At 39.9% G+C, this 144179-nt stretch overlaps 2 long non-coding RNA genes across 4 annotated transcripts; one reads left to right on the top strand and one right to left on the bottom strand.

The window, feature by feature from the left end:
• Nucleotides 1-37474: 37474 nt before the first annotated feature.
• Nucleotides 37475-42092, bottom strand: LOC144992572 (uncharacterized). 3 transcript variants are annotated; one of them, XR_013656634.1, is made up of 6 exons: nucleotides 41964-42092; nucleotides 40883-40964; nucleotides 40502-40595; nucleotides 40046-40156; nucleotides 38341-38604; nucleotides 37475-37911 (listed from the first exon to the last, which is right to left on the bottom strand). It is a non-coding gene; the product is annotated as an uncharacterized LOC144992572 (long non-coding RNA). The 3 variants fall into 3 exon arrangements; XR_013656635.1 differs by lacking the exon at nucleotides 41964-42092 and adding an exon at nucleotides 41165-41247; XR_013656636.1 differs by lacking the exon at nucleotides 40046-40156.
• Nucleotides 42093-72055: 29963 nt separating this feature from the next.
• LOC144992481 (uncharacterized) lies at nucleotides 72056-142815 on the top strand. The gene is made up of 3 exons (XR_013656458.1): nucleotides 72056-72175; nucleotides 138815-138960; nucleotides 141303-142815. It is a non-coding gene; the product is annotated as an uncharacterized LOC144992481 (long non-coding RNA).
• Nucleotides 142816-144179: the final 1364 nt, after the last annotated feature.

The following is a 144179-nucleotide window of genomic DNA, read 5'->3' as shown; positions in this document are numbered from 1 at the left end:
GCCATAATCGGATTTCATATCCTGACTTTGACCTCATTAGTATTGACCTGTCCCTCGGGGATGATGTCACAGGCGGCTGTCCTGATATTGTGTTGTTTTTTTTTCCTGCGTACACACTTGGCAGCTTCAAAGACTCTTTTAGTCTCTATCATGTTTTTTGCTCTGTGTTTTATGACTTTTTTCAATTTTACTAGAATCCCGCCTCGAGAAAAGCAAGAGGAATGCTAAAACGTCAGCACTTTTGGGATTCAGAACCTGAAATGAAGACAGTTTGACCAAGTTTTCATTGAAGTGTTTGAAATATTCACAGTATCTTTGCTGGTACAGTTCGTGTAAGAAATGTAGATTTCCACAAACTTCAAATCAGTCTCAAATTTCATAAATAATCCAGTTTTTTGGGGTCGCATCCACATGTCTGCATGCGACCGATGGGCAGTCCGGTGCCTTCCTGTGTGCTTGTAGCTTCTCTGTGCTGAGGCAGTGATGAATGTATGCAATATGTGTGCATGCCAGAGGGCCTTCGTCAGTTGTGCATGAATGCACGGGTCAAAATGATGCATCGGAGAGAAGCGGTGGGTTGAGAGCCGAAATCATGAGAATTCAGTGGACGAGGGGAAGACAGGAAGACTGACGAAAGAACGTTTGCAGATATGAAGACAAGAGACTCTGCTGGTTGAAGAAGAGCTCAGATGGGATGCAAAGAGGGAAATGGTTATGAAATTTGTTTTTGTTTTTTTGTTCCTCAATCTTCCCATCAACACAGTCAATATGAAATGATCTGGTTTGCTTTTGTTTTCTTAAACATCAACACATTTTCAGCACACGGCAGCAGAGGAGCTGAGCTGACGAAGAGGCAGCGGATGTTTGATCACCAGGTTTTAGTGTTGGGCTGAAATTTTTCTGGGTGATGATGTGTTTTATCATTTCCAATCATCTCTCTCCCACTGTTACTGCAGTCATTTGGCTGGAGCTCCTGAGGTTAACCTTGAGCCGACTCTCTTGTCCAGATCTTCATCAGCCAGTGTCTTTGCACACACTTGCATGCTTCCAACACCTAGGTTGTTAAACGTTGACTCTGAACCTTTTTAGTCTTTTTTTTTTTTTTTTTACAAAAACGGCATAGATCTCAGATGCCCTTTAATTTTTTAAAGCTCTGAACTGAACTTGAACTTCTTAATGCCTGCATTTATTTCCAGACAAGAAAATAGAAAGTTATTTGGTTTTATTTGCTCGGGAGCCTAAAGATTGGACTTAGGAAGATCAAACGGTCTGAGTCGAGACAGACTGGTCCAAAGAAAATCAAAGTGAGAAAAAGGCAGATGGCCTCTCTCTCCAATCATACATACTCTCCTTCCTGTTGGCCTTTCTGGGGGGGACTGTGACTTGGAGTTGCTGGAGTTGGGCTACTCGAGTTTCAGAAATGTTGTGACTCCAAAAGTTGAGGCCAGCAGACTTCCTAGGTATGATCTGAACCTGCTGTTCTATATTGATGGCATGTGAATGTCACGCTAAAAGCCCAACTCAAATAAAAATCTAGTTTTTGCTGTTTTTAACTTGTTCTTGTAAGCTAGTGGAAAAGAGAGTGTAAACAGATGGGCGACGGGAAGAGGGGGCAGGCTAACTCTGCACTAGCAGTTCCAGTCACAACTCAGATGAATTTCTAATAAGCTATGGTTGCTCTTGTTACGGCTGTGGCCGTATTTGGTTTTGGTTTGTTCTGTTTGTTCTGTGTTTTGTGTATTATTTCTTTATCAGAGCGGGACTTCTGTGTTTTGTGGATCTTTGTTTGTATGTCTGATTATTTGCAGGTGTGGTGCATGAAGGTGTGGCCTCAATTTGGACAAGCTGGTGGAGGCAGCTTTAAAAGCACCATTTGGACATCCAGTCGGTGGGAAGGGAGCCTTGCTGCAACAGTCTCCACTGCAGCTTGGCACGCTTCTCCATTTTGGTTTTGGTTTTGGTTTTGGTTTTGGTTTTGGTTTTGGTTTTGGTTTTGGTTTTGGTTTTGGTTTTGGTTTTGGTTTTGGTTTTGGTTTTGGTTTTGGTTTTGGTTTCACCTCTTGTTTAGTTGTGTGTTGCACTTTTGTATTTTGTATTTGTAGTCCTTCGTAGTTTTGTCTGTGCCCACTCTGATTAATCTTTTGGTTCATAGTTATGTTAAGTGAAGCTGTAGGGGTGAACCGCCATTTTCTTTAGTACATGTTTTCTCCTGTTTTTTGTTAGGTTAAGGAGGTTAGTGTTTGTCTTTATTTTTCCTTTTCCTTTGTACAGGTATGATTACATGTTTTGGTTAGTTGGGGTTTTGTTTGTTATTTTGGCCTGGGTTCACCCTGAAGCCTTTTAGCTTCACTTTTAGTTCTTGTAGGATGATTATTTGTAAATAAATTTGGTTATTTTATGGAGACATTTGTTTGGTGTTTTGTGTTGCAGTTAATTTAATAGCCAAAACTTTACTTTTTTTATGTTATGCCCCAACTAGCACCCCTAGACATAAAAGGGGGCGTAACACTCTACAGAAACTATGTCTATTAAAAACTATTTATGGGCTCCTGCCTGTTATAAAAAGTTATGAATAAAAAAACAACATGCCCTATGAAATGACTCAGGTTTTTTTATTTTGGTTAAAAACTGTATATTCACTCAAACTCACAAACTCAAAGACTACTGGGAACCCTTTTAAAATAGATCAAAAGATGATCAGTGGGACTTTAAGACCTCCTTTTTTCTCTCCAAATTGTGAGCCAAGAAAGTTACCCAATATTGCAGTACCTCAAATGACCACATGAGGCTGGTGTCGGGGGAAAAGATTTCCCATTGACTGTCATATTACCAAGTCAAGCTATACACTGAAAATAAACCTGGTGTCAAACTGTTTGGATGTCTATTTCTTTATTTTTTCTAGTCATGATGACGTTGAAAGAATCAGTCATTTTGATTTCAGTAAAGCTCAGTAATAATGATTATTAGGGAGGGGTTTTCTAATGGCACACAGAGGAACCTTTGGGTTGGAATCTCACTTTACTTTGTTCCACCCAATCAGACATTTTCAGGATTTTGTTTGGCCAGGAGGAGCAAGCTCTGGTCGATGGGCCTGTCCCACTTCAGGCTTCGTTTTGGTTTGCAGAATCCTGTGGGGGGCACCAGATTTCATCAGTAATATCACAAAAATATTTATGAAATATTTCTAAAAAATGTATAGTCACTGTGGGTTAATGTTGTTTTCATTTTATTTTTGTTCTAGTGCTGTTTTTTTTTTTTTGTTTTTTTTTTTTTTACACACATGCAAAAAGTACGGAGCCCCTAAAGGGCCATTGATGGGGGAAAAAAATTGAAGTGAAAAAAAAATGTAAAAACCAATTGGTGCGCACCAGTTAGTATCGGGTGCGCACACGTTAGTGTCAGGTGCGCACCCCACACTAACTGGTGCGCATCCATTCGTTTTTAATTTTTTTTAGTTTTATTCTAATTTTTATTTTTTATTTTTTTCCTTTTTTTTCACAATGGCCCTTTAGGGGCTCCGTAGAAAGCCAAAACAGATGTGACATTTCTTTGATCCTCAGATCCATAGCTGTGCGTCTTCAGCTTCAGGTTTTCCTATCATTCATTCCACTTCGTCTCCAGAAACCCGGCCCTCTTCCTTTGTAGTAAATTGACATCCTGATGGCTAGCACAGGTCTGTCCCCCACATGCCGGATAAATGTCACTGTTGCCATGGTGAACTCACACTTAGCTCAAGACAAACAGCTAGGAGCTTAAAGGATGCACAGAGAGAGGAGCTCCAAGACCAGCCACCTGGTATCTGCTGTCCAAATCAGAGCAGTAGATGGGTCGGATGGACAAAACTCCCAGTTTATTCAACAAAGCATCCGGGCAGAGTTTCTAAACAAGTATGTGGGCTTATTTTATAAGCAAGTTTACAACTTCACAGATGTGTAAAAAAGAAACATTAATTTTACCTAGAGGATGTGAGAATCTATACTGTGTTCTGTAAACCACAAGCTTTCAGCTGAGTTAACAGAGAGCTACTTTCTGAGCTGCAGTGGATAATTAATTTAGACAAACCATTCATCCCAACTTGGATTAAAACAACTGGAGCAACAACAGCAAAACATCTTACAGTGCATTTTTGATATAGAACATACTTTTATTGTAAATATTACCAGGAAGATAAATGCTGCACTCTATTTTTTAACTTTAGGTTGCTTTCACCTTGAGCTACATAGTCATGATTGAACTTCAGGTTAAATGAATACCATCAGAGCCCAATAGGCCCCATTGAAGGGGCCACAATATACTGTTTTAAGACCAATCTTCTTGGTAATAAAGCATATTTATTGTAAATTGCCTTTTTTGGTCGTTTTGTCGTTGTCCATCTGTGTCAAGATGTTGCTGCTTATGCCAAATGACTTTACTGTTCTCAAGCTGTCATTGGCTTGTAATTGAGAAGTGTGACCACCCTTATTGTGTACAAATACAGACAAACATAGGAGGTTTGAGAACAACCAAAATACTTTTGACATGATCTTTGTCACCTGCTCTTATCCTGTGAGTCACATAACACGCACATTTCCAAAACACTAAATAAATCTCAGATACACATGCAGGAAAAGTTTCCCTTTTTCTTTTTTTTTTTGCAAAATCTGTGCTTGATGTACTAAAGATTTGCTTTTGTTAAAACACCAGATACCGATCCCTTTCTTCATTGTAATTGTTGTTGAGAAATAAAAAGATGGGCGTTCTACTCATCTATTTATCTAATTTTATCATCCGTTCCATCCAGTAAATTACTTTGATGGATAGATAACACTAATGTTGTTCCTGCCTTTTTTTGCTTGAAGTAAACTTGTATCAGCAGTTCTTAGAAAGAGCAGATGGTTGAATCATACAGTGAATAAATGGAAGGAAAAATACAGAAAAAGTCACAAAGTAAAAGTCTAATCATGAAGAGGACAACAATATTTTGTCTAATACTTTAAATGTTATAAACATTTTCTTTAATAAAATCTCTGAGAAAGTAAAATCTGAAGTCACAGTCTATACAAAATGTAGTTAATTAGTAATTGTTCATTGAGAATAATACAAAATAAATGTTTTAATGTATTAGGCTGTCATCAGCGTAGCAGATTCTTATGTCCAAAGCACTTAAAGAGTTCCTTTATTTTGGTGCAAAGTGGGTTTGTGTTGCTTAAGGGCAGGGCCTGTGGGAATTTAACTTCATATTAATCAATTAATCGTCCTATAAAGAATACTTCTTTTTTTATGAATAAGAATAGACTCAGGTAAAATGACAAATGCTTGTATAATCTGTTCAAAACCCTTTTCTTTTACCTTATAAACTTTTTTTTGCTGTTTTTGTGAGACATTGGGGGGAAAAAACGCATAATATTGGAGGAGCAGATTAATAATGGGAAAATTGATAATCCATTTATCTGTTAAAGGATTTTAGTACTTTAGGAAAATAATGGAACAGAATCAAACATTTGGACTGGACTCTGGAAGGTAGATTTTAGAAACCAAGTATAAATCTGCAGTTTGCTGCAGAAAGTCATAGAAAGGCAAAAAAACCAAAGGGAATGAGACGGAGAGACAAAGGCATTATCTCCTATTTTCCAGCACAGATGACAACGGTAAAATAATTATTATCACACAAACAATAATCCGTCTTTCCTTTGCCGTCTCCCTCAAGTCGCATCCGTAGCTTCAGGCAGATAATATACTGGACTGCCTGAGATGCATTTGAATATTTCTTTGGCAGGAAATCACATTACTGGCTATTAAAAAGTAATTATTTGTACATAAATTCCCTCCAAGTTTGAGCCTAGTCTTGGCAGACGCCTGCATGTGTGTGTGTTTGTGTGCACGCTCCTGCGTGTATGCGTGTTTGTGAAGTTCGATGCTAAGGCAGTTAGCGTGTGGGGCGTCGCAGTGTTGTGTTTATTAAAATCGCAGACAGCCTCTCCATCATCAGCTCCACGCACACACTCTTTCACACAAACTCCGAGGCAGCCAAACTATATTTCATGAGGCGCATGATAATGTAATTACCAATACTTAGCTTAGATGCAGAGGAAGAGAGGAAAAGTAGTGAATACAAACAGGAAGAGTTTAACACCAGATCACCAGGACCGGATTAAAAAAGTGAGCGTTAATGTTGATCGATAAACACAAGAGGAGTCCGAAACATTGAAGACTTTAGGAAAAGTTAAAAAATGGTTCAAAAGCAGATGAACACTAAAGCCTGGATCTCTGCATTTGTACCAAAGATGGCTAAAACCTGTCGGTTGCTGATCTACTGTGAGTGTCATATTAGCTGAATGGAACAAAAAGAGACCCAGAAGCTAGCAACCCAGAAAGACCACGGACACCAGAATGGAGGACAGTCAGCTTAACCCTTGTGCTATCTTAGATGACCCCACCCTTCCATTGACCTGTTCTCCCTACCATGACAAAGGTGGATAAAGATGGAAAGATTTCATGTAATCCATGGACACCAGTGAAGATGACAAATCATTGAAGAAAAAAGGTTCAGAGCCCTTTCTAGATGACCCAACTCCCAATGTTAGAGTACCTAGGATAGCACAAGGGTTGCTGTGGCTGTTGGATTATATAAGACTGGAAAGAGGAATCTGCGAATGCGTTTTTGGGGTGATGGGAGAGAGAGCGCCAAGTAAAGAATGAACTGGACACGGGATGCAGTCCAAGAAGGTGAGTAGCATTTTTCCTTTCTTTCCCTTGGTGGTGTTTTGTCCAAGGATGGAGTGAACTGGAGCTGCTTGTACTGTGGGTGTGGTTATGGCCACATGGCGTGGCATGATGTTGTGTCCTTAGGTGGAACCACATTGTGCCTGTGATTCAATTCAATTCAATTCAATTCAATTCAATTTTATTTGTATAGCCCAAAATCACAACAACAGTCGTCTCGATGGGCTTCGAAGTAAAACATGAACTTAAAAGGATCACGAATACAAAGAGTTCAATAGGAAAATACTAAAATGAACTAACAGTCTGACTATGCTATACTGACATCCCTGCCCTTAGACCCCCCTTCGCGGTAAGGAAAAACTCCCAAAAAAATGGATTCCGGAAAAAACGAAGAAACCTCAGGGGTGCCCACATGAAGGAGGGATCCTCCCCCAGGACGGACAGGCGAGTTACCAGAACTCTTAGAGAAGAATTAACTTATCTAAATCTACAACTACATATATAAAAGTCCAGCAGACGAGCTTCATCCAGCCGTGGTTGTGGGGACAGTCAAAGGCGCGAGTCGAGCCGGAGACAGGAACCACAGCCAGGTGTAGGAGCAGGAGCAGAGGCGAGGTACTCGGTCAGGTACAGAGCAGAGACGAGCCAGAGATGAGCCAGAGGCAGGATCCACAGCCAGGTGTAGGAGCAGGAGCAAAGGCGAGGTAAACGGTCAGGAACTGGAGCACGGATGAGCCAACTGGAGTCTGGAAGCACTCCCACTCCCCAGGAGGGGAGAGGGAAAGAGGGACAATACCTGAATCGCACTGCACCAAACAGAGGCATGGAGAACTAAATGATGAATTATGATCAAGAATAAAGGAGAGGAAGCGTAGAAGTAGAAAAGAAAAGAGGACAGAACCCCAGTGCACCATAGTTACCCCAGCTTCAACTTTTAGCCTTTTAAAAGAATTAGTTATTAAGTTTAATTTAAACAAATTAACATTAAGTTAAATAATCTCTAAATACTAACTAGTCTGACAATAAGCCTGTCCAAAGAGGAATGTTTTCAGTCTAGCTTTGAATGTAGAAACTGAGTCGGCCTCTCTTACATGAGCTGGGAGTTTATTCCATTAGACAGGGGCTTGGTGGCTAAACGCTCTACCTCCAACCGTACTTTTACTAATTCTAGGAACCACAAGCAGTCCTGCATTTTGCGAGCGAAGTGTTCTCATTGGATGGTAAGGGACTATGAGGTCCTTAATATAGGACGGGGCCAGTCCATGTAAGGCCTTATAGGTTAACAGGAGGATCTTGAACTTGATTCTGGATCAACTGGGAGCCAATGGAGCGAAACTAACACAGGAGTGATGTGATCTCTTCTGCTGGTTCCAGCTAACAATCTAGCTGCTGCGTTCTGAACAAGCTGGAGACTTCTTAAGGAACTCTTAGGACACGCTGCTAACAAGGAGTTACAGTAATCCAGCCTCGACGTAACAAATGCATGGATGAGTTTTTCAGCATCACTCTTAGAAAGTATATTTCTGATCTTAGCAATATTCCGCAGGTGAAAAAAGGCAGTTCTACACGCCTGCGATATGTGAGCCTTAAATGATAAATCCTGGTCAAGTAAAACCCCAAGGTTTCTAACTGTGGATTTGGGGGCTATACTTATGCCATCCAGGGAGACTATCTGAGCAGACAGAGCATCTCTGAGGTTTTTAGGACCAAGTATAATGACCTCAGTTTTTTCTGGGTTCAAGAGGAGGTAATTAATTGTCATCCAGGTCTTGATGTCACTGATGCAGGCGTTCAGTTTATCTATCTGGTCATTCTGGTCAGGCTTCATGGATAAATACAACTGCGTATCGTCGGCATAACAATGAAAATTAATGCTGTGTTTCCTGATTATGTTTCCTAGGGGTAACATATAAAGCGTAAACAGGATCGGTCCCAAGACTGAGCCCTGTGGGACTCCATAGTTGACTCGAGTGCACTGAGAGGAATGGCCATTTACATTAATGAACTGATACCTATCGGACAGATAGGATTTAAACCACTGGAGAGCAGATCCTCTGATCCCTATGTCCTGCTCTAATCTATGGAGTAAAATACCGTGGTCGATAGTGTCAAAGGCAGCACTGAGGTCCAACAGGACCAGAATAGAAAGTAGTCCCTTTTCTGAGGCCAATAACAAGTCATTAGAGACTCTAACTAGTGCAGTTTCCGTACTGTGGTGAGGTCTAAACCCCGACTGAAAGTCTTCAAAGTGGCTGTTGTCCTGTAGGTGGCAGTAAAGCTGCTTAACCTCAACTTTTTTTAGGATTGTAGAAATAAAGGGGAGGTTTGATATTGGTCTATAATTGGCCAAGATGCTAGGATCCAAACTGGGCTTTTTCAGAAGAGGTTTAAGATGCATATTTAAAAGACTGTGGCACGTAACCCGTTTCCATAGAGGCATTTATCATTGTTAATATGGGATCATTAATTAGGGGAAAAGTTTCTTTAAAAAGTCTAGTTGGAATTGGGTCTAACAGACACGTTGAGGATTTGGAGGACGTAATAATTGATGTTATTTCTGCTTGATCCACAGCAGTGAAGCAGTCTAATGATGTGTTGGACCCAGTTCGGCACATATGGTAGTTGATCCTGAGGACAAAGATATAGTCGTGAGTACACCAAAAAAAGACCAGAGGTAAAACTTTTAGAGGAAACATAAAGCAGCTTTATTCAGGCAAGGAAGAAATCTGACAGGAACCAACATTTTTATGAATGACAATCTCACTAAAAGGAATGCCAACATCGCCAGAAGAGTAGAATATTTATAAATTGTGAAAATTTGAAAATAAAACATTATTTGAAAAACAAACTAACTAAATTAACACGGCACAGTTCAAAAAGTTTACTTCAATAATCTACTGAATGAAAATAAAAACAATGTGAAGGTAGTTAGGTAGATATTAAAAAACATCATTAAAAAAGGGACACAAACAGCAAACACATCCAGATTACTTTACACATGAAAAGGGTCAAAAGTATAACATAAATGAAGCAGCAGAAGAACTTTACAACTACTTTGTAAACATGGGTCCAGAGTTGGCAGCGGAAATTCCAAAGTGCAAAACCCGCAAAGCTGTTTAAAATCTCCCAAAGCAAAGCTTACAAACATTTATGTTTTTGCTTCCAGAGCATCTCTGTGGACATTTTTTTCTCAGGGGTCGCCATGGCGAATCAGTTTCCTCCATCCAACCCTGTGTTTTGCATCCTCTACTCCAACACCAGCTACCTTCATGTCTTTGTTCACCACATCCATAAACCTCCTTCTTTGTCTTCCTCTAGACCTTTTGCCTGGAAGCTCTAGCCTCTCTGACTTTATCTCCAAAATCTCTAACATGTGCTGTCCCTCCACTTATCCCATCCATCCTGGTCACTTTCCTCCTTTGCATCGTGTCAACTCTCTATCATTTGCAGTCGTAGTTCCAACATTCAAAGTCTCTGCTCTCAGTCCAACACTCACAACTTTCCTCTTCTCTCTCTTCTTATTAACTCACCATCTCCGACCAGCAGTAGTCCAACTTCCCACAGCACATTGTCATTGTACAGCCTGGTCGTTGTCAACCCAAGGATTGACTGACACAGTATGGATATTTTAGGTCTTATTCACATATTTGGTTTGGCAAAGATTTTACGTTGCATACCCTTCCTGGCACAACCCTCTGTATTTATCCGGGCTTGGGACCGGCACAATGAGAACCAGCCCTCGGTGCTACAATCTACAGGGGAAAATATCTAAAGCACCAAATTAACAATCTAGCAATGACAAATTTTCTGATGTTAAAGGGGGTTTTACTGATATTAAATATCTTTCTGAGCTCTTCACTCCTGTTTGTCTCTTAAGATTTCAAATCTATGTTGAACATTTCCTCTTGCTCCCCTTGCCTCACACCTCTCTTGTGGATAATTGCAGCTGGTGTGGCTGCAGGCCCTCCCAACCAGCACAGAGAGCAGGAAGAGCTTTATGTGTCTGCTTCCCTCCGCTCCCGCACCAGAACCGTTGAGTCATGCATATTCCAACCCGGGTGTGCCGTTAAAATCAGTTTGTTGCTCTCTGATGGGAGGTTACTGCAGACAGGTTGTGCACAGCTTGTTTTTTTTCCGGCAGTTCTTGACATTAGGTGTTTCTCCATCTGGACCTCTCATATTAATAGGCTTCATTAATGTTTAATGGCTTGAGCACTCAGGCACTCTGGCTGAGTTTGGGCTGAGCTTCAGCTCAAAACGACATTAGATTGCTCTCTGTTTGTGTGTGTGGTAAACACTGACACACTTGAAAGTCTTTAATGAAACTCTCAAAAATATGAAAGCTCTGATAAGTATGGCATAAGTGTTTCAGATCATGACATTCATTTGGGTTTGTTTATAGCCAGAGCTGTTTAAGGAGGAATGGACAGACACAACACATCATTATCATTATTTTTTAAAACTATTTTATCCCAAACAAAAGCAAAGAAACCCTTCAATATTTTCAGAACACCAGCAGAGTTTCTACACACGTTGGTTCTGGTGAAAATTTCAGTTCAATAAACTTCAAACATTTCCATTTTTGCCACCATGACAACCACCTAAAATTGGAGTCCAAAAGTCTATTTTAGATTGAGCCTTTTTGTGAATTGCAGAAAAAAAGTCTTAAAAGGCGCTATCTTTAGTCAGAAAGTAATATAGCTCAGGTAAACACAGTCTCGTCCCTTAAAGGCTTGTACAAACATTACTTTTTGGGCCATGGCACACGCAGAGACATTTCCCTAAGAACAATTTACCCTTCAAAACCATTCATTGTGAGTTTCTCTTTAAAATATTAAAACGGACTTAACATGGACATTTGATTAAACAGTTTTTTATGGCTGTCTCGTATTTATTTTAGGGGTGTTAAACAAATTAAAACAGACAATTTTGAACTTTATTTTTTTTTATAGAAATCAATAACTATTATCTATTGCACAGTGGATAAAGCCCGACAGCACTGATTCACTGTCACTATAATGATAATATGGGTGTGATGGGTGTGAACTTTGGTTTCTTATGTAGTTAAGGAAGGTTTCTTAGAGGTGAAGACATGAAAGTTGGTTTTACAGTTAGTGGGCCCAAACATGCATAATCCAATATGATCTGCAGTGGATCTGTCATAAGAAAAAAAGTCCATTTTTGACTGTATCTAAATCTCTGTTCAGTTTAATGTGATGATCACAACCCATAATGTGATTGAACTGCAGCAAAGAGGAGGGCACTCTAAAGTCTCGTTTCCACTGACCGCTATGTTCCGGTCCGTTTCCAGTTTAAAATGGTTCAGGCAAATCGGGCGAGCATTTCCACTCAAAGTTAGACCATTACACCACATGCACCCCGCATGTGGTGTAATGGTCTAACTTTGAGTGGACCCCACCCTTACATTGACGTGTTATTCCTACCATGACAAAGGTGGATAAAGGTGGAAAGATTTCATGTAATCCATGGACTCCAGTGAATATCACAAATCATTGAAAAAAAAAGGTCCAGCGCACTGTCTTGTGGGTCTAGATGACCCGACTCCCAATATCAAAGTGCCTAGGACAGTACAAGGGATACAATGACACGTTACCCTTGTGTGAATGCTTGAGTGTGATTCTGAAATGGGGCTTCTGGGTTTTTACTTTGCCCGTCTTCCACTTTAATGAGGAGTTTCAGGTTGGCAAGTGGATTTTTCTGGGCTTTAAATGTTTCAAGGTGTGTTATTTATATTCATTGTGTGTTCCTGCCACGTCTGAACTGACTTGTTTGACCTGCTTTGATAAAACAGCCTGGACTTTACAGTCAGCAGACATCATCAGCTTGCTTGTCTTATGTCTATATGTGATTATTTTTCCAGAAACTTGCCCAGCAGCGATTTGGCAGAAAACTTTCGCTTAATTTCCACAGGCAGAGTTATTTGACAGCAGAACTGATGCAGCGCCAACTCAGCCTTATGTCTCCAAACTGAATGATATCCAACAGGACCCCTGATGATAAACACTGCCAGCCTCAGCTCTGCCTGTCTCCATCCTTCTGCTTTCACTTGCTGTTTTTGTCCCATTTTCTTTCATCTGCTGTCTGTCTGGCTGTGATCATTCACTTTGTTTAACTTTTCTGCGTATGTTTGTTGTCAAGCGTGCAGTAACTGAAAAAAGGAATTTCAAATTAAAGCCATAGGCCATCATTGAATCCAATAATTCATTATTGCTCATGTATTTTCACAAATGTATTTTTTTTATTTGTCAGTTTTGGGAAAACTGTTATGTAAATTAGAAGTGTGCATCTGCAAATCTAGCGATATGTTACCTATCACAATACATATGTCACCATACAATATCCCAATGCTGTAACAGAGTTAGACTCCTAATGCACCTTTGATAGGAACAACATTGTATAAAATTCAAGTTATTTATTTATGAGAACATTAAGCACTGCAACTCAAATACTAGTTGTTTTTACTGTTTTTCTTTTGATTAAAAAAAACTATGAAATGACCTTATTTTTTCAACACTCAAAATTTTCTAGTTTTGACAGCAGAATAACATAAAATGAAACTTGAATATACCCTAACCAATAAGGTTCTTTAAGTATACTGCTGAACTAAATGTTTGTTTATAAATGAATGCATTTGAAACTAATATCAGTATTGCCAAAAAATGCATTTCACAGAATCCATTTCTCCTTATACCCCTGGTGTAAGACTTACTTTCAGTTAAAAAAACAAAACAAAAACTGTCTTTCATAAAGGAGATGCTCTACAGAAGCCCGAAAATTCTTTTTGGATCCAGCTGGGATTGATGTGTGTAACAAATTTTGAGCTTTTATTGTCTTCTTTCTTTAGTAACCAGTAAACATGCTTGCCACACTCTCATTCAAATATTATTATGTCATGTGATGGGTTTCACTCTGTGTGGTTTTTTGGTAGTTGGACAACGTCTAGTGCTACCAGCGCCTTGTTTTTAACTATGGACCCACACTAGGTCACTTTTTGAGTCATGGTTTTACCCTCTACAATGGATGGATTTTGTTTCCATTTCTCATGGCAAGTATATGTAATCGTTATTCCCGCAGTGGACAAGAGCAAAGTTGTTCTGCTGCCATGGAGATGGCTTTTGGGGGAATCTGGCCTGACCTGTATTTTTCCACACATTAAAGCAGAGAAATGTAAAACAAAAATAATGGTACAGTTCTGAATGGTGATGTTTTAGTGGTAAAAAACACAAAACAGTAAACACATCAGTCAGTACATCATTTAATTTAACCTAACAGAACATTTAACTTAACAGAATTTAAGCGTTTTGATAAAAAATAAAAGTCGAACAAACCGTCGTACAACTCAGACTGAAAAAAGAGAAGAACATGGTAAAACAGTTGAAGGTGAAAGCAGAGCAAAATGTCATGTTGGATCAAATGCTTGACTTTTGAAAATGTTACAAATGGATAGAGAAGACTCTAATCTGATGTTTAGAGGCAAAGCCTTGATAGACGATGCCCTTCTCCTGTGAGCATCTTCACATCTTTCTTAAAGCCTTCAGAAATGAGTGAAAATGACTGTTCACTTATCAGTTATTGTTCTTCTGCTTATGATTTCTGTAACATGGTTAAGAAGGGTCACCAATAAAGCCTGACACACAGAAAGTTGTGGTTTTTTGGGGGGTCAGCTTAGAAGTACACAGTATTTTGAAATAACCTGCTTCCAAATGATTGGTCGGCATCCAGCGCCTGGTCCTCTGACCATGTGACTGGGTCAGGAGAGCTGATTGGATGCTGGACATGTGGGGTTACAGAGGTACATGTGCAGAGACAGATGGACAGGTAGATAAATGGACGTGGACAGATGTATAGAGACCTCAGAGGAGAATCTGTCTGTGTGGCTTCGTTCTGAAGACTGGCCAGGTCTTCAGTTCACATGGTGGGGGCTCGAAATGTGGTTTACACCATTATTTAGGGAGCAGCTGCTGCACAGAAAAAAAAAAGCTTTTAACTGCACCAAAACCTCAACCAGTGAACACCGAAGGCCTGTACTTTCTGTCTCAAAGAAGGCCTTTTATTGAGAGGTTGTCTATTTAAAAGGAAAAAAAAAAATGAACCATCAGTTTTCTTGTTAATTGTTACATTTCCTGCATGTTTTTGTTTCCCTTTTCAACTTTTATTGGCAGATGTTTATTTTGCAAAAACATCTCAGTTTGAACAGAGTCACAAATGAGGAACATGACCTTCAGGAAAGTAAAAAGTTGGTCATCATCTAAACAAAAACAATAACAAAAACCTTGAAGCCTACCCTCAGGTGGTTTTTGACATGTGGAAAAGACTTAATGCTCAAGAAAGATATGGAAACCCATCTGTCAGATATTTCTGATGTTTCTTTGCCTCTAGCATCAAAATAAGTTTAATCTTTCTTGACCCACATAAAAGTTGACACTAATACAAATGGTTTTTATCAACATCCTTTTGGCTCACACCTTTTACACTTTTTTGAAGTTATATTTTTTAAAGTTTAAAGATTCCTATTATACTATTTCCTATGAAGAATTATGAAATATTAGCATTCAGCACATTAAACGAACAAGAAAAAAATAATGTTTCTGCCTCCCCAAGATCCTAACTGAAGCATGGGCAGATCATTATTTTTACTTTGTAAAGATTGGCCATGGTCTTAACTTACTGAGTCAATACATTACACACTAAAATTCATAAACCAAAAACATTGAAAGAACTTGCAGGTTAGTAAGCCAGAGGCTAAATCCTAAAAATGTGAAGCTGCACAACAGATGGACAGTCAGGCACAGCCTCACCTGCAAAATATAGCTTAACAAATACATACATTAAAGAAAATGAAGATAGTTTTTGAAAAATTTAACACAACAATCAGGTATTTATTAGACGTGTCTAGTATATGAAAACTCTGTTTAAGTTTTCAATCCGTCTTTGGTAAAAAAATAAATAAATAAATAAATATTCTGATTTTCCTGTTCAAATACACGAGAAAGATGTAGGAGGGGCACCGGCAATCCGCCCAGCCTGAACTGCACACACTGACTGGAGCTGCAGCTGACGCATGCTCTTTACTGTTTTGGCCTTTCTATCATCTTAAAAGAAGCATTCTTTTACATTAATTCATTTGCTTATTTCTCACCTACAGTCTGACTACATTGGTGCCAGTGTGATACTCATTCATCTATTTTATCCACTGAAAATACGCATTAGAAATACACTAGCTGAGGCCCGCAGCATGTTTGCCTCAAGGCGGAGGGCGGTCGGTCTTGGAGAATGTGGTGACACATTCTCTTGGATCTTGGTGATCCAAGAGAATGTGTCAATACGTCTAAAGAATAATAGAAATTCGTGGTAGCACGTCAAGTGCAGCTGTCCAGTTATTCTTTAATGTTGCTTGGGACCATTTTGTAAATTGAGGATTATGTGTGTAAATGTGTGGAGACACGTCACTGGCAGTGATTTTTATTGAGACAGAGAGACTTTCAAAACTGAAGAAAGAAAACACTTCTAGAAACAAGTTACCCATGTTTTTTCTTCAGGAGTGGCACATTGACTTCATTCATAAGTAAAAGTAAGTCAATGATGACAATTTTGGTGATTTGTTTTTCTATGTTACAGTTTGTGAACGGAAGAAAATGCTGACATGAAATTTGAAACGACACACTGACTTTTGCCAATCAAATGGTGAATAAGCTACTGTGTAGAGTTCATATGTTTGTAAATCTGACTGATGACGTCAATGCCTCAATAATGACTTCATGTCATCTGTTTGCAGTTGATTCATTTTGAATTTTAACAAGAAATGATTGTTTTTACTCACAGGTACTAACCATCAGAAATGGACTTTATTCCATATAATATTCTAATGAAGGAACAAGGAAGATGTTCTCCGTTGGCCAAGATGTTCCGAAGAATCATTGTAAGAACGAAGAAAGTTCTCCAAAATAACAAGGGAGTAGAGACGTAAAGGTGTTTAGACAAGATGGAGGCCAATATCAAAAGACAGAATTTTACAGATAACTGCTTTGTGCAGCCCCGTGACCCCGAAAGGGAAAAAACTGATTGGAAGATGAACGAATGAATGAATGCTTATATGAATGATCTTGAACTCTATTTTTTCTTTTATCTGTTTAAGGCATCAACGACTCAAGCCACGACTCGGACATTCATGTGTTTTCTGAGTCAGTCATTTTTTTGAATATGCCGACACAGCATGAATGCAGCATTTCTCTCCAAGTGGAGCAATTGGTACTAAAATGAGCCCAGAAAGGCACAATTTTAAAACTAAAAACTCAAAAATGTTCTGTTTTTAAATATATACTGTATTTATGTATTTATTTTCAATCCAAATTAAAGCATTTTTCCAGATTCCGTGCTTCTTTTAATTTTTTTCTCTTGTGATGGATTACCAAAACACTCCGTGCATCTGCTTCTGGTTCGGCCCTTCTGACTAATTTTAGGACTCTTTGTGGCCCACAAGTCAAAACTTATCCCACCCCTGGTCTAGGCTCCGGGTTTATTCATCTATGGTCTGAACTCATCCCATCTGCAAGCAGAACGCCCAGAGCCTAACCATAGATTATGGACTTATTTCATGCACATCTTTTGTTTCACAATTAAATATTTATTTGCATTCTGATTAAATAACAGATCTGTGCAGCGACATGGTGTTACTTTAACTCTGCTTGATGGTACTGATTCACACAAAGGTGAAGAAGGATTGATTTGATTCATGCAAAATCACCTTTTTCCTGCTAATCTGTTGGACTGACTTCATACTCCAGCACACATCGTTGGCAGCGAACACTGGCAGGAAAACTCTGTGTGGCATGAACACATCAGAAATGGCCTCAACCTGATGGCGAGCAGAAAAGATAGCTCTTTCTTAGCCAACACTTTCAAGATCTCTGGCCGCTGTAGAAATAGTTTACTTTGAAGAATGTTGGAAAGATCCTGAACACGAGAAGAGGAGTCCAGATCGAGGATTCAGTTTTTTTTGCTTCGTTCATTTTCCGGGTTTGATCCAAACGAGTGGCATCTGTGGAAATGGGAGAACATGTCCTCCTGGCAGAGCATCACAGGGTTTGTCAGGAGTGGAGCCACGCAGCAGTTTCATCTCAAACCCCAGGTGACCACTTCTTTGAAATGAGCAATATTTATGCAGATGCTTTGTCACCAGACTCTGATGGCGCTTTCTGCTCTGATCAGCAGTGCGGGCGTTGTGTCATATTACTGCAGAGACGAGGAGTTTGCACCGTCACTCATCCTCCTGCCTGGATGAGGAAGGATTTTGAAATGAGGGGAAAAAAAACACTTTCACGTTTCCATTTTGAGCAATAAAGAATGTAATTTTTTAAACTCCTTGTCGTCTTATCTGCACCGTGTTCCTACCTGACACGTCTTGCTATCTGTTCGTGTCAAATTACAGCTTAATCCTGGTTGACTTTATCCGTTTATTAAAGCACCCTCAGCAGAAGGATGTTCTCGCTGTTCTGTGATTCTTGTTTAGAGAAGGTCACTGCAGTGTTTTTTCTTTCCTATATTGATTGCGTTTTTTTTTTAAAGCTGAACATGACAAAAATAGGTGTTTTTATTGCCTTTATCTGACCTGAAATCTTGTTTTTTTTTTTGGTGCTTTTTAATTTAGTTAATTTGTGTGCGGCATCACCACGAGGAACCATAAAAATGTTAATAAACACATGTTAAAGCAACTAATTGTAGAAAAAGTATTAACAAAGACACAAACAATAAAGAGGAGCACCAATATAGTTTTGACAGGAAAAACAGGAAATTAAGATGTTTCAGTTGTGTAAAATACAAACTTCTGTCACTGAAACCCAGGTTACATTAGAAAGTATTAAGGGGAACTTTTATACTTGTTTTTCTGCACCAATATTCAAATAAATCTGCGTAAATGCATACATATTTAAACACATTGCTGAAATTGTTGCATTACAATTAAACTTCTTTTTGCTTTTTTTTTTCCAAAATAATGTTTAAAAACGACTAACACAATGTGATTTCCTTTATTCATTTTTTTTTTACATTCTGTCAATGCTTGAAGCTCATCTATTATGAACAGTAAAAATTAGTCTTTGTGGGACAACTTATGCCTCGTTTCCACTGACTGGTATGGTTCGGTCCAGTCCGGTTCTGTATTTTAAGTGTTTCCAGCATAAAACATTATACCAGACTGAACCGTACCGTTTTTGGTCCCCCTCTGGTTGTGGGTCCATAGAACAACATAGAGATGATATGTATGTTCCTGTCTGCCAGGAGAAGGATCTCATCGCCAGAGAAATAGAACCATAGGAAGGTCAGTGGACTTGTCTTTCACTACTGTCCAGCAGGGTAATACTGGGAGGAGGAGGAGGAGACAATGAGGAGGTCAGCTTAGGCCACCTGAATAGTAAATTGTAACTTCATATTTTCCAATTATTTGAAAAGACAGGACCTTATCTGTGACAGGTCAAAGGATAACCTGGGTTTCTAGCTTTGTTTAATGGAGTTTTGTGATGTTAAATTCACGAAGGAAAATCTGGCTGCTTCTGAAGATATATAGCTTAGCTATCAAAACTAATGCTTTAGTAGGAAAATATCAGTTGTCTTTATTTTTAATATTTTTCTCTTGTCTGTAACCTTTTAATATAAAAGTTTATGGCTTAATCCTTACTTCCGTTAAGATTTTATGTATCTTTTGGTCTTGATTGAATTTGCTTCCCAGCATCCATAGAGGCCTTTGGCTGAAACTGATCTACTTTCCTTTAGTCATCTTCTTTATGAGTTGCGTTCACGTGAGCCTTAATTCTGCGCCGATGCTCCAGCAGGCCTTAGAGGAGGTTTACCTGCGATTAAAGGTGCGTGTATTCTTCCATTACAGCTGAGTGTTCGACATAGAAAAAATAAGACAGAGAAAAGGCGGAGGGCGGGGGAAACTTTAGGGCTTACCTGAACTCTGGGTCCAAAATGAAAACATGGCATCAGTAAGGATTTTACTGTGGACTCACTAAATCCAACTTAATTGACTACAAATCTTGCCTCGACAGCCCTCAGCCTCACATTATTTCCCTACTTAATGAACTACATATTCGTTCTTTTTCCCTTTCTGTCTTTTGTGGAAAAATGACTTTTATTTTGCTCCTATTACATCTCTAGAGCTGCAGTTTATTTTCAATATTTAACGTGTTTTGTGTTTTTTTGTTTTTAAACAAGATTTGTCTTGTGGGTCTAGATGACCCAACTCCCAATGTTAAAGTGCCTATGATAGCACAACGGTTACTGAGATAAGAGTTATTTTCACAGTGCATTTTGCTAGCTGGAAGTAGGATGACTCGATCCCAGAGGCTCCGCCTTTTGCTCCTTGTGGGTGCCGCCCATTTCATGACGTCAACCCAGAGCCGGTCTCTGCAGCATGTCTGTGTTTCGCCCACGAAAAGGGTTAAAGTGCTATCCTAGGCACTTTAACATTGGGAGCAGACAGTGCGCTTTATTTTGCTTCAATGATTTGTGATCTTCACTGGTGTCTACCTTTGTCATGGTAGGAAGAACGCATCAAAGTGGGTGGGGTTATGGGATAGCAAAAGGGTTAAACAAAAACATTATGTGTGCCAAAGGTGATATATTATCATATACCTGGATGTTGTTTCCTATAAAAGGCTTAAGAATAGCATGATAATGGCCCTTTAAAATTGAATTCACCACCTAGTGATCAACAAAAGAACTTACATTTTCTGTTTTTAGCTGCATTGATCTTCACCTTCATTTTAAACTAGATCTAAGTTTTTGAAACTGAAATGCCGCTTGACTGACACAAAATACCCCTTTACAGCATCTTAAAAAATAGATTTAAAATATGACAACTCTAACTGTAGATACAGAACAGTGCAGTTATGCAGCCTAAAGGCTTTTGCATTATCGTCTATGTTCAAGCTAACTTAGCAGCATTTATCTCTGCAGTTTGGGAAAACAGAAGACTTGAATAGACTGAACTCAACTAATGAGTATTCTAAGCATTTTCTTCATCTTTGTGACGTGTTGTGACTCAAATCTCAGCTTGATGATGGCATCCACTGGCAGAGTGTAGGAAAATATTGGGCTTGAGAATAAAAAAAAAAAGTCTTACATCCAAAGAATCACCCTCAAACATTTTCAAAAAAGCTCCAGGGTGCCTTCTTGAAGTTTTTTTTATTGTTGTTTTTGTCATAGAGGAATCTGTTACAGCGAAACATGGAATGAAACAAAACCCATGCTCCAAATGTGTCCGCATCCCACAGACAGGAAGTAAGTGACCACCTGATCTGCAACGCGGCGCTGTTGTGTGCTGCATCGCTTTGATGTGTGCGAGCTTCTCCATCACTGGTCTTTGACGACGGGGTGTTGGAAATCTCTGACAGCTGCCTCACACTGTCTGCATGACTAATGAAATAAAGTCACGTTTCCATCCTTTCATAAGAGAAGGCGTTGTGTTGATTCATTTTAGAGACTCAACCCTCCTTCACATCTGCTTTGTCCAAGGCTCAGACTTTGATTATGCAGACAAATGGAACCAAAACAGGAGTAACCAAAACACAGATGTGCTTTTCTCTCTGCTCTGCCTCCTGAGCTGATCTGATCTGTGCGTTGGACAGCTGTGCACCGCTCATCCTTGTCCTTCCCTGTGGACAGATCACACTGTGCAAGTCTGCACTGACTCTCCTCTAAATGCCCTACACTTGCATGCACAGCCCATGGAGGAGAGGATGGCAGCTGAGAGGAAGAGAAATCAAGTTAAAACAGTGTGAAAGTAAAAAAGGAGAAGGTGAAAGCACAAAGTTGAGAGCGTCAGTTTCATTATAGAGGCATGGATTCTGTGGCAGCAGCGTCAATCCATCCATCCTGTGATGACGATTTATTTCTGTCCACTGTGAATCACCAAAAAAGTTTTATCACTTTTTCCACCTCGTTCATGGTTCTATTTCCTTTCATTGAGAAACTGTTTTCATTTTTTTTAATCAATTCTGTGAAATTTCATTCCTAAATATTTTTAAAGCAGAGCGTTTCATCCAAGGCCAGAACATGTCCTTTCTCCTCAGTTTTGTAATTTCAGAAATCTGAACAGATTCCTCTTCTGAACACGACCAAAGAGAAGAGGTGGGAGCTGTGGAGGAGGGTCACGTCACGGCACAAGGTCTTCTGACTCAGAAAATGCTGCATTTTGTCCCAAAGTTATCTAAGATGAACCGCTAAAAGATCTTTAACGGAACGCTGACGTTGAAAGGCATCAGGCTAAACTTTCTAAACCAAAGTAAAGAATGCAAACGAGACGACATCCTCTCACATACAGAACTTTAAAGCACAAACTTCTTTCTACATTATCTTGTAGCAAACAAAAGGGATGCAGACTTTAGAGTCCCACTCCAATGAAAATCAGGTTCTTGTAGCGTTTTTCTCTTGATGGATGACATATATTATAAACAAAAAAAGCCTAAAATTACATTTCTAAATGTTTATTTATTTACATTTTGTAAATCAGTAGCAGATAAAACAATTATGTTAGTAAAAATCATATTTGTTATCTAGTGGAAGCACCATTCTAATGCATCCACATACGTCTTTGTGCATGTCCAAGCTGGACTCTGGTTCAAAACTGTACGGCTTGAATGTGGGCCTGGGGAGGCTGTAACCTAGCGGGGGAACATGTAAACCGAGGGCTCTCAACTGTGGATGAAGGGTAGGCCGGCTACTGCTTCCCTGCAGAAACATTGTCCAGTTTTTTGGGGGGCTAAAAATACCATAATCATAATTAAAAGACAATTTGGAATAATTTTACAGTAGATAAAAAGATGATCAGAATAGGACTTTACAGGTTTGACTGTGTTTTCTTCTCAACCAATCTTACTTTTGGTTCCTCAAAGTTTTACTGTTTTAAAGTGTCTTTATTTAGCTTCTGGAATCATTTTATATGAACTAATTTTCAGCTTAGAGCCATACTGAGCCATTAGTTCAGTTTCATTTTGCTGCTGAACATCAGGAGTTTTTTCCTCGTACCTCGGGTTCTGGATGGCCCAGAGGAGCCTCCACTCCCTGGGGACGCTCTTTGAGGATTGCTGGAGGAATCTTTCTGAGCTGTTTGTTTTGCATCCCCACCGGCCTCGCAGTGAGTGTGCAAAAGTCTTTTTATACAGCCTGAGCTCTTCTTTTAGCTCCTTTTGACCAGCATCTTCCTTCTTCAACGCGGTTCTGCACTGTTGGTCCGGCTCAACTCAGTTCAAGGTTGGAAAAGGGAAAATGAATGCCAGCTCATTATACAGGTGTTGCATCCTCCTGCATTATTTTACACATATCTTCAGCTGTCCGTCTACACACACAAACACACCGTCATATAAGCAGGGAAGCACACATTTGAACCTCCCATAGACCACGCCTCACTGTCAGATCAAACTTTTAATGATGCTGAAAAAACAAGGGCAAGTGCAGAGATGAGGACAAAGGGAAAGAAATGCAGGTCCAGGTACAGAATCAGCATAACGCCTGGCAGATGATTGGCAGGATGTGGATGGAAGGTAAGCATGAGGACGCCAGCCAGGCTTAGACTGTTAAAGCTTCTGCATTTAGTCAGACATGGCCTTTGTGCGACACAGGAAAGCAAGAAAACTCAATGTTTACGGCTGCAAACTGAAAACAAATGCAAAAACTAAGATGCTCTCATCAGACATATGAGTTCCTCTGCATCTTTAAAGTCGCTAAAATTTGAAGTCTGTTCCAAACAAATAATTTTATTGCAGCTAAATGGAGACTCGTCTTCATCCGTTCAGCCTATGATGTAAACGTTCACACTTTCTGGGGAATAATGTGCAAAACCGATATTTTTTATAATTTATTTTACTTCAAAATCTTTCTGAAAATACAAGATGTTTAAGTGAAACTGATGAAAGGCCAAATCTCAGACTAGGCCAGGGGTCTGAAACCTCAGGCTCCTGAGGCACATGTGGCTCTATTACTTCTCCAAAGAGCCTCTCTAGTTGAAGATTTTTTTTTTATTATTTTAAAAAGCATTTTTTGGACTATGCATATCAAGCAAACGACACCAATGAATAAGTTACATTTTATTTGTACGTGTCCCCTGGGAGACTCTTGACTACAGTATCTATAATGCTCCAAAAATTTATCAAGGGGGGTTTTGTAGTTTATTGCTAAAACCTTTTGAATTTATAGATAAATGCCTAATTTGAATGCATATCTTCTGATTTCACTCAAAATAATTTGAGTAAGTGAGGTTTAAGAATTAATGACTGAGGTGCACCAACAAAAATACCACTATTGTGTTGCTGCATTGACATAATATCGGCACAGGGTGTTATATTTTGAAAACAAGTCATGTGAACCATTCTTTATTTTTGAAAGACCAAAAAAAAACAAAAGTTTGTTCATATTTATCCTTTTATCATAACATTTTTTTAAAGAGTGAATCAAGACTTTGTGGCTTCTGGTCAATGACAAACGAAGATGAATTGGACCTAAAGCCTCATTTCCACTGGCTGGTATGGGCCGAACCGGTTTGGTTTAGAATGGTTTAGGCAATTCAGGTGAGTTTTTCCACTCAAAGTGGGACCGTCACGATGCACGCGGGGGTGAAACTAACAACAACAATGGAGGTCATCCAGCAGCTCTTTTTTTTTTTTGCTTGGCTTTTTGTACTTTGTAAAAACAAAGTATTTAATGTTGTTTGAGAGAAGATTGTAGGCAGCAAAGAGGAATACAGCCGCTCTCTTGGTACTTTTTATTTGTTGTAATGACCATCAGCCAATTAACAAGTTCCAACAGGAGCTCCACCATAAATGGTCCGTTCCATTTTCCTTTGGACCCACAACCAACCAGGGGTTTGACCCGACTTAATGGGTCAATTTTATTATGTAAACCCTTAAAATGCGGGTTTGAACAAGACAGGACTGTACCATACTGTACCGTTCAGTGGAAATAAGGCATCACTGTTTAAAGTTGCAGACAGGGTACCACAGGCTCTGACTCCTTTCTCTGTGGCCTAAGCTGACCTCCTCATTGTCTCCTCCTCCTCCCAGTATTACCCTGCTGGACAGTAGTGAAAGACAAGTCCACTGACCTTCCTCTGCTTCTTCTTCTTTGGCGATAAGATCCTTCCCCTGGCAGACAGAAACATACATATCATCTCTGTTATTTGATGCAAGAGTGTTGCATGTGTTCTGATTTCAGCAGCTGTGATTTAGTTTGACAAAGGTTTTTATAGAAGATGTAACTGATCAATAAATCATCTTGTGCCTCCATGTTTGGAAGAAGATGTAACTTTCATCTAGCGATTACTTTCTGCAGTAAAATGGGAACAGTCTTCATTTATAAAGGTGCCTCACTTAATTTTTTTTTTTAATCGTGGACACTTAAACTGAAGAGACACTATATGAAATCATGAAATCGTTATATAAGAAGGGGGAAACGTAGGCTCAGCTCGAGGGGGTGCCTGGCTGCATGGACGCAGGTGCAGAGCACGCTCATCTCTCATTACACAGAAACCTGTTTGCTGGCTTGAGTGGCAGAGTGCCGGCTCATGTGGACGTGTGGAAATGTTTGGGTCCTGAGTATCACCTGACAGCTGCAGAACACACAAGTATATTTAGAATACTGATTGAATGCTCTGCCTGCAGCATCCAGCTGAGCCTGGTGATGAAGCAGATCCTCATTGAAACTTCAATTCCTGTTTCATTTCATAAAAAACAGAAAGATTTCATTCTAGGCGAGGATTGAGCAAAACCGGACAGAAGCCAGTTACTTCAGATTCCGCAGCGTCAGGGTTTTTTCCCACCAAAGCAACAAGAAACTGAAAAGTTTGATCTCCTAAATGTACACTTACCAGGACTCAAGCATGTTCGTGTTTTTGTGAAATGAAGGACTGCCTCTTGGCTATAAATCCTCCCAAAAATATGTGTACCATGTTTTATTCTGAAGACAAAACTAAGTGCTACACAATTGCTCTCCATTGTCCTACAATGATAAAAATAAGTTATCCACATGTTTACATATTCTCTCTCTAAGCTGTGGATCTCTGGTCATCATTACCTGGAATCTCCTTTGCTTCCTTTGAAATCTTGCCACCTTTTCAGCGAACTGGGGGATGTGCAGCACAGGAGGATGTGGGTCTCAACCTTAAAACAATACCAAGCCTTCCCTGTCAATGCCAAACGGCTTCAGTGTTTTTTCTTGACTCTTGTGTTGAACTTTCAGTGCCTCCAGGTGCTGTCGACCAACGAGGTGACACAAAACCGGGCCTGATTGGAGAGTTCTGCCAAGAGTCCACATTCTGTCTGGATAACAAAAGTGTGAGGATTGCTTTTGTTGTTTTTTTTCTTGGCTCTTGTGACGTTTTGTATTCAGATTTTGGGTTTTCCCCCATCTCAACCACACAATGTTCACGACAACAGTCATCCTCAGCTGTCATCATTTCAGTTAGTCGTCCTCAGTCTATTTCAGTGTCTGGTTTTCAGGTCGTCATCCTTTTGGTTATATCTTTGTTTTATGAATTTATAATTTAAGTTTTAATTAGTGCTGTCATGTGATAAATGGATTATGAGGGGTAATTAACTGAGTTAATTTAGTTTTCATCTAATGTAATAATTGCTATGAAAAGCCTTATTTGAGGTATTTTCATTTGAATTTGTGACATTGCAGCACAATTTAGTACATTAATAAACAGTAGGAACCCCATCATAGCACAGAAACTGCTCTTATCAAGGTAACCAACGACATCCGCCTGAACACTGATGATGGCAAAGTCACTGTCTTAATCCTGCTAGACCTGAGCGCTGCCTTTGATACTGTTGATCATGGGATCCTTTTGCACAGACTCCAAGACTGGGTTGGCATCTCTGGATCTGCCCTAAGTTGGCTCAAGTCTTATCTAGAAGACAGGAAATATTTTGTTGAAATTGGGAGTTGTGTCTCAGACTACATGGCCTTGACTTGTGGTGTGCCCCTGGGATCGATCCTGGGACCCCTTCTGTTCAACCTCTACATGCTGCCACTAGGGCAGTTAATACGCAGTAATAACTAATCTTATCACAACTATGCAGATGATACTCAGATCTATGTGTCACTGACAACAGGTGAATATGGGCCGGTGGATTCACTCAGCCACTGCCTCCAACAGATCAGTGCGTGGATGCAGAACAACTTTCTCCAGCTAAACTCAAACAAGACCGAAGTTATTATTTTTGGCCCACAGAAACAAAGAGAAAGAGTCAGTAGCTACCTTCATTCTCTGTCTCTTAAATCCTCAAATCAAGTCAGAAACCTAGGGGTAATCATGGACTCTGACCTGAACTTTAACAGCCATATCAAGTCAGTAACATCAGCGGCATTTTACCATCTGAAAAACATTGCCAAAATCAAAAACATAGTGTCAAAACCAGACCTGGAGATACTTATTCATGCATTTGTCTCCAGTAGGTTAGACTACTGTAACGGCCTGCTCACCGGCCTCTCCAAACGAGGTGTAAAACAGCTTCAGTACATCCAGAATGCTGCTGCTCGAGTCCTGACCAGAACCAGGAAGTATGATCACATTAGTCCTGTGCTCAGGTCTTTGCACTGGCTCCCTGTACCTCAAAGAATAGACTTCAAAGCAGCTCTGCTTGTGTACAAGTCTCTCCATGGCCGAGCACCAAAGTACATCTCTGACATGTTAGTGCCATATGAACCATCTCGTACTCTGAGGACCTCAGGGACCGGCCTCCTGTTGATTCCCAGAGTCAGAACTAAACAAGGGGAATCAGCGTTTCAATATTCTGCAGCTAAAATCTGGAACAGCCTCCCTGAAGGCGTAAGACAGGCCTCTTCTGTGTTCATGTTCAAATCTAGACTTAAAACATTTCTGTTTAGCCGTGTATATGACTGAAAGGTCCTATCTGCACTTTTCTATCCTTTCCTTCCTTTATTTTTAAATCATTTTTCAAATTTTTTCTTTTCTTTTAAAGTAAATTTTACGTTGATTATTTCAATGATGTATTGTGATTTTAATGCATTTTTCTGTTTTGTGAAGCACCTTGAATTACTTTGTGTACGAATTGTGCTATACAAATAAACTTGCCTTGCCTTGCCTTGCCTTTTCTGAGCAATCGAGAAAATGTTGACCACAAGCTTCTTGTTAATACTATGATACATATGTTGACATACCTTATTTAAAGGGCCTACACTAACATATCATGCAAAATCAACTTTTGAGCATTTAAGTGTATTATGAAGTGGGGAACAGCCCCTTCCAGGACAACACCACTTTCTCCAAGGAGCAAGCGTTGATCAACAAAAACGCTTTACTTTTACATCTACAATATGCACATCCAGCTTTGCAAAAGTTTAGATGTTGTTTGTTTTCATGGGTGAAATGCAGACACACTGCCGAGTCCATCTCTAGATTGACGTCATGAAATGAGTGGCACCCACACAGAACAAAAGGTGGTGCCTCAGAGATCGAGTCATCTTACTTCCAGGTTGGAAAATGAGCTGCAAAAATAACAAACGTTTAATAAAAGATTTGTTCTTTTATGTGCCAAAGGTAATATATTATCATATATGTGGATTCTGTTTACTATTAAAGGCTTAAGAATAGCATGTATATGCCTTTCAACCCTTGTGCTATCCTAGGCACTTTGACATTGGGAGTTGGGTCATCTAGACCCCACAAGACAGTGCATTCAACTTTTTTCTTCAATGATTTGTGATCTTCACTGTTGTCCATGGATTACATGAAATCTTCTCCACCTTTATCTACCTTTTTCATGGTAGGAATAACACGTCAATGGTCATCTTGACCCCATGGGATAGCACAAGGTTTAAGTCTGTATTTGGGCTCTATGTAAAAAATGTGAGCCCATTAAACGCGTGTTGAAAGTTAAAGCAGTTGAACTTTGACCAATCAGGGACTCAGATGTGACACATGTATGGCGGCCTTTATCATTTATAAATTGATCATGAAGGAAAAACTAGTAACTGCGGTTTGTGCCCAGTAGGAAACACATGGCACCAAATCTTTCATTTTTTGGATTAGAGCTATGAAACAAAAAAGAAAAAGCCTGGAGCAAGATTCACAAGATTTTAACCGCTTCAATGTTTCCTACCAAGCCTCTTCCATGTTTAAGCACATGAATTATTATTGGGTGGGGACAGTCTAGCGTGTTCTTAAACACACATCACATTCCTGGTGTGTATGCAGCATAAGATTTGGTCCATTTGCTGACAGAAACTTGACTCATTTCAGGTGAGGTTTGGATCTTCAGGTCAAAATCAATACAGTTTCCTTTTCTACAAAACAAAAAAAAGTCAACATGAAAGGTTCTCCAACTATTATTAAGAGTTTATTGCAATTAAGCGCCGTTGTTACCAGTACTAAAGTTTTTCTTGCACAAACTCTTTTTACGTCTTCAACCCTTTTGTTATCTTAGATGACCCCACCCTTGCATTGACGTGTTCTCCCAACCATGACAAAGGTGGATAAAGGTGGAAAGATTTCATGTAATCCATGGACACCAGTGAAGAACAGAAATCAATGAATAAAAAAGGTTCAGCGCACTGTCTAGTGGGTCTAGATGACCCAACTCCCAATGTTAAAGTGCCTAGGATAGCACAAGGGTTACCTGCAGGACTCATGCCGAACCTCCTCGCTTTATGATGACACTAAAGCACACCAATCTAAGAGTAAATATGAGAACAGTCTAATACATTTTTGTTGGAGTGTAAACGATACAAATACAAAATACATGTCCGCTGTGTAGCATTATTGACCCTTCCTGCAGAGTCCATGATCACAGGTTCTGCCTATTATACGACTGATGAGCAGAACTTGGGATTGCCAGTAGATCAAGAGTCAATGCCAACAGCATTAGAGGCTTTTTGGCTTTGCCAACGATTTGATCAATTTTGAGATAACCATGTCAGACATGTCTTAGCAGCCTTTACGCTAAAACTTTCCACACAAAAGCACCTGGAAAAGCAGTCAGTCATCGTTTTTTTTCTGTCAAAAAACCTCATCAGAGTTAGAGATTTATGACTTTTAATGGACTGGCTCGGTCCTTGAACAAATGTAGATTTTTTTACTGTTGCATCAACTGCTTGCCTCCCCGCAGCAGAAGTCAGCAGCAGAGCGGTGAAGTGAGAGCGTGAGCAGTTTTCTCAAGAAAGCAGTTTCAGGATGTCCTGCTGCTTCCACCTACAAAGAAATTTTCTCTATTTTCACCTCCTCACCTGGGAACTTCTGTATGAATAAATGTTCGACCTTCAAACCAGAAAAGCTGAGACTTTCTGAAAGTCTGTGGAGAAATCTCCTTTTGAATGAAGCTGAGTTCATGAAGGCTCAAGTCTGTAAATGCTGTGGATGAATATGAAAGAGAAGTGAGCGATCAGGTCAGCAAATGCTTTTAGATTGCAGGTAAAACATGTCCAGTTAAGGTGGATTTACATGAATTTTTTTGCTTTTTCGGATAAATATGTTGTAGAAAATCATGATACAAATGTGTTAAAGAAGCACACTAAACTAGAGAAAACAAGCAGTGATAATGATCGTGCAAAAGCAGCTAAAACCAAGATAAACATTGCACTGACGACTGAGCGCAAGAATTGTGGGACTGATCAGAAATGCAGTGCAGACAGTCCAGGTAAATCCAATAAAGCGAGTAGAAGTTCAAGAAAAAATATCAAGGTGAGCAAAATAAGATGGATGGATAGCTATGACCAGGAAGAAGAAAAAACAAAACAAGAAGAAAAAGCTAATGAGTCATGTATTTAGAAGCATCTTCTGCTCCAACATTTGTTGATAAATGTTTTATGCATTATTTGTTTTTATTTACTGCAAGAAATGCATCGCACTTTTATAACTTACTCTCAATTATTTATTTCTGTTCAGTTAATTGGGTTCTATTAAAGCTTTTGGTTCTTGGAGTTCTGACATCCTTGTGATGCTGGATACATTACCTTTTCTTATTTGTGCCCAATTGTACTTTAGCATCCCACTCCGATCATCTTTTGATGCATTTTAAAATCATTTTTGTAAATAATGATTATACCGGATGTAGTTTCTGCAGAGCGCCACAAGTTCATTCGGAAATTTGCCTCTGAATTGTTGGCGTTACTTTTGGTGGGGAGTATGCCTCATCGTTTCTTATCATCCTTTTGTTTACATGCTTTCTCAATAGTTTACAGCCCCTCAAACCCCCAAGATAACATTAGTGGTGCAACAAAACTGTCTGGAGCTATCCAGCTGTAAAGTTTCGAACCAGATTTCAGTTCAAACAAGGAAAAGACATCTGGATCTTTTTGTCTGCAGATTGTAGCTTGTGCATAACAACTACAAGCTTTTTTCATCTGCTCCTGATTCCCAATGATTTGAATAAAAGGCTCAAAAGTGCAATTTTAATCTTATTTTTCTTTACATGTGTCCTACATCAAAATAAAAAAACTCTACCAGAACACGTTAAAAACACAAATTTAATTTTATTTTTATAATATAATTATTATTATAATTATAATTGTTTTATCCTGCAGTCTTTCTTTGCTTAAAACGTTAAAGTTATTTGATCAGTGTTGCATTTTTTTATTTTAACTTTTAGTTTTGAATTTTGAGCTGGCCCACAAAATTGTTATGCCTGTTCATCATGTTCTACCAGGTTAGTAGCTTCATTTTGGTATTTTGCTTTAGGGGGGGAACAATGTTAATTTGGACTTTAAGCACATTCTGCAGAATTTATTACACTTTTAGCAGCACTGTACATACTTTACCTGTCCTTCTTGTCCTGTCAATCTTTTCTGGAAAGATTTTGGACAACAGCGGTAGATAATTTAGTGATGTCTAGTTTTGAACAAATAAAGTTGGGGTCTCCTCATGCTCCTGCATTCGTTTTTTTCTTTTTTATAAAAATGGGGGGAAGAGCTGCTCTGGATTCCAGGCGAGAAGGAGAAACGCTCCAGTTACAAATGAGTCCTCACATAATCACAAAGGAAGACTCCCACTCCTCTTTCTCGTCTGTCTTGTCTGACCAGATCCCACCCTTAGCTTTAAATGTAGCTTTGATAAGTGAGCACTAAGCAGGGGGCAAAGAGGAGATAGTGAAGGTTTGATGAGGAGAAGTGGGAACATATGAGGGGGTAGAGAGCAAACTAAGTAAAGGGGGAGGGAGTAAGGATAGATGGGAGATGAGTGAGTGTGTGTGCGTGGACGTCCGTCTGGGCTGTGTCCATGGCAGCGATGGACACACACTGAGGAGGCAGATTGAAGGAGTTCTGCAGAGAGCACACCGACTCTTAAGAACGAGGGACAGGAGTGGAGATGAGGAGGGGGCGCGATGAGAAAAACGAAGGATAACACCAGAGATGAGGCAGAGGCGAGGGCGCCGCATGTATCGCGTAGGTTAAACTGTGCTCCCTTCACACACATGCACACACTCACCCAGTGATCAATTGCCACTCGCTACAACACAACCCCCTCGCTGTATTTTTGTTTATCAGCTGGGTGGAGGTTAAAAAAACTGCTCTGTTGGTCCGCCGTCTCTCTTTGCTTTAGGTTAGAAGGCTGTTCAGAGGTCATCATGAAGACAAAAGGCGGCTTGAATTACAGCTTCATGAGTTTCACCAGTTAAAGAACCACTCTAATTTTTTTTTTTTAAACACTCTTGTAGCATTTTCTCATGATGGAGGACACACATAAAAACAATGAAGACCAAAACTGTCACTGAGAATTTCCTTCAAATCAAATCGTTGTGATTTAGGAAAAAAATGCAGTTTGAAAACGTTTGTAGTTATTGCGTTCAAACTACAGTCAACACGCCACAAGCTTTCTGCTCTGCTCCATTCTGATGCCTCCACTAGCAGACAAATAGATCCATGTACGTCTTCTTTGCTAATGTTGGTTTGAGCTGTTAGAAGCTGTAAGCTAGCAGGAGAGAGTGTAAACAGAAGGATGTCGGGAAGTAGGGGCAGGCTTACTCTGTGCCAACAGTCCTGCCCACAACTCAGAGGTAAAATTCAAATGAACTACTGCTGCTCTGCAGAAACTATGTCCTAAAAACTGTTTTTACAATTTTTGGGGGGCTAAAAGCGACAAAATCACAATTAAAAGACCACTGGGAACACTTTGAAAATAGATCAAAAGATGACCGGAGTGGAACTTTAATTGGCAAGAATGTACAGTATGCATGAAGGTAACATTGAGGACAGCAGTTGTTTGAAATCAAGATTGACACGGACCATTAACGTTAGTCTTCTGTTTTGTGTCTTCAGGTAAGTGAAGTCATTTACTTGGGGTGGCTGTGGTGCAGAGGTAGAACGCCTGACCTGCTGTATGATCTGAATATCGCAGTTTCGGTTCCAGCCTTACCCCCACATGTGTCAGAGTGTCCTTGGATAAGACACTGAACCCCTACTGCTCCTTACAGGTTGGCTCTAGTGTTCGGCAGCAGAGTATGAATGTGTGGGCTAATGGGATTGTGACTGTAAATGTCTTTGGGCCGTCTAAGAAGGTAGAAAAGCGCTATACAGATATACACCATTTATCATGTAAAGTTAAAAAGAGGAATACTTCAAAAGAAAAACAAATTTCAAACTTTTCTTCAATGCTTTAGAAATTCTATTCTAATACAAATAGTTGACTCTCCACGCCCCTCTTGAGGTCATGACAGAATTTTGACCTTGTAGTTTTTACCAGTGGTTTCATGAGTGGGCAAACTAAAAGAGTACTTTATAATGTGCAGTCCTTTCAGTGAAGTAGATTTGGTCGAGATCATTCTAGGATTATTTCTAAAATGATGTTAGTTTGTTGTCATGTTCTTGACAGATCAGACATGCCTCTGCACATCTGATGGAAACATGAAAATGTTTTTTTTCCGTAGTGACAGTCGTTATTTAAATGGACTGCTTTCACAACAGTTGATAAAAATGCAAACACAAAGGTACAAAAAAGTGTCTGGTGTTCAAGGCCTTCCAAACTCCTGCAGAATACCTTCAGAATGAAATAAAAACACGATTTGAGAGCAGACACGGAGAATCGTGAAGAAAAAGCGTAGGCTGACGCGCCTTTGAGTCCCGCTGGCCTTGTGCTTCTCTTCTCCTCGCTGGAGGTTGAGCCTTTGGATACGATGAAAAGAGGCTGTTGGCAAACACGAGCTCCGCGTTCCAGCGTGTGCAAAACATTCAAAGAACACATGCTCGTGCTTTCTGCAGCCTTGTGCACCAAGACCCACGCATTGAAGATCCACTTTTGTCCTTTCAAACAGCTCTAAAGACAAGAACTGATCACTAACGGGCAGCTCCACTTCTCCTTTTTCTTTCTTTTTGACCTTCCTGTTGTTTTCACACTCCTCTGTTTGCCTGCATCACTGCATCATTCCTGTCACTCATGTAATTCTTTCTTGGTCTTTCATTTTTGAGCATCTGTCCTTCTGCTTTTTTCAGTTGAGCTCCAACCTTTGCCCACAGAATCTGTTAAATTTGTCTTTCATCGTGATCTGCCTCCACTACAGGTTTCTGTCCTCCCAAAAACAGTTCCAGCTGTCTTTGGGAATGTTTGGTTCATTTCAGTTAAATTTTTTGGTTTACGTTAACGACTACCAACGTTTTCAGACTGCTTTTTTTTGTCTGCTCCTGAGTTACGATTATAATAAAGAAAAATTCAGAAATGAGTTTTAATCTTATTTTATTTATAAATATCCTCTATCATCAGAAAAATGCTACAAGAACATGTTAAAACGTCATTTTTTTTAAATACAGAAGTAGTTCTGAGTTTGTCAGTTCAAGTTTTGTTCCTCTGTAAATGGTGAGCTCTGCTCAGTCAGAGTTGGTTTACCCCAGGGCTTTGCACACCCATATTATCCATTCCCCATTAGATCTGAATATCAACTAGCATTGAAAAGCTATGCTGATAATACTCTCTTGTTTGTAAAGGTGGGGGCAAAAAACTATTTAGCCAGTCACCATTTGTGCAAGTTCTCCCGCCTAAAAAGTTGAGATGAGAGAAGTCTGTAGTTTTCATAATAGGTTCACCTCAACTATGAGAGAAAAAATGAGAACAAAATCCAGAAATCAAATTGTCGGATTTTTAAATAATATATAAGCAAATTATGGTGGAAAATGAACCTGTTTTCTGTCTCTCAGAGACCTGTAAATTCTTCTGTTAGAGGACCGTCTGTCCTCCACTCGTTACCTGTATTCATTTCACCTGTTTGAACTCATTATGTAAAAGACACCTGTCCACAACCTTCAAACAAACTCTAAACTCCTCTATGGCCAAGACCAAAGAGCTGTCTGAGGACACCAGAAACCAAGTTGTTGACCTACACCAGGCTGGGAAGACTGAATCTGCAATGGGTAAGCAGCTTGGTGTGAAGAAATCAACTGTGGGAGCAATCATTAGGAAATGAAAGACAGACAAGACCACTGATAATCTCCCTCCATCTGGGGGCTTCCCGCAAGATCTCCCCCCATTGGGTCAAAACGATCACAAGAACAGTGACCAAAAATCCCAGAACCACATGGGGGATTTAGTGAATGACCTGCAGAGAGCAGGGACCAAAGTAACAAAGGCGACCATCAGTATCACACTACGCCATCAGGGACTCAAATCCTGAAGTGCCAGACGTGTCCCCCTCCTAAAGTCAGCCAGTACATATGCAGGCCCGTCTAAAGTTTTCTGGAGAGCATTTGGATGATCCAGAAGGGGATTGGGAGAGTGTCCTATGGTCACATGACACCAAAAATAGTACTTTATGGTAGAAATAGAAAATCTTGGAGGGAGTTGAAAGTCTGTTTTGCCTAGCGACAGCCCCAAAACATCACTGCTCTGGAGGAGGTCTGCATGGAGGACTGGACCAAAATACCAGCAAGTTTGTGAAAACCTTGTGAAGACTTACAGAAAACGTTTGACTGCTGTCATTGCCAACAAAGAGTATATAACAAAGTAATGAGTTGAACTTTTGTTATTGAACCATTACTTATTTTTCACCACAACTTATAGATAAATTCTTTAAAAATCAGACATTTTTTTTCTGGATTTTTTTTCCGCATTTTGTCTCTCATAGTTGAAGTAAACCTATGATGAAAATTACAGGCCTCTTTCATCTTTTTAAGCAGGAGAACTTGCACTATTGCTGGCTGACTAAATACTTTTTTGCCCCACTGTATCTTTTCAGATTTGTGTCCTGAGTTGAGAAAATCAAAAGCCGGTATAAAAGCATTGTCTTGTAAAATTTTTATCTACCCTAGTTTCCGCTAATAAAGACAGAATTTGCAGCCACAAATTGTGAATTAAAAATGACCTTTTTACAAACTAGAATTACAATATAAAATACAAATTACATCGAGAATGGAAAATGTGCTTATGCATAAGGCGATTGCAACTCACTCAGCCTTTGTTAGGCACAGGTACAAATACTAGAATACTACAAATAAATGATGAACTTTGTGTTCTTGGGATAAAAATGTTGGTGTAATCCACCAAAGCATAACAGGAAAAACAATAAAACGGATGGATGGTGATATTTAAATCACCACAAATTCTCCTGGAATCACAACACATTTTTCATGACATGACAAAACTGTATGGAGTTAATTCAGTCTCAATAATCAGAAATGCACACAACCGGTTTTACAAATGCACACGCTCCGATTCACAAATGTCATTTTATGCAAACGTGAAAAATAAATTCGGAAATACACACCCTGTGTTTCACAAACACACAGATTGTGTTTCACACATGCACACTAAATGTTTTACAAATGCACAATAAGTGTTTCTCACAAATGTGCACACTGTGTTTCACAAAAAACATTTTAGAAATTCACAATAAATGTATCAGAAATGCACAGTAAGTGCTTCACAAACGTGATTTTTAGTTACACATGTGATGTGAACTCACAGATCATTCAAACTGCAAACTGTGCATTCAAAATCCCGTTCTCGTTTGTGAATCTCCCCGTGTGTGTGAGAGATTTTTCTACGGTGAATATTGAGACTCATCTGACGGAGCGGGTCAACTAATCTCACCATTGGCTAGTGAATCTGTCAATCAAACTCATCGGGAAAGCAGGCGGGTTCGCTTTTGGCCAATCGAATGGCCCCTTACACTTTCTCTACGCTTTCTGCGGGTGGCAAAAGCCCCGCCCATGTTTGATTCTGTACCAGTCGGTCGTTAGCGTGTTAGCCCTAGCATGGCTTGTCGGTTTATTGCCTTCGGTTGTCAAAAATGACTGGCTTGTGCAACTTTTCAGTGGACCTGGAAGCAAGGCAACAGTGGTTGAATGCAGTTGACATAGAATCCATCGAACTCTGTACTGGTCATGGGATTTACAATGAACGTTTCACTCGGGATTGTTTGTACGTTATTCTCTTAGCTTTCATGCTAGCGTCATTTCAACACTCAGACACGGTTTTGATCATATGAAGGTGGAGGAGAAAAATCTTCAACTTCCACAGGTTTTGTGGAGAAACTGGCATCACTTTGCTCCGTACCACGCAGTGGGACTACATTACCTCAAGTTCATCTCACTGTCAATCACAGATACCCAATACACCCCCCCTGCTCAGCCCGAAGTCACTTTGCTTGACCTTAATTTTATTTTTTTAATAACTCAAATGTAATTGATTTTATATTGTAACCATATACATATACACCTCTTGGCCAGGTCACCCTTGCAAAAAAGATCCTCATCTCTCTGGGTTTTATAGCTGGTTAAATACTACACAACAAAAGATGGTCATAGAACAACAAAGTGCAAACATTCACCCTTTATTGCAGAGTAAAATTCAGTGAAAACATGGACAGATTAAAACATCAAAATTTAAGCAAATGTGGGATCTCTACTGATTTGAATTTTATTTAAACTGGAACTAATTTTCATAACTTCCTTACATACAATGAAGTCCCTTGAACAATACAGCAGTATTGATTTGAACTCTGTCTTACTCCCCTCAGTCTCTCTTCTTCTGTATGTAATTATGTCGCCTAAATTAAGTTCTAAACGCACTGGACAGTAAAGATGTAGGTCCACTCCCAAACGGTCTGAATTCCACAATGGGTTGATGTCGTCTTGCAGTTCCAACATTTGTGGACCCAAAAGGGGACTGTCCCATACCAGGACATTGATCCCAGGATGAGGTTCAGTCATGGATCCACTCTCCTCCCATTCAATCTCTGGAACCAGCATACCCTGACAAAAAAAAAAAAAAAGATACTGTTTATGAACAGCACTGTTTTTTTTGTGTTTTAGATTATGTAGGAACAGTGACCGACTAATAATAACTTATATTGTTGCTTGCAGGCAGACCTCATATCTCCATAACTGTTTATAATTTGAAAATAAGTGAACCTTAACAAAGTAGTGACATTAGTACATCTGATGGCTCATAAGGCCATGCATTGTGATGCATTTTGAACTTGCAGATGTGCTATTCTTCCTACAAACAAACAATTTAGGGAAATTGTTTGCACCACACAACAATAATCCTTTTCATTCATTTTCGATGAATATTCACTGTAGTCATTATGATTTCATGATACTCTTCTTGATACTTTCCACTTTAGTCAAACTGCACACAAATCAGTTGTCCAGTACAGTGAGATTAAATAAAGCATTTACCCGGGGATCAGAAACAGGGTTCTGGGTCAAGCCCAACTGCCACAGCTGATTTGGTGTCATGCTTTGCTCCGTCCTGATTGGATGGCTGTCCCACGCGTCACTAAAGACATCCAAACTGGCCTGAATGCGTGGTAGAAAAATGTAATGGCAGCAGAATACGTGATGTGACTGATATTGAGCAAGTCTTGGTCCTCAGGAGAGTGCAGGATGTTGTAATATAAACCAGTAACAGTCACGAAGACATCACACCAGAGGAGCTCAATCCTGTATTTGGAAAAAAGCAAAAAGAAATATTATATTGTCAGATTTATTTTTAATACATCATTCACTTTTATGTATCAGGGCACGAGACTAACTTTTTTCACTAGGAGCATAGTGGCCCCTAACTGAAAATTTTAGGGGCACAACCAGAAAATTTAGGGGCGCATACCGTAAATCAACATTCTAACCAAATCTACTAATTTCCACTGTATTACAAATAAATACTTTAATAATAGATGCAGAAATTACAATGTGCTGTTTCTAATTCAGTGTCACATTTTAATCTGCACTTTTGAAGATGCAACATGAAGGTAAACTGACATCACCATCGCTGTCACGACAGTACAACTAAGTAAAAATAGTAAAAAAAATACCATACATTTAGAATAAAAAAAAGTTTTTAGTAACAAGTGATTACCGTAGTAACCTTTCGTAATTTCACAGTTTCAAACAATACTTAAATGTATGTAAATATTAGAGGATGGAAATTCATGTTGGTGACACCAAATAGGTTCAGCCAAGATGCACAATAAGCGTGTTTGAGATCACCCAGATGGACGCAACACTGCACAGATCACCTGGTGTGTGACGTATATTTTTCTTTTTGCTCCAACATCACCTGTCAATCAAAACAAAAATATCACGAGAAAGGGGTGAGAGCAAGACACCAATCAGAGCGAACGCAGCTGGAAATTTAGTATTGAACTGACTAAAAGCTGCCCTACAGACTAAAAAACAATGCATTATGGGACATGCGTCCTGATGGGTTTTTTGTAGTTCACTGATCAATTAAAATAATTTAAAATACCAACTGATTAAAAAAAGGCTACATCCATCCCAAGACAACTCCTAATTCCTGGTCTCTTTCAGTCTCGCTGCAGATTCGATTTCATACGAGTTTGAGACCCCTGCTGTACACTCTGTCACTGGTACACTAGCTGCAGGTCGGAAGAACGAATCAATAGTTCGCTTGCTCATAGCTTAGACGCACATATCAGGTTGTGATGATATTTGTCTCCGTTTCCTTCCCACGGATGTTAGGCCCCGCCCCTCCACATATTTTAGCCACTTACAGTGACTTTCCCTATTCTTCCCACACGCATTGGCCGCCTCAGGCATCACTCAATGAAACGCGAGTGTGTGCTCTCGTGTGCTCCAGTCTCATGAGTATTCGCGCGAGTGTGTGTGTCTGCCTGCGTGCGTGTGGGCTCGCGTCTCATTGATGATTTCATCTCTCATTTCATCGATCATTGACGTGCTCCTTTCATGTTTAATGTATAAAAAATACGGAGGGTGGGGGAGGCAAATTTACTGGTAGCACATGTGCGACTGGGTGTAAAATTCAGTCGCACACTCTCAAATTTTGGTCGCAAAATGCGACCAAATGGACGCAGTCTGGAGCCCTGTGTATATATTAAAGCTTCTAAAACTAGGTTCAACTCACCGTTGATTGTGTGTACACTTTTCCTGCAATGAAGCTGTTTGTGTCAGTTCTACGTACTGTGAGCATTTACTCGGCTATGCCCACATTTCTCCTCCGTGATCTCCTCTCACCCTGACAATAACATGAAAATCATGTCTCAAACACATAATTACAAATGCATCGCCAATACGGTACACATCAGTTTAAAATGTAATGTTCTTATGTATGATGCCAATAAGTAGAATTTCTAGGTTAAAAAAATTGCAGGAGTGGGTTACATGTATCTCTGGGGAAAAAAATGAGGTGAGAGAGACTGTTAAGGGGGGGTAAAATGTTATTCATGAGGGGAAAGTTTTAGAGTTGCCTTTGTTTATGGAGAGGAGTCTAAAAAAAGTAATTTTATTTTTGTACAAATAACCAAGTACTTATACTGCCTGATATGTGAATAAAATATTTCTTTATGAATGACATGAATACCTCAGAGGAAAGCCATAAACGTTCACAGCGTCACTGAAGAAGGCCAAGTGGGTGTCTGCACAGTTGTTCTCTGCTATCTTCTCAGGTACAAGATCTATGGAATACAAGTACAAATACTTTCAACTGACAGATATTTACAGGGGCAAAAATGCTAAATTCCCAATTGACAGGTAAAACAGTAATACAACAGGATGATAAAATATGAAATAGAATAGAATAGAAGGGTATTTAATAATCCCTGAGGAAATTTTTTTAAAATGGCCATCTTAAAAAAACACATAAACACACATGCATTACAAATAGAAATATCACAAAATAAAAAGATTGATAAAAAAAAGGTAAATAATTGGAAAATCAGTGGGTAAAATTAAAAGAAATTACTTGTAAGATGCCCTGCCAGAGAGTTGTATTGCCTGATGGCACGAGGAACAAAAGATTGTCACGCTGTCACATTCAGTAATTCCTAGAGAATAAATAAAAACACAACAAACATGGATTAGATCATTTAGCTGTCTGATCTTAAATTACATAATTTTCAAATATATGAAAGGGGAATTTTTTAAAACACTCTTGCTATGATTACTTGAGCTTGTAGTAAAGAACACCTTTAAAAAAAATCAGAGACAAGACACTGATCACAGGAAGCCTGTGTGTAATACTTACAGTAACTTCTACTCTAATCACTGTTGACAGCTGATTTCTCCCATCCACCCTTTCTGTGACTACTTATCGACTACAAAACAGCCTAAAAACATAATGTTTGGGATTCTTGTCATTACGTCATTGGAAGTAAAGATACGGGGATTTTAGTGGCTGTCACTCTGACACAATCTCACAGGGCTGGTCATCACAATGAATACGGGTTCTAACGTTAGAAACTTAATGAGGCTTCTTTCATTCAACAGTGGATTCATGTATGTTATATTTAAAAAATGCCGTTTTCATGAATGTCATGAATTAACTTTGTTGCACAGTCCACCCCGTCTTATTAAAGTCTGGGTTGTGAAAATGCTGTGTCTAACTTTAACCCGGATCGCGTTTACATAAAGGCAGCACACGGAACAACTAGCTAGTTAGCATAGCATAGCATCAGTGTTTAAACAAATCGCCGTCTCCAAATCAATACTTTTTATTAAACTTTCTTTGCTGCTGTAAATCCGGCATGCTTTTCCCCTTAGTTCCTTATGAATCATGTTAAGAACCTACAGATCATTGGCTATAGACGCTAGCTTGAACCGACACCGGCTTGAACTTCACTCACACTCACACAGCCACAACTTGCACAGGCTAAGCAAAACAAAGCTAAGCTAATTTGCGGTGGGGGTACTCTGCAAACGACTCGGCTGCAGTGTTCATAAAGCATTCACACATGTCACTTGGCAAAGGAGAACGCTTCAACTTAGTATTCAATAACATTACAGGACGTACAACGAGGGAATGATCAAATAAATGCATTACTTACGGGCTGAGACTGATCCCGTTCAGAAGAACTCTCCGCCATGTTTGCCGCCCGCGTCCTCCCAACTGCTGTGCTGAACAGCTCCCTCCCTCGTCACTTTGAAAGTGAAGAGTGTAAGGGGCCATTGGATTGGCTAAAAGCGAACCCGCCTCCTTTGCCGATGAGTTTGATTGACAGATCCACTAGCCAATGGTGACATTAGTTGACCCGCTCCGTCAGATGAGTCTCAATATTCACCGTAGAAAAATCTCTCACACACACGGGGAGATTCACAAATGAGAACGGGATTTTGAATGCACACTCTGCAATTCGAATGATCTGTGAGTTCACATCACATGTGTACCTAAAAATCATGTTTGTGAAGCACTTACTGTGCATTTCTGATACATTTATTGTGAATTTCTAAAATGTTTTTGTGAAAAACAGTGTGCACATTTGTGAGAAACACTTATTGTGCATTTGTAAAACATTTAGTGTGCATTTGTGAAACACAATCTGTGTGTTTGTGAAACACAGGGTGTGTATTTCCGAATTTATTTTTCACGTTTGCATAAAATGACATTTGTGAATCGGAGCGTGTGTATTTGTGAAATATGTTGTGTGCATTTCTGATTATTGAGACTGAATTAACTCCATAAAACTGTATCTTGTGATCATTCTTCAAACCAAACTTTAGTCGTTTTTTTCGTCTCAGATGTTGCAGGGTGGTCACTTTAGTGTGTGAATCTTCTTTGAATCAGTGGAATCTGGGTGAGCTGTCAGAGACATCAAACCCCTCAGGTCTGTGAGGAACCGAGTTCATTTGTTCCTTTGGTCAGGCTGAAGCATAAAGCTCCTCCTCCTCCTCCTCTTCGGCTCTCTGTCAGTGTTAAATGTCCCCCGTGACCACGGCCGCCACCGGATAATCGCACAAAAGCACGTTCATTAAACACCATACGTTTGCTGACACTAAGAGGGGGAGATCCAATGATAAGTGTGTTTCATTTGAAATCCTATTGATCAGGGCAGGTAATTATGCCCATTTGTTAAACTCCCTCTGTATGCTGCTGCTGTCTGCGAAAACTGCCTGAGAATTGCAATATCGAAGAATCTTTGAAGAAAAACAGCAAGAAAGATCTCTCTTTATCATTTTCAGAGTTTTGTGCAGAACATTGATTTATTTAAGGGAACAAATATTAGTCCTATACATTGAGGTTTAATTTTCTCCATTCCTGAAGGTTGTTTTTTTAGTTTAGAAATATTTTTTTTAGTTGTTTTTGAAAAATGTTAAAAGTAAAAGTATAAACCAAAAAAAAGTCTTCAACAAAAATATGTACCAAACGTTTGTGTATTTGCCTCACACAAACCCTTACAATTTTGTATTTAATTATTAAGGAAGTATGACTTAATAAAATGTGCATAAACCCACAAAAGTGTTGGACATCTAAAGTTAGGTAGGTCACGTTTCCACATTGTTGTCTCTGCTTCAAGTTACCACGGCAACTACGGGAAATTGGAGTCAGTGGCGATACTAAAACAATGAACAAAAAAGTGACCAAAATATTAGTAAAGAACATTTTGTGTTGTAAAACAATCTGACATACTAGTTGAGGTACTATCTGCAAATTTTAGTTTCTGGTTGGACAGTTTTTTCTGCAAAAATTTCCTTCATATTCATTCATCTTCTAAACCCCGTTTTGTCCATTTCGTCCGTTTGTCCCAAAATTTCATATTTTCATTAATAAACACCCTTTGAACATGTCTTTTACGACGGTAGCCATAAATGTTGGTTATTAAGAAAAAACTGTAAAATGATTAAATTACTACCGAAACACAGGAGCTACACTTTAATTAATGAACACTGAAAAAAAAACCCACATGTTTGCAAAGGATTTATCACCTCCAGCTTTTTATTTCAAAGCCAGACTCTTCTGCTAATGCTGACATGCTTAATGCTAGTATTAGACTAATTTAAGTCGATGGTCACATGGAGTCAATGGTTAGTCAAAGGCCCAACATTGGCGATAACTCATCGGAGATATTGCCAGCAACAGCTAAATAACACGTGCTTTTTCGAACATCGTACCTCCTCAACCGATCAACACGAATCAGCTGAGAGAAAGGCGACTTTGCACCGACACGCAACCCGTTATTGAGTGTTGCATGACACACATAAGCAGCTTTACTCACAATAAAAATTCCCTGGAATCAAATTAAATCTTTGAACGGCTGAAGAGCCACAGTTGACCAAAAAATGTAAACACTGAAACTAAAGCTCTGTGTAAAAGGTTTAAACAGCATTTGTGCTTTTATTGGGACCTAAATGTCTTTCTCCTCTTTTTGTTTTTCTGGTGCTTTGTAATGTTTACAGTAATTGCACATGTGGGTACTTTGAGCTAAAATAACTTTTAATTGTGTTGTGGATGGGGTTATCCACAGTAATATTTTCCTGTCATTTGGTTATTTGCTCCAAAACAGATGATCTCCATAAAACAATATTGAAAGTACGAAGTTTTTCATTTTTTTGCCATTGGAGTAAAATTCAGCAACAACTGACATCCTTTAAGACTATTTTATTGAATATTCTGTAAAAAAGTGAATTTTCCTTCATGTTTGCTGTCTGATTTACATCATAATATGAAGTTTAAAAAAAAGTCCAAAACTCAAGACTGAAGAAAAACTTGTAATTCACCTAACGATGATAAACTGCAGAATACTTTTTTGGTCTCTTGATTTGAGAAAGGTGATCTATCCTCTGGTCTGGTTCAAGGAAACATAATGGTTGCTATGATTTCTCCAGTGAGAGCAAAAGGTGCAGGAGTACGTCTCCTTCTGTAAAACCTCTCAGCACTTTTTCACTCCTCACTTTGAAAGGAAGACAATGAGGAGGATCTGCGAGAAGACGACACGAGAGAGAGCCTTTACGCATGTCTGTTAAGAGGTGACAGACCTAAAAAGGAATTGAATAAATGTACACGTCAGTCAGAATCAGATACGCTCTTTCTCAGGGGGGACTTTGAAGTAGCCCTGCTTCTTTTTTCTATTTGTAAATGTATGAAAAAACATACAAAAATTATTGTTGGTTTCCAGTTTGTTTTTTTCTAATCAGTTTTCTAAAAATCAGTCATCAGGATATTGTTGGAGTGCAGGAAGCATTACACACTTTGGGAAACTTTGGAGAAAAAAGTTACAAAATGTACATGAGGGCTTGATTTCGTACGTCAAAAATCTTAAAATATCAAAAATGCCGAAATGTGGTCTTGAACACGTTGGATATAATCCATAGTGATAGTTTGGTTTCAAACAAAGAGGTGGAAATCTCCATCATGGTCAGCTTGTGCTTTCAGAGACTTCATTCCATAATCCTTCACATTTCAGGGGAAAACACTCCTCTAAACTCAGACAATTATCAGCTGGAGCTCCATTTGATGCAAGAATTGAGACCAGAACATGGAGTTGATTGGTTGGTGGCTAAATTGTGAGAGTGCTTGTGAAGTGTCAGCTGGCCTCAGACCACATGTTGAACTCATTCAGCTAAAAACACCAATAAACATAAAACAAAGTCAAATTTGCTTTGACTCCAAAACAAACTCCCTCAAATGTTTTATGACAAAACTTTTACCAAAAGTTACCTTGGGTTGTAAAATCAGCAGAATGAGTAGGGAAATAATAAATCAAAGAAATGTGATTAAAGTCATGTTTGCAGGATTCACATGACATCAGAGCACAAATACGTGTGTGAGGATAGTCTCCTTTTTGCTTCGGTTTGATTCTGTTCTCAGGCGGCCATAGTCTCACCTGCCTTCATTTGGTAATCATCCACACCTGTCTTCATTTGACTTAATCTCCTCAGAGTAGTTAAGAGTCTGGTTTTCTGTTTCTTCTGGTCAGGCTGTCTGTGCTGTCCTTCTGTTGGTTTTGTTCCTGGTTTACAGTGTTGTTGTTGAAGTTCCTGTTAAAAAGCCAGATTTTTTTAATTTATTTTTTTTGCTGAATTTTTTTATTTTAACTGGCAAAAATTGAAATGTGAAGTTATTTAAAAACAAATGTGACCAGAATCCAGATTTTACTGAATGTGACCAAACTGGATTAGGAATAGTCTGTTAAATAGGAATCAAGATTTTGCCTTAGAAATGTCCGTTTATGGAAAAGTGAGATTTTCATTTTGGTTTAAGATTAATTTAGGTTGTAAAATGCACACAAAGTAGTAAAAATATTAAAATTACTTTAATTTTGAGCTAAAATTTTTTGATTTGAATTGATTTTCCAGAGACTGTTAACTTTTGACTCAAACTCGCACTGTACTGTTGAGGGGGGTGTTCTGCTTGAAACAAAGCCAAACAAAGTATTTGTCAATGATTCTGCAAGTTGTCCCACTTAAAAAGATGAGAGAAGTTTGTAACGCTGATCAACTGTGAAAGACAGAAAGTGAAAACAATAATCCAGGAAAGCACATTGTATCATTATTTTTTTAAATAATTGTGGAAAACCTGGCTAAAAAATGGTTTTACAAAAGCATCATTGAGTGTTGATGTATGCGGGAAAAACATAGTGTCAGAAACACAGTGTCCAGTGTGAATTGAAGGGGGTTCACGAGGACTTCTGGGGAGCAATGAAGCCGGCTAGAGGAAGATGGAGAGGATCTTCCTGACAGAGCGATGGTGGGTTCCCCTCTGGGGCAACACCATGATGGATGGAGCTCATTTTACATCTGTAGGGCTAAAAAGGTTTTAGTGACACGGACATGTAATATATATACAGACCTGAATCATAGCCACGATCATCAAGCACTTTGTGCTATTTTTTTATATGAAAAGTGCTTTATAAATAAAGTTTGATTTGATTTGATCAAGAAATATTATGTACATATTTGCATTTGCTGGTGACACGGGCGAAAACAAGTTTTATGGTAAAAATCTGAGGATCTCCTGAGAATGAGGTCACTTTTACGATGCTTCACATCTGCCCATTTACTCACACAAACTCACACTTTCACCAAACTTAAGCCTAACAAGCCTAACTTAAAACTACTGCAGGCAACCAACATCGAAACCATCAGTCGTTTCACGCGCAACTTTTCAAACTAAAGGCATCAAATCTGCATTTGGATCATCGTTGGTGCAACATTCACTGAAAATAACTTTTATTTGACATGTGTAGCCTATTTCCTGTGAGTATTGGGCTGGAGCCCAGCAGGCTAAGACTAAGTGACACCCCACTCCTGTTCCAGTGTAGATGTACCCGCTGGCTACAAGAAGCTAAAATCCATAGACTTCAATTGACAAAAAAAACAAAAACATCTTTTACTCAATATTAGGGTAGCTACCTTAAAGACTCACTCCAATGAAAATCATGTTTTTAGCATCCTCTTGTAGCGTTTTTCTCATGATGGAGGACACGTATAAATAAAGTTAATTAAGCTCAAAGTAACACTTCTGAGTGTTTTTTTATGTCAATTGTTGTGAAAACAAGAGCAGATGCAAACAATGCAGTTGGAAAAAGCTTGTAGGAGTGTCGTAGGACGTTCAGTAGCACGCCACAAGTGCTCTGCTCCACTGCATTCTGATGCATCTGCATTTAGATGACTAGATCCATGTGTGGCTTCGCTTTCCCACAATGTTAGGTTAGAGATGTGTGGGCTGTAAACCAGCGGTAGAGTGTGAACAAAGGGATGATGGGAAATGGGACAGGCAACGGTCCCGGCAAGAACTCAGAGATGAATTTCTGATGAACTAATGCTGCTCCGTAGAAGTGACACAAATTTCTTTGATGATTTTGGCTAAAAACAGCATCATCATATTAAAAGTTAACAGGGAACACTTTAAAATTAATCAAAAGAAGATGAGAAAGAGACTTTAAAAGTCTTTAAAGGTCTTAAATTGAATTTTGCTAGAAAGAAAAAAAAAAGGCCTTAAAAAGCATTAAAGTGTCTTAATTTTTTTGTGAATGGGTCTTAAAGTGTTTCTCGTCGACAAGATGCAACTTCCTGTCACAAAAAAAACATTCCCAGGATGTGCTGCGTCATAAGGTCATGAACTGGTGGTAAATTCTCTAACCTCAGCTAGCTAATTTGCTCATGCTCGCTGGTGTGGAGAAAAGGGAAAGTGCCAATTCATGAAGAAAACCGAGATTTCTTGTGGTGATTACCGGTTAGTGGAAATCCTCATAGAGAAACAGACATTTAAACTTGGCACAATGGGGATCATGGCTATCCAATCGCATGTGAAGAGCAAGAAACGGCAGACTCCAGCTGTTCTTTTATTTTTTTTTAACCTGCAGTCTTAAATTAAACTTTAAGTGTTCTTTAAAAAGTCTTAGAAATGCTTTTTATGGTAGACACACCGTACATTTGTCAGAATGACCTTTCTAGCTCTGCTTAGGTTCCTGCTAATCCAATTTGTTTCATATTTTTTCTTTATTGTAAGTTAGTTAAGTTATAAACTGATTCACCAGGTGCCTTAAAAAGTATGTGTTGCTTGCTGGCCCCAACGTCGACTGTTTGAGACATTTGACAGATTCTCCTGAACCCGCTTTCACCTTTTGACTCAGACCGACTCAGACCAATCACTGGTTACTCTCAATGTCTGGTTTCAACATGGCGACGTCCGCATCATGAAATAGTGGCGGCTGAATTGACTAAATTCTGTTGGAGCCGTTTTCTAGTGGTGATGTCATGCTCACTAGCTCCGGTTCTCATACACAGTCAATGTTCTGACATGATTTCTCCGTTCTGTTGCTTTGAAGTGAATTGCAGATAAAGATTCAGTGTCTTGCTACAAGACACTTCAAAATGAGCCTGCATGTGCTGGGAATTGTACCACCAACCCTACAGATGGCAGTGACTTTGCACTGGTCTGTTTTTGACTCGATCAGAAACTTCACTCACTGAAAATGCAAAAACAGCCTGATGCTATCAGGAAACAAACTCTTCTAAGCATCTGCCTGCAGAGTCTTTTAAGAAGAAATCTATGAATCGATTTGAAGAAGCTGCTGAAATGACGCCCGACTTCACAACATCCTGACATGTGAAGGAAAAACAACAAGGCTGGTCACAGACTCCTCCTGAACCACAGTCAATCAATATGGAAACACAGTTTTAGACAAACGCTAAACTGCTCCTTAGTATTGAGGACATTGGAATTCTTTTCCAAAGCTTTACTTTACTTTATCCCATTTTACTCCAAAAGTTATTTAACTTTGTTAAATGTTATTTAACAAGTCAGTCAGGTAATCCAGATGATTCTGAACATGTTTAAAACCTACTCTCCTACATGTTTACCAGAGAGGATTATGAATCGATTTGCTCTTTATCGGATTGTTTCTCTGTGTCTGACATCATCAGGACTTCTCTGAAGCTCTGATGTCCCGAGAGCGCTGAATAACAAGGCGTCTAACTTTCCATCAATGCTGCCTGACTCAACAGATCAAACTAGGGACAAAGACGACAAAAACACTTCAGTTGACTGGTCGACAGAAAAACAGTCACTGGGAGTTTGTTGATATCTCATAAAAGATGAAAAACAACATTTAAAACAAGGAAAAGCTGTCAGGAGTTCAAGGAATTATAGATGGTAAAAAAAAAAGACGAACTCCAACTGTTACAGGAAAAGAAGCAGACAGATTAAAGTGAACACAATCAGTCAAATGAGTACAGAAATAGTTATATTTATATATTGGGAGTCCAGTTATAGTTTCTAACACCATGACACATCCAGAGAGGACGGAGCACAAGCAGAAATGTCCGGACACAAGAATAAAAATCTAAGATCTATGAGAAACTATAACCTAAAGACCTACTCCAATGAAAATGGTGTTTCTGGTGATTTTGACATGTTCTAGTGTCATTTTTCTGATGATGGGGGACATATAAAACGAAAATTTAAGCTTCAAATTATTTTATTCAAATATGTGTGAATCAGGAGTAGACGGAAAAAAGCTGTTTGAAAAAGAGCGTATTTGTCACGTAGAAAATACATCAGGCAGACCACAAGCTCCCTGCTCCGCTCCATTCTGATGCATCCACTTACAGACGAATAGATCCATGAACGTCTTTGTTTTTCTCGTCTGAGCTGGAATCAAAACCGTACGGCTAGATAACTTCAATATTGCTCGCCATTTTTGGCGAGCGGTATGTTAGGTTTGGGGTGTGAGGGGCTGTAGGCTAGCGGGAAAACATGTAAACAAAGAGCTATCAGCAACAAAGAGGGAAGGGGGGTCCCGCCTTCAACTCAAAGTTGAATTTCTGATGAACTACTGCCGCCCTGCAGAAATTACGCCTTAGAAAACAACAAAGGTTTTTATCTTTATTTTGGCTAAATGCAACATAATTATAATCAAACAATCGCTGGAAAAACTGTGATAATAGATCTAAAGATTTTTGGAGTGGGACTTTGAAAGCTTCAGCATCAATGAAACCTGTAAAAGGCTTGTTTGCTTGGTTTTCCCTTTTAAAATAAAATTCACTTTAATTTAGTTAAAAAAGGAATATTTTCTTGTTTAAGCTGATTTTTTTTGTTCTCTCCTGAGCGTGCGGTTTTGAAAAGCATGAAACATCCACACACAGCAAATGATGAAAACATTGTAAAAAATCTTGAGATTATTGGATGCTGAATCCTTAAAGTCCCACTCCGATCATAAGTATTCCCAGTGGTCTCCGTAGGTCACACGTCACATCTGCAAACTTTTTTCGACTGCATTGTTTGTCTGCTCCTGATTCACCATAAATTAAATAGGTTTATAGTCAGAAATACAATTTTTAGACAGTTTTTTCTACATATGGTCCCCATCATGAGAAAAAGGCAACAAGAAAACGTTAAAAACAACAAAAACATGATTTTTCATTGGAGTGGGTCTTTAAGTTCTGTTGGAGATCCATTCCACTGTGACTGTAGTATTATTCTGTCATAGCGGGTTTTAGAAAACTTGACATTAAGTGTCACCCGCTCTTTTTCTCCATGCATCTTTGCTCTGTAAGTCACCTTCTTCAAAGACTGGAAGTCCCTGACTCCTCCTGACGACTGGCAGGTGAACGCCACGCAGTGCGGCGACGGCCGACTTGATTGTATTGTGGCTCTGCAGAAAAGAAATGTCACTTTCTTAAAGAGTCTGACCTTCTCAAAAATGTACACCCACATCTAGAATTCTGCATTAATATGCTTCTGTTCTCCGGCCTGTTGAGAACAGGAGAGCACGCAGATGTGGGTTTGAATCCCACACCTTTGCTTTGCTTTAATGACAGCAGAGAGCAGAGTCTAAAGCGGCTATTAAGGCTGCCTGAGCTGACCATAGACTGTATAAGAGAACTGGACTGAGTGAGTGTGACGTCAAAGCCTTACTTCCAGCTCCAACAAAATGAAGTCAATTTAGTCACCAGTTTTTCACAATACGGGCGCCGCCAGAAACAAAAAATTGAAATCAAGAATGCCGAGCTTTAAAATCGCTGATGCTAAAACTACATTGGGTAAAAAACTAAGGTTGAGAATAATCCTGATTTACAATGTATATACACACACACAAAACAGCGAAAGGCAAACCGTGATATAGCGCAGAATTTTCTGTTGCTACTGAAAGTGTTGGTACAATAAATTTAAAAAAATCCTCATTCAAGAATAATGTGTGTAGGTAAGATCCAACTTTGACAATAATGTTGAAAGTAGTTGTTTGGAGGGAAAAAAAAGGACAAATTAAAGAATAAAGTCTATAGGTAAAGAGTTGACTTGAGTTTAATTTTGATTATAATGTCTAGACCAAAGTTAAGATAAAATGAAGACTTACAGCATTTGGCATTATAGAACAGTTTCATAAATAAAGATGACATTTAGGAATGTTGTTAAAACAAAATTATGGGGAAAGCTTGAATCCCAAACACACCTGCAGATCAGAGCTGAGCTGTCACGTCCCGACAGCTTCCTCAGATGTTTCCCTGCGTCTTCACTCATCTCCTTCGCATCTGGGAAACCATCCATGTTTCATGATTCACATTTCAGTAACAATTGAAGCTTCCTGGAATCTGGTTTGTTGCTTTTCTGTCTGAAAGCCATTGTTTTGTACAGACTTTGATTTATGGGACTCAAACAACAAATTACTAAACGCGCCTTTGTCCTAAATTCATTCAGAGCACGAAATCCCCACGTGATTAACCCTTTAAAGCCTGAATTTATTTCCAGCCTTAAAAAAAATAAATAACGTGTTTTTGGTTTCCTGTAGATGATAAATGAATGTAGTTTTGGACCCAAAGTGGTTTAATGCATGATTGCATAGCTGTCAAATCAAAGCGTGTTGTTAAAAATACTGCCTCAACATATTCCTAAAAAAGTTCTTTAGGGATGTTGCGATTTTTTTTCCTTTTTCTTTGAGTCTTCTGAAGGTGCCCTCTGCAGCAGAGGATCCAGCAGCTGTGGGACGCTGCTGGCATGATCACCTGAACAACAGAGATGTTCCACTCAAACAGCAAGAGTTTGGAGATTACAGCTTGTTTTAATGAGGAGACCCATCTGGTATTGTGGTGCAACATTGACACAGACAGTGGTTGTGTGTCTGGGTGCCACTTTTCTACATTTGGTTTTTGCTTTTTGCTTCCTCTTCCTGTTCACACCTGCTTTAGGTTTTCAAACACAGCAGCCGTTAGAGTTTCTGTTAATGTCTCATTTAGTAGCTAATGGGTTCAGTCTGTCTGAAATTTATTTTTTAATACTGCATGAATGTTTTTGTCATGTTTTGGTTTTGAAATGTATTTTCTTTTGGACTTCCACAGGTTTCAGACGCCAACAGCCTTTAGTATTGCAGATCTTGTTCTTTTGCGTTTTTAGGATTACTGTCTTTCTTTGCATTATTGTAAGTTAGAAATATGGCTTCTAAAGTAATGGTCCCTGTCTCCTGGGCCGCTGTCTGGTACCGGTCCGGGAGACAGTTGATACTGGGCCGCAAAAAACAAAACAAAACACAACCTACATTTTTTTTGTTTTGATTATAATCTGATTCTAAAGGTTTGATTTTGTAGAGCTACTGGATTCTCCACCATATCTGATTCTTGCTTGACGCATGTCAAGTCATTCGGCCACGTGTCTAAAATACATCCACTACTTTCTTGAAAAGGCTGCTCCAACTGCTAAACGGGAACCCCCAAGCTAACAAAGGTGACAAAAAACAAACATATTTAGAAAGTTTTTGTCACAGAACAGAGCCAGTGAGGAAACAGAAGAAGAGCCTTTGACTTAAAAAAAAACATTTGCATTTAACAGACAAAGCCAGAAGTCTTTACTCAAAATATGGATCAATTGCAACAGTTGTTCCCACAGATAATAATAATAATAATAATAATAATAATAATAATAATAATAATATTCAGCAACCGGCTGTCTATTGTTTGAAGATGGTAATTTATTTGTTCAAACAGTGGATTGCTGTTTATTATTATTTTTAGAAAATAGCAGTTTTACTGACTTTTTTTGTTGGTATTTAGCAGTCACTCCTTAAATGTTGGACAAAAGTCTGATTTTTTAGCTTCCACTTTGACTGTTGTGGGTTAAAGACCCACTCCAATGAAAATCCAGTTTTGGTGTTTTTTTCACATGTTCTTGTAGCATTTCACCCATGATGGAGGACACAAAAGAAAAGAAAATAGATTAAATCATAAAATAATTTTACAACGAAATACATTGATTTTAATCAATATTGGAAAATACCATTTGGATTGCGGTACAGTAGGTTTATTTTAAAATGACATGAAAACGACCAAGGGACATCACAGTGGACAACACAGATGGAATGACAGCAAAAAAAGATCAACAATCATTCCAGTCTAATGTGTGGAAACACTTTAGCAAAGACATGTGACCGTACAGTGTGCTAGAACGTTCTAATAATGTTTCCTTTGGATTATTTTGATGTGGAAAAACAACAGAGAGGGTGAAGTTTAGGACACAAAAATGTGAATGGATTAAACATTAATTTTTGTTTACTCATTCAGTACCCAGGTATTTTTTTCTGGCTCACACTGGTTGAATTTTTGGCCAAAGATGTCCTGGATCAATTTTAAGTCAGAGCATAGGATCATTTAAAAAGAAATTTGTGAGCAGAGATTGTCAGATGCTGATCCAGACCCTGACAGGCTTGCTTTATATTTTCTCTTTCTTATGAGTTGATCTGAATCTGTTCTGAGATGAAGTTCTACGGTAAAATCCTCAAAGCATGTTCACCGTTGAAAAAAACCTCAGCAAGCGTTTTGTGTCTTTCTGGAAAAAGCTGATCCCACGTTTGCCTTAAGGTCATCTGTTGCTCGTGTGTCTGACAAGTGGGAACACGTTCAAGACTCTGACACGATATCATGGCATTTTGACTTTAGTGAATAATCTGAAAAACCAGCTTTCAGGTATTTTACACAATTCTTTGCATTTTGTCACAAATTTACAGAAAACATCTGCAGATTCCTGATGAGGCCTTTCACTCAACACACATGCTCATTTTTTGCTATTTAATTATTTTAGTTCACTTTTTGTGTTGGAAATGTGAACTTTAATCTTACAACATATCTTTAAAGAGAGACTGTTTGACTTTTGCTGATCTGTCTGAAAAAACAGAAATCAGACTGAGTTGACCTGGAGTTTTCCTACAGAAATGCTGCAAGGTCATGCCTGGTGTTTAAGGAACTCACCAATGACGGTTTCAGTGTAAATAGTGAAACAGAAATAGAGGAAAGTAAGAAGAAGAACAGAAGATGAAGCCTTGATGAGCAGAGTTTTCAAACCTCGACCTTTAGGTGGAAGAAAGAGCAGCAGGAGAGCTGTCAGAACTCTGAAGCAGTCAAAGGAAAAAAGCAGCTAAAATGCTGACATGTCCTGACAGGATGCAGGTAAGCATTTTATTTCCAAGTGTTTTCAATATTTCATTTTATGCTAATTCTTCTGTTTTAGAAGAGGGGTAATTTATCCACTGTGTGAAGAACAGTGAGGAGAAGAGCAGCATAATAAAAGCCAGCACATTCATTTAGGGTTTCATACACTGTGATCATTCCTGATATTTCTGTTTCATGGAAGGGTTGCACTAAAAAAAACATATTTTCGTTTTATGTTCCTTTCAGGTTCACAAATGACAGAGTTTGGTGGGTTTTAGAGAATATTAATGGAGGAAGTCAAAAAAACCTAAAGACCTGCTCCAATCATCATTTGATTGTTCCCAGTGGTCTTTTAAACATGATTGTCTTTTTTAGGCAAAATCCAAAAACCTAGGGCAAAGTTTCTTCATAGTGGCAGGAGTTTGTTAGGATTTCACCTCAGGGTTTTGGGCAGGTCTCTTGGCGCAGAAATGAGCTAGCGCTCATTTCCTATTATCCCTTTGTTTACACTCTCTCCCACTAGCTTACAGCCCATCCCAGATCCAAGCTGTCATCATTAGAGCAACAAAAACGGCGAGCAATATTGGAGCCATCAAGCAGTACAGTCTAGAGCCAGATGCAGCTCAGACGAGGAAAACAAAGACGTGAATGGATCTATTTGTCTGCAAGTGGATACATGAGAATGGAGCATCTGCTCCTGATTCACCACAATTTGAATAAAGAAATATTCATAAACACTGGTATAATCTTTATTTTCTTTGTATATGTCCTCATCATGAGAAAAATGCTACCTGAACATGTTAAAATCATTAAAAACACAACTTTCATTGGAGTGGGTCATGGACACACCAATTAGATATCGAAAATGTTGTGTTTTTTTTCTACGTTTAGAGCTATTTTGCATCATTAATGATGAGTGGACGTCTGGTTTTTTTGTAGATTTTTTCTCGTTTCTAGTTTCCCTTCATTTTTTAGGGGTAAAATTGATCTTCATCCTCTAAAATATCCACAGCTGTATTAAACTAGATTTCATGTAGGAACCATTAAAAAGTAACGTAGATTCTCCCTTAACAAACAACCTTTCAATTGAAAAAATATGAAAGAAATTTTGTTTTTAATTTACTCAACATTATTGACAAAATAAAGTCTTGGAGGCATAAAAAACTAAAGGATAAAAACAGCTCCACCATCAGCCACCTCTGTGGAATCAAAAGAACTTACAGGTAACTGCACAAATAATTACCAGAAAAAAAACTCAAAGAAAAAAAAATTAACACTAAACAAACGAAACAAAAGAAGTACATGAGCAGTGAAGTTGTGGTGTAAAGTTGTAAAGTTGTGGTGGACACCCCCGACACATTTACTGTAGCTTCCCTCCTGAATCGTTTAGGATGAGATTTGGAATTTGAGCTGAAATTTTACCATCGACTAAGTCCAATAGGATCCTGGGTTGTCCAAGCTACAAAACATGATGAAAATATCAAAGTTTTTGGGGGTTGGTAATTATTTCATCCCCCCCAAATATGTGAGCTGGACACCTGCTATCTGTAAAATCTTTTAACAAATATTAAAAAATTCAAAAAACTGTTCTGCATTTTCATTTTGGCCTGAATCCCTGACAGGAAGAGGTGACGTGAAATCAAGCAGATCATTCAGAAGCAGCTTGTCTGACATTAAACATTTGCACTTTTTCTATGACATTTTAATGTCGGCATCAGAAAAAGTGAGGGAAAGAAAACACTTCTGCTTTAAAAGCAGACACTGAGCGTATGTAACAATCCCCCTGAAGACTTCAGAACATTTCCACCAACTCAGGATTGATAGAAATCCTGCTTGAATGTTATCAATTAAACTAATATTGGTGAAAACATCAGAGAGTGGCTTCCTCATTTCCAGCGTGACATTCAGAGTTTTCTGTATCTGCTGCCGTGTTTGCTCTGGAAATGCCGTTAAGGACAGAGCCAACATTGTCATGCAGAAATGCATTGTCTAAAGCAAACAGTTCTGGCGTCTGCTGCCGCAGGTGTTGCTGGATTTGACTGAATTATTTCAGTCATTTCAGGAGCTTTCATTGGTTTAGAATGATGTTTGTGTGGAAGAGGGTTTGATGGAGATCATCATCTCCTTCTGTCTCTGCCTTTTTTACCTGCCTCCATTCTTCTTTAGGCTGCTGCGGCTGATCCTGGTAATGGAAATATCAACCCCACACACACACACATAGACACACCCGCCCCATCTGCTTCTCACCTTTTTTTGCCACTCTGTTTCCTTCTCTTCCGTCGTCTTTCTCCTGATGAGCCGTTCTGCCTCTCCTCCTTCTCACCTGCCAAAATATCACAAAGCGCTTTCTTTGGCTTGTGTTTTGCTGTCTGAGTCTCTGATCAATACAGTGGAAAGGCCAGTGGGGGTGGGGGTGGTGGGGGTTAAGAGCAGCGAAGTGGAGGAATAGAAAAAAGTCCTCTCGACAGCATCCTTACTTTCATTTCTCTCTCTCTCTTTTTTTTTTTTTGATCCGCATTTATGTCCTAAGGGCTTTTCAGTCTGGCGTCATACAACATGTAAAATTGATTATCCACAGAAAGGGTTTGATCACTAATGGAGGCTAAAACAACAACCCAATTGTTCGACAAACGTGTGTTTTCATTTGGTTGAGATCCCAGCAGTGTTCAGGACACTCCAGGTGAGGCGGAGGTGAACATCACGCTCCTCAGGGTTCAGGAGGCCGTCGAGGCTGAAACACTTCTGGCACACGGTGTCAACAGGAGCGGCAGCCAGAGGTTGTGCTCAAACCTGGAGGAGTTTGTGTGCCGGAGCCCTCACTCCAGTCGATGGTAGATGCTCAGGTTCTAGAAAAACAGAGTAAGTTCTTGTTTTGCTCTGGAACATCAGAGAGGGTCTTTACCTGCACCGAGACGTCACATGTTTGTATCTCTTATCCATTTGTGTTGTTGTCCACTTGTCAGCATATCACTTTAGGAGTCACACCAGCTTTCACTATTACACACAGGTGGTTTGGCAGAGATTTTTACACCGGATGTCCTTTCCTTGTATTTCATCCGGGCTGGGGCCCCATTGTGGCTACGTACTTACGCAGTAGCGTGAAGGGTCTCACCCAAGGACCCACACAGGAGGAAGTGTACTGTGCCCCCTCGGAAACGAACCCTGGTTTCCCATGGGCCAGTCATGCAGCCAACTGAGCCATCCAGCTGCTGCCTTATCCATTTGTGCCTCATAGAGTTTAAAAAGAGCTTTTGGCTGCATCTCTCGGCTGTAGGCATGGGTACCGAAACTCTGTCTGTATTTATATTGACATTTACAAAACTATCACTACAGTACAAAAATGCTGATTCACTCTGAGCCGGTTTCATTCTCTATTCTTCCTGACATCATTTGGCTCTCTTCTTCTGTTTGATTGGCAGGAAATCCAAATGCGTTCGCGCTGAAGTGAACCACACCAAAGTTCCTGTTGCCAACCATTTATGAGACTATTTATCAGACCTAATCCTGCAGCATCGCATCCATGCTCAGTGCTGGAGAGTTTCATCACAACTGCACAAAAAAACAAAACAAAGTGTTGTAGATACGCAGGAGAGCAGTTTACATTAAACATAGCTGCCTAATTGCTGACACATTTCACACTGATTTGTTCGCACTTCAGCTGCCTGTGATGCAGCAAACCTGCAGGAAAATGATTAATGCTTCCCATAACTTAATTCAAAGTCAACTGTACAGTGTGCAAATTCTAAAATCTGTCATTTAACCACAAAAATCTTGATCTTTTGATCATTAATTTTGCCTAGGGTTAAAGGAAACTCCAGCATTTTTTCCCCTTTTGTTTTGTCGTAAATGACTAATTTACAAACGCTTTTCTGAAGAAAATGCATCTCTGTCGGGACAGCTGTGACCCATTCAAGGATGAACTGACTGATGGATGAAGACAGATGTGACTTTTGGCAGTTAGTCATGCAGCCTCGTGGTTTCATTTGAAGCAAACATTAAAACGACCCCACTGACCAATCAGCTTACTGACATTAACAATGACTGACCAGCAGCCTGCTGCTGGCGGTTCTAAGTAGCTGGTGTGTTGATTAATTGAATGTGCGTAAGAAGTCTGCACCACCATGCACAAATCTGTGACGTGCAAAACATCTCATCTGAAGTAGATCCTGTGAAAATGTTGTTTTTCCACCAAAAACACATAACAAATATATTCAAAATGTGTTTGTTACTCAAAAATGCCCTTGTGGATCTTAACTCTCAAGCTAGGTACAAACATGTGTGGCATGTTTAAGAACGCACTGAACGCAGGTTCTTGAATAAGCTTTCAGCACAATCGACTGGATTCGAATCGATCCGATTCTAGTGCATGTGCTCACAGCTGGAAGAGGCGTGGTGCTAAATGTCAAAGCGGTGCAAATCTCTTGAATCTTGCGTCATGTTGTCATTCATTCAAAAACTCACTTGAACTGTGTTATCATAAACAATCCATTTCACATGTACACATTTTTGTAAACGTTTTCTTTGACCCTTACAAGACTCCATAGTTTAGCCTGAGGGAATAAAAAAAATGTTTAAAGAAATTTGTTTTGGATTTCTCATATTTAAAAAAAAAATTGAGACTAAATGCTGTAATTTTATTGTTCAACTGTAAATGAGGACTGGACCGAGCAAATGTGACGTCACCTATAGTACCCGGTAAATGGTTGACTTCCAGCTCCAAACAAATGAAGTCAATTCAGGCGCCATTTTTTCGCGATATGGTCATCGCCATGTTGGGTACCAAAAACTGTGATTGGTCCGAGTCGGTCTGAGACGGCGTTTCCATGGTAATTACTCTCACCAGTCAGGAGTGAGCTTGTTAGACGTTAAACACCTCTACCACTTGAAAGTGGGCTACACAAATCTGTCAAAGGTTTCGTACATTCAACATAGGACCACATATTTTTATTGAGGCATCTGATTGGTCAGTCTTTAGCTTGAATGCCTTGCAATGATGGAAAAAAGAAGGATTAGCAAGAACTTATTAAAATATAAAAGTAATAGAGCAAGAATGGTTATTCTGACAAATAGAATGACTATTAGCTGTGGATGTCTCAATAGAACTCTATGGTATTTTGGCTTCTTGGAACCAGCGGGTACTTCCTGTTCAGAACACCAGGGTGGAAGGGTTACTCAGTTCAGTTTGGTCAATGGCCATGACTGCATTAGAAAACAGCAAACACGCTCCAGATTTCTCTTTAAAGGTTTTCCCGTAGAAACTGACTCCAAAGTAAGTTCATGTTAGGCCTCACTGTGGCATAAATCTGCTGACAATAAACTTTACCTCAACACAGCCGTATTTCCTTTGTTCCCCCACTTTTAATGGTGGGCAAATATGAATTAGATGAAAACCAGAAATGAGAGCCGGTCACCCCCTGCGCCCCTCACTACTCCTCCTCTTGCATCCTCTGGCCAGAATGGTCCTGAAATGTCATGTCCTGCTGCTAATGAGGTGGGAGTGAGCAGGTGTGTGTCTGCAGGGGTAAGAGGAGTTTAGGGCGTGCATGTCTACACAAGAAATGCACACACACACACACACGCACTCACACAATGGCACACTCACGCGCACACTGACATTTAGCAGAGCCATAGACTCTAATTTTGTTTCATCGTCTGGCCTTCAAACTGCCCTGTCCGTACCCTTCCTCAGACAGAAACACACTCTTCCACACCTTTGTTGTATCTTTTTAAATCTGAATACCACTAAAGCTTAAAATTATCCCTTGCTTTCTTGGCTTCTTGTGGTTGGACTCCATCATTAAGTCCATCAGTACGCCTGCAGGTGACCTTATTTGCAGACACACATTACACAGCAAACACACCTTTGCAGTAATAAGCAGTAAAAACTAAATTTGGTAGAAAAAGAGGACAATTGTAAGTTTCTTGAATTTTTTTATAAGAGTTTAACCCCTTGACTGTAAATGAGAAGTGGATCAAGTGAGTGTGATGGCATCTATATAGAACAGCTTATTTCCAGCTCCAACAACATTCAATCAATTCAGTCGCCATTTTTCTTAATACGGACGCCATCATGTTGGAGGCACATGTTGTCAAAAAGCAGTAATTGGTGCGAGTAGGTCTGAGTGAAAATTTCTATGGCAACCCCTCTCACCAATCAGGAGTGAGCTTGTTTGAAGTCCACACCCCTACTATTTGAAAGTGGATTACCGGTACATGGAATTTGTTAAGATTTACAAACGTTGGACGTAAGACCACATACTTTTATCGAGACATCTGATTGGCCGGTTAATAACTTGAATAACTTGCAATAAAGAAAAAACTGTGGAATAAAAACAAGAACATGTTAAAAAAAAAAAAAGGTATCAGAGCAAGAATTGGTATTCTGAAAAATGTTGGCTTCTTGGAGACAGCAGGAACTTCCTGTTTAGAATGCAAGGGGGAGGGCTCACTCAGTCCAGTTCTCGAACACAGTCAATGGTTTAACTTAAACTGTTATTTTGCACCTATTTGACACACAAATTAGGGTCCTTCCCCGTAGTGTTAATTTTGAAGAATGCAGCACAAAATTGAAAGGCTCATTAGAGTGGGTCTTTCGGTGTTTGTAAAATGGTCTTGTAGCATTTTTGTCATGATAAATGACCTATATAATGAAAATTTGAAAAAGTTTGTACTGTAGTTCTTTTGTACAAGCTGCAATCGGCAGGCCACAAGCTCCGTCTTCCCCACCATTCTGATCTATCCCGCCCACATCTCAGTGGCAGATTTTTGAACAACTGCTGCTCTGCAGAAACCAAGTCCTAGAAAACAAGACAATTTTTGTTTTTTGTTTCTTTGTTTGGCTAAAAATGACAAAATCATGTCTAAAAGACTGCTGGGAACACATCAAAGGATGACTGGAGTGGGACTTCATTAGTGGCTTGTGTTTGGAGCCATTTTAGTGTTAAATTTTTGCACTATTGAATGTTCTTATAACAAAATTATTTGACTTTATTGTTTAGCTCCAGACACATTTTTTTAACCGTAAAATGAACAAACCCCCACAGAGCCCCATGCTTGCTGATCGTAAATGTTCCAAGGATGCTGTTGAGTAAAGTATAACCCCTGAATGCACCAGCAGAGGACTTAAGCAGCTCACATGGGAAGAAGTTCCATTAAAACCTGCTCCTCCTTTGCGTGTCGTTGAACGTGTTCGTGCACAATCCCTCCTGGACCCTGACAGTACATGATCATTTTCTCAGACAGTACAGACGAGATCAAAACATAAGTTCAAGCTTCACGGTTCTAAAACGCTTTGACATGAATCATCTGTCTTTTGACTCTGCTTGATGCTTTCTGTCACTAACACACGTCCTTGTTCCTCACTGCTGCTTTTTGTGTTGCTCAAAACAAACAGAAGGGAAACATAAGACAGAAATGTCTGGCCTTCCACCTGCTTTTTCCGCCCTCATTACCCTCATTAAAAAGTGATGGGTGCACATTAAACTCGTGTATCAAACTGATTCCAACTGACTTATAAGAAAGAGATTGTTCCAGGAGCATCTATATAGATGGTTAGAATACAGATCGAATCTTCAATTTTCATTCTAACTCCCTGAAAACACCTTTTTTGTAGTCTTGCCCTGTTTTTTCATTAACATAAATCTTATGATGAAGAGTCTACTATTCTTCCTAAAATGGAAACAGTCCCTTGGTGGTGAAGTTACATTGAGTAGAGAATCCTCTGTACTAAGGTGAAACTTCTTTATTCTAAGTACCCTCAAGATTAATGTTAAAAAGTGGAAGGCCCAGAATTGAACCCTGAGGAACTCCACAAAAATTGTAGTCAGCTTTAGGGTCAATGATGAAGTGGTCCTTGACATTTGTCTAACATACTTTATTTCAAATTATTAAATAATGCAGCATCGGTTTGCATTAGGAATCCACAGTGATACTAAGTAACTTTGTAGGTGTATCACTATCTGTTTTAGTAATTTCTAGTGTTCTGATCCATCAGGGCTCCTTCAGGTTCTGTTGTTTAACTATTTCCTTATTGGTTGTGGCCCACAGCAGTCCTGGACTGCAAGGTCTGTACTGATTTTGCAATTCTTCTTTTTTTCTGCGCCTCTGAGCGAAAATTGCACCTCTGCTACAAACTCAACAACTAACCAAAGTTTGCAAAAAACCCAGTACCTAGTAAAAAATGTTGGGCATTAGAGAACAACCCTCCCCCCAAAAAATGACATAAAAGCAAATGAAATGCTTAAAAAAAATTATCCTCTGGGGCTAAAATAATGTTTCAAAATTAACCAACAAATCCCAAAAATGCGTGTCGGAGAAATCCCAAGGAAATTTGTTGACTTTTGATAAAGGGAAATTGTGATGTAATACACGAATCCTTGTCTCAAGCTAAACGAAACAATATGAACATAGGATGTAATAGGCTAGGTTCACACTGCAGGCTGAAACAACCCAATTCCGATTTTTCTGCCCCTATACGACCTGTATCTGATCTTTTCATGACAGTCTGAACCACACAGATCCGATCTTTTCAAATGCGACCCAGGCCACTTCGGTATGTGTTCCTGAATCCGATACGTATCCGATCTTTTGAAATGCGACCGCCGTCTGAACGGCCAGGCCACTTGATTCCGAACCGTATGTCATTGATACGCAACAAACGTCATCATTCTGCGTTGAAGTACGCGGGAACGAAAACATAAACAACAACCATGGCGGACGATGCTGCTGAGACCAGTCAGTGGAAGGGAAGCAAGGTCACCGATTGGATTAATATTCGGGGTGACAGCTCTATTCAGGCCAAACTCCAGGGCTCTCATAGCAACCGGGTGATTTTAGAAAATATCTCCAGCTAAATGGCCGAGCGTGGTGTTGAACCTTTCCCGCGATGTCTTTTTTTCTTTTTTCCTTTCCGACCGTGGTCAGAAGAGCGGGGGAGCCAAGGCGGATCTTCCTCCTCCTCCCTGTTCTGACCCTTAGATTCTCCAGGATTCTCCAGAACAGGTTCATAAAGAGTCAATAGCATTTATTCTGGAAACCTTCTATTATTACCGTTGTCCTTCCTCCGTAACACACAACATGAATGCGCGCCCACACTGTCCCCCCCCATTCTCTACCGCTGCACTCACTCTTCTCCTGTCTCTTACACATCCGCGGACGCGGCGCGGCCCCAACACATACACATTCCACTACAGTGGATACAGACGATCCTGGCTCCAATGCCTTCTTAAAATGAGAAGATTGTTATTGTGCTGGCTCCTTCGTGACAATAAATTTAATACTGCAAAAAGAGCTCCACTGTTGACAACACTGTTGTTGGCATCCATTGTTCACGTTGGCTCCGCAAACAACGAGTGACGTCGTTCACCGTTGAGTACTCTTCTGCGCGTGCGGGTCAGTTTTGGGTCGTTTCACGGTCACACTGGAGATCACGAAAGTTCGGATTTACTTGGAAATGTGAACAGCCTTGCAAAAAAATCAAATTTTTTCAAAAAATCCAAATTGAGCATTAAGCCCTGCAGTGTGAACGTAGCCATAGTTTACCTTTGCAGATTCTTCTCAACATTACATAGACCTGTTCGTCACCCCCAGGCGATCAATAAATGAAATGGTTGTGATGGAGTAAAAACTGACAGAAAGTCTGCCATTTTGTAAAAAGTGTTTTAATCATGAATTTGTCACATGCTGCTTTGACCAGGGTGACAGAGGCAGAGGAGGAGAGTGAGGGGCGTGCAGAGCCATTCAGCCAGTGAGAACATGTCAGGAGGGGGCCATGAAGGCGGGGTCAGGAAGTGCCTGCATTCAACACCACTCGCGGCTTTATTTTGATTTGCAACCATGTTACTCTGCCTTTACATCACATTCAGTTTATGTTTTGATAATAACACAGTTTTGGTCCATTTTTGCAGCCTGTGATAAGTTCTGCAACCCAACACTGGAAAACATAACACCTACATTTAAAAATTGTTAAAACTCTGTTTAAACAGAGAAAAACAAAAAACAAAAATGAAGATAGATTTGTCACAAAAGAATACAAATTATTGAGAAGATATATAATATATATATATAAATATCAGATATATGGGTATCTACTTTTCCCCCAAAATATCAGAACTGGTGCAGCTAAACCACACCCCATTACTGAAAAGCATACAGGACGATCTAACACGCTGGACCAACCTGCCTCTGTCACTTATAGGCAAGGTAGCCACAGTTAAAATGAAAATCTTACCCAAGGTTAATTATCTCTTCTCAATGATTCCCACACAACCACCATTAAAATGGTTCAAAACATTAGACTCATCCATATCAAGCTTTCTATGGAACAACAAACCTGCAAGAATTAGTCTAAAAACTTTAAAATATGCAAAAAGCTGTGGAGGATTAGAATTACCTAACTTCCACAAATACTTTCTTGCAAATAGATTGCAATACATCTTAAAATGGTTAAAAAATAATCCAGAAACCAACTCATGGTTAGACTTGGAACAGGCGTTATGTGGGAAGATCAACCTGTCACAGCTACCATTTATTAGCCAAACAGTTAAAAAACAGGATTGTTTCAAAAGCATTAATATAAATGCCACTTTACCAGCCTGGTGGGAATTTCTCAAAATATCAAAATCATCAATTCAACCGTGCATAATGACACCCATCTGGAACAACCCGGATATCCTTATTAACAAAAAAATGATTCACTTCCCAGCTTGGCAAGCAGGGGGCATAAAACAACTAGAGCACGTAATTATTGATAGAAGATTCATAACTCCCCAGGAACTTCAAGACAAACATGGAATAAATAACTTCTTGGAATATCAGCAACTTAAATCAAGTATTACTAAAAAGTATAAATTTAAAGACGACGATTTAAAGCTACCAGATGTAGTTACCACTCTGATTAATTTTTCAATGAATAGAACTCTCTCCAAAATATACAAACTTTTATGTAATTTAGATAACAATATTGCCCTTCCAACAAAAAAATGGGATGCAGATTTGAGCATCAGCACAGATGAAAGCTTCTGGTCAGAACTCTGTCTAAACACTTTTAAACTGACAAAAAGTCCAAATCTGCAGCTAATTCATCTCAAAACTCTTCACAGAATTTACTACACTGGACAGAGGATGTTCAAGATGGGTCTCAGTAACTCAGACATTTGCGAGCAATGTGATAATAATCTACCCGACAGCTACATGCACGCACTGTGGTTCTGCACTCCTGTCCAGGCTCTCTGGCAGCAGGTATGTGCCGATTTATCAGTCTGGCTTAAGGTTTCAATCACTGCCTCACCGTCACTTTGTGTGCTTGGTGACATGAGTGCCATCGATATAGAAGAAGGATTAGCATCTATCATTTTCACAACTCTTTGTATTGCCAAAAAAACTATTTTAATAAATTGGAAAAACAAGAAAAATATAAACATAAGTCAACACAGAAATCTGCTGTTTGATCATATCAGTTTGGAAAAAATGTCAGCCCAAAGTTCAAGTAACTTTGAAAGAATTCAGTCTCTCTGGTCTCCTGTGGTTGACTCCATGACTTAGGGGGTGGGGGGCTTGGTCGTCGCTGCTCCTTGCCCTTCTGCCGTGGGCTGGGGTGGGGGTCGGGGCCTCCGGTGCCTGGCGGGTGGTGGGGGCTCTGTTGGTCGGGGGGTCGGGTCTGGCGCCTGGGTGGGGCGGGCTGGGGCGCTGCGTGGTCCTCTGGGCTTGGGTGTGGGGGTGCGTGGTGGGGGTTGGGGTGGTGGTCTGGCTTGGCTTGGGGGGGTGGTCCCTTTGCCTGCGCTGGGGGGGGTTGGCGGGGGGCCCTGCTCGGGGGGGGGGGGGGGGGGGGGGGGCAGCGGCGCCGGATGGGCTGCCCATCTGCACCTGGGGCTGGGATCGGCCCTTCCCTGGCTCTGGGACGGGACGGGACAACCCTCTCGGGGCCCCCGGTCGCTCTGGGTGTCATCCGCTTCGGCTGCTGGGTCTGGGGTGGTGTGGGGTGGGGGGCTTGTCGGCCCTGTCCTGTGGGGGGGCGTTCTGGGGGGGAGGGAGGGGCCCATTATTGGTACGGGTCGGGGGGGCTAACGGGTCGGGGTCTCCGCTGAGGCAATCAGTGGTTGCCTCGGCCGGTTGGCCTCCCCGGTCCCGTCAAGGCCTGACCAGAGCTCCTCTAGGGCCGGCGTCTGGGGGTGGGGGCCTGGGCTTGCTCCGGGGGGAGCGACGCTTTCTGGCTCCTCTCTCTCTGTGTGGGGTGGGTGGTGCCGGGCTTGGGGTGTCGGCGCCTCCGGGGGTGGGGCCCCTGGGCTGGGTGGCCCTGGCCCCTTTGCTGGGAGGGGGGCTGGGGGACAGCTGTTTGACCACCGGGGCACAGTCGACCAGCTGTCCCCAACTTACCCCCTTCCTCATATAACCTCATATTAGGGTGAGGGGGTGGGGGGTCTAGCCTGCGATGCGCCTTGGGGGGGGGGTTACTTGGCAGTGGCCCCCCTCCTATGGTTGCCGTATGGAGTGGGCCCCCCCTCTTTCGGTTTTATTTGCACCTTAGACATGTAGGGTCCTTGGTAGGGGGGGTGCTTGGACATCATTGCAAGCAAGCAGCTGATGTCCTCCTGGCACCCTACCCGCCAATTTTTACCGCACCTTAGACATTTAGGGCCCCTTGGTGGGGAGGGTGGGGGGACATCACTGTGAGTAATCAGGAGATGTCCCCTTAGTGCCCTACTCGCCAATTTTAACTGCACCCCCCTTAGTACACACACCCCTCCCCCTTCAATATATACATTCCAACATAGACACACACACATGCACACACACACTCTCAAACACACATACACGCACACACATTTTGCAAGGAAGGGGGGGACCTGGGTCCATCTGTCCCCTACACCTTCCCTGGTGGGGGGTGCGGGCCCCTTGGCGATGGCGGCCGTGTCCCTTGGGTGCCGGCTCCCTGGGCCCGGCGGTGCTCTCTCCGCACGGTGGGGGGGTTCATATTACACCTGAGCCGGGGGTGTTCGTGTCCCTGGGGGGTGGGTCCTGGTCCTTGCTCCTGAGCGCTGGGCCCCGCCAAACTTCCAACATGGCCGAGCCTGATCGGGCCATATTTATAACACCCCTTGTGGGCCACCCTTTTTCCCCGGGGGGAACCCCGGGGAAAAAAGGGTGGCCCACAAGGGCCATATTTATAACACCCCTTGTGGGCCACCCTTTTTTCCCCGGGGTTCCCCCCTCCTGGGCGGGGGCGGCGGGCCCCTGCCTTGCTCCTCCCTGGACCAACCGTGGGCCGGGTGGGTGGCTGCCTGGAGTGCGGAGCGGGTCTCCCTTGGGGGGTCCTGGCTCGTACCTGGGGTTGGGGCGGGGGGATGCCCGGAACTCCTGGGTGGTGGTGGGGTGCTCGTCTGGGGCTGTGGGCGTCCTTCTCCGGTGGGGCCCTGCGTTGGGCTCTTCCGGCGTGTTGGGGGGGCTGCTTTCCTGGCTGGGCTGGGGCGGCGCTCTCTTTCCCTCCGCGCCTCCCTGCTCTCTGGCTCTGGGGGCCTCGAGGCGGTCCTGCCGGCCCTGGCCTGGGTGGCGGTCTTGGTCGCCCGGGGGGCGGTTGTTCCCTGCCTGTTCCCGTGTGGCGTTGGGGGAATTCCGGCTGCCGCTGCTGCTGCGGCGGGGTCTGGGTGAGGGGGTGGCTGGGCGCTCCTCCTCCTTCTTTTCAGATTCCACCGTCCATTTTAGAAGAACATAAACACTCACCTGAACACAGGTGTTAGCTCACCTTTGCACTTATAGTTTGCATGATTGAATGAATGAAAGATTTCACACTAGTTGGTTTAAAGGCATAAGTATGCGTGTGTGAACACTATCTGTTTTGTGTACATGTTGACATGTGAACATTTCTTGCAGCTAGCAGGTGTGTTGATAATATTTGAGTGTGTGTGAACAGGCCCCGCCCTTTTTGTACTACATTTGAACTGTACCGTAACGATAAACAACCAGTAAACCTGTCTGCTCTATGCTGCTTCATGGTCTTACCCCCCTTCTCACTATCACCCCCCCCCCCCCCCCCCCCCCCCTCTGACATCCCTCCCTCTTCTTCCCTTCTTTCCTTTTCCGTCCGGTCCAACACCAAAGATTTTCAATCATGGTTGAAATGAATAAAGTTTGGCCTCAATTACAAAAGGGGTTTGTTCAGTCACACCTTTGGTTTGTCTGAAGATTAATAACCCCTCTTGTTAAAGTAAAATATGTCCAACACAAGAGGCCGTCAGCTCTCATCTGCCTGCCTAGCTGTTGGACAGGACAAGTTAAAAAAAAAAAAAAAAAAAAAAAATTATTGAGAAGAATCAAACTTAAAAAACATTTGGCAAGGCAAACTAACAAAAACCTACAGAAAACGTAGGAATTTTAATCTATAAATAAAAAAGAGATTTTACAATTTAATACAAATTTGAATAAAAAAGGCTTTTGAATTTGCAAAAGATAAATAAATATATAAAAAAATTAAAAATGGAAAAATTCATTTGGAATAGGTAAGGGGAAAAAAGAGATCCATAACTTATTTAATCTCAAAGGACATATACAAGGTTTGACAGGTGATCTCTGGAAAAGATGTTGCGAACAAGACTGCATCAATGGTTGCCCAGCAACAAACAGGGCACCACAGGTAACAGCAAGTAACCTTGTCAATTAACTTGTCGTGGGCGGAGGGATTCTGATTTGGCTGCTGGTCACAATTCACTGCAGGTAAATATGGAGACAGAGCGTTTTTCTGAGTCTTGATAAAGAAGCAACACGGAGAAGCAGAAGTCAGGGGAAGTAAAAAAAAGTTGCAGTGAAGAAAAAGTTGGATAGGATGAGACGGATGAGGAACACCTTGGAGGAGCAGCACGGTTAAAGAAGACAAAGCGTTATTGCTGCTTGGTTACACGGCAGCATGCGGGGGGGGGCTCGGTCTTTTTCCTCCATCTCTCCAACACAAATACACACCAGGGGCCAGGGGAGCGCCTCTGTGGGCACCAAGGTCTTTCCTCTCCGTAAATTAAAACCATTAATAACCAACTGGGAGAAGAGAGGCGGCAGCAGATGGATGGAAGGCAGAGGAACAGAGATGTAAAATGTGTGGCGTGTGTGAGCGCTCCAAACAATGCTTTCATTTTCAGGGACGACCTCGTATCCAGAGCAAGATGGAGTTGAGGGAACTGGGTGTGCAGCGTGTGGCCTGCTGACAGTTCATCAGTTTGAAAAAGTCCACAAAAGTGAAATGAGGACAATGCAAGTGGAAGAAAAACAGAAAGAAAGCGTTTTTTTTTTTTGTGGCATTGCTTGAAGGCCAAACTTTACACAACCTCATTTTTGGTTGTTTTAGGTACTTACTTTGTTTTTTTAGTCACTTAGCATCCAACATCAATAGCGTCCAGATGCCATGGGCTAAACGAAAATAAGAAACAAATTTGGTGCACAAATACAACTCATACAATTTATCTTTTTATGCAGACACTAATTATCCAGAAGAAAAGGAGCCAAAAGTAATGGTTTGAACGTGAAGATTGTCATTCATTTCATTTATTTTTTAACAGATAATGAGACATTTGGAATAATTCAGTAAAGAAATTACAACTTCTGCTCTAAATGCAAAGAACAGCTAAATAAAAAGTACAGTACTGTTAATGTCATTTCATAAACACATTCACTTCTTTTCTGGACCAATCTTTTTGAATTTTTGGAAAAGCGTCGGCAGCCAATTTGCCATGCATCAAAACAGAGGCGGGAGGGAGCAAATTCACAGCATGAATTGTGTGCAAACAAAAGAGGCACCAAACGGTGGAACGATGGATCTGAGTTTGGTGTTCAGGTGTAGAAACAACTATTTTCTCTGAAATGAGGGAAACATTTCGGTTTCCCAGGAATGCTCACAGTTTCTTTGTCCTTCAAAAACACACCTCACTTCCTGAAACAGCATCCTCTCAAAATCTCTCTCGTTCTGACTTTTCTCTGTAAACCCAAGAGATGCCGTGTACAGGTAAGGCATTAAGGAAAGCTACACGTCCTTGCACAGTTAAAGAAGGCATAGAAAGTCTGTGCATAATACAACTAATGAAACCAATGCAATAAAGGCCTATAGGTGATGGAAAGTGCTTTGGATTCTTGTAGTAAAAGCTTCATCAAGGTTACTGATATTGCCTAGCAACCCACCACATCTCTGCCCCCCCCCCCCACCTCTGTTGTTCACATGCTCATTTATGTTCATTGAAATCTGCCAGATAGTTCACCGCTTTTGTAAGCAGCAGCAGCAGCCTTGAGTCAGCTCACTGAGTTTTTCATCAACACACACACACACACACACGTCCTCGCTCACGTACACACCTCTGAATGTGTTTGAGGCGCACAAAGAGATGTTACAGAGTGTCAAACCAATATCTGTCTCTGCATTGCTGCCTGCCGCTCCATTCTCACCTCAAGGACAGAGAAAGGGAGGCAGGAGGAGGAAAGAAAAGAGTATGAATGATGGAGAGGGCAACCGATGGGAGGAAAGAGATGAAGAGACAAGGTTTTAATATGAAAACAGGCTTTCAATAATTGTTAAGGAATAATCAGGTACTAATGATTCAGATGAAGGAATACAAATAAATAGTGTAATTCAGAAGAGATTCCCTATAGAAGGTCACCAAAGCCATCAGTAGATAATTAAAAACCCCTAAAAACAGACCCAAACTTCACTGATGAAATCTCTGTTGGTCCACAGGTGATTAAAAAACACAAACGCTTTAGCTGGCAGAGGACTGGACTGGATGATCTCAGAATACCTACTTCCCTTCAAAGAGTCGTACGTTTTGTGTTTCTCTGGAAGAAATGACAAAAAAAAAAAAAAGACAAACAGTTGACAAAACTCAATGACAACTTAGTGCTAAGTCAGAGAGAATTGAACAAATAGATGCATAAATGGATAGATGAATAGATAGGATTTATTTCTGACTTGTTGTTCAATCAATAAAAAACACACACACACACACACACACACACACACAAACAAAGACTATAATAAAATATACAGTGCCAGGAGTAAAAAGCATCAACATTGTTGGGTCAAACTTGAGGAAATTGATGTTTCAAGTGATTTTATTCTAAAAGTAAATAAAAACAGAAAAAAACAGAAAAGAAAAAAAATCAAAAGTAAAAATGCATTAAAGTACATCCTGTTAAATTTGAGAGAAAGTGATTTTAAATAATTAAAAAATTAAAGAGAGGAAAAGGAAAGTTTAAGTCTGTAATGGGCGCGGTGTCAATCAATGTCCCAGCTGTGCGCACCGGAGCTGTTTTTGGATGAGGTGCATGCGTAGCGCCAGATCAGGCAGAGCTTGAGAGCGATCAGAAAACGTGTGAATCCATCTCAACAATCTAGTCCGAAAATCTAGTTAAAGGCATCAAAACCACGGGGCAGACGGTAAGATTCGATCATAATGTGGGGCATAGTTATAGGGATCCGCTGTGCGTTAAGCGCCGGCTGCGCACTTCCGCGTCAGCTGCCACGTCAGCGCAAATGTCTGTTTAGTCTATGATTGAATATCATTTATACAAGCACTGCTATTTATGAACTATATGTATTGCTGTATTTTCAGTGAATTCCCGTAATTATGAAGTTAACTTTTTAACAAATTAATTGTGCAAATTGAATTAATTATGGAATCGAGAATTTAACTGTTGATTATAATGTCTTGTTTAGGTTTTTCACCATACATACATAACCAGTACCTCGCCGTTACTGTTGAAACCTCTCAAGAAATCGAATAAAACAGAACAAACGGAAAAGTGTGTCTGGATCGTGTGTGAAGTCCTGCACTTAAAACTCAGTGGATGGATAATAATTTGACAAACACCAATACTAAAAAGGTAAAAAGAGACGTTTAAAATAATAATAAAAAACATTTTAATTATTAGAAGTGTATAAGACCACTGTCAATTCATCCTGTAAAGAATAAGTTCAGTTTCATCTTACAGATTTGTGATGTTCCTTATGGGATCAATTGCCCCATTCCTTCAAGGCAAATCACTTGTTCTCCCCCAACCCTCATTTTCAGCCAGTTCCACTTCTGGACTACAGACGTTTTTGCCCTTTGCTCTGCTTCCTCGCCACCTCCTGGACATACACTTTACCAGGCTGACTCAGACCTATACATACCTTTCAGTGTCACCTACCAGCAGCTGTCAGCTTTACCTGTGCCGACAACTCGCCAATGTCCATGAGCCGTTGGCTGTGACTGCGGGCCGCCATTCAGCCCCAATGAGCTTTTATTTAAACTTTATCCTTCAGTCCTGGAGCAGGACCAGACTGTGGTCCGTCCAGAAGAAACCAATTACTCTAATCTGAGTGTCTTTGTCATAAAACAAAAAAAGACTCTCTCTTTCAAAGTTTAGCAAGAGTTAGGAAGAACCCAAGCTGTAAAAATAGTCTTGAAATCGTTTTACATTGTGTATATCTACATGAAAAGAGGACTTTGCAGAATGTTGTCTGTCACTTCTCTGGGATTCAGACGGATTCTCAAAGCGGAGCTCGCTGAGCCTCTGCACAACCTGCAAGTGTGGCTTTGTCTTCATTTCACCGGCTGTTATCTACTTTGAACTTGCAATTAATTTCATTTCCATTGCACTTCATTTGCTGGGATAGTTGTTAATTTGTAATAACAGATGACACTTGGAGTCACAGCGATCCAATTTGAGCAACACTATAATTAAAACAAAGGCAATTTCTTTTCCAAACACCATACAGAGTCGGTGAGTTATGCTTCATTTGCCTGTTAGTTCTGTTTGTCATCACCAGTTTTACAAGAGAGAACAGAGGAACAACGACAGGATGAAGTGATGGAACAAGAACAAGCTAAACAGATTAGAGTGGAAGGACAATTAAAGCTGCATGGGACAGCTATTGGCATTCTGTCTGCATTGTTTAGCCGTGACAGGACGAGTTGTTGTGTGTGTAATTATGTTATTAGCGTTTTTAATGCACATCCGCACGCAGTCTTTTAATTCTGGGGAGGTTTCCCGTCCCAGTGATGGGTCGCTGATTGCTGCACTCAGCCATTTCATTAGACTTAATTAAATTAACGTAATTTTGGTTCTGCCGTCAGCCACACACTTGGTGGAAGGGGCATCACGAGGGAAGGCGGGTATTGGTGAGGATCTGCTCATGAGTGAGGTTGTGTCCTCTATTTAGAGAGTGTTTGCCTTTTTTTCCCTTTATTTGTTTGTTTCTAATAAGAGGATATCATTTCTAAGTAACCGGTGAAAATGTTGTGAGAAATTTGAAAGCATATTGCTGATATGATTGGGCTGACAGGTTTGGCAGATATTATTTCCTCCTCTTGCCATCCATCACCATGACTTGATGCTGCACCAGAGCGAATGCCTGCAGACATCCACGTTGGTGTCTTTGTTTTAATTTGAGTAGAACCCCAGTTGGAAGCTCTGCAGAGTTTCCCGTCGCTTCTCTCTTTCTTCTGGAAACTTTCCATCTCTTCTCGTGACTCACTTCAAGCTTTCCATCCATGTTTCCTTCTCGTTTCCAGCTTTCTCTACATCTCCTTCCTGTCAGTCTTTTCTACTTTGGCTTCCTAGTCTGTTCATGAGAGCATGGGGGGAAGGACAATAGAAATAAAGTTACAGTAAACTATGTGCAGATCTCCTTGAGAGGACTCAGAAATGAAGGGCAATTTTTGCGTTCCTCCTTCAAAGTTTTCAATCATTAGCATTAAGGATTTTTTGTAGTTGAGAAAAATGGTGCCACAAATCATTAGTTATGTTTCTTGTAGCAGTTTGTGATGCAGTCAGAAAATATGAATAAAAAAATGTCAGATAAATTAGAAACTCTCCCCATTAGAAAATTAGCAGGGTGATGAAAGCAGTTCAGCTATTTCATCCTGTGGAAAACATGCTGCAAGGACTTAAATCTGGACTTTTGATCAATGGAAAAAACTGATGAGGCCCTGAATAATGGCACCATCGTGGTGAGAGAAGTAATTCAACCGTCATGCTTAGAGTTCAACCTAGTATCATGATCTGTGCTCATTAGTTGTGATGCACAACCACAAAAAATAAGTTGTCTTGTTTCTTTGTGGTTAATACATGAAAACTGATTACCTAATAATTAAAATGATGTTGATACTAAAGAATATAAATACTTTTAAGTAACTTTTAAATGCCATGCAACAGACTGACCACCTGTCCAGGGTGTACCCTGCCTTCGCCCACCAGTGGCCGGATTAGGCTCCAGCAGCTCCATGAGGATGGTTGGATGGATGGATGGATGGATGGATGAATCGATGGATGAATGGATGGAACAACTGATAAATGTCAACCTTGTTAAAGAGTTTAAATGCCGAAAAGGAAGCAGGACAAAATGCTCATCAATAGTAACTGGCAAAATAATTTAAAGAAAACAAACCAACCAGTTTGTTACTCATTAATATCAAAACTGTTTTGCTAAATAACTTTGTTAAATTTCTACAGAAATAGAATTTAAAATTAAAAAAGTTGTTTTTACCGCATTGCAGTTCTTTGCTTAAGTCAGTATCTTAAAATAAACTGACTTTATGCCACATCTTACCTGTTTCAAACTGAGCTCAGCTAAATTGAGTTTGATTGTCTTGATTATCTTAAGAAAAGGTGAAATTCCTTTTAAAAAAAAACTAGAAAATGTCAAAAATGTTTGACCGACAGTTGAAAAATATTGAATTGCATGCTAAAATTTGCTGAAATAGCCCAAAAATGTATATTAACACTGTAGGTTTTGGTCGTGAGCAAATCAAATAACTAAATTAGGATCCCTGGGACAAATAAAAAGAGACAGAAAAAATGGCAAATCAACTTTTTAATACCGGTGCTGTCACCAGCAACAGCAAATAACAGATGCTCTTTAAACTGGTGAAGGCAAATTTGTGCCAAAAACTGATGCAGAGCTGCTTTTCCGAATCAGAATCAGTTGGAGCTAAAGCTCCAGTGTTAAATCTATGTAAGACCAAAACATAAAAGACTATTTTTTTTGTTAGTCAGGGGAAAGAAAAAAAAATCTGCAAATGTTCTCAGGATATTTTTTAATATATAATGGCAAAGAGCAGCCCTATTGATCAGGCAGAAATTCTGTCAACAGCATAACCTTTAAACGAAACAATTTTTGATCAAATACCAACAACATTTAAATGTCCTTTTTTTAGTTCTAGGGGCCAAATCCTAGAGAGCCGGTGCTTAAGGTCTTTGAGGGATTATGAGAAAGTCTGGTTTTCTGGAAGTTCCAACATGATGGTTATCTCTGAGTTTGAACTTCAATACGGAACTGCTTTGGCACCATAAATATGTCTAATCTTTATAAACACAAACAATATATTTGTTTTCGTTTTTTATTACATGAAACCGATCCCTGTAGACAGGAATAAATGTCAAATATCCACTTCACAGCTGAGCACGCAGTGCATCAGTCCCTGCTTGGAGACAAATCCCACATTCATCACACAGACTCACACTTATGACCCAGGATGTGCAGATGAAACCAAGACGGAAGGTAATTAAACAGGGATCAGGCTGCTCTTTATCAAGGGCTCTTCAACGCTGGGCTAAATTAACCTCTGCCCACACACAGAGGAGCCGAGGAGTCCAAGTACAACATAAACATGTGGCTGTACAGACAGACGCGCACAGATGTAAAAGCAGGTTTGTGCAACCACAGTGAAATGTTTAAAAAAAATTCACATTATGTGTTAATTAGCTGTCTCCTAGTGAAATGGTACATTATAAATTAGCGACATGCAGCATGAACAGGTTAAATGTGGAGTTCTGTCACTCCTTTAACCCTTGTGCTATCTTAGGCACTTTAACATTGGGAGTTGGGTCATCTAGACCCACTAGACAGTGCGCTGAACCTTTTTTCTTCAATGAATTGTGATATTCACTGGTGTCCATGGATTACATGAATCTTTCCACCTTTATCCACCTTTGTCATGGTAGGGAGAACCCGTCAATGTAATGTAATGTAAGGGTGGGGTCATCTAAGATAGCACAAGGGATAAACTAGCATACAGAATGGAATGTCGACAGGAGTTCCTGCAAAGGCGTTTTCCAACTGAGCAGTTTTCAGATGAAACCAGGTAGGTAGGGCTCTTATTGGAAGAATGAAAAATGTTTCCCTTAGTGATTTTGTAGAAGACCAGCTGCAGATAATAGACAGACCAGAGCACACGTGTGAGTCTTAAGACTCCTCCTGACATTATCCTCCTTTGATTAAAGTGAAGAAGGTTGGACCAGAGCAATTTCATGTTTGAACATCTCGCTTTGCCTTCATTGTGAAAGCTTCCAAAACAATTCAATCAATCCAGACAGTTTGGATTGATTGAACCAAGATTGACTAAGCTCTGTTGCACGGTGGAGGAGTGATTATCCTCACAGTGAGAAGGCCCCGGTTTGGATTTTGTGTGAAGTTTGCGTGTTCTCCTAGTGCATGAGTGGGTTTTCTCCAAGCACTCCAGTTTCCTCCCACAGTCCAAAGACATGCTTCATAGGTGAATTAATTATTCTAAATTGTCCCTGAGTATGTATCTGGCAGCCCTGTGACCCTGAAAGGAATTGGATGGGTTTGACGGATGGATGGATGGATGGATGGATGGATGGATGGATGGATGGATGGATGGATGGATGGATGGATGGATGACTAAACTCTGTTCTGGTGGAAAATGAATCCATGAAAAATAAGAAGTGCAATGAAGAAGACAATATAGAATAAAAAATATATCATTTCATTTCATTTCTTTTCATTTCAAGCTACAAACAGCAAATAAAAATAAATAAAACACTTCGTATATTTTTGTTGCTGATGATGCATCAAGTTGTTCATGAATTTTGTCTAAGTTGTTTGGTTTGAAGTTGCAACTTCCAGTAGATCTAAAAATTGGTGCTTCTGTCTGGCATAGACAATTGTTAAAAAAATATATTTTTTTGGTTAAACGCTGGGAACGCTTCTCCATTTCAAAATGTTATCACAGCCTCACAATCTTCTGTTAAAACGCTAACATTTGATAGATAGGACTGAGTTTGCACAGCTGTGTTAGTGAGAGGCTTTGTTGTTGCTGTGGTTGGTCCTTTTTAATGCAGGTGTGTGCCTGAAACAGTCTCACACACACACACACAACACACACACTTGCTGGACCACCTGTAGAGGTAAGAAAAACATGAAACACAGAGGTGGAAGTTAAAGTCAGGACATTGTGAAGACAAAGCTGAGACTGAAGGATGAAGAGCAGACAACAATATTAGATTACAAATAGTTCAATTATTCCTTCTTGCGTCGATGCAAAGGTCTAAAAGGCATGTTCTGATATAGACATCAGTTCATCAAACATCTTAAAACATTTTATTAATTTTATTATCAATAATTGTAATAAAAAAACAGGAATTATTATGACAGTTGAAATTTGCAGGGGGGGAAAATGATTTTTAGAAACCATTATTTTGAAAATCTGCACCTTAAAATCACAAGTTTTCAGATTTACTGCAAAGTTCTGAGATTTTTCAAAGCTCAAGCAACATATTGATGAAACGACCAAAAAAAATTAGAACTTCAACCTTTTGAAGGAAGAGAAACATCCAAACAAAAACTTGGCAGAGACATAAAAATGATCAACATCTGTCAAATGAAAAACGTAGATTGTTTTCAGTTTTTAGTTAATCCGTGGCAAATTTAAGATTGAAGACACTAATAGAAAACATACCCATTAAGATTGAAAAAGCTCTTGTTTTGTTCATTTTTATTATTACAGTTGATTAAAAAAATAGTTTTATTTCTACAGTACAGATTTTGTGCTTTAAACTAAATTCTTTAGTTGATGGTCTGCTTTGCAGCTTTTGTCATCCAGATTTAAACTGTTGAATTCTGGGTAATGACAGCAGCCTTCCAGATTGGCCAATCTTTTTTTTTTTAACTTGTCCTGTCCAACGGCTGAGCAGACAGATGAGAGTTGGAGGTCTCTTGTGTTGGACATATTTTACTTTAACAACAGGGGTTATTCATCTTCAGACACACCAGAGGTATGTCTGAATAAACCCCTTTTGCAATCGAGGCCAAACTTTATTCATTTTAATCAAAATCTTTTGTGTTGGACCGGACAGAAAAGGAAAGGAGGGAAGAATAGAGGGGGGGTTAGAGAGGGGGGTATAGGAGGGTGATTATAGAAGGGGGGGAGGGGTAAAACCATGAAGCAGCATAAAGCAAAACGTTTCTGGCTGTTAATCAGTACGACCGGGTTCAGATGTAATACACGTCTATAAGGACGGGGCTTGTCCACACACACACTCTATGTTATAAACATATCTGTTGGCTCCAAAAATGTCCACGTCATATTGCCCAATCTTCAAACAACAGGGTTGGTGTTTACTCAACTATTTTATTTATTTATTTATCTATTTTTTAAGAGTTGGTTGATCAGTTTGATGGGTTCAGTCGTGATTCAATGAACATCATGGTACCAGGTTCATGTTTCCCTGTTGCACAGTTCTGGTTCTGTCTTATCATCCATCCGCCTCTGTTTCCTCAGCATTGAAGTTCTATATAAATTCGGTTTTGGTTTCGTTGCTTATGTGTTCTGGTTGTTTTTTGTTTTGTGATGGTTTGAGTTAACTTCCTGTTTTATTTTGTAGGATTTCCTTTTTTGTGTTGGTTTCGAGTTTTGCCTTTTCCCCTTCTGTCCCGATTGTGTTCACCTGTGTCTCGTCTTGTCTGTGTGTATTTAAGTCTTGTCTCTTTCTTCCTCCTGTACTGCCCCAAAGTTTGTAATTATGCTGTTTCTAGAGTTTCGAGTTTGCCTGCCTACAGCAGTGGTTTTTGGATTGTAGTTTTGTTTAGTTTTGGAGTATTAAAGCTCCTGATCCCCTGGAACCTTCTGCCTCCTTCTCCTCTCTGTGCCTTGGTGCTTCCCTCAATCTCCTGTCGTAACAGTAAAAAATAATGGTGTTCCCCTAAATTCTGGGCCCAACAGGTGCTGGAAGAAAAACCAATGTTCTTCTTTAAAATCAGCTTTAAAGTGCACGCAAAATTGACATTGTAAAACAGTAACTTAAAAAGACAAACTGAGATCTTGTGTAGTAGTATGAAAATGTCAACTGTGTGATCACAAAGGAATGGCCAACACAAAAAAGAAAACAGAAACTCTTCTGTAAAAGTTTAGTCTTACCGTTTGTGCTTTTGTGTCATGTAAGCCTTTTTCTCTTGGTTTGGCCGCACAAACATTTTACTACCAAATATAACTATTAATAGGCTTCATGGAGACTTTTGAAAGCAATCAGAATGTTTTATAATTACAAAAAAGGGATTTCCGGAATGTGTGGTTTTAGATCTATTGTTTCAAAGACAAGCTACTCTGTAGATAAATTGAAGTAATCCAATGAAATATTTAGCAACGTTATTGTCAGATTTTACTGTGACTGTCATATAAAAAAAATCATATATTTTGAATGAAAAATATTTGTATAAAACATTTAATCTAACTGAATGTCATTATTCCGACTGACACATGACTTTACACAAAGAAAAAGTGAAGGTGAAAAAAAGCTCTCCAATAAGTGTGACAGAATTAAAGTCGCTTTCAGACTTTTAAACAATAATAGTTCAATAAAACTATTGTTTAATATATGTCTTAATTTGAAAAGTTGTAGAGTTTTGTTAATGTGTTAACCTCACAGGTTCAGTGGAGTCAAAAACACTTGTGCTTCATGAAGTACATGTCTGTCTGCCAATCACTGATGGGTAACAGCAGTTCTTGAAAGGTTCTCAATAGAAGTTCAAGTGACGTGGCAACCAATCTGTTGAACATAAAACACTTGTGTCTGCTGGAAAGATGCCTTTAAGGGCTTCTGTCATGAAAAGTCAACTTGTTTTTCATTATCTTTTAAGTGTATTATTAATTCCTCACAATAAAGAAACAACCCCAAAGCGGTATTTTGACCCATACACACATTTGTGAACATTCCTCAAAAAACCTGTGCCGTCAATGTTGCCAGATCCACCCGCAGGCTAACACGCAAACCCACTTTCTCCACAGAGCTAGCAGTCATCGGCAAAAACGTTTTCCTTTTATATGTACAATAATGCACATCCATCTTTGCAAGAGTTTGGATGTTGTTTGTTTTCGTGGGCTAAACGCAGACACGCTGCTTGGTCCGACTCTAGGTTGACATCATGAAAAGAGCGGCACCCACACGGAGTGAAAGGCGGAGCCTCAGTGATCCGGTCGTCTTTCTTCCAAGTAGGAAAATGAACTGCGAAAATAACTCATGTTTCCTGTGTGTTCTTTATGTGCGCCAAAGGTAATACAGTACAGACCAAAAGTTTGGACACACTTTCTCATTCAAATGAATGTCCAAACCTTTGCTCTGTGCTGTATATTATTTTTTATATGGAGATAGCTTACTCCTGCATGATAAAGCATGATAAAGGCCCTTTAACCCTTGTGCTATCCTAGGCACTTTACCATTGGGAGTTGGGTCATCTAGACCCAGTAGACAGTGCGCTGAATCATTTTTCTTCAATGATTTGTGAACCTCACTGGTGTCCATGGATTACATGAAATCTTTCCACCTTTATCCACCTTTGTCATGGTAGGGAGAACACGTCAATGCAAGGGTGGGGTCATCTAAGATAGCACAAGGGTCACGGGTGAAAGACGCACAGAAGAACATGTGTGATTGAAAGAGTGAATCTACATTTACAGGGAAAGTAAGTTTCAGAAAGAAGAGCCCATGCAAATGTTCATTGTTTGTCGTTTTTTTTACTCATTTAACTGTGCAGTGGTGAAAAAGATGTATACATTCCATGAGGCCAAAGCGCTTTACAGTCACTGTTCCATTCACACACACACACACACCCTGATGCAAAGCACTAACTTTCCAGCACTAGAAGCAATGTGTAGTTTAGTGTTTTGCTCAAGGAGACCTTGGACCTCTTTCCTCCTCCTCCTTGGTCTCGCTCTCTCATCACCCTGAGACGAGTTCAAGTTTCACCACCCAGTCCAACAGTCACAGAACTTTTCTGTTCTGTTCACCAGACACCCACTGGACGATAAAATTATCAATACTCCATTCTGCTTTCCAGGATTCTTCCGGGTTGCTAGCATCTCGGTCTGCTACGCTTTGCTCAGCTATCATGACAAACTCTCTGAATATTATAACTATTGGTATGGCTTGATATGCTTTAACCCCTTAACGCCTGAATTCATTTGCAGCTATGAAACAAAAAAAATGTACTTTTACTTTTTCTTTCAAATCGTTGCTAAATGAAGGTAATGCATACTTGATGCACATTTGCATCATTAGGCATCAAGGGGGTAAATTTGAAACTTAATTCAACATTTTATTGCCAACAATAATTCTGTTTTTAAACAAACTGAACCTTTTTGGAAGTTTTATTTTATTTTCTTAAAACGTTTTGTCCCCCCAAGGCCTTCAGTATAGACATGATTAGATTTATGTCAAATGTCTATAAACAAAAAGCTTATTTCGACACACCTTATGATGTTTGTTAATTTATTTATTTTTGTATGGTTTGCATTTAAAACCAAAGGCTCAAGCCAACTCATACATTTTTGCCTCAACAAATATGGCTAAGGACACCACTGATTAAAGGTGAAGCTTACAAGTGTTCACATTGATCTTAGATGAATTTTAATATAACCAATCTAAGTCCAGCCTAAGTCATTTAATCTGGCATCACAATTACACTGCCCCAAATCGCTTTAAATCCTGACAGTTTTTTCCTTTTTGTAGCTTCTTTCCTTTTTACCAAATTTAGATTTTTTTAGAAATCATAATCTGAAAGTTCCTTTTGTGAAAACACATTTTTAATTCCTAAAAGTTGAATTATCTAATCAGCCCTGATGTGAAATGCGGTAAATGAATATTTCCTAAAAAAAAAAAAGGGTGAAAAAACAGCCACGTGAAAATACAAGCCAAATTTGGAGCTTGTATCACAAAGCGGACCTATTTTCCCTGAAGTTAGACCTTATAAAGGGTTTAGCAGAGGAAACTTGCTGTTCACTTTTCTCATTTTGCTAAATAAACCACTTCTCTTTACTTAAACACCGCTAGCCTTAGCTTAAAACCTGGCATGGCCACCACTCCTTCCGCCTCTCCTCCTCTCTCCTGCCCCATGTGCCATATGTTTAGTGAGGATCCTGCCTCCTTTAGTGAAGATAGCGGTAGTTGTGTTAAGTGTAGTCTTGTGTTAGACTTGGAGGCCAGGCTGGAGCAGTTAGAAGCGCGGCTCCGCACAGTGGAAGCTAAGCCGGCTAGCCAGGTCGTTACTCGTAGCGCGGGCCGCGCTACCAGGGATAACTTAGCTAGCACCCCAGCGCCCTCCCAACAGCCGGGAGACAGTCAGGGGTTTGTACCGGTTGGGAGGAAACATAGTGCTAAACGCAAAAACTTAGAGCACCCGAGACTCCACGTTAGTAATAGGTTCTCCCCCCTCAGCGACACACCCGCTGAACACTCAACTCTGGTTATAGGCTCTTCTGAAGTTAGAAACGTGGAGCTCCCAGCGGCTACTGTCAGGTGTTATCCGGGGGCCAGAGTTGGTGACATCGAGGGGAACCTTAGGATGTTAGCTCAGAGTAAGTCCAGGTTCCGTCGAGTCGTGATTCACGCAGGCGGTAATGATGCCCGACGGAGACAGTCAGAGGTGGTTAAGTTAAACGTAACTTCGGTGTGTAAACTGGCTAAGACGATGTCCGACACTGTAATTTTCTCTGGTCCCCTGCCGAACTTAGTCAATGATGAAATGTACAGCCGCTTTTCATCATTTAACCGCTGGCTTTCTAGATGGTGCCCAGAAAACGGCGTTGGTTTTGTGGATAACTGGAGCGCGTTTTGGGGGAAGCCCGGTCTCATGCGGAGAGACGGCGTCCATCCCACCCGGGACGGTGCCGCTCTTCTTTCTAGAAACATTTCTGCTAGCCTTAGTCTGTTAACCTGACAATCCAGAGACGAGACCCGGGCGCAGAGCAGCAGTGTAAAACGCTCCTCTGAGCCTCCCTTAGGGTTAGTGCCGGTGCAAAACCCATGCAGGGAAAGTCAAGCAGGTTCAAGCTTTAGCTTATGTGCTGAAAGACAAATGAAAGGAGCGCGTCTTAGAAACCTTAAAGTGACAGACAGCAGTACTCACAAGCAGAATTATGATGTAATTAAATGCGGTTTATTAAACATTCGATCCATTTCCTCCAAGTCCCTCTTAGTCAATGAGTTAATCATTGATAACAATCTTAGTCTTTTAGCCTTAACAGAAACTTGGCTCCATCAGGATGACTATGTTAGATTGAATGAAGCAACCCCCCCCACTTATGCTAACTATCAGAAATCCAGGATTTCAGGGAAAGGAGGTGGTTTGGCAGTAATATCACAGTCTAGCTTACTTCTCAGCCCTAAAGTTAAAAATGCTTATAATTCATTTGAAAGCATCATATTGTCTTTAAGTCACCCAAACAGGAAAACTCGAAAACCTGTTTTACTCATAATTATTTATCGCCCCCCCGGCCCATATTCAGAATTTTTAACTGAGTTTTCCGACTTCCTATCGACTATTGTCTTAGATTCTGATCAAACTATAATATTAGGGGATTTTAATATTCATGTTGATGACCCCAGTGACTGCCTAGGAAAGGCTTTTGCAGCTTTATTAGATGATGTTGGTTTCACCCAAAGTGTGAATGAACCCACTCACTGTCATAAGCACACCCTGGATCTTGTTCTAACCCATGGTATAGAGATCAGCCAGCTGAGTGTCCTTCCTCTTAACCCCATCATTTCTGATCACTTTATGATTACCTTCCAGTTTACACTGGAACATCCTTCTGCCCCAGTGAATAAGAAACAACTTAGAAGAACCTTAACTGACCGTTCTGTGTCTGAGTTTAAACACACAGTTCAGCCAGTACTTAGTGATATTCTGAGAAAATACTCTGAGACCAGCTCCCATAGTATCAGTCCTAGTATAAATGACCACTTTGTTAATGATGCCTTACAAGCCCTCAGGAGTACACTCCATGTTGTTGCCCCCTTGAAACCTAAGTTCGTCAGACAAATACGAGTAGCACCGTGGTTTAACGCTGAAACTCGTTCTCTTAAACGAGAAACCCGTAAGTTGGAAAGAGAATGGCGCCGCTCCGGTTCAGAGCAGTCTCTGGATATCTGGAAACATAGCCTATTAAATTATAAAAAAGCTCTGCGTAGAGCTAGAAGCCAGTACTATTCAACCTTAATATCAGAGAATGGAAACAATCCAAGATTTCTTTTTAGCACTATAGCTAAATTAACTCGCAGTCAGAGCTCAGTAGAACCACATGTTCCTGTTTCTCTCAGCTCTGATGATTTTCTTACATTTTTCGATAGTAAAATCTCAAATATTAGACATAAGTTAAATCAAGTTATTCCTACTATCAGCCCAGAACAGGCTGAAGCGGTAGAAATGGAGGCATCCATAGAAACCTCTGTAACATTAGACTGCTTCACTGCTGTGGATCAAGCGGAAATAACATCAATTATTACGTCCTCCAAATCCTCAACGTGTCTGTTAGACCCAATTCCCACTAGACTTTTTAAAGAAACTTTTCCCCTAATTAATGATCCCATATTAACAATGATAAATGCCTCTCTGGAAACGGGTTACGTGCCACAGTCTTTTAAATATGCAGTTGTTAAACCTCTTCTGAAAAAGCCCAGTTTGGATCCTAGCATCTTGGCCAACTATAGACCGATATCAAACCTGCCCTTTATTTCTAAAATCCTAGAAAGAGTTGTAGTTAAGCAGCTTTACTGCCACCTACAGGACAACAGCCACTTTGAAGACTTTCAGTCAGGGTTTAGACCTCACCACAGTACGGAAACTGCACTAGTTAAAGTCTCTAATGACTTGTTATTGGCCTCAGAAAAGGGACTACTTTCTATTCTGGTCCTGTTGGACCTCAGTGCTGCCTTTGACACTATCGACCACGGTATTTTACTCCATAGATTAGAGCAGGACATAGGGATCAGAGGATCTGCTCTCCAGTGGTTTAAATCCTATCTGTCTGATAGGTATCAGTTCGTTAATGTAAATGGCCATTCCTCTCAGTGCACTCGAGTCAACTATGGAGTCCCACAGGGCTCAGTCTTGGGACCGATCCTGTTTACGCTTTATATGTTACCCCTAGGAAACATAATCAGGAAACACAGCATTAATTTTCATTGTTATGCCGACGATACGCAGTTGTATTTATCCATGAAGCCTGACCAGAATGACCAGATAGAGAAACTGAACGCCTGCATCAGTGACATCAAGACCTGGATGACAATTAATTACCTCCTCTTGAACCCAGAAAAAACTGAGGTCATTATACTTGGTCCTAAAAACCTCAGAGATGCTCTGTCTGCTCAGATAGTCTCCCTGGATGGTATAAGTATAGCCCCCAATTCCACAGTTAGAAACCTTGGGGTTTTACTTGACCAGGATTTATCATTTAAGGCTCATATATCTCAGGCGTGTAGAACTGCCTTTTTTCACCTGCGGAATATTGCTAAGATCAGAAATATATTTTCTAAGAGTGATGCTGAAAAACTCATCCATGCATTTGTTACGTCGAGGCTGGATTACTGTAACTCCTTGTTAGCAGCGTGTCCTAAGAGTTCCTTAAGAAGTCTCCAGCTTGTTCAGAACGCAGCAGCTAGATTGTTAGCTGGAACCAGCAGAAGAGATCACATCACTCCTGTGTTAGTTTCGCTCCATTGGCTCCCAGTTGATTCTAGAATTAAGTTCAAGATCCTCCTGTTAACCTATAAGGCCTTACATGGAATGGCCCCGTCCTATATTAAGGACCTCATAGTCCCTTACCAACCAATCAGAACACTTCGCTCGCAAAATGCAGGACTGCTTGTGGTTCCTAGAATTAGTAAAAGTACGGTTGGAGGTAGAGCGTTTAGCCACCAAGCCCCTGCCTTATGGAATAAACTCCCAGCTCATGTAAGAGAGGCCGACTCAGTTTCTACATTCAAAGCTAGACTGAAAACATTCCTCTTTGGACAGGCTTATTGTCAGACTAGTTAGTATTCAGAGATTATTTAACTTAATGTTAGTTTGTTTAAATTAAACTTAATAATAACTATTTCTTTTAAAAGGCTGCTAGAAGTTGAAGCTGGGGTAACTATGGTGCACTGGGGTTCTGTCCTCTTTCCTTTTTTACTTCTACCCTTCCTCTCCTCTATTCTTGATCATAATTTATCATTTAGTTCTCCATGCCTCTGTTTGGTGCAGTGCGATTCATGTATTGTCCCTCTTTTCCTCTCCCCTCCTGGGGAGTGGGAGTGCTTCCAGACTCCAGTTGGCTCATCCGTGCTCCTGTTCCTGACCGTTTACCTCGCCTTTGCTCCTGCTCCTACACCTGGCTGTGGATCCTGCCTCTGGCTCATCTCTGGCTCGTCTCTGCTCTGTGCCTGACCGAGTACCTCGTCTCTGCTCCTGCTCCTACACCTGGCTGTGGTTCCTGTCTCCGGCTCGACTCGCGCCTTTGACTGTCCCCACAACCACGGCTGGATGAAGCTCGTCTGCTGGACTTTTATATATGTAGTTGTAGATTTAGATAAGTTAATTCTTCTCTAAGAGTTCTGGTAAATCGCCTGTCCGTCCTGGGGGAGGATCCCTCCTTCATGTGGGCACCCCTGAGGTTTCTTCGTTTTTTCCGGAATCCGTTTTTTTTGGGAGTTTTTCCTTACCGCGAAGGGGGGTCTAAGGGCAGGGATGCCAGTATAGCTTAGTCAGTTTGTTAGTTCATTTTAGTATTTTTCTATTGAACTCTTTGTATTCGTGATCCTTTTGATTTCATGCTTTACTTCGAAGCCCATCGAGACGACTGTTGTTGTGATTTTGGGCTATACAAATAAAATTGAATTGAATTGAATTGAATTGAAACAGTCGTTTTGGGTGTGAGGGGGAAACCTGACTAAAGCTGAGGGTTTTCAAGGATGTGGAGGTAATTAGTGTTTCGGATGGGAGCAATCTGGAACTCTGTTCACAAGGTTACCTTAATATTACAAGAAAATCCTCCCTGCAGTTTAGGAAAGCATTCGATATTACAAAAAAATAAATCTAAAGATAAATTTTGAAATTTGACTTGAATGTTTGACCATGAACAAAAGTTTGGGTTGTGTTGTCACCTCTGGAGTCCAGTTTCCAAACTTTTCTCATTCTGTTTTTGTCCGCCCTGTTTGCTGAAGAATCTGAAAGGTAAATGTCAAGTTGTTGAATTCAAAGTTACTGTCTCTCCCGGAAGTTGAGAAAACCCGGATTTCAAAATAAATGTCTTGCTGACTGCTGCACAAAATCTGTTTTTGGGTTATTTAAGCAGACAGGAAATTAATTTTAAAAATTTAAAACCATGATCTAATTGTAACCGCGTTTTTTCTAAAGGTATTTTCTGTATTGCCTTTTGAAACATTCTTGTATTGTTTTCTATAAATTTTTTCAATAAAAGCCCATCCTTTTTTACAGAGGCCCACTTGTATTTCTTTCCTACTTCTATGTTTTCATTGACTTTTCTACCAATTCCACCTCAAATCCTTTTCATTGATAAATATTTATCTTGTTTGTATGGTTGTTTATTAATATATTTTCTTGATAAAGAGGAACATTTTGTCTTGTTGTATTGTTTACGAATCATTTTCAATGGAAAAGCAAAAGTTTGGAGCATCCACATCCTGAAAATGATGCTCATGCTTGTGGAACAGAGGCAAACCTCATTGAGTTTCACAGCAGCAATTCTCTGGAAAATCTTTTGCTGTCTTCCTTTTTGGTTTGCTCGGTTATTACCTTTGTACCTGTGAGCAGGAAGGATAAACTTTGCACAATCTGATGGATTTAGATGTCCGAATGTGTTGCTCCTCTCCTGGGTGATGTCTGCTAAATGAAAGCAGTGCAGTAAATGTGAGTCTTTTAATCAATCTGAAATGCCTTAATCATCCCATTATTCTTATTATTCCTCACAGTTCTATGTTCTCAAAGCAAAAGGAATTGGCATAAAACCAGATATTTATGACAGATTATACTGTGGTTTGTGTTTTACTGAGCTGTGACAAAAGATCGTTTGCAAGTCTTAAGGATTTTTCAGAAAAATCTCAACACGTTTTAAAGGGATTCCCAGTTTTCTTTTCATGAGTCAAACACGTTCAGAAAACGTCTCCAACAAGTTGTTTGATTTGCCAGAACATTCTTGAGAACAAGCGTAGATAAAAACCTCGATCATTTCTGTTTCTCTTGTCTTGATGAATTTTTTTATTTTTGTTTCTCATCATGGAACTTTTAGGGATTTTGTCACAGAGCCCGCCTCCTCAAAGTCTGCTGCCTCAGCAGTTCACCTGCCTCAAACTTCTCTGAGTCTGGCCTGACGTCTGGCCTGACGTCTAGCCCGACCTTTTGGATGCAGGACATTAGAGCTGGGTGTTAAAATGATCAATTCATCCATTTGAATTGAAGATTCTAATTCATCCATTAAATCCATTGTTTTTTTTCTTAAAACGATATTTTGAATGCAAGAAAGTAGCTTTTGATAGTTTGAATTTAAGCATTCATAATGTTCCTCATAAAACCTCTATTTTTAGTTAATTTAAAAGGCCTATATCATGCTGTTCTTAAGACTTTTAGTGTAAACTATATTCTTATGCATGGTTATATATTTATTACCTTTGGCACACTAATGAACAATTTTCTAATAAAATGTGAGTTATATTAACAGCTAATTTTTAACCCGGAAACAAGATGACTCGATCTCTGAGGAACCGGCTTTCGCTCCTTGTGGGCGTCGCCCATTGCAGCGTGTCTGCGTTTCGCCCCCCAAAATAATTTTTGCAAAGATGGATGTGCATATTGTGTATAAATTATATTGTGGTGCTGGCAGTGCAGACTCCTCCTGGAAGAGGTTGTTCCTCACCTGTCTACGTCATAATGTGAGAACCTGCTTGTTTTTGTGGATTGGGAGGGGCTGTTGCTCGGCGTGCTGATATTTTGAGGAATGCTCAGAAATGTGTTACTAGACCAAAATACCGCTTTGAGGTTGTTTTTTTGTGAGGAATGAACATTATAATACACTTAAAAGCCAAAAAAAAAGATTTTGCATGATATAGGCCCTTTTAATCAATAATTACGACAAAGCAAAACAAATTTGATTTTGATTGCCATTTTTAGAAATAAACTGCCATCTAACTGAAGTGTTTTGAATCTGAAATCAGGTTAAATCAAATGGATTCAGATAGTCAGTGGGGCTCACCCGTCCTGCACACACCTTTTGAAGTATTTTTTAATATTTCAGATTGAGTTAAACACCGGTTAATTTGCCACACTCTCATTTAAGGAAAGGTTTCATTTGTTTTTTAGGAGAGTGAAAAAATGCGGAGATGGCTTGGTTTATTAAAGGGGCTGGGCTGACCCCCACCAGAGGCCACAGTTCATTTATAGCTGTAACATAGTGGATGAGTTACAACTGCCCTTACGGGTGGATACGGGCTGTACGGGACACGCAGGAGGCCCACACAAAATCTGAACGATTGTAGACTGCTGTGTGAGGTCATAGAGCCAAAATGTTCATGTCTGTTTGTTTCTACAGGCATCCTGTGGGCGTCAGGACTAAGCAAACACCTAAAAAGGGAATGGTGGACATTCAGGCATGTCATACGGATTTAGTATTATTTTTTAAGGTCGGTTCAAAAAGTGAGCCTAATATATTCTTCTTTACAGCAGCTTAGATGAAACAAATTGAGACTGTTGTGTTGGACAGGCCACCTTAAACTCTTAAAAACCCACTCCAAGGAAAATTGTGTTTTTAACATGTTCTTGAGACACGATGAGGAACACATATCAAATAATTAAGATTGAAATTGCATTTTTGTGTATTTCTGTATACAAATATTTGTGAATCAGGAGCAGATGATGACATCCTGTTGTAAATATGTAGAAAATATGAAATATGGACCCTTTTGGGTTAATAACCTAACATGTGTAAGGAGTTAAATGTGTTTGTCCAGGTAGATTCATTCATTCATCCGTTCAGAACGGCCCATGTTCAACCTTCCCCTTTATCCTGAAGTATCTTCTCTGGTTTGCTCCATTAAGCCCAACTCCTCGTCTTCTCATCAGCCTTCAGCAGATGAAGTCAAGTCTGGTGTGTGGTTTCCAGCTAATTGGAAAGCAGTGACCTGGTGTTTCAGAGATGATAAAGGCCATGTCTGGGAAGTTAATGTGAGCTGACAGAAACCAGCGTTAGTCATTTAGAACGTGATCACTGTGTCACTCCAGGCTGGAGGCCTGCAGCCGCGGCTAAACCACGCATCTGAAGATGACAGGAGTACACACAAGGATCTTTGCTGCTCCAATGAAAGGTTGTAATTATGGTTGAACTTTTATGAAATGATGGCGATGGAATCCGCGCTAATTATCATTTTTCATTTTGACTCCATTTGTGCCTCTGCTTCAAAAATGTTTTCCTTTTTTTTTTCTGTGTTAAAGCTTGTGACATTATTAGCATTGTAGCGTTTAATAACAAACAGATGAGTTTGGCCTCAACATGTATTCCAGGTTTTACCATTCAGTCAAAAGTCATTCATTAGTTTGTTTGCCAACAATAAAAGAACAGCAGTAAACAGTTAGGTTCAACAAAAGATTTAAAGAAGCTAATGTTTTTTTTTTAGATGATTGAAGGAAACGCTTAGCCGGAATAGAGCCTTAAATCAAACAGATTGGACGGTTGCTTCATATGCACTTGCTGAAGCACCAAGAAGAGATCCATATCTTTGCCCTTTGTCATACATTTCCTTTTCTCTAGTGAGTTGGCCCGGCTTATCTGCGACCTCCCAGTTTGCCTCCTCATATTTACACTGCAGTATTGACAGGACTCTGGCACCTTCTATACTCCAAGAGGATGGAAAATATTTGATATTTGCCTTGAGGTGGACTTAAAATTCCTTTGTGTGCACAGAAATACATTTGCTGTGCAGACAGTGCTCACAAACAAACATCCCTGCAGCTTTTCTGTCATAATTTGCTGCATTGAAACCAAGGTCACATTAATGGATCAATGAGAGGCGGGCATGTATATGAAAAGACTGTAAACCTCCTTTTTTAAAGGAAACCTTCTTTTTTGCTTCTCCCTTTAGGTTAAACAGAGCATGTTTGTCAGTACATTGATCATTAATGTATATTTTTATAACAAATACCTCATACACAGAGTGTTTATTAGTTACATTCTAATCAGAAATACTATTTGAGGTCACAGGAAGTACATTTTTCACAGTTGGATCGTACAGTTTTTAGATGTTTATCCTGCTTGTGTTGTGTTTTTTTCAATGTGGATGAATTAAACAAACAATTTCAAAACATTTTTTCTGTAAAAATTACACTGATTCATAAGTGTCTTTCAGAAGTAAATATAAATAAATTATACATTTTATATTCCAAGGTAAATATTTTTATCAATCTTGAGTTATGCTTGCTTTCACACCCTGAAGGTCTACCACAAATACTGTCTGTATTTAACGCTGCAGTGTTTGATAGAATTATGGATTTTTACGACATTTTCACCAGAAAGCGAGTACATCGTCATGGCCAGTAGGGGGCAGAGTACCGACGACAAGATGTCCTCTTTGTGCCGGAAAGTTCCAGAACTGGAAGGCCATGGAATAAAAGAAGACATCGTTAGGCATCCCTCAGTTGACAGCAGCCAGTAAACAAATGTCGTCATTATTTTTGAGTTTCTGAATACAATTAAAGTCTAAAAAGTTTCCCATCTCTCCCGTGCCTCTCCCGTCTTAAGCTGTTCAGACTCGCTTGAATTTTGGATATTTTCTGGAACAGTTTTAGCTTTTGTTCTGAGCAGAGAGACATCCAAATTCATTGTTCATATGGCACTAATTCATTTTAACACTTGCTTCAAGTGTTAATTTGTTGTTAACCCTGTTTGGGTCACAAATACATCATGGTGGCTTTCAAACAAGGGTTACATTACATTTCTGAGTCCAATGACAATTACAAACAAAAACAGTCAATCTGGGCCATGTTTGGTTGAGATGTGGCTTTACATTTTCTTATCCAGGTGCCCAGAATTAGTGCCAACATTCAAAAACCAAAGGAAGCATAACTTTCTGAATACTTGACTCAATGATCCCTCTTTTTTTTTATTTTGAGGACTTGTGTAACTATATTTCTCTTTTATTTTGTAATTTTAGAAACATTTCTGGACAACTTTGTCTGACAACCTGCAGTTTGATCATTAAACATCCTTCATGACATTTCTCACTGCTACATCAGCATTTTCTCATTATTCTCATCTTATTTTTTTCTTAAACCCTGCAGTTGGGTCCCCATCCCTGGGCTGGCTCTGCCTCCCCTGTCGCTTTCTTGTGCCTGGCACCTCTTTTCATCTCTGTCCTCCTCTGACTCTGTTTTCCAGCTGTTCACTGAGCTGTGTGTTTATTTGACATATTGAACTGCTTTGAAGTCAATAACCTTTCAGGATTTCCTGAACAGTGAGTACTGTTCAAGATGACACTCATGCTCAGACTGTAAATGTCACGTGCATTTTTGAAGACACAAATCTGGATAATACAAATGCAAATACGGGGCATCGTGGGCCCCTTTACCTTCATAGTACTTTGATTTTGCTTTGTTTTTTGCTGCATGTATCTCTGAAAACATACTGATGTGGAGCTGGCAGATAAACATCAGATTTTTAAACTCCTGCAGCCGCTCTGCTATAGACAAACATGTTAGCAAACATCATAAACATGATGGTGTTGTTCTGTCTAAAATGCCTGTCTTATCACGTTTTTTACTATTATCACATATGGAAGGGTTTATTATTGTCATAAATAACACCTTTATTTCAAATTGTGCCTAGATACACAATGCTCAATTTGTTTTACACTCACCACAGATGTATTTATTTCTCCCTATATATTTATACTAATCTTTTTGTAGGAAAATATGTTAAATGCTTTACTACTAACAAGAAACCTTAAGAAGGTATTTTAGATTATCTTGTTATTTTTCAACATTTCCTAGTGTCATTTACTTTCAGAGTACACATTTGTGACGTGGATCTCTGTGATTTCCAGCTATTGTAATGACCTAATTGATCTCAAAAAGTTAATAATTTATGCTTTTATTTTGTAAGAGTAAGGAGAACAGATGAAGCTGAGTCTGCTTTCTCCTTTAACGTCTGTCTTTAAGTTGCAGACTCATTCAGTCCAAAATGTGATTTTATCAAGATAGATTTTAGATTTTAAAATAAACATTTTAACAATAATTTATTTGTCGTCTTTGCATCCGATTGTATCCAAATACAAGTACTTCTCTTGTTTTTATTTCCCCCATCAAATATGTTAACATATTTTCTGCAAAATCAAATCCTGTTTTTTCAATTAAATGTCTAAGAACAGATTATTTTCTTAAGATGATGTGAAAAACGCCTGTGTTTTATTATTGCTTAGTGATTAAACATTCTGTGTAGATCTGTCACAGCTTTTCTTCCCAAATCCCACTGAAGCAGGTTGATGATTTGCTGTATCCCTTGATCTAAAACACATGAATGTGTCAAACATTCAGCAATCATAACACGTAGAAAAAAATTAGCCTTTAGCAGGGTTGATGCTACATCTAAAAACGTTCTGCCACAGTGTGTGGCAGTCTCCACAAATGTCCCGGGAGACTTTTAGACCAGTTTCAATATTGGGGCATTCATACTTTTAGCTGGCTTTATCAAAATACTGCTTCAAAATTGAAAATGTAAGACTCATAAATAAACCTGCTACATGTTGAGAATTCATTGTACATTTTTAAAGTATTTGAACTGAAAGACTGTCCCTGCTATGTCAGAAAATAAATGTCCTTATTGACACTCACAGGCTCTGTGTCTGCTGTATATCATTACTGTTAACATCTGCATAAATCTAAATAAAGCTCTAATTTAGTCTTTCAGCAGCTATTAGGTACAGATTCAGTTCTGACCTTTCCTTCCCCGGAGCCTAGTTTCTGCTGCAGATTTGCATAAGCAAAGGATTATTGCAAACATGTAGCAAGGATGCAAATGAGCCAATTAAGATTGATAAACTGATTGATTGGTGTTGTCTCTAATGGCTTGAGGAGGATGCAGGTTCCAGAACATGGGAAGGAATTGGAGTGGCTTGTTGTGGCAGATGTGCTCGTATGGAAAGAACCAGAGGTCGCTTCAAGGTCATCTGGTAGCTGGATCTGAGGAAAGTCCATGAAATTTCAAATATCTGAACTTTGACAAAGAGTTTACGGCTTGTCAATCAATCACAAGCTCAGCTGTGGTCCGTGATGTGTTGATACCGTGATCAGCAGGTGGAGTCCAAAACCAACGTAGAGGAGAATCTGACTGTTCTCATCCAGAACTTTGTAATATTTATCTTTCTTCCATCGAGACAATAATGAGAAGATCCTGTAATTTTGTTCTTATTTTTAGTTTTCCTCTCCTCGGACTATTTCGGGACAGCAAGTTGTCAAACTTGGTCACAGAGAGATGGAAGTACTGCTAAAAGGGTCTGTCATTCAGGCGCAGCCCCTGCAGTAGAGGCTAGAGCTCTTCAACATAAATAAACCTGATCATCCATGTCTTCAGTGCATGCTTCCATGTAGAGATCAGGATGAAAACGTTGGACAGTAGCATCAAGTTTGTGAACCTATTTTTGGGCGCCAATTGCATTCTGTGTGAACGCAACCTCTATGATGCAGAAACGGCCTATAGTAAGTTGCTTCACGTCTTCCACCATGGCCTCAACAAGCTAGCAAGTCAATAATTGGTGAAAATATTCCACTTTTGCCTTTACATTCCTGGTTTTAAAGTACCCATGCAAGCACTTTGTTTTCAGCATGAAATTGGATTTGACGCATTAAATATGAACAGCCTTGTTACATTCAAAGTGCATGAAAAAGATGGATGCCTGTCACGGTCAAGGTTATTTGTTTATTTATTAGGATCTCCACTGGTTTCCACTTGAGTGGGTACCATTCTTCCTGAGGTCCAGTTCACACATTCATACAACAGACAGCAGGAATATTGACATTGACATCTCAAAGAGCTTTCTTATACAAAGACACACTTTAAATGCATAAACCTGTCAAGTTGTAGACTCAAAAAGAAAAAAAAAGTCATTATTTACAGTCAAAACACAAAGTTTTGTAAAAAAGGTTTGTGTAAATCCAGTATTCAAACAAATGGAGCATAATATGTTTGTATGTGGTCAGCATAAGGGAGGTCTTCATGAAAAGACCCAGTGGGAATGTTAGAATAATTTCCTTTATAAACATGGGTAAACTGTTGTGCCGCTTGACACTGAGCAGAGGCTACGCTGAAGTGCGGTGCTTTTTAGAGCACACACATCCAAAAACTAAAGGAGCAGCCTTAAGGGGTACGGGTTAAGGGGTTTGCTTTTGAAACCAGTTGGCGTGCTTTTTCTGTAGTAAAATTCTTCAAGTATAACTGAAAATAAACAGAGACTCAATTGCTTGTGTTATTGGGCCAACTTCTAGTTACTTGGTTACCTTTGTTTAAAATGTGATTTAACTGGGAAGTCACTTTTTTTTTTTTTGGTTCTGGTAATCAAGAGTGAAATTTGAGTGTGATGCTGCAGTTGCTCTGCCTAATGGGAAAATTGATACCACAAAGGTTCATCCAAAGAGATTGTTGGGCAGAAACAGAAAACCGGAGCTCAGAGGCTCATTTGAATGTCTTGCATCTGCAGAGGCATTTTCCTTCTTCCAGCACGTTCATCTGATTGCACAGAGCATATTTCTGCTCACCTGCTAGATCCATCCTCCAGGTCAGCGTCTAGTTCTGGCCTGATAGTGTTGGGGTGTCACAGAGGGGAGTGGGAGTTGATTGAGTTTGCTCATCTACAGCCCATGGGACTGCACACAATATTAGAAGACTCACACTTTTGCCCTAGCGCACACATTTACACGACATGTGAGGGGCAGCCAGCGACTACACACTCAATTTAATCAGGGCTCATGTCTATGGAAGTGAGCACATGTGACCTCTTCCTCCTCATGCCTCGTTCTTTGATTTCAGACATACTCCAGCAGGAACATCTGGGAGGTTCTGGCACAAACCGACTTGTGTTTTACCAAGCAAGTGGTGTGTGTTTTTTGCCAGCAAGATGAAAAACAATATGATTTTTACCTTAGAGCCATCTGGCATCTTTCCAAGGTCACCACAGAAGAAGTGAATGCAGGACAAGTTAGCCAAACCGTTATTAAAACAAAGTATTGTTTTCATGCAGGAAATTGAGTCTCAATTTTTTGTAAGCTCACCATTTAAAGCAAAGGATTCCCAACAATCATTAATGAGGAGGATTTCCAGGAAGCTACAATTATTGGGAAAAAGTTCTGAAGCTTTTAAGACATTTTGTGGACTAAGAACTAAACTAATGAACAAATAAATCAACATGCGTTCAAAACTGCAGTTCCGTTTTTTTCTACTGCAGTGTTCAACACAGCTCCAAGTCATCATTGCAATGACCAACATAGAAGTAAATCACAGAAACAATAAGTTGTTTTGTATTTGTCTTCCAGGCTTTTTTAAGTCTTCCATGTTTCTGCCACACATTGAGGAGTCAAAAACATGTTATGCTCCATGACACTAAACCAGGGGTAGGCAACCCAAAATGTTGAAAGAGCCAAATTGGACGAAAAAAACAAATCTGTGCGGAGCCGCAAAATATTAAAAGTCCTATTTAAGCCTTATAATGAAGGCAACACATGCAATGTGTATCTATATTAGCTATATTAGCCTACTATCAAAATGACCAAGTTGCTACAAATACATAATGAGCATTAACGATTAAATGTTTATTTGCCCTGCAGTGCATTCTGCGGAGAACGACGCGTCACGTGACTGCTCTGTTGTGCAAGTTTAACTTCATTATAATATCAATGAATTATGTTTTATTGCTTTGATAAAATTAAATAAATGTAATAAAGAAATCCGATTTTTGATGTCATTCTTATTTTGAGGATTCGAACAAAAACCGGTAAAATCGAACGTGAGCGTTACGTGCCCCTCTCTGGGAACTAAACAGAGTGCAATAAAACGCAGCGTTTATAAAAAAGAAAACAGCAGCCTTATGAATAGGTAAAGTATATAAAATAAAATTAATACAGTTAAGTTTGATTTCTGTGAAAATGCCAAGCAAGTCAGTGCAAGGAGACTTTCATTCAGCTCGTTCAGGTGGCTTGTCAGTCATATCCACCAAAAAGTGCAGCTTTTCGAGCCACTCAGTATCTTCCAGTTGCGGGGAGTTCAGGTCTTTGCTTTTCAGGAATGTTTTCACGTGTTCTAAACAGACGACAAAGTGACGCAAAACATCACCCCTGGACAGCCATCGGACTGTGTTGTGTAGCAGGAGATCAGAATATTCAGTTTCAACTTCATCAAGCAATGCACGGAACTGACAGTGGTTCGATTTACATCAGCCACCTGCCTAGCTGTCCGCTAAAATGTTTATACAAATATCAATGGAGCTTACATCGCGAGCCCCCTCCCCCACCTCGGACAGTCTGATCACCTTTCTTTGTTTCTCACCCCTAAGTATTCACCCCTCATCAACCGTGTGAAGCCATCAGTGAAGACCATCAAAGTGTGGCCAACTGGAGCAGACACTTTACTTCAAGACAGGTTTCAACACACTGACTGGAGCATGTTTGCTTCACAGGCTGCCTGTGGCTCTCACACGGACATTGATATCTACACCTCCTCTGTACTGGATCACATCAACTCCACCATTGACAGTGTAACAACAGAAAAACAGATAACAACATACCCTAATCAGAAGCCATGGATGAACAAGGAGGTTCGACTCCTGCTGAAAGACCGCAACGCTGCTTTCAGGTCAGATGACGCTCAGACCTACAGTAAATCCAGGGCTAACCTGAAAAAGGGCATCAAAAAGGCCAAGTACTGCTACAAGCTGAAGGTAGAGGAACACTTTTCCAACTCTGACCCCCGACGCATGTGGCAGGGCATCCAGATCATCAGTGACTACAAGTCAAGCAACTCCACACCAACAGTCACGGACGTCTCCTTCCTTAACGAGCTAAATGACTTTTATGCTCGCTTCAATAGCGACAGCAAGGAGACGGCCACCAAAATCTCACCCTCAGCAGACCACCAACCCCTTAAACTCACCCCCTCAGATGTCCAAACTGCACTGAGCCGGATCAACGCATGCAAGGCTGCTGGCCCGGATGGCATTCCTGGACGTGTGCTTAGGGCATGTGCAGAGCAGCTTGCAGGGGTCTTCACAGACATTTTCAACCTGTCCCTCTCCCAGGCAACTGTGCCAACATGTTTTAAGTCCACATCCATTGTGCCAGTACCGAAACACTCCTCCCCTACGTGCCTGAATGACTACCGCCCCGTGGCCCTCACACCCATCATTATGAAGTGCTTCGAGCGACTGGTCCTAGCACACCTCAAAGACTGCCTCCCACCCACACTGGACCCACACCAATTTGCCTATCGCAGAAATAGAAGCACAGAGGATGCAGTATGCACAGTGCTGCACTCTGCACTCACACACCTGAACAATAACAACACATATGTTAGGATGTTGTTTGTTGACTTCAGCTCAGCATTTAACACCGTCATTCCCTCCAAGCTGACCACCAAACTTGGAGACCTGGAAATCAACACCTCCCTCTGCAACTGGATTATGGACTTTCTGACCAACAGGCCTCAGCATGCTCACCACTCCACCACCATCACACTTAATACTGGCGTACCACAGGGCTGTGTGCTGAGCCCATTCCTCTACTCCCTCTACACCCACGACTGCAAGCCCGTGCATGGATCCAACTCCATCATTAAGTTTGCAGATGACACCACGGTGATTGGCCTCATCAGTGACAACGATGAGACTGCCTACAGGGAAGAGGTACAGCACCTGGCCACATGGTGCGCTGACAATAACCTGCTCCTTAACACCAACAAGAACAAGGAGCTCATTGTGGACTTCAGGAAGAAGAATGGAAGCACTCATGACCCCATCCACATTAACGGGATGGTTGTTGAACGTGTTTCCAGCTTCAAGTTCCTGGGAACCACCATCTCGGAGGAACTGTCCTGGGCCACAAACACCTCCAGCCTGGTCAAGAAGGCTCACCAGCGCCTTTTCTTCCTCAGGACACTGAAGAAGAACCAGCTGTCTTCATCCATCCTGGTGAACTTCTACCGGTGTGCGATCGAGAGCATCCTAACGAGTTGCATCTCAGTCTGGTATGGGAACTGCTCAGGTGCTGACCGCAAGGCACTGCAGAGGGTGGTGAAAACTGTGCAGCGCATCACAGGGACACCACTTCCTGCTCTTGAGGACATCCAAAGGAAACGCTGTCTACGTCGAGCTCGCAGCATTCTCAAGGACTCCTCTCACCCTAGGCCTGCACAATATACCGCAAATTTATCGTTATCGCAATATCCAGCTCTGCAATATGCATATCGCGAAAGATGGTGAATATCGCAATAAATCATAAACCCAAAATGTGTTAAAACAATCTTATGGCAGCTTGAAGCATACGCATCAAATAAATCCCTTTATGTTTTGACCAATCAGATGCAAGCCTACCCATTGTTTACCAATCAGATGGAGGCCTATTATGTTAGACGATTGTCACCTATGTCGATGAGGGTCATTTGGAGTATAATTTTTAAACTGTTGCAATGAAATGGGAATTATGTTTTTGGTTATTTTTCTATTTGTTTATATACCGCAAATTATATCGTTATCGACATATTGATCACTTATATCGCATATCGCAAGTTTTCCTCATATCGTGCAGCCCTATCTCACCCTGACCACGGACTGTTTAACCTCCTCCCCTCCGGGAGGCGTTTCAGGAGCCTCCGGACAAGGACCACAAGATTCAGGAACAGCTTTTTCCCTAAAGCTGTCTCCTTGCTGAACTCTTCCCTCTGACACCCCTAAAACACCCCCCACACCACCATAGACTCCTCCCCCCCCTCTTCAACACTCTGAATTATTTATCTATTCACAACAAGCAAAAACAGTAACTTGTTATTACTTGCACTACTGTCTGTTCATCCGGGAACACTGTATAATCCATCTACACATTGTAATATTTTCCATGCACTTTACTGTCCATTGCAATACTGTAAATTATGTTCATAGTTCTGCCTATAGTGTTCATACACTCTTACATAGCCCATCTGAATAGATTGTTCATAGTACACCTATCTGTATTTCGTGCTTATAGTATTAATATCTGTAAATTATGTCCATAATATTTACCTGTATATTTATTGTACATACTATAGACCTTTATTCTGTTCTTACTGCTTATTGCACTTCTGGTTATATGCTAACTGCATTTTATTGCCTTGTACCTACATGTGCAGTGACAATAAAGTTGAATCTAATCTAATCTAATCTAATCTAATCTAAAAAGTAAAAAAAATAAAGACAAAAGCCCTGCTGGCAGAAACGTGTGTCGCAGGCTATGACGCAAATCTTCGTTGACAGAAATGTTGAAATTTAATATTGTGGTGACAGTCGTGCATTTTAGGTCTGTTAGCAGCAGGGCATTGTGGGATGTGGTCTCCTGATCGAATTAGGGCTCAACATGAGCGTTTCTGTTTGCCCACGTTTCTTTTCATATGGCAGTTTTGTTGTTTCACCTTTTTTATTCATCCTGTTGTTTCCCTATGTTGCACCATGAGTGTGTGTGTGTGTGGGGGAGGGGGTGATGACGCCTGTGCAATGTTCAATGTGGTATGTTTTTAAATGTAAATGGGCTTTTTATGCTGTAAAGAGAGCTTTTCTTTCTGCCTCCTCCTGTCTGAGACTGTTCGGAGTTGTGCAGTGTATGGGACACGGACAGTTCTCCAACGCAGCCAGTTGATTGACAGCCCAACTTGTTGACAGCTTGGCTCCCGTTTTGCCTGCTGCAAGTGACGTAGCTGCTGGACGTTACAATATTTATTCTACACATTCTTACAGCATTGGAAAACGTTACGAATGTTTCTTTTTTACCTTCCTACAGAAACCATATTAAAACAAAAAATATATTTATCTCCCCCATCTTTTTACATTTTCAAACATTTTTGAAAATGCTCCAGGGAGCCACTAGGGCAGCGCTAAAGAGCCGTATGCGGCTCCTGAGCCGCGGGTTGCCGACCTCCGCACTAAACCCTTCTCACGGTTCTCCCACAAATAAAAACCTCATGCAACTTTTTTAGTAAATCTTATTTGGGGATCAAAGGACAAAGTATTTTACAAGTTGGTTAAAAAAAAAAAAAGCTGACCAAAAATCAAGGTGGTTGATCTACACGTGCAAATTTCCCTCAGTGCGTTTTGGAAGGGGTGAAGGAGGCCGCCCGCTTAAGTTTGAACGCCAGTCAGGAACTGTGCAGGTATGAAGATGAAAATAATGAATTCTAGGAAAACACAAGTCTAAAAGGTAAAAGAAAAATTGTTTACTATATGTGACTTTGCAAAAATGTGTGAACTTGACAATGTGTTTGTGTGGGCATGTGCGAATGTCACACTGAAGAGTGAGTGTGCTCATAAACTTCAACTTATTGTAGCAGAATTCTGGATTTCTGTTCAGAAACCTCCAATTAACCCTGTCAGATGTTGCCCTCCTCTCCTCTTTTTCGCTCATCTCTCCATCAGAACCTTTTATATTTTAGCTTATTTTCTTCTCATTCTTTGAGCATTTTGAGAGTTCAAAATCATGTTTCCATCCAATATTCCATAGAAAAATTCCTGCAGAAATGCAGTAAACCTGAAAGATTTCCTGTTACTCTTCTGTGATAGTAAAAATGAAGTTACAAAAAAGATGAAGAGCTAAATGCAAAATTATAAATTATGGATCTAGTCTGCAGAAGAGATAAAGAGCCAGAAAGAAATGACACAAAACAGAATATTCAGCTAAAAGCGCTAAATTATGTGCTAAAAGCGGCATCACCTAGAAGAAGCATTGAGGGGATGAGACTGAAATATTCTTTTTAAAAATAAAAGATAAAAATTGGCCAAAGAATATGTGAAATTGAAAGATAGCTGATGCAAATGACCAAGTTGGAAGGGAAAATGCTTAATTACATGCTAATAAACAAAGGAGTGTAATGAGGATAGGAAAAGTTTGAAACGATTGGATGTTTATATTTATTTTAAAACATGAAAAGGATCAAATGTTTTATAAAAAGTCAAAGCAGGATTTTATGAAAAGCTGCATCACAGAAGAGGCAGTTACAAGTTTCAATTATTAATGCAGGAATGTTTTTTAAGAGGATTTAAGTCTCAAAAAAACAAATTATTTAACGATTTCACGATTTAATCTTTCATTTCAATGGATGGAAAAAGTATATTAAATATTTCAAACTGTTATACAAACAAGAAGGCATGATGGACTTGCCCTCAATTTGAGATCAACTTGACTTGAATTTTTCAACATAAACCCACAGAATTAGATTTTTTAAAATAAAGTACTGGTATTTGTGGAAATTTAAATCAAGTTACTTTACAGTCTACCACTACAGTGAACTCCGTCACTCTTACTTTTAAAAATAGTTCTCAACTTTACATTAAACTAAAGTTTTATTGGTAATGCTTTCTTTTACCACTTATGTAAATACCACATAAGTGGTATTTACATGGTACTTACTGTGGAACTAATGGGTACTTACAGGGTATTTACGTGGTAATTTTTATGGAATTTAAAAAGGTGTTTACAGGGTGTTTACATGGTACTTTTTTTGTGACTTACTGGGTACCAACATGCTACCTTTTGTGTCTACTTGGTACTTCCATGGTACTTGCTGTGTATTTATGTGGTACTATTTGGTTCATACTTACGTGGTACATACTGGGTATTTATAATATACTTACTGGGTATTTACATGTTGTGCAAAGGTGTCTTTTGTTGAACTTACCACATGTAGGAACAAGGTAAGTACAAATAAAGTACCTTGAGCTTTAGGTCTGCACTCGTTTGTTTCATGGTATTTACCATGAATTTACCACAGAAACTAGCCCTTAAGTACAATGAAACTGGACTGTAAAAGAAAGTCAGTCCTATTTCCACTCAACTACATGGTACTTTCAGTAGTAAATGCTGGGTATGTTCACTTGAATATTACTTGGTACTTACCCCTTAAGTAAAATGAAACTGGACTGTAAAAGAAAGTCAGCCCTATTTCCACTCTATTACTTGGTACTTTCAGTAGTAAATGCTGGGTGTGTTCACGTATTACCTTCCCGTACAGGGTACATACACACTTGGTCTTCTGACCTTACCAAAGGAGACAATGCTAACTTGTTGGTAAAGGTGAAATAACTGCATTGTAAAAACATATTCTGGTCTGATTACTTCTTGTAACATGTGGCAAATTTAAAGAGAAACAAGACAGCAGTGAAAACAACAATCTTTGATATGATACACTTCTGCAGCATATAAAGTGTCATCACAATAAAATTTGTTTTAAGTTCTCAACAAAACGGTAAAAAAGGCGCATTCCAAAGAACAGATTTTTTTTCATATTATTTATCTTTTCTTCCAGAGTTTTGTGTTTTTCCAGGAATAATTCACTCTCCTTTGCATAGCTTATGAGTTTGTCACCCACCACGAAAACAGGAATGGGCCCCATATCCTCACCTCCTACAGCCAAAGTCATTTCTGCAACAATTGCAGTCAAATCTATTGTATTTTTGTCTATATTACACTGGCGACATGTGAGGGTCGTGCTTTTTGTCCATCGAAATTCCTTCAGCAGAGTTTGGTAACGGTGCAGGACTCCTTCAGGGTTTGCAACTGCAAGAAAAATCACAATAGAAGCTCAAGTGAACATAAAAAGCATAACGACTTTGATAAATTACAAAGTATAATTTAGTTATTTAATCATTTCTGTAATGAGTTTGATAAATCTCTCTGAATTTTTTATTGCTTTGACTGCAATGCTTGAAATCAATTATCCTCATTCATAAACATGATAGATTACTCACAACTTCACTTTTTTTGATGAAGTACAAAGTATGTTTTAGCTACATTAAAAAACAAAACAGAGAAAATAAGGGAAAAAAATATAAATTGCCAGCAAAAAAATCTAATTTGCTTAGACAAAGAATTACAAAAGTAATGATTTAATAATAGGCAATTTCTGTATGCATTTGTTTTTTATACAAATTGTTTGCACCTACAATTTGCATTAGCATAAAACACATGGCATCCTAAAAAGAAAAGGAAAAAAATAAATAAAGACGCAATTTCAACGGTAACTCACAAAAATATGTTTTAAACTTTCAAACAGTTACCTTCACTGTTGGTTGGTATTGTTGTCGCCATCATATTTGAAAAAAATAAAATAAAACAAAAAAAGAGAATGAAAAGAAAATGGGGAAAAGGCAGTTAAACTGTTCATTCATGTAAATAATATGTCCACTTGGTGGCTTTAACTTACTTTTGCTTACTTTACTGTGGCTTCACGGATTCGTCTGGGATTTCTTCACAATAGCTGCTGTAAAGCGGTAAAAAGACGGAAATACATCATCATTATTTTTTAACCCTTGTGCTATCCTAGGCATTGTAACATTGGGAGTTGGGTCATCTAGACCAGTGTTTTTCAACCGTGTGCCGCGGGAGATGGCCCTCATTACCTGATCTAAAAACATTTTCCATCTCCAGGATATCAGCTCTTTGTTCATCCAAGCAGGCCCTTATAAAATACTGAGGAGTTAGGAATATAAAAGATCTTAAAATTACTTTTTCTTTGTGTTTATTTAATTCTATTAAAGACATCTTGATAAGAATGACGGAACAGCGATTACCTGCAGCTATAACAGTTTGCGGAAAAGTCCCGCACCTTTAACTGTCTCCGCCAATCATTCTTGAAGGCTTAATCACATTTCATCAGTCTGACCAATCAGAAGTGGTTAAAGTATTCACTTCCTTGTTCCAATTTAGCTCAAAAAGTCGCTCAGTTCTAACAAAAATAGCAGCTAAAGCTCGTCTTTAGCGGTGTAGCTTTCCACAGAGTCTGGTGTCAGACCGTGGAACAAGTGAACAAAACCATGAAACTCAGAGAAGAGAGTCTGTCTGCCCTTTTTGTGCAGTTTTTACACTACATCTCCCATGATGCATTGGCTTAAAGGGCCAGTGTCCCAGCGCACCATGAGTTGTCCTTGTGAAACGTCTTGAAACCACAACTAAATTTTCTAATTTAACTTTTATTTCATCTCTTAGAAAAAACAGCCACAACTTCCTGCTTTTTTGGCCACAATTATCACAAAAATGCACGGGGGGGGGGGGCAGTAGATCAATACAGACTAAAGGCCCGTACACACCGGGACGAATATTCGCCAGGCGTTATTCGCCAGCGTTTTTCGCCACGTTTTTTGTGTTCACACCCAGGCGATTTTCGCTGACGATGAGTGGAGTGAACATGCAATTTCATTCCCTGACATTAGATGGCGCTTAATGTAAAACAGAAATACTCCTGTACACAAGGTGGCGCTGCGCAACTTTACGCTTCTTAAAGTCGCTTTTCACTCAGAAGAAGAGAGCAAGTATTTACACGCTTGTCAGAATCAAACAAAGAAAACATGAATATTTCAAGCACCAGTAGCTCCAACTGGTGCTTGGTTCGGGGATATTTTAGAATGTCCGTCATTATTGCTTCGCGGCTGTGTAGACGCTACTTGGCGTCTATCTTCTTCGCTGGTATGTGTGCTCAGCAAGGCAGTTTTGTGTTTGAGCGCCCCCAAGTTGTGTTTTACTGTAACTTCAGAAGGTCCAGACACGTGAGCAAAAGCGCCATTCTCATTGGTCGAGTAGATTTCGACGCGACGCGTCGAAAAAAAAAAACGAACCCGAGGCGTTTTTTTTTTTTGACGCTTTAACGCGTGGCGTTTTTTCGCGTCGGTGTGCACACTCTCGTTGGTGCCCTTTGTTTAGTCACGAGGCGTTAAACGTCGGCGAAAATCGCCGGCGAAATTCGTCCCGGTGTGAACAGGCCTTAAGAGTTTCTGCTTTTTTTTTTTTTTTTTTGGATGCTGGTGTGCCGCGGGATTTTTGTCAAGGTTAAAGTGTGCCGTGGCTCAAAAAAGGTTGAAAAATACTGATCTAGACCCACTAGACGGTGTGCTGAACCTTTTTTTCTTCAATGATTTGTGATCATGAAATCTTTCCATCTTTATCCACCTTCGTCATGGTAGGGATAACATGTCAATGTAAGGGCGGGGTCATCTAAGATGGCACAAGGGTTAAATCAATGCCTTTCTTTGATTTTCCCAGAAAGACGTGCGCTCAAACGTGCACTGAACAACAGACTTTATCATTTAGGCTACGTGCTTGTTTTACAGCGGTTCTTCTCCTTGTAAGTAACAACAATGTTTGTAGATTTTCATTACAAACTTTGAAAAGTTATACATTTGAAATAACCGAAATGATTGCAGTTTAAAGTAGCAGAAATGCTCTTATGTCACGTTTCAAACACACAAAGAGCAGCTTGAAATAACTAGGTTAGTTTATGAGTTTCTTTATAATGTTTGATCAGTTTAAATATTTATATATTATTAGGATGCGAGGGGCTGTTAGCTAGTGGGAGAGAGTGTAAACAGAGAGCTCTCAGCAACAGGGAGGGGAGGGGGGACCACCAACTCGGATATGAATTTCTAATAAACACCTGCTGCACTGCAGAAATTATTTCCTAGAAAATGACACAGGTTTTTTCAATTTGGATTAAAAACAGTATAATCACAGTTAAAAGACTACTGGGAAGGATTTGAAAATGGATCAAAAGTCAATTTTACAAAATGACATGGCACATTTTGGAGGTATTCTGTAATTGTTCCAATTACAAATGAAATGAACACAGTTTGGAGAACACACTCAGAAGTCCTCGTTTTTTTCAAAGCGGCGGCCTCCTCTTTCCCTTCAGGAACGGCACTGGCACTCTCCTTCATCACCCCCCTTCTCATCCTCAGCCAGAGTCACCTTTCCTCTCCCCCGCTCTTCGCCTCTTTCCAACCTGCCAGCCTTAACCCAGCTTCCTCTGCTGCGACCTCTCACTCTTTCTCTCCGCCGAGGGGTGAGTGTCAGCGGTCACCGTCGGCAGATTTGCCCCGAAAATTGAATCAGCGGGGAGGTCGGGGGCCAGGAAGGCACCGGTGCCAAGCTCTGCACTGATTTAATTCTGACTGTGTGTGTGTGTCTGTATTTATACAGGAGGGTCGGCGTGTGTGTACTGCACATGCAGCGTTGTGTACATATGTTTATGTCCAGCAGGAAAAGCTGTCAAGCTTCAAGTAACAACTTTATCTCTGCCGGCTTAACCACGTGACTGCGAGGTGTTTTTGTTTAAACTACTCCTGATGTGATGTTTCCCTGCTTAAACTATGTGAACCCCGTAACCAATGAGGGCAAAAACCTTGGAATTTCTCCTTCTATTCATTACATTCTTAGTGACCTTGAAAAACTGGGGCTTGTGCCTTAGTCATAACTGCCCGTGTGGGTGGATACGGGCTGTCTGCTATTGTAAAATGGGCAAACCTTTAAGGAGCTCAAAATTTTAACATCGTAGATTGCTCAGTGAACCCGCGGAGCAAAAATCTTCATGCAAATTTTTCTATGGGAATGCTGAAGGTGACATGTCATAGCAAACACTCAAGCAAAACAGGGAAAGTGAAGTCGTGCACACTGTGCAGGGGCCCGCTAGTGCTGTTTCAGCTCCTGACTGTCAGAAACGAGGAAATTAAAAAAACATAGAGTAGATTACACATCATCTGCACACCCCTTGTGTGGAGCGTTAGTGAGCTTTCAGTAAGAGATTAGTGCTCACACCGATAAGAGTGTAAATGGCGCTTACTTATATAGCGCTTTCTACCTTCTTTCGAAGGCCCATAACGCTTTAAAGTCACAGTCCCATTCACCCATGCACACACACATTCGCACACTGATGGCGGCTCTGCTGCCGAACACTGCCGCCCAAGGGCACTTCGACACATGGGCGTGCAAGGCGGGTATCGAACCTGCAATCTTACGATGATGGGTCGACCGCCCTACTGCTGCACTACGGCCGCCCGAGACATAGACAAGAGTGTGACATACAAGTGACATCAGCATCCATATGCCATAAATGCGTGCAACTTACATTATCCTAATAAATACTTCATAATACACTTTTCAGATGCACAACAGTGGTACGATCCATTTTTACGATGTCCCTTAAACTGGCCGCACAAGACTCAAGGGAATTGCAAGGCACACCTGTGCTCCTCTTGAGATGCACCTTCTTCTCTGACCCTGACCCTCCACGGCCCCGGACAACTCAAACCCCCACAGCACTTGTACGGGTCGACCCGATGTGACCATGTTTAGTTTCAGGTTGATTTCATGCCCAAAAGAAGCAGCTAGAGGAGCAACCAAAGCAGGTCTTACCTGCTTGCTCCTCACCACTGTTCAGGTAAGCCTTTACACTATCTAAATGAAGAAAACTACAGGAGTAAGAACTCAGGCTGTGTTCTCACGACTAGCAGGTTTAATCGTAGCTTTCACAATAAATCTGATTGTAACCCAGTTACTTAATTTTACTTTGAGTATTTTTTCAGCCTTTTTTCTTCCCAGCATCCTTATTTCTTGAAGGTTTCCATATAAATTTATATTTAACTAGGAATTGCAAAAACACCTATATTAAACTAAGTTTGGTTATTTCTCTTTTATCCAATTTAACCAAAATTTCTACACCTGAAAAGTCGATTATGGTTTGTTTCAGACTTGGTGGATCTCCTGTTAAATAGTCAGAGATTCAAATTTTTTCAGAAGCTGTTTCACATCATGTCACCACGGAGACCAGGGTAGTGTCAAACAGGAAGTATGTTTTGCTTTGAGCTGCTTCTAATCGGGTTCAAACTGCACTGTGATTAACTTGCTAACGTTCACATTCCATCATGATGGAAACCGTAAATTCCTTCTGATTTAAACAAACCTGATGACCTGCAGCATTGAAGCCACAGTCATAAACAGACAGAGTGGGACGGGAGCATAAACTGGAGTTTGCTCCGTCTCATTCTGATGGATAAAATTTGAATAAATCAGCAACTCACCAACTTCGTCCTTACTTACTCTTGCATGTTGCTTACGTTTTTGACATGACCTGTCACCCACAGCATGCCTGTAGAATAAATATACAGGAACATTTTTGCTCTACGGGCTCACTGATCCAGGTCTACGATGCATTAAAACCACTTCAAAGTACTATTTCCCCATTCCTGCACTGACAGCAGCAGAACTGCAATGCAGGGCACTAACAAGGGCACACTCAGTGTCTTGCCTACAAACACAAACGGCAGGAATCGAACCTGTGATCAGAGTTTAACCACTCTTCTGAAATCGGACAGAAGATTCTTCTTTTTTAGGGAGTTTTCTTTACTCATCACGGTTTCGATTTTAAGTTGAGGAAATCTTTTGGAAGGGCAAGGATGACAGAGAATTGTTTGTTTCATTTTCTTTTAAGATAAACAACAACGTGTGAAGCTGAGACCGAAGGACAGGCGGCTGTCACGAGCAGTGACATGCGCTAAACGTCCAGATATAAAACAAAAGAGATAAAGAGACCAGCCTCTGACTGCCAGGAGGGAAAAAAAACAAAATTTCACATCCCTGAAAGGCTGGTTTATCCTGACTGACACCAGATTAGATCCAATGCCGTCTTGTCCTCCAGAGTTCAGGTCCCGCCTGTCTTCTGCTGATGATTTGCTTCAGGAAGCTTTTACGTGTCTTCATCTTTGTGAAAAAAGTTCACACAAATAAAATCTTGTCATTAAAAAAATCCTCTTTATTTACCATATTTCGCCTTAAGTCTTTTTTTTCCCCCAGCTAAAACGTCACTGTTTTTTTTACACTTTTTACATTTTCTTGTTTGATTTAGTTGTCAATCCATAACATACATGGTTTAGTTAACTGGTGTAGTATAGGTGAGTTTAGGATATTTTAAACAAAAGCGACATCACAGATTTGACATTTTTAGTATTTTTTTTATTTAGCACTAAAAAATTTAACTATGTGGCCAAAATGTTCCACTAAGTCAATCTGAATTTTCTTTTTTTTCCCTATATTAGAGCAAGATTTAGATCCTGAGTGATGGAAAGATGCATCTCTGAAAAGAATTGATTTGTAGTAGCATCTGACTGTTGGAAAAAAAAAATCCAACAGTTGTTTCACAAAAATTGAAGAATTAGTTTACATTTTTATAGTTTTGTTTATGAAAGAAATCCTGAAAATAATTTAGAAAAACATAGAGTTGGTCTCAATCAAACATCACAACGCTGCATTTTGTCAAATAGATGATCTTTGTAGAAAGGTAAGTTTAGGTATTGCTGCGTCGCCGTAACTTTTTTAATTTTTAATTCACTGCCAGCATCCATCCATCCATTTTCTTATCGCTGAATCCTTTTCAGGGTCACAGGGCTGCTGGAGCCTAACAGGGCGACTGTTGGGCGAAGGCAGGGTACATCCCGGAAAGGCTCAATGCCAACAACCAAGCCCACATTACATTCTTAACTGTTTCTTTTTATTTATAGGACAACATTACAGATTACAAGAACTGATTTAGTGCTTTAAAATTGAAAAAAAAAAACTGGAATGTTCTAGTTCTTTTCATTTAAGGTTCAGCTGAACTGAATAAAACTGTAATGTTTCTTCAGTTTATCTTTTCTGTGTGGGTCAAACTGAAGGCAGAGAAGCTGGTCACAGGATCCACCCGGCAGCAGCAACTTGGAGCTCATTCAGGTAATTCGGACCAGGTGAGATTGATTGAGTTTCTTCTGTCAGTTCTCAGGTAAGTGAAGCTGCTCTGCAGACGCAATATTTTATTATGTGTATAATTTAATGTCAGTGTTTGAATATAAACAGTTCGTGGATTTGGAGTTTCCTAAATGCTTTTATTTGTGGCTGAAGAGATTTCCCAAACCACATCTTTATCAGAAAATGCAGATCAGCTTTTTAAACTAAAAGAGATGCATTAAAAGTGGGAGTGACGAAGCATTGATAGAAAAAAAATTAATTAAAAATACAAAATTGTATTTTTGGTGTTCCTGAATTAAAAGAACTTTGTTTTTCTTAGTTTTATGTGTTCTGCTGTCTATGATGACAGACTCAAGGTTGCAAATGACAGAAGTCTCATACATCTTTCATTTAGTATTCAATTTTCCTTTTTCTGTCAGGAAGATCTTCAACCAGGTTGAAGATCAGGTGCAGGTTTGTGCTTTTTGATTTTTGTTTTCTCATGAATATTGCTTTTTCACATTCTGTCACAAGTTAAAATGAATTCAAATCCCTGAGTCTATTGTGTAATTTGAGTCTAGTGCAGGATGGAGATTTACAGATTCTGATCTTTACATTCAACCACTACCAGTTGATCATATTAGCTGTGTTGCAGCTTGCGGGATATGTTTTTGCTGAACATTTTTGTGTTTCATTGAATTTTGAACTACTCTAATATATTAAATATTTACAGTCATGCATCATCTAACACTCTAATAAAACTCTAGGGAATTCTAATGGTGTACAGCTCATGTAGTGCTACAAAAAATACCAAAGCACTAAAAATCTATGAGATCAGTCTCCATAAAGGGGACTGTTCTCCAGTTTTGAGTAAAGATTTTCTTGTTTTATATGTGAAGTAAATCTGGGTGAACGCCACAAGTAGGTCTACTGGGTATAATATTTGAAGGCCTCTATCAGATAAAAACACCTACAGACAGGTTGAACAGTGAAACCAGAAGGTTTTCAGGATCAGGTTTGGTTCAAAGCAGCACAACACCTGTTTGTTCTTTTTCTCTCCGACCGACAAAAGAGAGATTTGTATCTGACATTCTGCTTCGACAGAAAACATCCTAAATAGAGTTTTGATTTCCCCATCCACCCATCCATCCATCTTTTTTTTTATTCTCTCTGTACTGCCCCAACATAAGTCCCGACAAGCCCCCTCTTATTGATTGTACTGCCCTCTTCACCCCTTCTCTCTCATTCATAATTGAGCAGCATTAACTGCTGCTGAGGCCAACCAGAGGTTTAATTAGCTGAGCAGCCTGCAGAGACCGGCTGCACTTTCAGTGCTGCAAAACACATCTAAGTGGACTTCACTGGCTTTAGGAAATCTATCCACTAAGACGAGCTGGAGCTGATGCAAGTTCTTTTCAGAGTGGTGCAGCTCGTGAAGAATGGGGCAGCCTTAGGTTCCCCGCAGTGCCTGCTGGGTGTGACCTGTTCTCATATGAAGCTATCTTTCTTTTGGATAAGAGGTGAAACGTCTTCCAACTTTAAAACCAAGTCCAGATGACATCCCCTAAACCTACTACATCTTTCTTTTAACTTCATTTCAACAAAGTCAAGCGTTTAGGTGGGTTCAGGTACACCCCTCGCTGGCCTCCCCAGGTTCGTTGATGAGGAAGAGACAAAACAATTGCTGGAATTTTTATCAGTTTCTTAAAAGTTGGATCAAAGTTGTTCTGGGTTTTCAACCTGTAAGGCATGAACAAATGAACCCCAGTAAATGTCAAGTGAATTATAAGGCAGCAGGGACGTTCCCTGTCTGCATACACACAAATAAAAAAGGGAGTGAAAAACTGCCCAGCCTTATAGCTTCATATAGTCATGGAGGTGTGGTTCATTATCTAACTGGTTGTGTGTGGTGTCCAATCAGTAACATCTATTCTCTTCCGCTCCTATTAGGAAGCCGAGTTAGTGGGAAAATACTGTTACGCCACCTAGACTAGTGTCAACTTATCTGGCTTCATGCGATGAGCCTTGGGGGGGGGGTTACTAGGCAGTGGCCCCCCTCCTATGGTTGCCGTATGGAGTGGGCCCCCCCTCTTTCAGACCATCTGTCCCCTACCTCTTCCCTGGTGGGGGGTACGGGCCCCTTTGCGACGGCTGCCGTGTCCCCGGGGTGCCGGCTTCCTGGGCCCGGCGGTGCTCTCTCCGCGCGGTGGGGGGGTTCACATTACATCTGAGCCGGGGGTGTTCGTGTCCCTGGGGGGTGGGTTCTGGTCCTTGCTCCTGAGCGCTGGGCCCCGCCAAATTTCCAACTGTGGCCGAGCCTGGTCGGGCCATATTTACAACACCCCTTGTGGGCCCTCTTTTTTCCCCGGGGTTCCCCCCTCCTGGGCGGGGGCGGCGGGCCCCTGCCTTGCTCCTCCCTGGACCAACCGTGGGCCGGGTGGGTGGCTGCCTGGAGTGCAGAGCGGGTCTCCCTTGGGGGGTCCTGGCTCGTACCTGGGGTTGGGGCGGGGGGATGCCTGGAACTCCTGGGTGGTGGTGGGGTGCTCGTCTGGGGCTGTGGGCGTCCTTCTCCGGTGGGGCCCTGCGTTGGGCTCTCCCGGCGCGGCGGGGGGGGCTGCTCTCCTGGTTGGGCTGGGGCGGCGCTCTCTTTCCCTCCGTGCCTCCCTGCTCTCTGGCTCTGGGGGCCTTGCAGCGGTCCTGCTGGCCCTGGCCTGGGTGGCGGGCTTGGTCGCCCGGGCGGCGGTTGTTCCCTGCCGGTTCCCGTGTGGCGTTGGGGGGATTCCGGCTGCCGCTGCTGCTGCGGTGGGGGTCTTGGGGTGGGGATGGCTGGGCACTCTCCCTCCTTCTTTTCACGTTCCACCATCCATTTTAGAAGAACATAAACACTCACCTGAGCACAGGTGTTAGCTCACCTTTGCACTAACAGTTTGCATGATTGAATGACTGAAATATTTCACACTAGTTGGTTTTAAGGCATAAGTATACGTGTGAACACTATCTGTTTTGTGTACATGTCGACAGGTGGACATTTTTGCAGCTAGCAGGTGTGTTGATAACATTTGAGTGTGTGTGTGGACAGGCCCCGCCCTTTTTGTACTACATTTGAACCTTACCATAATGATTAACAACCAGTAAACTTGTTGCTTTATGCTGCTTCATGGTCTTATCCCCCTTCCCCTCCTATTATCACCCTCCTACCCCCCCCCTCTCTCTAACATCCCTCTCTCTTCTTCCCCTCTTTCCTTTTCCGTCCGGTCCAACACCAAAGATTTTCAAACATGATTGAAATTAATAAAGTTTGGCCTCAATTACAAAAGGGGTTTATTCAGACATACCTTTGGTTTTTCTGAAGATTAATAACCCCTCTTGTTAAAGTAAAAGATGTCCAACAAAAGAGGCCCTCAGCTCTCATCTGTCTGCCCAGCTGTTGGACAGGACAAGTTAAAAAAAAAAAAAAAAGAAAAACTTATCTGGCTTCAGTCTGTCCTTCAGAAAGAGGAAGTCATAACCAAGCACTTGCTTCATTAAGGTTCAATCAAGTAAAATGACATTCAGTGTATGTGGCCTAAGGAGTATGTATAAAGATAAGGATTAAGGGTTTCCTAAAGTGGCTAAAGAAAACAGAAGCTGACCTTTTCCGGTTTTTATTTAGAAAAAAGAAAAAATGTTGGAAAACAAAACAGACGGTATTATGGGACATCACTGATTGGATGACGTCTGTCCATCATTTCAACTGAAAGGTATTTGGTGTGAAGCGATACTGAACAAAACTTTTCCTAGTATGTTGACAATAAAGAAGCATTTGAAAAAAAACGCCAATGTCAAAAAATTAAGCCATGTCCCATAGTACCTGTTCTGTTTCTTTTTCTTTTTTTACATTTTATTTTAATTCTTTAGGAAATTACTGAAACGTTTAATTCTAGAACATCTTTTTATCCTTATTTGTTGTGCTCTTTATTTGTTGTGATCTCTGAAATGCTTTTGCGTTGGGTGAGTGTCTGAAAAGCAAACCTGTTGCTGCTGTTCCCTGTTTGTAGTCCATGAGAAAGAAACGGTAGTTGCCTTGGATACGCAACTGCGGTCTAATCTGGTGGAAATCTTTTTTCTGCGTATTATTGTTGCAGCACCAGCGTGCTTCTCCTGTGTGCAGATAATTAATGTACTCCGTGTAATTTACAATCTCCTGAGCTCTGCAGACTTGTACTACAAAAATACACGCACACAATTCACCCCGCTGCGCAGACACACCATTGATGCTCATTAGGCAGAGCAACAAGTTGTGGTGACTTTTTCCTAAAGTTCTTTATATTTTATATAATACGTTGGAAAGTTGAAAACTTTTGTAACACTCTTTTTATTCCCCCTAAGTTTATTTAATCTTATATGAATGACCAGAACTTTAAAAGTTGAGCTATGATTTTGTGTGCAAAGCATTTTATGGGAATAAACAAAAAAAGTCTGTACTTCTTTTGTCATTGTGGTGGATTGCTGTTTTCTGGCTGGAAAATGACCTTGTTTTAATGTTGGGCTTTGTTTTGTCTGAAAGAAAAAGTAATCAAAAGTAATTTTAACCACACAGGGTCTTTGCCTTTGCATACAGCGTTGCTTTTATTACCCCTTTTAGACTGGAAGAAGCAGGGGTGTTTAAATCTGTTCAGGGGTTCCAGTATCTGAGGTTTGTGGGAAAACCGAAAAGCAAAACCTGTATTTATTTTAACAATTTGTGTTTTTTGGTTGTTTTTTGGATGTTTTTTTTTTTTATTTAGCACAAATAAAAGAAACATTGGTGCCAGTAATGACATCGTATTTAAAAACAACAAAGCATAAAATGTTACATGTTACGTAAAAAAAACCAAGCTAAAGTGCAGGTAAGTGGAAGAAACCCAAGGGCTTTTAAAGAAGACCACTCCCAGATAAAAATAAGATATGTAATGCATTCAAATCAAGACAATAGAACAGCAAAGGAAAATAAAGTTTTTTAATTTTATTCTGCCCTTTTTATATATCCTTGTGCTTTGATGACAATTTCACAGTAAATATTTAAATAATTCTGTTTTTGTGTTTTTATTTTGGGAGTTGATTAAGAAATTATTGTTTTTTTACCAGATCAATGATCCGTGTATTCCATGACTTGAGTTCATCAAATCGTGTTGAAAATTGCTTTCATTGTGTTTGTATAGTGGTAGATGTCATTTTGGAGCCTGTCTTGAAGCCAAATTCCTTGTGTGCTCTGTACTTGGCCAGTAAAGCTGATTCTGATTCTGTCTGGTTGAATAGTGGTGCATTTGGTAATTATAGGCAAAATAGTATTTTACGGATTGGAATTAGGAAGAACACTGAATTCAAATTTCCAGTTGAGCAATATTGATATCAGATGGTTAGTAACTTCAGATGAGGTAACACTTTATATTAAGATTCCTTAACAAGCTCTGTTAACACATTAACAAGCATTATAAATGAATTTATAGGGTGTTAGTAAGACATTTATTAGTACAATAAGTCGAATAAGGTTTATTAAATTACTTAGTTAACACATTTACAAGCAGTATTAGTAGGATGTTTTTAAGATGCTAATGAGGCATTTACTGATATTATAGGTGCTTAACAAATGTGTCAGTGTTAATAAACTTAAGTCTGAATTAAATTATTATATATATTTTACAGAACGATTTGTGTATGTTTAGTCTGTTTTAATGTCATAAAGTTCTTTTTACAATCTTTATGCTTTGTGGTTGTTTGTGGTAAAAAACGTCCACACTTTAGATGAGGTGCTGCAAAACAATTAATAAACTGTTAACAAAGTTAATTAATACATTTGTAAAGCTTATAAGCAGTTTAGTAATATGGATTTTGAAGACAATGGTCTGACTTTAGATGTTAATAAATCTTATTAACACTTTCATGTATTTGTAAGACATCTATAATGCTAATAAATATCTTACTAGCATCTGACACATTAATAAAGCCTATTAATTTGTTAAGTTAGTTAATAAAACTTATTAAGCTTATGAACACTTAGGCTTGTGTCAGGCGTCTATAATGCTAATAAATGTATTACTAGAAACCCAAACAATAATAATACTTCTTAATTTGTTAACAAAGGTTGTTAATAAATCTTATTAAGCTTATTAACACTGGCACATTTGTTAAGCATCTATAATATCAGTAAATGCATCATTAGCATCTTAAAAACATCCTAATAATAATGCTTGTAAATGTGTTAACTAAGTAATTTAATAAACCTTATTAGACTTATTGTACTAATAAATGTCTTACTAACACTCTATAAATTCATTTATAATGCTTGTTAATGTGTTAACAGAGCTTGTTAAGGAATCTTAATATAAAGTGTTACCAGATGATTGAATAATTGTGTAGTAGGTGCATTCTGGTTGGAGTACTTTACAATTCTGAAAATTGTTTTATGTAAAAGATGGATTTTGTGTAAGCGAGTTCTATAGGTACACCCCCAAACGATGTCACAATGAAAGAAGTCAGGATGAACCAGGTTATAGTACAAGGATGAGACATTTTTGTTGTACTAAGTGACTTATTTTAGAAATAATTCCTATGGATTTAGTTCTCTTCTTGCATATTTAATGTTCTTTTCAGCCCAATTTTTTTCATCAATACATACTCCCAGAAAGCATGTTTTTGAAACTTAAGTTTACTATTAATTGTCTCTGCCATAAAATTGGAACTGGGTGTTTCTTCTTTTCTTCTCTTGACTAAAATAAACACAGCTCTGTGAGATCTCGGGATAAGATAAAGTAAAATTACTGAAAGCAATCCGCAATCCAAATTCCCATACCATATGCCTGGAAAAAAATTGATCATTGAAAGGTCCAAGTGTGGCTGAATCCCGCCTTGATCCTTGAAGAAGAGTCAAACGGGGAAAAAAGTCAGTCGGGACACTCATAAAAATACAAAACCTTTACTCCAAACCCCCTCGAGTTTTCTGATCCCTATCAGTTCCAGAATTGTGTTGCATGAAACAATTTGTTTGCTTGGCTTCTGAGAAACGTGCAACAATTTTTGCTCCACTACAACAGGGTTCATGCAAGCCCCACTCCAATCCTTTTATATCTATTTCCTGTGACAGAAGAATAAGGATGTATTCATTTAGGAGTTAGTTTGGCTTCTTTGCAACGGTCTCTCAGCTGGGACCTTAAGTGATAGTGTCTCTTTAGTTGAACATATAAAATTCCTTCAAATAAATAGTCCAATGTATTACTAAGCTTTTTTTTTAAATGCACATCTGTTAGAAACTTCAGTTTAATTACGTTTTATTTCCTTATCTGTGATTTCTTTCTTGGAATGTTCCCCTTTGGGCATAAATGTTTAATTGTTCCAGTAAAACAAAAGGATTAAAAAATTATTATTTGGGCCAATTTTGCTTCTATTGCTCTCGTTTGTGTTGCACTTCTCGTGTTGCAACACAGCTAAGTCATGATGCACTCATGGTCTGCCAAGCAGCAAAATACTTGTTTGTTTGTTTTTCCTTTCATTTCTTTCAGACCAGGAATCTCAACCGTTTTTTTTCCTAACAGCAGGGCAAACACTCGACTGATCAAGGTCGTCTTCTTCACCGTTTCAAGGAAACTTTCTCCCATCGTATGTTAAAAAGTTCTCCGTTTTCTTCATCACTTTTGTAACGGCTGATGGCAGATCTGCTGTGGAAGCGAACGTACCAACAGCTGTTAAATGGTTTAAGGCCCTCAAGTGAACTAATCCATGCTGGGACCTCTCATTATTTTATTTATCTGACCTTCCAGTGTGGTACGAGCCTGGACTGAAGCCCTTTAATCTGCCATTTCTTTCCCTCTGCATCCTGACTGAAGCTGGAGCTTCACAGTCAACATTCCTCTGTTCATGTTTTTACGCTTCGTACTCCACTGCATTCATATTTCATCTGCCGGTCCGAGTAATATGAAGTCCTGCTGAGCTTGAAAAGTGTGAAACAGAGATGTCTATGTGAGAAAACATGGGAGACCATCAAACCAAATGAAGATGAAAACTTTTACTGACACCACCAGATCACAAAGATGGAGTAAAATAAAAGGTTGTCACTCAGAGCGCGTTTGGGATACTTTGCTGGGTGACAAACCCCCGCCATGAAATAAAACTCTAAAGAGAAACTACAGAAGGCAGATTTATGGTTGGGTTGACAATTTTCAGCTCCCCGTCTCCTCCTTTCACTCTTTCTTTGTCTGTTCTTCAGTTATTTATCTGCAGAAACAACAACTGTGAATCCAAATCAAACCTGACACAGTTCTGCACGTCTCGATCCCCTTATGAAAGCACATTGATAAATCTGCCCATGCACAGGCAGTGTACTGCACATTTGAATATCCCGTCTCTTGTTTTTGCAGTCTTTTGTGGAGGTTCTGTCTGTTTAATCTTAAACAACCCAAGGCAGCAGCAGATTCATCTCAGATCCAATGATTGACAGAATATTCCCGATTCTCTTCTCGGCACGTTTCAGGTAGTCAGTCTGGACTTTTGGCTCTGTCCGGTTAGCTTTGCTGCACTTGGATGAATGTGAGCAGACAGTCTGTCCCTGAACACCTCAGGATTCATCCAGCTGGCATCCATCTTCTGTCACATCATCAATAAAAACAGGAACCCGCTGGAAAGCGTCCACACCATCTCACTGCAAGTATAGCTTCATGAACTTTTCAAACATTCATTTTGATTTTGCTGCTGTTCAGTCTGTTTTTCTCAACGTTACTGGTCTTCATTTTGTGACTCCTAACTTTTTCTCCTAACTGCTGCATGAAGTCTTTTTCTGATGCACAATGGTTTTTTAACTTTCCATGACTTTTTTTCTGCTTTTTATTGTACAGTCGTTTATGACACTTGTTCTCTGACATCTGGGAACATTTAGGCCATTTTTATCATAGATATTGCTTCTCCTGGAGGAGCAGCAGTCAGTGAGGCTGTCCAAACAAACCTCTCTCTCTGATCTTCTCTTCCAAGATTTTCTGAAAGCATTTCTGCCGTCTGTATCCGTAATCTTTAAGCCTACAGCTCATGGCCGTTGGTGTGGGAAAGAACATTTGTCTTCTGACTCGGCTCTCATTACTGACTGTTAGAAAGTCTGCATGGCAGCAGACAGCTGATCCTTTGGCCAGTCTCAAGCTTAACAAATCCTGACCGGTTGTTATTATTACAGCTATCAGGCAAATAACAATCCCTGAGCAAGCATATTCACCATGCATGCATAATAACATTTGCTGCCAAACGTGAAAGCTGGACTCTAGCAGACCCGGGAAAACGTGTTAGAACTCTGACACCAACGCATCTATGACAGGTCATGCCTGCATGACTCGTTTATTTCCTGCCTACACCAACGTTTGAGACAAAATGCTAACTTAATGTCTAAAATATTCAAGAGGGCTTGTGCATCCTGGTTGAAAACAATAGGTGATGCTGTTCACCCTCCTTCCTTCTGTATGTTCAGCCATTGAAAACAACCACTACACTGACAGAGGCCAAGGTGAAGACACACTCTTGAATTCACCTGTCAGGGCTTATACCGTCAGGCCTGATCAATGTGCAGCGATAGGATAGATAGGATCTGTAGGATTATCAGCTTCTTTTACAACTTCCAGACATCTCGTGTTTATTGCTATAGTTTAATATATTTTATTTGGTATTTTCACCACAGTGTTATGAAGAGAAGTATGAAACGCACAAGTTCTTTCTTAAAGCAAAGGAATTATTTTGGGCATAAAGTTTAGCATTTTGGTTGATTCCTACCATAATAGAGAGTTTGAATGCCAAAAAAAAATTCTTTAAGTTTTAGTTGCTTCTTTGTTTTTTAATAAGTTTTATTTCTTTTTTTTTAATTTGTTTTACCGTAATACTCCTTAAATTTAGGGAGGTTGATCATCTTGCTGTGGACAAGTCCTCTTAATGCAGAAACCACAGTCAGGCTTTTTAAAACGCACCTGAAAACTTTTTTTAGTCAGCTGGCTTTAAGCTAAATGTGGGTTCTTCTGCTGGTGGGATTTTGTCATTTCATGTTTATTTTACCTTTTAATATCCTGTTTTTATGTAGTTTTCATCCTTTGCTTTGCTCTTGGCTCTATCAACTGTTGTCGTTTCTTCCATGACTCATGTTTACGTCTCCAGTTTGTTTTTCTTTAAAAAAAAACACAAGGCAAATGTGGATCAATGAATGCAAACTGTGTTATTGGAGCTACTGTGAGAACGAAACATTCTGTTTGCTCATTTCTAAAGAAAATGTGGAAGTGCTCTATTTCTGCGACCTTATTTCTGGACAAAATAATTCAAAGGTGGTCAGGAAAGACGACCTGGTTTGGAGACATTTCTGACGAGTAAGAACTCTAACTCTAATGTAGCTCAAACCTCAAGCACCCACCCATAACCAATGGACTTGACATCTTACAAGAACCTTTTATGATGGGCAAAAATGATCTTCACCTTAAGACTCAAAGAGGAAATTTAAAGGAAATAATAGAATTACCACAAAAAATAAAACATACCACATATTTCCACTTTGAATAAACTCCCTGAATCTGACATGTCCAACGTAATAAGTGCTCCTCCTGTTTAGGCTCAAATTGTCCAGAATTTTTTCTTGTTTGTTTTTTTGTAGAGACATCTGCTCCCAGTAAAGATCATATTCTAGAAGCAGTGTTCTAATTGCAGTTTTCTAACAGTCTGTTTTTTTTTAGACGCAGACAGGAAACTGTCATGTCTTACCTGCAGAAGGTGAAGGCATGAAGCAGCTTCTCTGTATCCCATCCAGACTTGAGAGCGCTGAGGTTCGCTGTTCAATTGACATATTAAAATACTGATTCAGTTGTGGCTGTTACATGAGCTCTGAAACTAAGAACTGGATCTACTTCAATAAGGAGTGATGTTAAGAATGAGAATCGAGATTTATTTGTTACAGGAAAATGTGCATGAATTAAGTATAATCTCTGGTGTTTAGGCTCTGGTCCGAGGAAATCTTGCCTGTTTGGACGTTTCTCAGACCATAGTTTTATTCACATCAGAGCTTAAATGTTTGAAGGCCAACTCAGCGTAAATGAAAGTCAGGTGGATCTTTCTGATTGAAATAGTGCCAAAGCTTCACTATGGCTCTGAGATTTGCAATTTTATTCCTCTGTAAATTTGCTCTTCTGTCACCGTAATTCTTTTTTTCATTAGCAAGAACTCTGAATTCTGTTTTGTTTAACTGAAGGAAGTTTGACAGCATCCAGAGGTTTCTGTGCTGCTGCTTGGAGCATCTAGAGCAGGGTTGTCCAAATCCAGGCCTCAAGGGCCGGATTTCAGCTGGTTTTCCAGAAATCATGCCTTATATGTTGTTGAACACCTGGATCAGGTGTGTTTAGCCAATAAGGAGCTTCAAAGGCAGGATGGTTGGAAAACATGTTGGACACCGGCCCTCAAGGTCTGAATTTTGGCACCCCTGATCTAGAGTCTGATGGACTGGGACTTTTACCATCAGTGACTGAACAGAACTCCACAAGAGTTGTATATCTTATGTGATCGCTTATAGAAACAATACCTCACTTTGATGTGACCCAACAATACCTGATAACCACATCCATCATTCCAGCCTGTCAAGGATTTTATAATCCACAGTATCAAAGAGCACCAAAGCTGATGTTTTCTGGAGACTCTGTTGACTCTTTTGGTGCTTTACCAAATACTCTCTGAGTGCTGTGGTGCGGTCCAAAGCCTGACTGAAAGGCAGCTGAGAGGCTGTTTGTGTTCAAAAGGTTGTTTTTTTTTTCATCAAAACTGCTTTTTCATTTATCTCTCCAATAAAAATACAAGCAGCCTGCCTGTTACTGCCAAGTATGGAAACTTCCAGACTCCTCTTCTTCAGAGGAAAGTTGTTCAAAATGGCTGTTTTGAAGGATTACAAAAAATATCTAAGTACTGTGATCTGTTAATGAATATAATTTTTTGTTGACGGCTGCAAAAATCAAAATTAAAATTTGGTTGCCAATGTGTCCAAAAAGCAAACTGATGAGTTTGCCTTAGAAATGACGTCAGGAGTGTTTCAGTAAACTCTGATCATTTCAGGAACTTATTTCTGCCAGGTTGTAGCTGAGGTCTGGTTACCGCTTGTGTGATGGTTGATTGCTTTATTGTTCTGATGTTTTGTTCTTTTCCATGGGAGAAAGATTCTAACTCTTTACTCTTGCTTTGAGATAAGAAACCGGCAGCTAACCGAGTGAGGAAATCTGTAGCTGCTCGTGTTCCCCATCGATTTGTGCTCACTAACGTTGTTCCGCAGTCTTTGAGGAAAATCAACCCTGAGTTATAAGCCTTAAAAAAAACATCCTCTGTGCTAAGCCAGAGCTCCTCGGTGTGGCAGTATTACTTTAGTGCATTTGTTCCCGGGCTAAAGGAAACTTATTAGGTTAGACAGTGAAGAATGCATTTTTAAGCAGTCCACATCTGCACGAGGTACAGTAGAACAAAGTTTGCAGCTTATTAGTTTAGTCACAGGATGCACAAGAGGCTGGGCTTCACATTTATCTTTATAAAAGAGGCAATAAAATATACATCTAAAGCTAAATGTGGGAGAGATCACGTAAGGACAACCGGCCAGTTGATGGAAGGGCACTTGTACGAGTTTGATTATGTTCAGGAAGTGTGTGTGCAGCCTCGAAATACCAATAAGAAGAGTTTGTCCTTCATGAACTGAATCATTCCTTTCGATCCTGCCGAATGTTTGAAAGGAGAAGTATGTTTCACTCTTTTCTTCTTCAGCACCACAAAGAAAGGCAGTCTTTCAGTCGGCTTTCCATTGAATAACGCCAGTTTAGGAAAGAGCAAATTTATGGATGCCTATGCAAAAAGAAGCTGCGACATGTTCAGCACACAGCTACCACTTTTTTAAAGAACAAAAACAGGCCAAAGGGCACAAACATGGGACAAAGAAAAGACTCGTCCTCACAGTTTCAAGGACACACAACGTGTCAGGATGTGTCACTGTTTCCATCAGAACTAGCTATCTCCAAATGCGCCAGCAATCTACAAGTATCTTTGGGCAGCTTCTTAACAAGCATTTAATGCTCCTGCAGCTTAAACCCTGCATGAATCCTCTTTCTGCTCAGTCTTTCTGTAGCTTCACTTTAATAAACATTATTCTTGCATAACAAATGGAACCTGTTTGGTCACAAATTTATTTTCAACATTTTTCCTCCTTACCCAAAATTTTTCAAGCTCTGCAGTCTCCTTGGAGAAAAAAACAAAACTTTTTCTTTTTAGGGTTTTGGGAAGAAAAGAAAATGTTACAATCAACTGCTGAGGCTTTGGGGAAAATTTCCAGAGTGCTAAAACTACAAAACAGCCCATATCATCATTTGTCCATCACTGTGCCTTACATTTGTATCTTAAAAATGGGCCATCACTATGTTTGCCCTCTTTTTGGTGCATCCAAACAGCTGATTTTAAAAGATTAACCACACATAATTAAACTTTTTTCTAAAAAGGTGAGAAATAAATGAAGATAAAAGTACTGAAATCAGTGTCATGATTTGAAACTGTTGTCTTGTTTTGGTCCTTGTTCTGTCTTGTTTCTGTTTCCTGTTTTATTTTGAAAGTCTCCTGTCTTGTCTGTTTTCTTGAGTTTTACTTCCTTTGGTCCCCATCTGCCCTGATCGTGTTCACCTGTGTCTTGTCTGCCCTGTCTGTATTTAAGTCTTGTCTCTGCCTTCCTCCTGTGTTGGTCCATTAGTTATTTCCTGTCTGGTGTTCATGTCTTGTCATGCCATGTCCCATGTTTCTTGCCACGCCACGCCACGCCACAGTGAGTTTTTTGTTCCTGATCTGACATCCTGCTCTGCAGTGCTTTTCGTTTGTGTTTGTGATTAAACCCCTTGCCCCGGAACTGTGTGCCTCCTGTCTCTGCATCTGGGTCCATCCGGCTCTCGAGCCCCACCACCGTGACAATCAGGGTTATTAAACAGCTGGTTGCTGAATATTGTGCTTTATTATTAAGGTGTGTGGAAACAACAGTCACAATGAATCCATATTTGGAGTAAAGACTCCTGTTTTTTGTCTGCTAAATGCAGATTTCTTTATTCTTAGAAGTCAAAGACTATTCTTCTGTTTCTTTGCTGGATTCTTGTCTTTGATTTGATTTTTGATTTGAAATTGTTTATTTCAAGCAATTAAATGTGAATAATACACAAAAACAATACAATCATCAGTTATACATTCGTAGAATATTTAATCAAACTTAGCATAATTAGACAAAAATTAAGTATTGCTTGAAAGGGAGTGGAAGGAAGCGAACTTATATATTCCCACCCCAGTTCTGCTGTAACCATTTTATTACATGATTTATCAATATCTGGTTCCTAGAAAGCACATGACAAAGATGAATTACTTAAATTACTCCAAAAAGAACATTTTCAAATCTGTTTTTTTTTTGTTAATTTTGCTTGCTTGGGGGTTTCAATTCCGCTGTCTGTGCAGGCGCTTTATGAAAGTCGCGGATAGATTTTCGACACAAAAGACTTGCCATGCAAGAATGAGTCCAATGCAGTAGAGAGAATCCAAGAGTTTTCCAAAAACAAAACTTCCTTCAGAAATCGAGTAAAAAAAAAAAAAAAAAAGCTGTAATTTTCCTGTGTGACCCCGTACCAACTGTCCCACAGAGCTGCTCCAATCCACAGCCGAGAAGCCAGGGACCACTGGTGCAACAGATTGCTCTATCACCAAAATAACTTCCACTTAAAGTTGTTAACTCGGGAACCACTTGGTGGTTTTACCCCCTGGGTGTCAAGCAGGGATGCATTGGGTCCCACTTGTAGAGTCTTTGCATTTGAACCCACAACCTCAGGACAAACTCTGCACCAGTAGATCACGAGGCGGTCAACGTGGTTAAAACATCACACGTCATTGTGTATTTAGTGGCATTAACCTCACAGAAACATTTGTGATTTGAAAAGAAGACATTCAACAAAATGCATCAATTTGATGTTCGGCGTCTCTCCTTTCTTCTGTTTTTACCTTTGCAGTATTTTAAAGCTCTAAAAGGTTTGCCACTCCACTGAAGAGTCTAGGGGTCTGCATTCATTAATGGAGAAAATAGCTTGGCGAGGATGGAGGGGGGGTGTTCTGGAAGGGGACGGACGGGAAAGGACCGGGAAAGACAGACAGGAAGCTGAAATAATAGCCAATTTAGTTTGAAGCTGCACCTTAGCAATTTAAAATTTGCCAGGATATTTGCCTGAACCACACTTGTCATTTTATCCAGGGAAGGGATTTCTTTTTCTTACAAAAATTGACTTGTTAGCATCTCAGAGCCCCACAATAAAATCAAAGGGGACAGTGAGTGATCTTTTTAAAACGCTCAACATTGGTACAAGAAGAGTAAGAAGCAATGTGCTTCTATGAGGAGAGTAATGAGAATAGTGGACGGGGAAAAGAAGTGTGAAAGACTGGGATAAACAGGAGAGCAGGTTTTATGTACTCTTTATATAGCTCAGATAAACATGTGGCTATTAGAGCCAATTTGAACGGCTCGGGGAGTAAAAGAGGCTGTTATTCTGCTGCTGGACTCCCTTCAGCCGATCTTTACAAACACAGCACGCTCTGACTGAGCCGCAGAAAAAATCAGAACAGGATGGCCTTGCACTCATCCAGCTCCAAGGTGTTCCAAAACAAGACATTTTACTATTTGATCTATCTTTACAGACATTAAAAATTATTTGCAAACATTTCAGACGGTGGGGGTGGGGGGGGGGGTCAATCGAAACAATTTCTCCGAGAAACATCTCAGCCTTAAGCAGCTTCAGTCAATGTACCGGCAGCTCTGATGGGAATTCCTTTTACATTTTTGTTGGAACTGGAAAAGACGATCCAAAAACACTCTTCATAGATTAATGGATGATTCTATTGTCTCCAGGTGTGAATGTGTGGCTCTGTGACAGACTGGTGACCCTTTCAGAGTGTACCCCGCCTTCAGGCAACAGTAGCTAGTAGGGGTGTAACAATAAATCGATTCATAATCCTACGATCCAATCTGATCGATCTGTCTGTGGAAATTTGTTTATCAAATTAGCCTATATCAAATACAAAACCGTTTCAAAATGAAATGATTCGATTATAATCGATATTGGGGGGAAAAACAATTGAATTTAGGCACCGTAGGTTTATTTTACTGTAACGTAAAAACAACCAAGTTCATCAAAGCGGACAACACACATGTTATAGCAGCAAAAACTGATCAGTCCATCATTCCAGTCCAATGTGAGGAAACACTTTGAATTTTAGCAAAGACATGTGACCGTACAGTGTTCTAGAATGTTCTAATAATGTTTCCTTTAGATTATTCTAATGTGGACGAAACTTTAGGAAGCTAAAATGTGAAAGGATTTGTCAAATTGTCAACTATTTACACTTGATTACCTCTAGTGTAAATAGTTACCTACCATGCATTGATAAACACATCGCTCCATGCAGCGATCAGACCAGAAGTAGTAGCTCCTCCCACACGCGGCCGCAGTATCATCCTTTAAAGAACGATGTGCATTTGCAGCGACGTATGCTTCAGACGATATCCGATTGCCCAATCTACATGTCAATCAAGTCCCGCACTTCTCAGTGAGGATTTTGATTGGCTGGTGGATTTTATAGAAGTGCTTTTTTTTTTTTAATCTTTTCTGGCCCGCGATCTACACTCATGTCATTGAAGATCGACCGGTCGATCGCGATCGGCTTAATGAGCACCTTTGAATAATATATACATGCATAATATATATAATGATGTCAAAACGGGTTGTGGCTCCGGGTGCTTTCTTTTCATTAGGGGCGGTCCCAAATGGCTCTTTGAGTAAAAAAGGTTGCCGACCCCTGCACTAGACAGTGCGCTGAGCCTTTTTTCTTCAATGATTTGTGATCTTCACTGGTGTCCATGGATTACATGAAATCTTTCCACCTTTGTCATGGTAGGGAGAACACGTCAATGTAAGGGTGGGGTCATCCAAGATAGCACAAGGGTTAACAATTAAGGTAATTCCAGCTGATTGTATAGCGGAGCCTCACACTGATGTGAAACCCTTTACAGTGGTGATGTGTGTACGCGAACAAAGTAATTTAGCTGATTCTGTCGCAGAGAAAAGCGTCTTAGTGCCGTCATTCAATGTCAGTAAAGTGTTTGCATATCAGTACAAAGCCAATATTACAGAGCACTTTTTCTCTGCGTCAGAATAGGCTGATTCACGTTGATCCTGTGAACAGTCAACTAATGGTAAAGGGAAAACAGGGTGTGTTACTGAGGCAGTGCCAGCGACTTCTTTGGTGTTAAACTTACACTCCAATCATCTTTTGACTTGTGCCGTTTTTAGCCAAAACATAAAAACCTGTGTTGTTTCCTCGAAGATAGATTCTGTAGAGCGGCAGGAGTTTATCAGAAATTCATCTCTGAGTTTTGGGATAGAACTGTTGCCGTGGAGTCAGCTTTCCCCCATTTCCCATTATCTATCTGTTTACACCCTCTCCTGCTAGCTCACAGCCCCTCATACTCCAACCTAACATAACAGGTGCAACAAAAATGGCAAACAATATTGGTGCTATCCAGCCAAACATTGATGAGCCAGATGCCACCTCAGATGAGGAATGCATGGATCGCCTTATAATGGAGCGAAGCGGGAAGCTTGTGGTTTGCCAACTGTAGCACGTACGTCACTCCTACAATCTTTGTCGTCTGAACTTGACTCACAAAAGTTTGCATAAACAAATACTCTAAAATGCAGTTTTTCTTAATACATGTCCTCCATCATTAGAGAAATGCCACAAGAAAACCAAAAACACAATTTCGTTGGAGTGGGACTTTAAAGGGTTCAGCGGGTCACAGCGTTTGCAGGTATTTCTATAGTTCTGCCTTTCTGGGTTCTTGTTGCTTTTGGAATGATGTTGGTTGGTCACTCCTGGAAGGCTCTCCACTGCTTAAAGTTGTCTCCATGTTTGGATCCAGACTCTGTGTTGTTCTCTGGAATCCTAGTGTCTTACCAACTGAAACCTGAGACTTTGGTACTCATTTTTTTTTGGCTAAATTTCTTTAGATGCAACATGATGTTGCCGCTTTATTTTGTCAGAAAGCTTTTGTTAAAGCCATTTTTTTTTTTGTATTCCACCAAAAGTGTTTGGTCAGAAAGCTCAGCATCACTTTCAGTAGAAGTCAACTCATGACATTTGTTTAATGATTGCAATTTCAAGCACGGTGGTGGAGGGTTTAATAATTGAGCTTTCTTTGTAAATGCATGAAGGAAACCGTTACCTTAACTTATTGTCATTTTATTTTATCTTTGCATAAATATGGCCACCTTTTTGAGCATTTTCTCACTTAAAAACTTCCCTTTGATTCACCTTCACGTGTGGAGTCTGCTGAGCTGGGTCACTTTTAAAAGCCACAAAGAGCAGAAGAACCACGTCCATCTCAAAGACTGATGGCTGAGGGAAAGCAAAGCTGTGACTTTTGGAGATACGCTCATGTTTACACAGCAAATTCTGTCTCACAATGAAACTGATGCTCACAATTTTCACATGAGAACAAAAAGATAGGTGTGAAGGAAATTTTAGGAGAAAAGTAACCCTTTGAGTTTGTTCCAACAAATCAAATCAGTGTAAATTATTCTGTGGATCCACACCAAAGAGGAAACTGTAATGAGGCGCCTCCCTCCTCTCCCACAAACTGCAGCCAAGGTGAACACTCATTTTTCAGCCCAACATTTGCATAAATTCTCTTTTTTTTTTTTTAGCTGCCAAAAGTGATAAAGTGCCTGTAGCCCCACAGAGGAAGGGGGTAGGGAGGTGAGGTGTGAGAAAAGGAAAAGGAGAGAAGCCTCAATAAATGAGTAATGAAAAAGATCTGCTTTTACTGTTTGGGAAAGAGCAGAATTTAAGGAGCGGACCTGCAGAGGAGGCGCTGGTGGGAGTGACAGAGCGCAGAAGAAGTGATGGAGAAAAGATGTCGGATGTGATTTTTGCCGCGATAATGAAGAGAAAGAGCCGACACGCAGGGGGTGGCAGAGATAATGTGAGAGGGACAGATAACAAACAGAGGAAGCTGCAGGCAGGAGGCTGTAATGGACTTTCAAGTGGAGAAATGAGAGATAAATTTATGAGGAAGGGAAGAGTGTGAGGAAATACACAAATTGTGTAACAGAGTGTTAAGTGGAGAGGATAAATTGTGGTTCTACTTGAAAGCAGCCTTGAAAACAGTGTTTAAATTTAACTGGCAGATGTGGCGACACGTGCATGTGCTCCTGTTTTCTGTCTGTATGAGGACTCCTGAGTTAATTCCTTAACCTGCACATCTCACTATTTAACCTAAAACTTTTGTAAAACTGGAGACTGTCTTGAACTGGCCTTCAGTTCACGACATTTTAGAATCAGGAGTGGAAGATTTCACATCCCTTGGAGTTTTCTGCAGTACAAACTTTAAAGTCCAACTCCAATTATCTGTTGATCTATTTTAAAAGCGTTCCCAGTGGTCTTTTAACTATGATTATGCCATCTTTAGCCAAAATCAGAAAATCTGTAGTGTTTTCTAGGATGTGGCTTCTGCAGAGCAGCAGGAGTAGAATTTCACCTCTGAGTTGTGGGCAGGACTGTTGGCGCCCCCCTCCCCGTTGCTGAGAGTTATCGGTTTGCTCTCCCCGCTGCTTGCTCATAGCCTCTCGCACCCCAACCTAACATTACTGGTGCAACAACAATGGCGGGCAATATTGGAGCTATCCAGCCATACAATTTTGATCCAGATGTCAACTCGCACGTGGAAAACGAAGACGTACATGGATCTATTTGTCTGCAACTGGATGCATCAGAATGAAGCAGAACAGGAAGCTTCTGGGCCACCCAGCGAATTTTCTACGTCATAAATACGCTCTTTTTTTAAACTACTTTTTTTTTCCCGTCTGCTCCTGTTTCACACTGACTTGATTAAAGAACTACTCAGAAATGCAATTTTAATCTTAATTTATTTTCTTTATAAGTCTTCTATTATAAGAAAAACACAAGACGTGTTAAAAAAAACACCCAAAAACGTTTTTTCGTCTTTAAAGCACAACGAAAGCTCTGAAATTAACACAACCAGGGATGTCAGTAAAGATGAACAGAGAGTAATTATTAGTTTATACATTTTTCTGCGTAAAGTGGCCAGTGCAAGTCCTGCTGAAATGACAGGAACTTCACAAAGGGACCTTTAGAAGTCCAACAGCTGAGGGAAAGATGCTGTTTATATTGGAAGGTCAACTTCCCTACTGATGGAAAAATTCAAAAACAATGTGTCCAGAAGGACAAGGGTCTGCTGGGGTCTCAAAGTCCTGGAGCTGTATATTCCCAAATATTGCTGAATATTCATCCATATGGTGATTTAAGAGAAAATTTGGTGCTTAGGAATAGTACCTAGTAATAGAGGTGGACAGTGAGATTCTCCAACTTACATTTCCTTAAGTAACTTCTGGCAAAACATGTACTCGTAAAAGTAATTTTACTGCATCATGCATCACACTTTTAGTTGAATATATTTATTAAAAAAACAAAAACAAATATGTTTACTCAGTTGACTGTATGTGTCAAGTTTTTTATTTGTTTATTTTGTATACATTTCTTTGGGAATGCACATTATGACAATAATTATTACACATGGATGATTATATACCAGTCTTCTTGCTGATATGGTACAAAGGGATTTTCATGTTAAAATCAAGGATTTGGAAATGTAAAATCATATTTTATCATTAAATATGTTTAAAAAATGTATCTATTGTGCAGCGGAAGACTGATTTTAACTTCTCCTGAAGTAACATTATTTTAAAGTTGAAGCCAAGTCACTGACGTTCAGTTTGTGGATACTTTACTACCTTTCCTGAGTAACTAATTAAAAGTACTTTTCGTTAAGATCTTACTGAATCAAACAAATAGAGGAAATTTTGTTCAAATGTTGGTATTTTTAGAGAAAAAAAATTGAGTTAAAGCTTTTATCTACTCATCAAATGTCTATTAATAAAAAGCGTAATCTCTCGTTTGGAATGAATCCTAAAAACATAAAAAGTAATGACGTGGATTTAACTCCTTGCTAAATAAATAATACTATTTAACATCACAAATTAAAATTTTTCGTAGAGTAAAAAACAAAAACAAAAAACAGTATACACTTTTCTGTTTAAAAAGTTGAAGGAATAATTTAAAAAATACAAAACCTCTTTTTCCCCACCAAGGATTTTTGTGTTTTTCTTTCATGGTTGCAAACTTTATTGCTTGAACAATTCAGACTCATGTGCAACACAAAGTAACAACTTCTGTTGTACAGTGAATACTATAGAACGCATAAGTCTGAAGTTAAAGGACCCATCCTGCTTTTCAGATCTGCGGTCATTGACATTTTGGTTGGATAAAACTTTGTAGCATAGTTTTATTCATTGTTTTTTATACATAAACTGGAACTATAGAAACGTAAATACTGTAGTTTGAAGGACAAGTTTGTTAGTTTCTGTTGTAATATTGTATCATGTTTGATTTACAGGGAAAATGTAGTGACTTTTTTGAATAAAAAATGTTCAATTCTAGCTTTAAATGTCATTTTAAGTTGTAAAACATAAATAAAACGTTTACAAGACAGCATCACTTCTCTGCTTTGTGGCCCTGACAGCTGGAGGGCAGAAAGCGCAGCCTTCCCATCTATTCCAGTCAACATTCACATGGAAACCAAACATATAGGGGCACTGGCAGCTCGGCCTCGTCTCGTGCAGCCAGACGAGGCCTCTGCGTTCTAACAGAGATGTATGAGGGAGCAGGCTGTGAGGAGAACACCATCTATCCACGATGCCTCTTCTGTGTTGTGCAGGGACAGCAGCCCACAGAATCACTTTGGCTCCCTTTGTCCCTCTGTTTTCTCCTGCGCTGCAGAATAAAAAAATCCTCCTAAAGAATATTGTGAAGGAAAGCTGCAGTTTGGGAATTTGCAGCGTTTTGTCCCTGCATCAACAGCCAACGGTGGCTGGGTGTTTGCTCCCACTTCTGCTGAGGGGTCAGAGGATTTCTGATAGCAGCTGCTGAAGAAAATGGTCTGAAGATCCTTGTGAGGGTCCTTTACCACTGACTCCATTTAGCTGCAAGCTTTGCTGGTTTTTACCATGATATCAGTCATAGTCCGGTCTCCCAGCTTTATTCGTGCATGTCTCCCTCTACGTCTGTGCAGCTTGTCATCTAGGGATATTTGTGAGTTATTTTATTTTATTTTTTTATTTAAACTCACTATTTTTATTTAAACTATTTTGTCTCAGCCCAAATTGTTATTCGTGCTCGCCAAGTAATAGAAGAGGTCTTGACTTTTTACCGACATTCTGATTTTCCTTAGGTCGAATTTTGGAATAACAAGCGCTTTCTGTTTTTATTATTTCATATCAAGCTGTACTTTTTCAGCACTATTTTTGGTCCAAAGATTCAAAACGCTGACAGTCTTGTGTAATTTTTTTTTTTTTTTTTTTTTTAAGTTTTGCACATCACCTGAAATAGTAGTCAGTTTTAAGGTTCATTAATTTTTTTTTTTTAGAACTAAAAATTAAAACAAGATTTATGAAGAAGACTGTCCAGCTTCTTTGAAGTGCAGGAGGTTGCAACTGGAGCCACATGTGGCTTTTCACCCCTCCATTGAGGCTGTTTGGTTTAAAAAAAAAATCTGTTTTTAATTTTAAAAAGTAAAGAAATTTTTTAAGCAAAACTAAACTTTACTCAAGTCATTTACAAACAAACAAAAAGAGTGAATAAACACTTTATTAAGAAATTTGTTGACTGTTTTTATCATTTCCAGTCTTTTATTTCCCATGAGGAACAACCTATGAGGTCATTTCCAAACTCCAAACTTTTAGTTAAATCTTTGAGAAATCCACTTGATCCAAAACTTTCTTGGCTTCAGATTTTTTTCTGTTGCATTGTTTCCCGCATGAACTGAACTGTGTGGAAAAACAAAAACATCTAGAAAAAAAGAAGAGAGAGAGCTTGGAGACAGATGGAGCGAAGGGAAGAGGAGGGAGCCAGAAGGTCAGTGAAAAAGCAGAAGATAGATGGGTGTAATGATGAAGATGAAGATGGAGAACAGCAGCTGGGATTGTCGGAGAAGAAATAGAGAGAAATGAGAAGGAAAGGCTGAGACTAGAGGTAAAAAAAATAAATAATTTATTAAAAGACAAATAGACGAAAGCGTCAGAGAGGATTGTTCCGTTTATCTCCATCAGGAGAACTAAGGAAAGACGCAAAGCTGCTCTGTCACAGTGGAGCTCAAGTATCAGCACCTCCATCCTATTTCTTCCCTGATCTTGGGGGTTAGGAGAGCCACAGGGATCACTCTGACCTTTGTGTGCTAATTATCCACTGGTTCTGCTTCTTAACTCCTTTCTAATGCATGTCTCCAATGATGTGTCTGGAAAATTATTAAATCTATGCAATGATGAGCTGCAGCTCACCAAACCCCATAATGTCTCAGCTGAACCCAAAAACAACTTTACCTGCAGGGAGATGAGGGACATTCCAAACGAAAGCTGGGTTTATTTTATACAAGCATGATGAAATAATTAAAAAACATTTGCCTTTTTACAATTCAACTTTGGGTGGGATTTATTTTTTCTCCAATATAATCATATTTTGAAAAATACAAGTCTTATTCAACACATTAAAATGAAATATTTGTTTTATATTATAAAAGCAATCAAGTATTTTTATATTTATTAAGATGAGCTATAATCTGCATAAATGTGATTTTACTTTATATATTGAGACTTGTATGTTTTCTGTTGCTTCATATTCTAATATGTTGATTTACAGAATATATGATATAAAGGTTAAAATCTGCAATATGCTGTACATGTACTTTAACTTTGCAGTAGTCTTGTTTCAAAAATATTTATACCAGTCAGCAGTGGATACAGTTTATTTTTTGTGAACAGGAAAGTGGCTGTGGAGACTTAGTTTCTTCCCTTAACTCCTGGAGGAAAAATCTTTAATTAAATTTAGTGAGATGATTGATCTGACACAAAACTGTCATGTACTGTTTTAATTGAGGAGGCTTATGAAGCAGTGGTTTCCAACGCCCAGACCATGGAGTGGTACCATTCTTTGAGACAGTCGTTACCGGGCCACAGAGAAAAAAAACATGACATACATTTTTTCTGTTTTATTTATTAATCGGATTCTGAAAAAAAAAAATTTGGGGGAAAACTACTTGAGTCTCCACACCACACCCGTGTTTCTCATTCATGACGCATGTCAAGTTACTGCTAAATTGAAACCCTCAAGCTAGCAAAGTAAATTAAAAACAAATGTAATTGGAAAGTTTCTTTATGCAGAAAAGAGCCAGTGAGGAAACAGAAGAAGAGCTTTCAACCTTAAAATAAAAGAAAGCTATTACGAAGATTAATTTTATCCTCAAAAGTTAAGAAGAAACTTGAGGGGGAAAAAAACTTGAATACCAACTTCAGCCTCATACAGGCCGGTCCACGAAAATATCGTCTGACATGAAACCGGTCTGTGGCCTGACAAAGGTCACTTTTCTAAATGGATGCTGGGGAGTCTGCAGGTACTGTCTGCACTAGTGATATATGTGTGTAACAAAGTACAGTGTGGGGGACAAGTAGAAACACAAACAAAATTTTAGTGATAGTGGTTTAGCATGAAAAAGCATTTATTCTTCATTGCTATGAAGACATTTTGCGGGTTGTTGTGTGTCCAAAATCAAAAATTCCACAATGAACAGCTGCTGTTCCATTTTCTTTTTTTTTGTTCTTTTTTTTATTAAGTTTTCTGATTTAATAACATAAAAACAACAAAACAAAAAAGAAAATAGACACGAACAGGCTTAGACTCTAATACTTTGACAAAACTAAACTAAGTGAATCAAGAAAATAAAACGGCACGGCAATCTAAATCAGAAAACTCCCCCTTAACCCTAGAGCACTATTGCGGGGTGATTGTCACCCGGGCAAAATTATTTACATGAATTTTAAATATGTCACGTGTCACGGAGTCTGTGCCTTCACCTGGGAAGTCTCAAATGCCCCAGGAATGGGTGGACCAAAGACCAAGTTTGTAGTATCATTTCATTATTTTTTAGGAATTTTTGAACTCCCTATGTATTTCTTTTTCATTTTGTTGCACAGTTGAACATAAATGAAAACTACTCAAACTTATCATGTGTTGTCAGGTTTTGATCTTTTTTTTTTGGGGGTATATTATACCGGGTAAAAATGACCCGGCAAAAGGGATTGTGTAACTTTTTTATAGTGAAAGTGTTCTAGGGTTAACAAAATGATAGCAACTTCAGTTTCTACTTATGTAAAATAAGGACTCAAAGTAGAAAAAAATAGTCAGTCTTTTCACGTATCAGGCATGTTTGGTGTTCCAGTGGAATCAAGTCCACTATCACTTTTTGGCATCCCTTAATTGTTGGCCCTCTTTCACTGATCCCCTGTAGCAGTAAAATATTTCTTACAGCCAAAACCAACACATGGTACAATCTTTTTTTCTTTCATTTAGACATTGCATTTTTGCTTGGGAGTCCCAAAATGGCAATCCAGGTCCAGCCCCAGCTGTCACGTTTTCTTCAGTGACACCTACATCCTTCCAGTAGGCGGAATGTTAACTGAAAGTATGCTTTTATTTAGAATCTACCAAACAAGCTCCTCTGTGTACAAATCCATTGAGGAGATGGTAGGTCCTACTTCTAGAATTTGGATTTTTGGTTCTTTCCAATCAAAGGAGACATTGCTTCAACTAAGACATGTTCTGCTTGTGTGTAACCCTTGTGCTATCCTAGGCTCTTTAACACTGGGAGTTGGGTCATCTAGACCCACTAGACAGTGCGCTGAACCTTTTTCTTCAATGATTTGTGATCTTCACTGGTGACAATGGATTACATGAAATCTTTCTACCTTTATCCACCTTTGTCATGGTAGGGAGAACACGTCAATGTAAGGGTGGGGTCATCTAAGATAGTACAAGGGTTAAAAGACAGGTTAGCAGAGCAAACAGGAACAGTACCGTACGTAGTCTGATTTTCTTTAATCCAAAGAAAAAATTAGTACAGCTTTAGATATTTAAGATTATTAAACTGCATAGTATTTGCTCCTCAAGAAAAGGTTGAGTCATCTTAAAAAATTACTCAAAGATAAGACATTTTCTTAATGTACTGTGAGCTGTCCTGAGTCTTTCACAAAAATGGGAAGTTCTGTGTGAATTTGTCCAGTATAAAACAACACAAACGCACACCAGCCTTCCTTCACACACTCAAACCCACAGCTTCAGCTGACAGAGATTAATAGCCTCAATGACTGACAGAGTAGCTTCCACTTCCTTTGTGTCTCTGTCAGCCCCCGCCGACGCGCATGTGTCGGTGTGTGCACGTCGGTGAGTGAAGCCATTATTAGAAGTATAATTGCAGAGACATTTAAGTGTTTCCCCTAAAGGACTGTGGCCGCATCCAATAAAGTTTTTATACCGCAGGAGAGGCAATGGAGGGGAGAGAGCGTGACAGAGAGTTCCAGCAAAGCACAAGCACAAACGCAGTCTACTGTTTTGTAATTTTAGGGTTAAAGCTACAAAGCTTTTTCTTTTAAATTTGATCTTTTACGTTATCATTACGTAAACTGTTTTGATCTATTAAAACAGAGACCTAAAACTAAAAATGTGAATTGGTTTTACTATTTTATTTAGCAGTAAGGTACAAATATGAAATAGGACAACATGTTGGAAATTAAAAATGAAAGTCAAACTAGATAATTCCTCAGATTAGGTTTTTTTTTAATAATTCTGTTGTAGCATCGTCCGCAAAAACCTGTTTCTGGGTTTTTAGCAGATCTGCCTATTTAAATTGGATTGAGAAAAGTTTTTTTTTTTTTGTCAAAAGTATCTTGAATAGTTGAGTTTTGGTGACCAAGTAGATCATTTATGGAATTATATAAACAGTTTATGCTGTAAACTATTTTTTTGATCCACCTAGCTCTGTGAACATTTTCAGTGCAGATACTGGCAGAAGTCCTGTCCAGAGGGCTTGATGATAAAAAGAAAATAAAACCAAGTGGAACAAATGATCCATGTGGGATCCTTATGAACTCCAGTTTCTTTGTGTGTTTTAGTAAATGTCGCTTTCCTCTGTTTGGTTCTGTTCGTTACCGTTCATCAGTTATAACTCCATGTGCAGTAAGTAACCAACTCACTCTTTCCTCACACTCACAGTTCCAGTTTCACACCAGGGAGCTGCCCACCATAGAGGCTGATGGGACCATTGAGCAGTTTGGGGTCAGGACAGCCATGGTAAGGTCAGGAATGAGTAAACATGAAGGATTTGTTTCATCTTGCTTCTATCCAGGCAGTCCACCATGGTAAGGGCTTGATCACACCACAACTTCATACTTAAGTAGAGTTTTTAGCGTTGTTTTTAATTCATTTTCCTAGTATTTAAGATCTTTGTTCTTGTGTTTTATTGGCCCTAGCCTCCACAATAGAGGTGAAAGGCCAAACTGCCATCTTCATAGTTATTATTTTGCCTCTTTAAGAAGAATTACATAAACTCACCAAAACTACCAATCCTTTGACCTTTCAAACACCAGTAACATCTAAGTAACTCACGCTCTTTGACCTACCGTAACGATTCGATGAAATTTAACCACAACCTAAAAACACAAAAACTGTTTTAAATATTTGTCTCAGATGTACAAAAAGCAGTTAGTTGTTATGGACCACGTCCTCCATGGAGGCTTTTTTTTTCGTTCTGAATGTGTCTTTTCGTAAATTTCTGTGTAGTTTTAATGTTATTTACATGCTTTAATCCTAACCACAAATAGTGATGCCTTCTACTGAAGCCATGATGAAGGGACTTTAACTTCAATGTGTAGCAAAGTTACTTGTTTTACACCCCCCCCCCCCAATTACTTTCATTGAATTTTGACCCTTCTGCTGACCCAGGCACTTTGACATTGGGAGTTGGGTCATTTAGACCCACTAGACAGTGCGCTGAACCTTTTTTCTTCAATGATTTGTGATCTTCACTGGTGTCCATGGATTACATGAAATCTTTCCACCTTGGTCATGGTAGGGAGAACACGTAAATGTAAGGGTGGGGTCATAGGATAGCACAAGGGTTACAAAGTCACTAATTAATTTGTTGTCTTTTATATTTTAAAAATTACATTTTAAATCATAAAGTTATCTTTAAAGTTACCTTATAACACATTGAGTTAGTGTTTTTGGGTCTTTTCCACACAGTCACCCATGGATATCCTGATTATGATCTTCTGTAGCTTTGGTATCCCACTTTTTTCCTTAAATATTCTGATATATTTGTGCAATAAGACCGTAAAAAAATGTCCCTAAGTAGGAAATCCAAAGTGAGCCGATTGTCATTCGAACATTAGGCGTTGAATCGATAGAAGCATCTCAAGAGTGTACTGAAGAGGTGAGCAGTGCAGACATGCAGCTTTTATTACAGTTTTAAGTCAATACTTCACGCATCAGGTAAACATCTCTGCAGTTCCAGGTTAGTTTGAAAGGTAAAGGAGAAATAATAATCTGGTGATGACAGCGTGTATGTATTTTTAATAAAAGTCTGTTTGAAGGCAACATACATACGCTCGATTCCTGTGAGGAATAACTGTAATTTTTAGAGTCAAATACAGCGAAGATGAAGAGCAAAAGTGGGGATGAAGAAGATGAGGAGGAATCTCTGAGGATGGAGGATTTTATTAAAAACAGATGAGACAAAGATTTCATTCTGCACCTCGGGATTTTACATGGTATATTATAGAGAATATGGAGGAGGTTTCTTGGCAGAAACATAGAACCGTTTTCCTGCTTGACGCTGAAGACAAAAAAATATATATCAGTTGTTAAAAATGAGATGAAGTTTGCCTTCAGACACATCAGAGCTGACATGCAGATTAGAACTTCTGGTCCAAAGGAACTGAAGGGATCATCAACCATAACTCATCAAGCTATTCCTTTGGAAAAAAGACCTTTGTTCTTCTGAAAGAGTCCGCTACTGCAAAAACAATTGGTTGTTGAATCAAAAGAAAGAGTGCTCGACCACAACAATTTTACTTTTATTGCTTTTTAAATATAAACCTGATCATTGTTAGGCTCCGGTCACAAATGTCACTGCCTCCGCGAAATGGGTAGGCATCTGCAGAATCTTCTAGATGAGCTGCTGCCGCCCAATTTTTCAAAAGATTGTTGGCGTTGTCATGACTGTAGCAGTCATTCGGGCGGGGATGACGTCACTACGAAATTTGGGTGGCCATATGGGTCTAATATTCAGAGAAATAAACAAGCAAACAAGAACAGGGTAAACATTTCTCACGATCTCTGGCCTGAGGTCAGTGAAAACAAAAGGATCTGGCCCCTGAAATGAATGAGAATCTGTTTGTGGTTTCCTAACATAACTTTTGAGTCTTTAAGATACCAACTCAGGCTAATATTTGAGCAGAAACATGGAAACGCACTTGATTGAAATAATCAACCACCAATTAGCAGAACAAATGTAGACTGATGAAACATACAGAAACCTGCAGGGGAACAAACAGTTTCCTGGTGCCGAATGAATAGATGTTTCTTTCCTTTCTCTTCCTGCATTTGATCAGTTTGACTCCTTGACAGCTGGATTGAATTTGATGACAGCATGTGTCATCTGTAATTGGTAATGCTAGTTTTTTTATGTTTTCTTGGCAAGGAAACACAGAAGTAATCTGTCTGCGCTCAGGAAACAGTCAAAGCATCAAGGGCAGCTTTTCTTGAAATGTGAGGAGGAAGAGGAGCAAACATCGCTGCTAATAGATCAAACCAAGGCTCAAAGAAAGCAGCCGGAGACAGGAACTGTCTTTCTTTATTACTCAACAATGCACACACAAGCACGCTAGCCAATTAAAGGAGAGATAGATTGGCCGAAAATCAGACGGTCAGGAACTCCGATGGGATGATGGAGACTTTAGACTTCATAAAGAACAGCCAACGAATTGACCTGCTGAATGAGGGAAGTGTTTCATTACATTTCCCCCAGGGGTGCAGGGTAATAAGGTTGAAGCTGGGGGCTCTTGCCACAGGATTAAAGACGCATTGCCAAGAAGCACTGAATCCTGAATTCTTGCTGAACTCAGTTTATGAGAACCGCAACATCTTTCGAGACATAATTGTGATAAAAGCTCCTGGACTCATCCAAGTGGTTTTTCAGCAGAAGTTTTTCATCCACAGCTTCATGTCTGAATTTTTTAAACCACGCCCCGTTTTTTTGGAGCACTTTGGAGGCAGGAGCATTACACTGAAGTGCAGTCCGCTGTGAAGTAACATGATTGTCTGCAGACTAATGCCCCCAAATATGATGCAGCAAAATGTGTGGCAGAAGAGAAGGGATGTGAAGTTTCCTGCTGAATCTCAAGTTCCTCATCAAGTCCAACAAGCAAATACTTAGTTAGTTTGGAGAGCATCTTAAGACCTGGCTCATGACGCATCAGGCACGTCACCACACAAGACAACCTCCAAGTAAGCCATACCATCATAACTGCTCACAGGCTTAAATCTAAGGTTGTATTAGTGCTGTGCTCATTTATTTTTTACAGTTAAATGGCTTTTATGTTTGCATTGTATTTTTATCCATTTACAATGTTGATACCAATTACTTCTGTCCTTTTGTTTTTATCCATTTACAATGTTGATACCAATTACTTCTGTCCTTTTGTTTTTACATTATGCTTTTACCCCTTAATATTGCACATTTAAATATAAATTTACATTTTAATTATTTTACAATGTTGATATTGTTTTATGTTTACATTGTGGTTTTTTTGTTTTTTTAACTGGTTAAGGACAACAGAGGTAAAATACCCTTTTGGCTAACACTGGTTCATTCGTAAAGATGCTTTTTAAATGCAATGTCCAGTTCAAATAAAGTGATAAATAAATAAATAAGCCAGTTTCCAAACCTAAACCTACAAGAAGGTGCTAGGCCTATACTGAGCTCATCTGTTGGGCTGAGAGTGGAGCCACAAAAGCATAACTCTTGATGAGAAGATCTGCAGTCCAACCACCTCAGAGGACCAGAGCAGCTTTTCTCATTCCTCAGACTGGTGCCTTTCTTCTTTTTTTCTGTTTTTATATACATTCACTCAGATGAAAATTGTGTTTGTAACCGGTTATTGTGGTATTTTTGTCATGATGGAGGACATATATAAAGAAAATTCAGCTTAAAATTGCATTTCTTAGTATTTCTTTATTCAAGTCATCGGGAATCATCGGGAATTTGAAAAACTTGTGACGTAGAAAATGCGCTGGGTGAGCCACAAGCTCCCTGCTCCTCAGTAGTCTCTGCACAGCTGGATTGCTCCTATACTGCTCGCAATTTTTGTTGCACCACCAATACTAGGTTGGGGGTGTGAGGGGCTGGGAGAGCATGCCAACAGATAGGAAATGGGGGCAAGCTTGCTTCGTGCCAACAGCACAGCCCACAGCTTATAGGTGAATTTATAGTAAACTGCTCCTACTCTGAAAAAAACTGTCTTGTTCTAAAAATGGCGTATTCATAGTTAAAAGACCACTAGATCAAAATGATGATGGGAGCGGGTCTGGAACCTGGAAGCTTCAATCCTGATAGTGGTCATACAGCATGTCTTTTATTTCAGATCTTTATTCTCCATTTGGCACAAAAGATTTAACCTGCAGTGGATTGTTCTGTTAAAGTTAAGCAGACGTTTCTTCCAGCATCAGGATTTTTGTGATTTCTCTTACAGTAGTAGGAAGCAGTGCCTCCTTTAGGCAAGATTAAAACCTTTTACATATTTTAGTTGTTGCATTTAAGAATAAGCCTTAAACGTCTCTCGTCTGTGTCGTCAGTGGCGTTTCTCTCGTTATCAAAACCGTAAAATGTGGTGTGAAATACAAAAGACACAAAGCTGTTGATTTCTGCGGATGAAAGTGAGCTTCCTTCACATTCTTCCACAACTGGACTTTAAATTGGCTCTTAGGAGAACTTGTGGACAAATGCTGTTCTGCTTCTACACAGGCTTCAGAAAGAGAATTGTTGATGAGTTTTCTTTGCCCATGCAAAGGTTAAATTTAAAAAAAAAAAAATGCCTTCCAGAAAACGCAGACTTTTTCAGCCGGCTGAGGTCGTCAGTCAGTCCTGAATCTTTTATGGCACAGCTGAACGACCTCCTGCTCTCACACACGCCGGTGAACAGCGGACGGAAGCACACACTCACTGCCCACATGCTGACCGGAGGTGGGCACGCACACGTGCACTCCCTGGCAGAGCAGAGGAGTTCACTCACTCACACACACGGTGAGCATCCGTGGTGAATTGTGCAGGTTTGAAGGGCAGAGGGTCAGGGGTGGGAGGTGATGGGCGTCCAGGTGTGCTTCTCCAATTATCAGCTGCTTCTGCAGAGCTCGCACTCATGAAAACACACCGGTCCAGGCTGAGCTCCCTTCTCATCTCTCCCCTTCACAGACTCAGAGCCCTCCCCGGCTCCTGCACCTGCACCTCCTGACGGTGGAGGGATACCCTTCATATCCTGCTGGTGCCGCATTTCTGCTCTGTGTTTCAATCTCTGCACGT

This window comes from Oryzias latipes, chromosome 6 (genome assembly GCF_053564925.1).
Source record: "Oryzias latipes strain Hd-rR chromosome 6, Olatipes_Hd-rR_3.1".
Taxonomy (NCBI): domain Eukaryota; kingdom Metazoa; phylum Chordata; class Actinopteri; order Beloniformes; family Adrianichthyidae; genus Oryzias; species Oryzias latipes.
The sequence above is the reverse complement of the archived record's forward strand: the minus strand, read 5'-3'. Positions and strand labels throughout refer to the sequence as shown.